Source organism: Carassius carassius, chromosome 36 (genome assembly GCF_963082965.1).
Source record: "Carassius carassius chromosome 36, fCarCar2.1, whole genome shotgun sequence".
NCBI lineage: Eukaryota > Metazoa > Chordata > Actinopteri > Cypriniformes > Cyprinidae > Carassius > Carassius carassius.
In genome coordinates this window covers 15,219,858-15,364,036 of record NC_081790.1, presented here as the reverse complement: position 1 = coordinate 15,364,036, position 144,179 = coordinate 15,219,858, and the positions used below count along the sequence as shown (strand labels likewise).

Here is a 144,179-nt window from a genome sequence, read left to right as displayed (position 1 = left end):
TGACATGCCCCCCAACTAGGAAAGTTGGGGCTTAAAAAAAAATTTCAAGTTTCCCCACTCGTAACAATGACTTTGTGGTGGCGTTCTTGTGCATTTAATTCGTAAATATGATCTATCCGTCATGACTTGAACGCACCACTAATCTATATAGGAACGTGGACTGGGCACCCCTGCTTTAAATAACTTTTATTATGGCTGATTGCTGCTTTGTTTTGTGATTGGGGTCAATCCTTTTTGTGTTTACTCTGTATCACAGGTATACACCCTATGGACAACTCTATGTCCTCGTCCACTGCACTCCCCAGCTTCACCACAAGCATATCTGCCAGCCCTGTGTTCCTACCAGGTCATGCTAATGTGGGCACACCCTCCTTCAGCCGCCAGCACTTCTCTCCTCATCCTTGGAGTGCCTCCACCTCTTGTAAGCCTTTGTGATGCAGATGCACCATGGAACACGTTACTTTTTATAAGACCATATTGCTTGTGATCTTTCTGAAGGTCTCTTCATTTCTCATTAATTTTAGGTGAGTCTCCAGTGCCCTCTGTGTCTTCTAGGGCATCCTCACCTCTTTGCACATCTACAGTGACAGTGATCCAGGCAAAACCTATTAGCTCCAACCAGCAGGATCGTAAAGTTCCCCCTCCAATTGGAACAGAGCGCCTGGCCCGTATCAGGCAAACTGGCACCATCAACCACACCATGCTGCCCACCAGCTATACCCCACCAGTTGGACAGGGTGGCATCTGGTCTTTTGGAGTGGGTAGTGCCTCCGGTGAGTCTGTGATGTAGTCAGCTTTTATGAATTGTTTTTTTTAAATAAATATATTTGCATATGCAGTGACAATTGTTTTTCATTGCATTTGGGTTTTGAAATGAATCAGGGGTGTGATTTTTCTGTATAAATACAATTTCCATATTTTCCGACCTCTTAGCCATACAATTCTTAAGCTATTACCTAAATAAACTGTGGAAAATGTTTAAAACATCATGGACGGATTGGTCCTGAGAGCGCTACACGAGCTCGCGATGCCATTTGCAGGACAGTTAAAAGCGTTCAAATTATTCAAAGCGCCAAATGAGAGTAGAATCAGTGCTGAAACTCGTTACTCGACCCGGTGACTTTTTATGAATGGCAGTGAGAATTTCAGATTGCTAGTGCTGTCATAAAATTTGCAACGGTTGTGATTTAATTATATAATAGGCTGTAGTCCGACGTGCTACAGTACTGTTTTTAGTTTCGATTCACTGTTAGTGCTAGCTGCGCTGCTCTTGGTTTGAGCCGCTTTAATTTGCATTTGGGAACGCAACATTTGTCATTAAACGTTTATAAATCTCTTACAAAGAGAAGTTTCAGTGTCACAAATCTTCAGAAAACATTCTGATATGCTGATTATGCTCCTCAAGAAAAAAATCGTATTATCAATGTTAAAAATAGTTTTGCTGCTTAATATTTTTATGGAAACGGTGATACCTCTTAAACATTTGTATAAGAAATTAATAATTGTATTCATCATGCATGAAAGTGATAAAGTGAGTGAAGACATTTGAAATAATTTCTATTTAATAAATGCATTAAGAAATTTAAATATACTTGATAAATGCAAATAAATGTTCATTAAACTTTATACAAAATGTACAAAAATGCTGAAGAATGTAGTGTATCACCGTTTCCATACAAAATATGAAGCATCAAATTTTCAACATTTGATAATCAGAAATGTTTCTTGAGTCAAATAAATTATGATTTTGAAACAATCATGTGACACTTAAAACTGGAGTAATGATGAACGGAATTCTGCTTCACATCAGAGGAATAACATTACTTTTTGTAATATTATTTGTTATTAAATTGAAAGCTTTTTATATTATATATTTTTAATAATAGGTGCTGGGGCGTGACTTGGGGTGTGGTCAGATTTTCCTTCTTTTTTGTTTCTAGCTGACCACATGTCTGATGAACAAATATCTGTCTCTGTTCTTCACAGAAACAATGTCAGGCTGGTCTCAGCCCCTGATGGGAGGGCCAGTGATGCACCAGCAGATGCAGGAGCCTTCAGCCTTCTCTCAGCACCAGGCAATGGAACGAGATGATACTGGGATTGTGGCTCCTTCTAACACTTTCCACCAACCTCTGCCCACCAACTTCATGGATTTTCCAAAGGTACATTGACTCTTCAAAAATAGAATTTTCTATCGTTATATATAGTTTATTATTTGCATACAATTTTGGTTGATTTATTAGTTAAATGGGGAATTTGAATTTGTAGATCTACTCACAAATCTTTGGTTTTCTGGACTGTGTAGGGGCTGCCAATGTCAATGTACGGTGGCACGATGATCCCTCCTCACCCGCAGATGGCGGAGGGTCCTGGAGGCCCTGTATACAATGGTCTTCACACTTCTGACCCTGCCTGGAATCCCATCCTAAAGGTTGTTCCCAACACTGCTGAGAATTCAGACCCACAGCAGGTGATTTCTCTTAGTCGACCCCAGTTCAAAGTGTTTGTACATTACAGCCCCTTTTGTTGTCTAACTCTTTGAATTCTTGTTGTTGCAGGTATGGCCTGGCACTTGGGCTCCACATGTGGGAAATGTGCATCTGAATCACGTCAACTAAACCGATGGAGAGGCCTAGGAGCAGTAACAAGAAACATGTTAAAAAGAACAAGATAATTACCTAATTACTGAGACGTGGTATTAACCTAGATGTGTCCCCCAAAAAAATGTTAAACAAGTTAAATTTGAGAGATGGACACCCTCGACGTGCCTAACAAAAAAAATCCAGTGTGGGATTTAACGTGTTTACCACTGTCTATGAACAAATCGATTGCCTGTTCAACAGGATACATTCTGAGTAGTATAGCCATTTTGACATTTAAGCCCCACGTAAAAGTGTTCTTGGTCGGCAGGGCTCAATAGGACAGTGCGCTATTTATACTTGGCCAAGACCTAGATAATTGCGTAAAGAATGAAATCAGACCTTTTAGAGTGGTAAATACCTGTATAATTGTTTACATACTGAAAAAGGGTTAAAAATGAGAGTAAATTTCATGTCGTATAGTGGCTCTACTTTATGTAGCCTGTATTAATGTGAAATATTTACCTTAATATTCAATAAAAAGTTGGAAATGTATCTGGTGTTGTTTTGATCCGTTTATTTTACATGAGCCACTGTTCACAATCCAAGTTGTCTATTCATGGACAACTGTATAAAATAAAGCACAACAAACTAGTGCTAAAGTAAGACAAATATTCTGTATTATGTAACTTTTCACTTTAAAAAAAAATGTCTATGTTCTGAAAATCTGGTGACCTGCACATCTTGTAGGAAAAAAGACTTGGGACATAGAACTGGTCCTGCATGAAATGCCAAGACACTGTAAATATGGAGAGGCATGTTTATACTGGATAAGTCATCCTGAACGTTAGATTGGGGTTCGTTTTAGATCTTATCGTAGAGTTCATATCATGTGCCCGACTGAATCACTCCGAAAATCTCGTGCTTTCCGGAGAGTTTACATTCAACGAAAATGGCTCAAAACACTTGCTCCCGTCGAGGGCCTCCGCGCTGCGCGTCAGTGGTGGAATCGTCTTTACGATTGGCCAGAGTTCAAGGTTTGCAGCACGTGACAAATCTCCACCCTCGAGCTTTCCAACATGTGGAGCGCAGAGACGCGCAGCGTTGCAATAGATCGACCAAAACCTTAGCGTGTGCTCATTCAAGTCCTGATCTTAGATTTCGGTTCATCATGTCAAGCAGCTGCGAAGCTTCGTCGACCTGCCCGATCCCAAGCCGCTCCAGCTGGCCTCCGCTCCCTGACAGCTACAGTCAAACTCCTGGAGGAACTCTGTTTTCAACAACTCCCGGGGGTGAGATGAGATGACCTAACCTAGTGTATTTATTTTTAAGCGCAGAAGGTATTTCATAACTAATGATTTTGTTTTGCATGCGAGTTTTTCCAGGTTACTCCAGCGCGCTTTGTTTTTATGTGAAGCGAGTTGATCGTTTGTACTGCGCAATCAGATAAAGCCAGAGGCTACAAGATGTTTACAAGCGGCCGGTTGCTTTTTAAACAATTCTGTGATTTATTCTTTCCATTGGCAGCTGGGTTTGTTTTAATCAAGCGCACATTTGGCCCAGTGGACTTGCACACAATTAATTTTAACACTTTAACTAGTTTAATTTGTCTGCTAACAAAGTCCAAAAGTGTACGCACGTGCATCACATGAGAGTGCTGATATTTTAAGTTTTTTTTTTTTTTTTTTTCTTTTCTCCGAAAAAGCTCATTTCCACCACATCCATGCAAATACACGCCTAATCTTTTCGCTTTCACCTTGTTCGCACTGTTAAATTAAAGTACATCCAGGTCTTTACCTATAAATACTGAAATTGTTTATATTAGATGGTCATATTATTCGATCAAATATAAAAACGTAATTCATGTTTTTGTTATGGATTAAAAAAAAAAACTTGATGCATTGGCTCTGGGACAAACCTAAAACAATAAAAATGTGTATTTAACAATTCATAAAGCTCTTTTAAAATAAACTAAACGAAGACTTGTTAAAACATTGAAAAAGAAAAAAAAATTCAATTTATACAAATATCTATTTACCAGCTCAACTGTCAATATTGATCACATGGTTATTAAAGCTCACATGTAGAAATATGACTTGCTTCAGTTTTTGAAACCAAGCCAGTGTTCTATCAGTCATTGCACATTTATCCATAAAAACTGGTTCTGCTTTGATCTCGCATGTACGTGTGTTTGAATGACCAGAGGACATGTAGAACAAATCATATTCAATTGAAAAGAAAGTCATATTGAAAAACGAATTGCTTATACTTATTTCAATTCACGTTTTAGATGTTCTTAATTAAGTCAGACCTCAGTCCAATCGCACTGGGTCCTTCTGCAATAATGGGTGATGTTGCTACATTTTTGGGTTACTACAGGACATCTAAACGGGGGCACCTTGAGTGATTTTGCCTGCATGCATTTAGAAAGCAACCCAGTCAGCCCTTCACCCTATTTCCATTACTCCAACATGAGCTAAATTACACTACAGGCTTTCACTTGGGTGACACGACATGTTTTTCTGAACTCTTACATGGAGCAGAACTCGGCAGGAAGAAAGCCTCCTGAAGCAAAAATGCTATGAACCTGTGCCAACTTTTGGTAAAGCTGAACCTCTTAAACTAATATTGATGTTTTCCCTGCAGGGACTCGGATCATCTATGATCGAAAGTTTCTCTTGGAATGTCGAAACTCGCCGATCGCACGCACCCCACCCTGCTGCCTCCCCCACATACCAGGGGTCACCAGGCCCTCGCTGCAGCCAGCAGAGCAGGAGGATGACAGCAAAGATCTCGGAGGTAAATGACTCCTCCTATCATTCTTTCCTACATTTACATGTCCCCTAATGTATACCGTTTTCTCTTTACAAACCAACATCCTCAAGCAAAACCTGAAGAACTGGTTTAAGCTGGTTCATAATTGATTTAGTCCTTTCTGTTTGCTGTAAAGTTGACAAATAGACTTGTGCGGCACGTTATGTTTGTCATCTGAAATACAGTATGTGACAGAAAAAGATATATTATATGTGAATTCATATAAAGTGCACGTGTGAATGACAAATAAAAGTGGCCATGATAAGAAAATCTAAAAAAAAAAAATCAGATTTTTAGAAATGTTCTCTTTGCATTCATGCTGCCTCCATTTGGTTTTGAAAAAAACAATATATACATTTTTTTAATGACTTTCAGAATGCATACATTGCACATTTTATTTTTTATTGTTATATTCAATAAATTATTAGGTTTATTCATTATCTTTCAATGCAAGTTTAAGATTTTATATTTTTGTATCTTATTATTTATATATATTTTTTTAATACAAATATCAAGTTAATAATTCACATGGTCCTCTCTATAACAGCACATAGATTTTTTTGTTGTTGTTATTGTTTTTTTTTCTCTGCATGATGGTTGCACCGCATTAATTAAAAAAACTTTATACCCCTGAAAACTATCTAAAATCATGTTAATTCAGAGGTTAAAAACCATCTTTTATTTAATAAATTAAAACATCCAGACACACACACACACACACACACACAGACAAAAAAACGGACCCAAATGCAAGCATTAAAATACAATTAAATTAAAAGTGGTTTAAAATGTCAAATAATTTATTCTGGTAGTTAACTGAAAACATATGCCCTCTCTATTATTATTATTCATTCTAAGCTCAAGGTCACATTCTGGTGTGACTGAAGTAACTTCATGAGAAAAGCAAACAAAAATGCATGTGACCTGCTCAAAGTTTGGCAGGTCTGATGTCCATTTCAGGGGAATATCGATAGGGAGTGATGCAGTTCAAAGGACTTTTTTAGAAAGAGATCACAAGTGATGCAACACTTTAAACCCTCTAACCCTTCTGTCTCTCGTTCCTCTTCTCCTCAGTTGATGACAGCCAGTTTGTGTTGGATATGTGATGGATGTCTCCAGCTCGTCTCAGCCTGTTCTACCAGTGCCCGCCATCTGAGGGATGATCACACAGCTGTGGATTCCTTCATTTATGCCTCCATGCATTATTTTTACTTTATCTAAATAATGAAATGCTCCGAGCAATTGTTTCTGTTGTGGGGTGGAGCGTTTTGAGTTTGCTGGGGTGTTATGGTGAAAATGCAGCTTCTGGTGCTGTTTATTTCAGTGCCTTCATTACTCTTTTTATTTACAACCATTCTGAAGGTGACCTCTATATAATCTACATTTTAACTGTCTGAGGATGGTTCAAATGCAGTTATTTCACTTTTTTAATGGAACTATGACCCTGTGAAGGGCATCTAAGTCATATATTCCAGAAATAAACAGTTGGGATGATGATTTTTGTACTGTTTACTGTTCGTATTCTCTGGATGTAATGTGACATTTTGGAATAAAACAAAAACAAAACGGTTTAAATCTTTGACTCGTCTCTTCTTTAAGTATTTATAATATTAGATTTCATGTACACTGTAGAAGTTTGTTGTTAAAAGGTTACTGGAGTATATTTTATAAGAATTTACAATTGTAAAATAGTTTAATTCAGGATTAAATGTGTTACCAATTTAGAATTTAACTAGAAATTTGACTTAAAAATGGGCTGATTTTTAGTGGATCTAAAAGCAGAAATGGCACACATTTAGTTCATGAGAAAAAAACTGCACATTACAGCTGTGTCTGGAAATTATACTTTATAGTTTTCCCTGTTAAGCATCACTGACATATGAGTTCATGACTAAATAAATATTTTACAATTATAGTTTTAAAATAAGCCAATTACACATGCAGTATTTTCAACAAATCTATAGATTTAATAATGTAATTAAAGTAATTTGTCATTTGTAAATTCTATCAGGTAAAAATGTAACATTTTCATTGCATTTTGAATGAATTTGACTGTACGAGTCTTATTATTATTATTAACTAACCAAACCCAAATAATCTGGTATTTTGAGAAACGTATTTACATTGACATAAAGTCATGAGGGTCTGCCCATTTTTTATTTTTTTTATTTTTTTTAAGTCTTACAAATATAAGTAAGCGTTGGAGCAGTTCTGTTAAAAAAATGTGTCTAGGAAAACTAAAAAAGAAATGCCATGATCTTACATTAATTCATATGTGTAATATATACTCCCTTGACATTTGTGAGTTAAGGATCAGATTATTGTCACTGATAATTTTTGATTTTGAAAGCAGTCACGGCTCAGTGCCAGTCTGACTGAAACAGTGATGTGAACTCACATGAAGGCAGTAATAGTGAAAGCTTGAGAGTTTTGTTTGGGACACAAAAGCACCTGTTGTTTTTTTTTTTTTTACAATCTCTTTATTACATTTCTCACGTCCTCAGCCTTGAGACTCAGTCCTGGAAGTTCATTATGACTTGGTCTAACCGGCATCATGTAATGTTGACACCAGCTGGAGCCAGCTTCATTTTCTCTCATTTCTCAAATTTGCCTCAGATTGAAACATACTTACACATCTGTTTGTCAATTCATGACTATTTAACTAGTTTTGAATTTTCATGTTCAGGTGTTTTTAGCTAGAATTGCAAGCATCTGTCTCCTAATGTGACTGTTTATAATGTAAAGCCTTGCCTATTGAAACAAACTGTAATTAGCTATACTCAAGTTTCGGTCATGTATGTTATACGTTAATGTGTGAAAAGTCACATTAAATTGAATCCCAATCACAATTCTACAGAGCATAAAGATCACATTTCATCCCCTCACCAATGAACAAACCCAGATGTTTATATTAAGATTATCTTGTTTATAATGTACAATATAGGCTACACGTTGTATAAACATAATGTAAGATATATCCAGCATTCCTCGACCCTATACAGGACAAGAGTTTGAAGAATGGATGGATTTATAATGTCAGGTTAAATGCTACACGTGCTACGGGAAACCAATATTCTCCATAAATAGAGATAACTTAGAACACAGCGAAAACTTAACAAATATTATTTCATCTTAATTACATATAGCCTCACAGGACTAAGTGTAATCAGTCTCTAAAAGTTTTATAGTCATAAATTAACAAGCTAAGTCACAGTTAGCATGTGTGGCAGCGAGTGTTATTCCTGTGCTATTGTGCCATCTAGAGGTAAAATGAGGCGTTGTTTCAGGACTTCTGAATCCTCTATTTTCTGATGAAATCTGATAAAACAATAATACATAGTTCTATATTGATTTGTTTTGTAGATGCGCGTTCTTACCAATAATTTATAGATGTGCTGATATGTCTTATGTAAAAATCAACTGCAACGCGATTCAAAGGAATCTAATGTTAGAAATAACAATTTATTTCCCTTTCGCGCATGTTATTTCTTCCCTCTATTCGTGTTTCAAATCCTTGTCGTCTAAATTATAACCATAATACTCGTTTTCGACGAGGATGGGATTCGAACCCACGCGAGCAGAGCACATTATACCGCTAATGCTTTTGAATGATCGTCTGGCCCCACTCGATGAAATACATCAGTACGTTTTTATTTAATTCTCGTACAAACAAACAAAACTATAAAACAAATGGCACATCAGTTATTGGTTCGAGTCTCTCTTCTGTTGATCTCAGCCATTCACTTCAGTCTCTGGTGTGTGACTGTAGTTAAAAGCAGCGATCAAGGCGTGGACTCTCCTTGCCTCTCCTGTTCAATAGCTGCAGACAGAATTTCACAAGAACAGTGTTTTAAGTAAATATTTTAAGTATTCTGCAGAGCAAGAAAAAATTACTTGTAATAAAAATAGCTTGAAATAACTTGAGTATCATTCAAAAAATGTATTACGTAAAATAGTATGCTATATTGTTTTTTTTTTTAACCATATAGTTTTATAGATTACATTTCAAATCAAATTATGGGGAACAATAGATAATCACACACCCTAAGTGACTCATTTACTTCATTTCACATGCAGTAGGTTTTCAGAACTTAATAACTGTCATTTACATATATAATTTAATTGAGAAATAACCAATACATTAAAAATAAAAACAAAATATTGATCATAATCATTAGCTATTGTTTTAGGATCAGATACTCACTTTCTTTGGTTGGCAAGGGATTCTTTTCTTGGGTCTCTGTCTTCCTGAGTTTAGTTTTATCAAAGGATGTGATTTCCGTCATGTTGGGTTTGTCAGCCATGTTTTGGCACTATGGACCAAACCAAATGCATATTTAATATATGTAATTTTACCTAGGCCTGCACAAATAAATTCATATTTTTTCCAGCTCAAACAGAACAAAAGTGAACCAATGGAGTTTAGTGAGGGCATCATGTGACCATCCCACACATTCCTTTTTTTGTTTAAATTGTGTATCACTAAAATAATTAAATTCTATCCATAAAAATTGCCAAGCTGCTGCTCATATTTAAGACATATTCCTTAAAATCATATCCAGTCTGCCAAGTCTGGTGACTGTTGGCCATCTTTTCTTTTCTGGGAATGTCTCGGCTCTGTCTTTGTTCTGCGCCCTGCTTCTCAGAGTCATTTCTCTGCTTTTCACTTCAAATCTCTAGACATTTTAGACTATATCTCTGAATATAAGTAGAACGAAAACAAAGCCACCTCTAAAAGCATCCCCAATATTGGATTGTAAAATCTTACCGTGAAGCAGTGTATGGACACGAGAGCTGAATGAGATAGTATCAGTCTGTGTGTGTGGGTGGATGAAGCAGCAGGTTCTGCCTTGTGTGCGTGTGTGTGTGTGTGCTGATGAGGAGGGGGCTACAACGCCTGTCCCCAGGGTTATTTGCTTGACCACACCCCCCATTGTCTTTCTTTTTTCCTCACGTTACATGAAATATTCATGATCTTTGAATTTAGGGAGGGGCAGGTCTGAGTGTACATCTGCTGACCTTGCATGGCAGAGGAGTGTACCAGATTTTATTCAGTTTGGGAAATGAGATCCAATTATGTAAAAGATTCAGGGAGCAGAACGAGATTCAAACGAAAAAAAATAAAAATTAATTTAATTTCTGTTTTAATATAATTAAAAATGTAAGTTTTTCCTGTGATCGCTAAGCTGTATAGCCATTACTCCAGTCTTCAGAAGTTCTTCGAAAATGCTGATTTGGTGCTCAAGAAACATTTCTAATCAATTATTATCAATATGGTAAACAGTTGTGCTCTTAATATTTTTCACATTTTTATATTTGTGGACATGAATTTATACACACACACACACACACACACACACACACACACACACACACACACACACAGACACACACACACACACACACACACACACACACACACACACACACACACACACACACACACACACACACACACACACACACACACGCACACACACACACACACACACACACACACACAGACACAGACACTTTTCAGACAAAAGATTTCTCAGCTTGCATGACTCTCTGTATGTGGGCAAACATAAGCTTTAGTATGTACATACATGAACCAACTGTTTGAGACCACAGAGTGGTGTGTGCCCCGGCTCAGCTGCTGCGTCCATACACACAGAGTCATCCAACACCAGACACATGGTGCTTCAGAGCAGCTGTGTCCGAGCTGATCCATACGGAGAGGAACTGACCAGAGATCTATAAGCACCATACAGCTGTCCATCTCTAAGCCAAGAGACAGACCTTTGACCTTCAGAAGGAACAGAGAAAACAAATCTTTCATCATCTGTTATTTCAAAATGATAATATTTCCAGCATTAGATATATTTATAATAAATTGATAAAAAGGAGAGTAAAACATGTATAAGGTTACAAAAGATTTCTATTTTAAATAAATGCTCTTCTTTTTAACTTTCTATTCATCAAAGCATCCTGAAAAAAAAGTTTCCACAAAATATTAAGCAGCAAAAACTGTTTTAACTGTGATAATAATAAGAACAATTATGAATAACTGAGCACCAATATTAATTTAGGATCAAATAAGCATGTTGGAATGATTTCTGAAGATCATGTGACCCTCAATACTGGAGTAATGATGCTGAAAATTCAGTTTTGCATCACAATAATAAATTAGGTTTTGATATAAATTCAAATAGATTTTTTTTATTCGCGATCGTATTACTATTTAACAGTATCACTGTTTTTACTTTATTTTTGATGAAAGAAATGGAGACGTGGTGAGAATAAGAGACTTTGTTCAGCAACATTACAAAAACATATATTTGTATTCTAACCGAAATAACTTTTAGATCTTTTGACTGGTAGAGTATATAATTGTAAATGATTTATACATGTATTTTATTATATAACTGTGCGATTTGTAGTTCTAGAATGGTTCTTGCTATATTCTAGATTGGTCTACAAAAAATGTCTTTTTCTATTCTCACCTCCAGATGGACCCAGAGAAACACAAATGGAAGGTTCTCTGTGCTTAACGATGCACGAGCGCCACAGCGCATTTTCCAGAAAGAGTGCATTAGAACATGTGGACGGGATTTACGCTAAAGTCTTTTTCATTGTAAGTTAAGTCATTGTCCTTAATGATTCAAAGCCCTTTCAGCTTCTGATATTAAAAGACTAAATCTGAGAAAACTGTCTAGTTGTCCCATTGTGTGTATTTGGGGGAGCATAATTAGTTTGTTGTTACTCAGCGCGTGCATCATATGTACTGAGATCATCTTCGCCATTCTCATATCAAGGGTATCATTTACTGTTTATGGAACAGAACCAATTAGCTCAACATGCCTTTGGTCTTCCAATGACAGGTGTGGGTGAAGCCCTTGGGAGCCGTCTATGTGAAAACAGCCAGCCAGCAGAGGGAGACGAGAGTGATTAAGGTGATGGACACTAATCTACTGAGCACTGAATATGATTGTTTAGCTTTATTCACTGAAAATCTTAAGCTTGCACATTCACATTGACACAAATCCCTCATCATTTATCATCCTGAACATGCTTCTCACGTACAAGCAAAAATCCCTGCAATATGATCTGCTTTGTGGACAGCTGGTCCAATGGCAAACTACTGAATAGGCTCTGACTTTTATTCACAATTAACAAGTTGAATGGAGAAGAGACTGTTTATTCATAACCTTTGAAAAACCCCACAAAGCCCTGGGGCTGTGTTAAGAGATTTGTCCTCACATTTGCAGAAAAATCACCCCTTTTCCTCTAGTCCTTCCTCTCACTCTCCTTCAAGCAGACTGCGCTCAACGTGCCACAGCTGTGCTCATCAGAGCAAAGCAATGTTCACCCTTTTAAAGTCCACTTCCCACATGAACCTGCCTCCACTCCTGCACCTCTTCTTCCTTTCATAATCAAACATCGTTGAGAGGGTTTTCTGCAGCACGTCTTAAAAGGTGATTTATACCCCTTAAACTCCAAGAGGAACAGCTTCATACACCGTAATTCTACAAATCACCTTTAATTGCCTGCGGGAGTCTATAAAAGAAGTGGCATGTGAAATAAGGCTTAATATAACTAACATAGAAACCACCTGTACCAGCTGCAGGAAATATGCTCCACACTATAATGTTATGAAGCTACGATAATACTTACTGTGCGCAAATAAATCGCATGTGTGTTTACAAGTAGAGGAATGCACACGCATGCATCGTAGTACTGTCGTGAATGGAAATCGTTGAGTAAAGTCATTCTTTTTGTTTTCTATGTGCACAAAAATTATTCTTGTAGCTCCATAACATTACAGTTGAACCACTGATGTCACATGGACTATTTTATGTCCTTACTCCCTTTCTGGGCCTTGAGCATGTCTGTTGCGTTGCTGTCTATGCAGGGTCAGAAAGCTCTCGGATTTCATCAAAAATATTTTTATTTGTGTTCCGAAGATGAACGAAGGTCTTATAGGTTTGGAACGACATGTGGGCGAGTAATTGATGACAAAATTTTCATATTTGGTTAAACTGTTTAAGTCACAAAATGTAAGTTCATAAGTACATTGTGGGAGCTTCAAGTGTTTGGCCATCATCAGAGAGTAATAAAAAAAACATAGGAATATAGGAGTCAGGATGAAAAAACCAACAACTTACATCAATGAAGAGTGTTAAATCGAAATAAACTTTCACAAACAAATCATTGAAGCTCCCATTAACCACCAACTCTCTGCTGCAAATATTTCAATTGCTAATTTCTGCTAAACCTATAAAAGAACAGAATAGGTTTTCATGCTTGAAGGATTGGGTTCTGGCACAATTACTCTGAAACTATTTTATCACAGTAAGTGTTTTAGAGACATCCCAATAACTTTATTTATTTGTGCAACTGTTGTCTTAAAGGAGTATTCCAAGTTCAATACAATAAGGTATTTTGGTAACCACTGTTTATTGATTTCCATTAAAAGGACAAAACTAAAACACACTATAAAAATATCTTCTTTTGCAAAGAAAGTCATACAGGTCTGGAACAACATGAGGGTTGGTAAATAATGACAGAATTTATATTTTCGGATGCACTATCCCTTTAAATCAACCAGCCTCACTTATGCATAATATTGATCACAACAAAATTTATTTCAGCTTGAATCTCAAAAAGCAAAAATCTGGGTTACTTAGTAACTGAGGAATTTAACAGATTGACAATGAAAGTTAATGGGACCAATCGTTGAACAGTAAAATACTCACTGTTTCAACAGTACAGCATGATGTAAACCATATGCACTCATTTTACATTTTCACTATGACAACATATTAAAACTTCAGTCATAAGCGCCCTAGATGTTTTTAAAAGAAAACAAGAGATGAAAGTATTCAAAAGAATTTTCTATGGTAATCACATTATGCCACAAATGTCTTAACTTACACTGAACCTGGAATATTCCGTTAAATCCTGTTCTAGACTATTTTGCACTTGTCACTCAGCATTAAAACTCTCCTGACCGTGTACTGCTGAAACAGACCATCAGAAACAGCCAACAGGTGTGAATCACAAAGCGTTTCGCTGCTTAAACTAATCTAGGGCAGCACTGACGTGCGAGTCAGTCTGCGCCAAAAAGCTTCGTTTAAATCTCAAAAGAGCTAATAGAACATCCATCCTTGGAAACCGTGGAGAGCTTTCATAAGAGCCAGTTGTCATGGCAACTGTGTACTAATGGAAGTCATGACAAAGGGATTGCACACGCCGCCCAGGTCTGACAGAGTCACAGGCAAACGGCTATGATTGCGCAAGGACAAAAGCTGAGCGGAGATGGTAAAGAGGCTAGTTTTTGCAAGTCTTGACTGTGTCAAAGTCTGGATGGGTTTGTAACAGTATTGAACACCCAGCAGTGTACAGAAGGGGTCTATAGTGACAGAAAGGAGACAAGCAGTCTGAGTGCATGAGAGACAGATCAGAGCTTCGGCATTACAGGGTGTATAAAGGTGCGTTCGGTTACGTAAATACAATGTGGATGTGAAGGAGTTTTACGTAAGTGCTATAGTGCAAAGCTCCATTACAATACTGCATTGTGCCTGATTTATCACACCATGTTCCCCCTGCTTATGAGACGCATCCTGTCTGTCTCCGTCTTCTGTCAGCTGGAGTAACGGCGGGGATTTGCCTGCAGTAACTCAGATGTCTCTTTCCCAACTGTGCCTGAAGAGTAAGGCTGAGGGGAAACGGTCTACATTTGTTGGGAAACGACTCGTGACTGGCTCAAAGGAGAAAAGAACTCACCAGCAAATCTCTCCAGGGGTTCAATATGGCACTCGGGTCATCGGATTTTCTTGCTCCCCACGGCAACGTTTTCATTTTGAACACGAGGTTATAGACACATACCTTGGTTAAATAAAGGTTAAAAAAATTTCCAGTGGTAAAATGCTACTCTCTAATCCGAAACGAGAAAGAGCTTTATAATCTGTATGCAGTGTTTTTCTTTGCAAGCAGGTTTTCTATGAATATACACCTTGGTGACCTGTTACTTATTAGTAGATTATCTTATTAGTAGATACTACATTTGAATTTGTACTTACTTTGCAACCGTTAAAAAGTACGTTCTACATAGTTTGAACATGGGTAGGGTGAATGAAATTGGGATGTATTACCAGAGGTGGTCTTATTATTGGGAGATAAGAGGATCTGTAGCGCTTATCATTGGAGAAAGTGTAATGGTCAACTTGGATCATTTGTGTCTTGATAGCTGATCTCATTACAGCCTTGAAGTCATTGAATTTGGTCAGAGTTGTGCGACAGTCAGTTGCCATTCAAGGATACTACAGAAATCAAAAAGTATCGTAAACTAAATCCTACCTGTCACAAAACATCTGACTTAAATACTATAAATTTCGGACATAATACTCTTTTGGCATACTGTTTTTCGCATATTTTATAGTAGGGAAGTATTCGATTTCGAATGCGACTACTACAAACGTCTAGGCAAGTGTGTTGGAGCTAAAATCTGCAGGACGTTGGCCCTTCAGGAACAGGTATAGACACCACTGCTATAGGAAAAGCAGTTTGGGAAAATGGATGAATGGGTGAATAATATACACAACTATTAACTAATTCAATTTTTTTAAAAACACAGGTAACTGTTTAGTATAGGGACCAGTTCTCACTATTAACTAGCTCTTTATTAGCATGCCTGTTATTAACATATTGGCTGATTATAATAGTTATAAAGTGCATATTCTGAATGACCATGACCTACCCAATTCCTAAACTTAAGAACTACCTTACTAACCATTAATAAGCAGCAAATTATGGGTTTATTAAGGCAAAAGTCTCAGTTAATGGTTTGTTAATAGTGAGAATTGGACCTTTAAATAGAGTAACCAAAACCTACTATTCAGCTGTATTTAATTTCACATGAAACCCTGTTATAGCACAATTTTTTTATATTATATAAACTTATATTGCATGCACAGTTTTGCTATTTCAAGAATTTCAACACAAATTTTAAATATTTAACCAGGAATCTTACATTTTAACCATTCAGACAATTGTATAACTGTATTATGTTTTTTTTTAAGTTAATCCAGTTTTTATTTTATTCAGCTGGGATGTTTATGTTTATTATTATTATTATTTATTCCTAGAAAACCACACAAATTAGAGGGTTAAACTGTACAAAACACCTTGTTTCATGTTGGTGTACTATTTGAAAATGCAGTCAGGATGTGATGGATATGGTGTTTGTTCTGACAGTGTATTTTGAGGTCAGCTATAAGGTCCTTTGGTTGTGTAAACTGCCTTTGGCTACTACACTTCCACACACATCTGTTCCAAGAAAATACCCATAGCGAATAGTGTGTGGCAACATCAGAATCACAAAGTCCCAAGAGTTTTACCTTTGTTTCCCCAAGAGAGCATTATGGTCTGTTGGCAAATATGTTCAGGGATTGAGAAAGACAGAGAGGCAGAGCCACCCTGATATCCAATACAAATCTCCCTGGAGTTCACATTATTTTTCATTTCCACAGAATAACAACACAAATATTGCCATTATATAAACCCTAGTCACTTTTGGTTTGCTTGAACTAGATAAATGTATATAATGAGGGGAATAAATTAGTGTTGTACAGGATGCTTCTGTTTCAGGAAGCTGTTTTCTGTGACTTTCAATCCCGTTCATTTATAAGCACGGATAACTTGAGTGGTGGCAGAAAAAGACCACACTTCTTTCTTAAAGAAAAATTAAACAAAAGCATTCAAAGGCACAAATGTGTGACTCACAATAAAGACGCCCACTTCGTAAAGAATGTATGGCTGTTATTGTCAAATCAAAATGACTCAGCGTCACAGCTTTCTGGTTGGCCCTATAGGGACAGTGATGAAGAAACATAACAGCCCATTGCTCAGTACCTTTCAGCTGCGTTTTTGTGCGATATGCATAATCACTGGTTATAGCATCAGGGTCCTTCGAGAGAAGACAAAGGGAAACTGTGACGGCTAAAACAGATCTTTAACCCCCTGCTCAAAAATCTATCATCCCAAAGTGTCAGTTGTGAATGTCTTGCCACCTATTGCTCTGTATTTTTCATTTGACTTCCACAATGGACTATAATCTTAGAAAGAAGGCAATTCTTTTGAAAAATGACAGGAAGAAGTGTGGGTGTGTGAAATATAGACCTCATATTTTATTGTGAAATATGTTGATAGGTGTATGATAAAGCAGCTGAACATCAGTCAACTCAAAAGATATGTGTGCTTGCAGGTGCTGTTCACCCAGAACGTGTCTTTGCATTTAAAAACGCAAGATGTGTTGCTAAGGAATGCAAAAGATTGCAGGGTCTTGACTTGAGGGTGTTTGTTTTTCTAATGAGTGTGGTGCTATAAAATGAGGGTGTGGTGTCATGATTGTGAGATTGCGATTGGTTCTGCTGGATTTTGGGCGGGACTTTGATACTGTGGCTCCACCTTGCAATCACTACTGCACTGACTTTGGCTCTAAATGACGTCATTGGTGCACAATGACACAGTGACACCAAACTGGGATGTTTAGCTTCCTTTTTCTACAGTGGAAGAAAGTGGAGACGTATCATAATTCTTTTATTTACAAAGAAAAACAATTCAGGCAGAGTGCAATTAAAAATGCACTGTGAGCTAAATACACATAAACAAACTATTTCAAACCAAGCTTTTTTTTGTGTGTGTGTGTGTGTGTGTGTAAATCCAGTTTTTTAACTTATGATGTTTAGCATTTAAAGTGAGGTGAGAAATGCACAAAATTTGTAATACATTTTCAAAATGTTTTTTTTTATTATTTTTTATCTTGCCTAATCTAATTTCAATCAGGCTACCTGGTGTTCAAGTGCTGTGGTTTTCTGGTACTGCCCTGTTGGACAGATATGAATGGAAGCAGATGATTTGGTGCTCTGAATTGCATAGCCTCCTTCTGCCCTGAATCGCATGTACCCAATTACCAGAGCCACCGGAGCTTGACCTCCAGATTACAAGCAATTGGAAGGACATTTTGTTGTAATTTGGAGAGGGAGGCCAATTTAGTGATATTTTTCAGAAACCCGTCACACCTAGAGGTGCCACAGTCTGTCTTCCCTTCGTTGCTCACCATATAAGGTTAGCTTTTCTTTAACACAGATGGAAGTGTTTGTGTTAGGTATGTTCATGACATGCTGTGGAGTCTGAGAGGTTGAGACCACTAGTCAAAATGGTTTATTCTGCTTCCATTTTCTCTGCCCCCCCCCTTTTTAATAAAAAGAAAATATTTTTATTTTTACATTGTATATTATCAGCATAAAAGTGAAAGAATTTCAGAATACCTGTTTGCTTTATGGACAAGTTGTGTAAAACCCAATAACCATGTTCTCCTGCATTATTTAAGAATGATCCAAAGAAACCTCTGACTGTCTGTACAACTAGAATAGTAGAAAACACAGCTGATGGAGAACCATTGACAAGTTGGTAACCTGCCAGGGGGAATTGCTTGGTAATCCTGTTGTGGTGAGTGACAGAGGAATTAACTTCATACCAGAGACTGGAACATGGTAATGTATGGATCTCACATAATCTAGTTATAGGAACTGAATCACAGGGGTTTATTAGATTTATGTTAAATACATTACTTTCTCTTCCATCTACCTTTCACTTTCTATCACTCTGTCTCATTATATATATAAATGACCTTATTTTGTGTTATATTCTGATGGAGCCAAAGCTTGCTGAGCATTTGTTGGGGTTCTGTTAGTAGCCAACCTCTTTCTTTCTGCTTTTTTTTTGCCCTGCAGCAATGGCTACAGACAGAGCACACATTGAATAAAGATGTTCCCGCATGCCTGCAGATGGGCTATGATGCACTTCTTAGAAGAGCATATGCTTTGCCTTTGCAGAAGTCTGTAGCTCCAGGACTGCAGCAACTCACAAGTAGCAATATATTCTTTAATAAGGTAATATATCAATAGAATTCATTAAATTACTTTTAGTTTTTGTCAAGCATTACCTTTTCATAACTTTTATCTTTCACATATGTTTTGTACAGTTCTTTAATTCCAACATGTTTAATATACAGAAACACTGTCACCCTAAGATAAATTGCACATATGTTCCATTATAATTTAAACCGAAGAACTATCACACTGAATTGCATCTATTAAAAAAAAAACAAATCCACCAATTATTGACTGTATTTACTCTCTTTTGTACTCCTTTTTACCGAAATCCAGTAAAGTACAATAAATCAATCAGTTGAAGTACTTTTAGAGCTGAAATAATATAAATAAAAAACTGAGGGTCCGCTAATAATTATATAAACAAATGTAAAGATTTGCATATAGAGTCTTTATGGCTTTCTTGTTATATGAAAAAAAGATTAGTCTTGTTATATATTTTAACCTCTTTTTAAGGATCAAAACAGAGTTTGGTTTACTTGTATTTATATGATATTTAGTGAAAAGTGCAATGAAAATATTCAAATATAAGATTATTTTGTTTTATTTCAGTATATCTCCATGCATGGCAGAAGGACATATGATGTAAACCTGAAATTTCCTGCCAAACTAAACCCGGCTGCTACAAAACACATCATTATTGTTAGCGTATTGAATCAGGATAAAGAAAGAACACAGTTTTATGTACTGGTTCAATAACAGAATTTAGTTAATTTTAACTGAAGTAACTTCCACTGTGCACCTTTAAAAGCAATTATCTTTACAGTTCTCATTTTATTTAGAACACCTTAATTCAGTTCATTGTCATCTGGAGATTATGCCTTATTTTCTCCGCTTAGTAATAGAATGTGCATGATTAATTTAATCTGCCTACCTCCTTTTTAAAAGCATATTATAACTGTTACAGTAAGGGTGTATGCTAACGTAGGAATAAAGCGCTCGAGGAGGGTCTTAATCAAAAAGAGGAGTTTACTGAACATCGAAGGAGATAACAGACAATATACAACACATTAACATCATTACATTACAATACCTTAACTTACAATAATCACGGACGTGGAAGAACTGAACAGACAGGGTATTTGAGCACACAGGAGGTAATGAGGGAACTGGAGACAGGTGGGGATCAATCAATTAACTAAACAAGAACAGGGAAAAGACCAAATAAGGAAACAGACAGTCCATGAACGTAACAGTTCGGCCCCTCCCAAGAGTGGGGCGGGTGTGGGGCAGGCAAGGGGCAGGCGAAGAGGGAGCAAGGAGGTGGGAACCAGGGTGGAGTGGATGGGAGGAGCCAGGGAGGAGCCCGGAGCAGGTGGAGCCAGATGGTCCATGGTGGAGAAGGAGCCGACGACACCAGGGGGCCAACAGACGGAGACTGCACCGGTGGGTGAGGAGCCCAAGATGGAGCAGCGCAGCTGCAGAGCCAGGGTGAAGCCGAGGATCCGGAGGGCCAAGGCAGAGCAGAAGGCTCAGGCGACCAAGGCGGAGGCGGGGCCCTGGAAGACCACTGCAGAGCCGGAGTGACTGAGGATGGAGGTGGAACCAGAGGGAAGGAGGAGCCTGACAGAGCCGGAGGGACGAGGGAGCCCGGTGGAGCAGGTGGGATGCCAGGCCACGGTGGAGACGAGGGAGCTAAGAGCCAAGTCGGAGCCGCTGGGTCGAAGGACCGAGGAGGAGTCTAGGGCTCAGAAGCTGGATACGGAGACAGGGAATTCACACGCCAAGGCGGAGCTGGAGACTGGCAGTCCAGCGGCGAACCATCACGCCCAGATGGCGCGGACTGAGGGTGAGCTGCGGGACAGACTGGCACCAGCAGAGATGAGGTCGAGGAACTGGCTGGTCTAGGAGGAGATGAGAGAGGAAGGATGGGAGGAAACACAGGTGGATCAGGGCTGGACAGAGCCAGCAGAGAGACAGGAGGTACGGAGCTGGATTGAACCAGCGGAAGTGGAGCAGGGGAACTGGCAGGTCTAGGAGGAGGTGGGAGAGAGAGGTTGGGAGGGAATACAGGAGATTCAGCGCTGGGCGGAACCAGCGGAGAAACAGAAAACTCAAGGCTGGGCGGAACCAGCGGAGAAACAGAAAACTCAAGGCTGGGCGGAACCAGCGGAAATGGAGCAGGGGAACTGACTGGAGGAGGTTGGAGTGGGAGACTGAGAGTGTATACAGGGGGATCAGGGCTGGACGGAACCAGCGGAGAAACAGGGGATTCAGGATTTACCTCCATAGACCAGTCCATAAGGTCCATAAATTGCTCCATATCATTTCCAGAAAGCGAAAACAGCACACCCTCAGTCGCAGAAGTGTGGGCAGGGCTTTCCTCCGTGCCCTCGATCTCCACTAAAACTCCCACGACGCACGGTGTTGCCGGCTCACACACCTGGTCAGTCGCGCTCTCGAGGTCCTGCTCCCTGTCGGTGGAAGGCTCGGGCTCTGCGACTGCGGTGGGCTCTGGCTCCGTGCAGCGTGATGGCAGCTGGCTGGTCTCTGGGTCGGGAGTGGGGCTGGAGATATCCTCTTCGGCGGTGCAGATGGTCCATGAAGATCCATTTTTCTCCAGCACCCACTCCACGAAAGCGGCGAAATCCTCTCGGGGACCGTTCGCTGGTAGGCGTGCCTTACACCGCTCGCTCAGGCCGGTGTAGTAGAAATTTGAGAGCGAACGGTCGGGGAAGTGGGTAAGGCACGCCAGATCGAGAAAGTCCCTGGTATGGTCCTCCAGCGAACGGTCCAGTTGCTCCAGGCATAGGAGTTGGACTGCTTGAATCGCCATTCCGGGAGAGGGAGGAAAATAAAAACCGAAAAAAGAAAGAAAAACGCCGCTAACTAAACGGTTTAGGTCCTTGATTCTGTTACAGTAAGGGTGTATGCTAACGTAGGAATAAAGCACTCGAGGAGGGTTTTAATCAAAAAGAGGAGTTTACTGAACATCGAAGGAGATAACAGACAATATACAACACATTAACATCATTACATCACAATACCTTAACTTACAATAATCACGGACGAGGAAGAACTGAACAGACAGGGTATTTGAGCACACAGGAGGTAATGAGGGAACTGGAGACAGGTGGGGATCAATCAATTAACTAAACAAGAACAGGGAAAAGACCAAATAAGGAAACAGAAAGTCCATGAACATAACAATAACTTAGTATGGTGATTAATATAAAAACAGCAAACACTTTGAAAAGAATGATGCCTCTCAACAACTGTCAACAAGAAATATTTATTTAGCCCTGTAGATCTATTTCAAAGAGTTTGCCACTATGTGCAGTTAATCTGGTTGTGCCTTTTGCGATGCTTTGTATTTGCATGTACCACCATATATTATTTTCAGCTGAGAAGAATGTGGGCCATTTGGCACCGTATTGATTTGGTGATTAAGGTAATGAAAATAAATGGCTCTGTTGATGCACAAAAGACTATTTCTCACAGATTTACTGAGAGTCTGCAAAGTAGAAGCCATTTTGTTTAGACAATATTTGGATGAGTCATTAAAGTTGTAGGCACCAATTTCAGCGCCGAGTACAAGCTGCCATTCTTCTTTTTTATTGCATCTTCATGGCTGGGTTAACTATAATAATCTTAAATCATAAGGTTTACAAAGGGGAGTCTAGACATTTTTCATTAACATTCCCACAGATCGATGACAGGGGGGTCAGCAGCAATTACATATTGTACTGCGAAAGGACAGACGTTGAATTTACCAATTACCCTGTGAGCATTTTCAGTGGAATGAAAACACTATGTTGCTTTTTTATTTAGCTTGGGAATGATCAACAACCAAAAGTGGTACAGAAAGTAATTTTTGGTGTTGATACTTATCTATACACACGTTTGCGTGCTCTCATGAGCACCTTACAGGCAGTATTCCTGCTACAAATCTGCACGCTGACTTTTCTTTCCAACCATGCTTTGAGAGGATCAATTTTGATGGTATAAATGGACTGCGGTGAAATAACTGAGTCATGCTGAAAAGCTGCGGAAAAGGCTTCTCGGAAATATTTTCAGAGGCATAGATTAAGTGGAACCATTTTGATCTCACTTCCCGAACAGTATGCTCCCAGTGAGATATGAATAAAAGGTAGAGGAACAATCAGAATGTTGAATCTGATTTGTCTTCTGCATGCTTGTGGGTGAGACTGAACTCTTAGTAAATGAAGCATAAGTATATCTGTGCTCACTAATTTATTTAAAAAATATTCAAGCTTCTGGTGTATACATTTGATTTGCATTAGATAAGGACAAAATATCTGTTTGATTGGAGATAAACAAAAAACTTTTGAATTGAATGAAATATCAGAAAACCATGAAAAAATGTTTAGATTGGACAGTAACTTAGAAATAAAATACAAATCATACTATATTGTGGGATATGAAGTATTGTAAGCAGTTGTGGTTCATTCACAATCACCACTATTGTGATTCGTGTTTTGGGTGAAGTCACAGTATACAGTTGTCCATTTTAATTTTAATGAATTATAGATCTACTATAAATATTACTTTGAAAGTAAGACAATTTACAGACAAGAATTTACTATAAATTTGCACTCACAGAGAACTTCTTGAGATGATATGTATATATAAAAACTATTCAGAATATTAAGAAGTATGAAAACAAGTGTCTTTAGCCTATGGCAACCATTGAGATATGCCATCTTATATTCATAAATGGAAGGAAGTATTGAGTCTGAAGGAAAAGGACTGACTCCAACAAAAACATCACTAAATATATACCAAAATTATATATATATGGTACATATATACAGTACAGACCAAAAGTTTGGACACACCTTCTCATTCAAAGAGTTTTCTTTATTTTCATGACTATGAAAATTGTAAAGTCACACTGAAGGCATCAAGGGCTATTTGACCAAGAAGGAGAGTGATGGGGTGCTGCGCCAGATGACCTGGCCTCCACAGTCACCGGACCTGAACCCAATCGAGATGGTTTAGGGGTGAGCTGGACCGCAGACAGAAGGCAAAAGGGCCAACAAGTGCTAAGCATCTCTCGGGGAACTCCTTCAAGACTGTTGGAAGACCATTTCAGGTGACTACCTCTTGAAGCTCATCAAGAGAATGCCAAGAGTGTGCAAAGCAGTAATCAAAGCAAAAGGTGGCTACTTTGAAGAACCTAGAATATGACATATTGTCAGTTGTTTCACACTTTTTTGTTATGTATATAATTCTATATATAATTCCACATGTGTTAATTCATAGTTTTGATGCCTTCAGGGTGAATCTACAATTTTCATAGTCACGAAAATAAAGAAAACTCTTTGAATGAGAAGGTGTGTCCAAACTTTTGGTCTGTACCTTATATTACATATATCTTGGTTCTCCTCATATCTCACAGATAGGCAATACTTCATCTCACTGCACAAGTCCAAATCTCCTAGTGCCTTGCTCAAACAAGGAGTTCCCCAGGGCTCAGTTCTCGGACCATTATTATTCATCCTCTATATTCAGCCTCTTGGCCAAATAATTTGTCGTCATGGTTTTAACTACCACTGTTATGCTGATGACATCCAGATATATACTGCTTGTCAACCAGATTCTACCCAGTCGATGACATCCTTATCTTCATGTGTCAGTGAGTTAAAGGATTGGCTACATTCTAATTTTCTCAGTCTGAACTTGAATAAAACAGAAATGTTAATAATTGGTCCCCCATCTCTAATAAGAAATAAAACTGATGTTTCTAGCTTTGACCTTGGCGCTATTTCTATTTTTCCATCAGCTACTGTTAGAAATGTAGGTGTCATTCTAGACCCATCGCTAACCTTGGATGACCAAACTCTCCAAAGCTGCTTTTTTTCAACTACGTCGAATTGCATAACTTCTTCCTTTTCTGAGTAGAAAAGATGCGGAATCATTAGTGCCTGCATTCATTACCACTCGCCTAGACTATTGTAATGCTCTTTTCTCTGGTTTACCAGCTCACTCCATTGTTCGTCTGCAGTACATTCAAAATTCTGCTGCCAGATTATTAACTTCAACAAAAAAATCTGCTCACATCATCTCTATTTTATTTAAACTTCACTGGTTGCCTGTATCTATTCGTGTGCAATACAAAATTCTTCTGCTCACCTTTAAGGCACTTAAAGGTCTTGCTCCTCTTGTTCTTTCCGATTTACTATCTTCTTATATACCTTCTCGCACACTCCGGTCTTCTAATTCTGAACTTCTTTCTGTACCTAGGTTCCACCTATCTTCAATGGGCGGCAGGTCCTTTTCCATTATTGCACCCAAACTTTGGAATTCACTTCCCCTGGCACTCAGAACAGTCACCTCTTGTAGTGAATTCAAGTCAAAACTTAAAACTTATTTGTTTAATCAATGCTATCACTAATTTACATGTGTATTTGTCCATTTTGTTTTCCATTTTTATGTCTTCACTACATAATCTGTATTATATGCAACTGCATTATTTGCAATATTTGCACTGGGCAAGTGTCCAATGAAATTGTTCATTGTTATAAATTTTTGTTGCTTTGGTGTACAATGTTCAGCATCCTTGAGCTCGGGAAAAGGCGCTATATAAATTAAACATATTATTATTATTATTATTATTATTATTATTAAATATGTTGCCAATATGATGAGATTTGATTTTGTTTGCATTCTTGAATGCCCTACTTCATCCAGGTAGCCACTTTCTGGCTATAATGATGTATAAATATGTCACTTAATGCAATTGCATCAGAATAGTTTTCCTAAAAACAGCTAAATGAAATTGTTTCTTAAAATGTTCATAGACTCTCAAGTTGCAAAATGCAACTCTCACTATCTCTCATTATACATTCAGTGTATTAAGCAGCTCTGAAGTTTTCATACTCTGTTCTCTTAACACCCAATGACAGCTGCAAAAGTGTGAAATGTCACACGGTCAGGTTTGTGTTGTGCCTAAGAGGCTGTTCATTTCACTTTCTGTTATCTCTCTCAAGGGAAAAATGCTTAAAACACTGCCATACTGCTTAAATCAGCAAAACATTTCCCACAGCTCACCGTCACCATTTCTGCTTTGGTTGCGTGGCGCTTGCAATCACAACAAAATAATGGTGAGTTCAGAATGTGGAATTTGACAACAGATACAAAACCTGAATAGTAATTGCAAATTCTTCCAAAATGTTTCTCTCTACCTGCCTTGTCATAAAAGTTGTCAGATAATCTGAAGGGTGAGGAGCAACCATTGGAGCTTCCAGAAGCCTCGTCTCTCCTGGTTTCAGAGATACTTTAACGTTTCAGGTCTCAACATTCTATTTAGTCATGATCTATGATATATAACAAATGTCTAACATTTGTATGGATTCACTATTAAAGGTGCTCTAAGTGATGCCGGGAGTCGTAACTTCTTGTTGACATTCAAATTGTTGTCAAACAAAACGGAGGCCAGCTAGACCCTCCCTCCTCCTCATCCGTACACTAACCCCCCAAACCCCACCCCCAAATCTTTCTTGTCGGTTATTGGCTGGAACAGTTTGTTATGTTTTGTGGTGCAGGTGAGCCCAGTTTGTTTTTCTTGTTGTTTGTGGAGCCTGTGGTGTCTAGAGAGACCCCGTTTTTTTACAGTGTGTTCAGGGGACAAGCAGCTAGCGGATAGTGAGGAGATGTTTGCTGGATGTGACAAAAAATGTTTTGGCCTAAAAAATGTGTGACATCACTTAGAGCACCTTTAAAGTTTATTGATTCTCATTCAGAAATTATCTCATATTTGATAAAAGATTGTGGGAAAGATTGCTGGAGTTCAGCATTCAAAAAGAGAAGCCTTATAAAACATAAAAACTGATCATTTCAAAATTGTTTGGGGTACTTTGCACAGGATCTGGTATTTGCGGGCTAAGCACATAAGGCTAAACAAACGGGAAAAAATATATAAAGTTTTTTTTTTTTTTTAAATGTACATTAAGCACAATTATAACACATATGACATGCTTGATGACAAGTATGACAAAAATAACTTCTCAGCAGGGTGTTTTGTGGCTGCATTTCTGATATAACAGCATAAATCTAACGTTTGTATTAAACCATTGCTGTCTTTTTGATTCCTCCATTGTTCTAAGGTCATGTGTAGGGCATCGGCCCCTGTAGAGTAGAAATAATCCATGACGGCAAATGTCCTTGTGCTTCCTCTTTGTTCAGTCATGCATGTCTTGCATGTGCATTAACTGCACATGGTCTTCATGAAGATGGTTCAAGACCAAGAAATAGATCCCAGTGGGACTTTCTGATCATAAATGAGGGCTGTGGTTCCATCATGCCTGTCTATTTTATGCTCTGTTATATGTGTATCAACTAGATATAATTTCTCCATGGTGTCATTGACTTTGTATAGTTTTTTTTTTGTTTTCAGTGTGGGCTCAAAAGCTAGTGATGGTATAGGAAGTATGATAAAGACTGGCAATTATGACTGTGTATTTCAGCAATGAGGGGTTGGTGTGTGTATCTTTTTTTCGCAATGTATTAATGCAATGCACATGGTTTGACAGATCAATCATATTAATACATGTTTAATATTATATTTAATATAAATAACATGTCAATTATTAATATGATTATATTATAATGTATTTAAAAATATTTTATTTTAATTAAATTATGTGAATATTAAAGTGAACATGGTTCCCTATCTGTCGGTCACTACTAGTTATATTACCTGGCTTCTACTGATGGCCACAATAGTTTTCTTCAGTGTCTGGACATCCAGCATGCTGAGGATGCGTTTGTGGTTAGTTAATGCGCTCACTGCAAGTGTCCATGACAGCGCTGCGATCGTGCCTCTCTCTCCTCATGGGGAGTGGAGGGGAACCTTCTGTCACCACCCATCCCGGTTTCTCTGCCATGAGCAGAGGACCTCTGGCTGGTGCTTTGGGTGATTTTAGGGTCACAGTAAGAGCCTCCCTCCCGGTCCATCCTCGCAGGCCTCTGACTTCTCCGCAGTGACTGTCCTGTCCGGTTTACTGGTGATTCATCTGAGCCGTCTCGCGGCGGTCTCAGCATTTCATTCGGCAGGCTGAGAGAAGATCAACTGTCAATCATAGCATCGCTGAGCCCGTCGCCGAGGGCTCGAGAGCTGCTCCATCCTATTCTCCAAGAAAACGATGAAGCAGCCCTGACATGGATGGCCCAGAGAGGTGAGGAACCGCTCTTCGACAGAAGGTGGTGAGAACAGCAATGCTCCTTCCCCTGGAGGAGGGCAATCGAGCTAGTCCCTCCAGCCAGGATGGAGTAAGGGTTTTACAGACCTTACTTCATCGGGCCCAAGAAAGGCGGTTGCCTTCGACCAATTCTGGATCTGCGAGTTTTGAATCAGGCCCTTCACAAGCTGCTGTTCAAGATGCTAATGCAGAAGCGCATCATCAGATGCATCCAGGCCCAGGATTGGCTTGCAGCAGTTGACCTGAAAGCCACTTGCTTTCATGTCTCTACCCTTCCTTGACACAGGTCATTCCATCGGTTTGCATTTGAGGGTCTGGCATGGCAGTACATGGTCTTTCCCTTCAGGTTGTCCCTGTCCCCCTGTGTCTTTACGAAGACGCCTTTGCCCTGTTATGGGATGTGGACATCTGGATCCTCAGCTATATCCATGAGTGGCTCATCATGGCCCAGTCGCTAGAACAGTTGTGTGATCACAGGGACCTGGTGCTCCGGTACCTCAGCCAGTTGGGGCTTCTGGTCAAGTAGGAAAAGAGCAAGCTCTCCCCCATGCAGATAATCTCTTTTTTCTCTGTGTGGAGTAAGACTTGGTAAATATGATGGCGTGTCTCACCAATGAGCGTTCACAGTCAGTGCTGAACTGCCTGAGATCCTTCAGAGGTAGGACGGTGGTGCCACTGAAACACTTTCAGAGGCTTCTGGGGCATATGACATCTGCAACTGCAGTCACACCACTCGGATTGCTACATATGAAGGGCGTGAGCCAGGCCCTGGGCTACGATGACTTCTCCTCCTCTGGTCTTCGAGATCTCGAAACTGCTTCGCTCCCCTCGTCAAGACGGAACGCAATGCTGTGACCATTGGAGACTCCATCGTCCGACACGTCCGTGCTACGCTAGCCAAACGTTTTCCTCTTAGACCTTTTGGTTACCATTGATAAAGCGCTAATCATCAGAGATTTTAATATTCACATTTTTAATACAAATGATGCATTAGGACTTGCGTTTACTGACTTTTGGATTCAAGCAAAATGTCACTAGGGCCGCTCATTGTTTTAATCATACACTGGATTTAATTATATCTGATATAGATATCGTACCTCAAAGTGATAATGTTACTGACCATTTTCTTATATCTTACATGCTGCGTATCACTGATATTGACTATAAGGCTCAGCGTTACCGTCTGGGCAGAACTATTGTTCCAGCCACCAAAGACAGATTCACAAATAACCTTCATGATTTATCTCAACCTAAAAATACACATGAACTAGATGAAATGAATGGCAACATGGGGCACTATTTCCTTTAATGGATTAGAAGCTGTTGACCCCATCAAATAAAAAGGTTAGAGAAAAACTAACTGTGCCATGGTATAACAGTAATATCCACTCTCTCAAGAAAGAAACTCGTAGTCTTGTGCCCAAATGGAGAAACAGGCACATGATCTACAACCCGAATTCCGGAAAAGTTGGGACGTTTTTTACATTTTAATAAAATGAAAACTAAAAGACTTTCAAATCACATGAGCCAATATTTTATTCACAATAGAACATAGATAACGTAGCAAATGTTTAAACTGAGAAAGTTTACAATTTTATGCACAAAATGAGCTCATTTCAATTTTGATTTCTGCTACAGGTCTCAAAATAGTTGGGACAGGGCATGTTTACCATGGTGTAGCATCTCCTTTTCTTTTCAAAACAGTTTGAAGACGTATGGGCATTGAGGCTATGAGTTGCTGGAGTTTTGCTGTTGGAATTTGGTCCCATTCTTGCCTTATATAGATTTCCAGCTGCTGAAGAGTTCGTGGTCGTCTTTGACGTATTTTTCGTTTAATGATGCGCCAAATGTTCTCTATAGGTGAAAGATCTGGACTGCAGGCAGGCCAGGTTAGCACCCGGACTCTTCTACGATGAAGCCATGCTGTTGTTATAGCTGCAGTATGTGGTTTTGCATTGTCCTGCTGAAATAAACAAGGCCTTCCCTGAAATAGACGTTGTTTGGAGGGAAGCATATGTTGCTCTAAAACCTTTATATACCTTTCAGGATTCACAGAGCCTTCCAAAACATGCAAGCTGCCCATACCGTATGCACTTATGCACCCCCATACCATCAGAGATGCTGGCTTTTGAACTGAACGCTGATAACATGCTGGAAGGTCTCCCTCCTCTTTAGCCCGGAGGACACGGCGTCCGTGATTTCCAACAAGAATGTCAAATTTGGACTCGTCTGACCATAAAACACTATTCCACTTTGAAATAGTCCATTTTAAATGAGCCTTGGCCCACAGGACACTACGGCACACTGGACCATGTTCACATATGGCTTCCTTTTTGCATGATAGAGCTTTAGTTGGCATCTTCTGATGGCACGGCGGATTGTGTTTACCGACAGTGGTTTCTGAAAGTATTCCTGGGCCCATTTAGTAATGTCATTGACACAATCATGCCGATGAGTGATGCAGTGTCGTCTGAGAGCCCGAAGACTACGGGCATCCAATAAAGGTCTCCGGCCTTGTCCCTTACGCACAGAGATTTCTCCAGTTTCTCTGAATCTTTTGATGATGTTATGCACTGTAGATGATGAGATTTGCAAAGCCTTTGCAATTTGACGTTGAGGAACATTGTTTTTAAAGTTTTTCACAGATTGGAGAGCCTCTGCCCATCTTTACTTCTGAGAGACTCTGCTTCTCTAAGACAAAGCTTTTATAGCTAATCATGTTACAGACCTGATATCAATTAACTTAATTAATCACTAGATGTTCTCCCAGCTGAATCTTTTCAAAACTGCTTGCTTTTTTAGCCATTTGTTGCCCCCCCGTGCCAACTTTTTTGAGACCTGTAGCAGGCATTAAATTTTAAATGAGCTAATTAAGTGGATAAAAGTGTAAAATTTCTCAGTTTAAACATTTGCTATGTTATCTATGTTCTATTGTGAATAAAATATTGGCTCATGTGATTTGAAAGTCTTTTAGTTTTCATTTTATTAAAATTTAAAAAACGTCCCAACTTTTCCGGAATTCGGGTTGTAAATGAGTTGTCCCTATTCTCTTAATGAGTAATGGGTGTTTTTTGGGCGTAACGTGCAATAAACCAATCAGAGTCTCATCTTCCATTCCCTTTAAGAGCCAGTTGCGCTCGTGCCATGGAGGATTTGCTATTTACACGGTGGAATTTGGCAAGCACAAAGACAGAACGCGTCTCCGAGATGAAACGGAGCTGCTCGTGTGTGAGCAAATAGATAGCCTAATTCTGATACATGCGATGACTATCCATTATGACATGTAAGAATTTTAATATTTAATTAGCCCACAAAAAATTCTTATGCATTGCAATCCTTTAATTTTTAATATTTGGCATGTTTGTATGCTGCTGTGCATCCCTGTGTTTGATAAGCAGCGTGTACATGCGTTGTGGACCCGTCTATATTAACACGCTCTTTAAATAACAAAGAAAAACATTGCGCCAGACTTTAGACCAGGTTTGAGTTGGTCTATGGCGCAGTCTGTTTTCAGCTCCTTAAAATAGCAATGCGCCAACAATGCGCCTGAACACACCTCTTTTTTAGACCAGCACGCCCATAGGTGCACAAATGGGTGCAAATGCATCGCTAATTAAACAACGTGGCGCTGGACGGGAAAATGCGAACAGCGCCGGACTAAAACTAGCAAACACACTTGCGCTGCGCCTTGCGACGCATTGCGGGAGGGAGATCACTTCTCTTTCATTGTGAAAACTTCTTTATCTCACTTTCACCAAATAAAATACTATAGTAGCTATTTAACTTTCCCCCTTCATCAGCGAATGATGATCCTGAAAGAAAATGCACCCATGTTTGTTTGCTAAAGCAACAAACGCTAATTTCATGTATCTGATTATCAGATAAACCTTGCACTCTTATATCGAGGTTGTTGTTAATGCTGTGGTTATTTTAACAGTTTCATTTGTACATTCGGTTCATCAGCATTGTTAAAAAACATTTATCATTCAGTGGAACTGTGCAAATTATTTAGACACTTACATCAGCTGTGTCAGAGACGAACGGAGCACGAGTGCAATGCTGTGACAGTCTCGGGCGGTAATAGTGGAGCGTGTGAAGGAGAGAAGCGAGGCATGATACACAAACACTGTTCAAGGTCTCCATTAATTCGTGCTTTTAGTGATTTAATGTGTATATATTTTGAAAGCAATGAATTGCTATAGAAATTGTGATTCATTCGATTCGTAATCGATTAGCATTTTAAATCGATTACTCTCCAAGATCGGCAATTCACGATTCAAAAATCATGTTTCAAGATTGATGCATATGCATCGTCAGGGTTTGTAATTGATGCATCAATAAAAACTAGTTAATCTTTACACCCCTAGCAGCTACTTATGTCTCTATTTGTTTATCTGTTTTGCCACAGGATTTACATTAGTTCCAGTCTGAATCCAGAACACCTGAGAAGAGATGATGCAAACCCCTCAGAGGACCTCAGATGATGCTAACCCTGAAACAACATACTGTACAGAACTAACAAATATTGCTACAAGTGTGATTGCATAATATAATAATTGCTGTTAATAGTGTTCATCATCTGGTTGACTACATCTTGTATACATTTTTCTGAAAATTCCTGTCATATGCACATAAACTGACAGTCACCACTGATAAGCTACTACTAAATATTGTAGAAACATAATTTTCTGTAAAGTTTCTTTGCAATGATTTGTATCGTAAAAAGCACTATACAAATTAACTTGAATTTAATTTAATATGAGACCATTTCAGCACTGGTTACATTCCAAGTCCCGAGATGGGCATGGTGCAGTGATACACTTTGCTGCACTTCCGGCCCTTGGACGGACCTTGCCTTTCATGGACTGGAGTGCCCTTAGAACAAGTCTCCAAGCACGTTGTTGTCATGAAGGAAGCCTCCACGATGGGCTGGGGCACCACATGCAATAGGCAGGCAGTCTCAGGGATGTGGACAGGGCCTCAAGTGCTTTGAAACATCAACTTCCTGGACTTACCTCACGTCAGTTTACGTTCCCTGGAAAATGGTGACTCCATCCCCAGACGCTCCAGCTGATATGGAGTTGATTCGTGAAAACCCATGTAGACCTGTTTGCTTCCCACAAGTCCTCCAACTGCCAGCTGTATTACTCCCAGGTCAGGGAGGACGTGGAACAGGTCCTGCTGGTTGGGCTGTACTGGCCCACCCGGACCTGGTTTCCTGAAATCATTCTCCTTGCGACAGCCCCTCCCTGGCACAACCCCCCTGAGGAAGGACCTACTTTCTCAGAGGCAAGGCACACTATGGCACCTGCACCCAGACCTTTGGAACCTCCACTTGTGGCTCCAGGATGGAACCTGGCAGACCTTAGTGGTCTGCCACTGGTGGTGGTAGACAACATCACTCAGGCAAAAGCTCCCTCTACGAGGCAAGCCTATGCACTGAAGTGGAGTCTGTTTGCAAACTGGTGCTCTTCTCACTGAGAAGACCCCTGAAGATGCACGATTGGAGTAGTGCTTTCTTTCCTGCAAGATAGGTTGGAACGTATGCTATCACCCTCCACCTTGAAAGTGTATGTGGCTGCTATCATAGCACATCACGATGCAGTGGACAACCAGTCAACGTCAGGTTCCTGAGGGGTGCCAGAAGGTTAAATCCTTCTAAGCCACCCCTGGTGCCCTCCTGTGTTCTCTCTACCATCCTGGATGGCCTTCAGAGGGATCCCTTTGAGCTGCTGGGAACAGTTGAGCATAAATTCCTTTCCACTATGACAGCGCTCCTGACTCCTGACATCCATTGAGAGGGTTAGGGACCTCCAAGTATTTTTGGTAAGCGAAGACATACTTGTGCTTGGGTTAGGCTACTTTCAAATTTTCCTGAGACCATGGCCTTGATAAATGCCCAAGGTTCCCACCACACCTTTACATGATCAGGTGGTGAACTTGCAAGCACTGCCCCCGGAGGAGCCAGACCCAGCCCTAGCATTGCTGTGTCCCTGTAAGAGTGCTTTGGATATACATGGACTGCACCCAGAGCTTTAAATGCTCTGAGCAGCTCTTTATCTGCTGCGGAGGTCAGCAGAAAGGGAAGGGTGCCAACTGGATAGTGGATCCCATCGCCTTGGCATACCAGTCCCAAGGCTACTCTCTGGCAGACATCTGTAGCGCTGTGGACTAGGCGACATGAACACCGTTGCAAGGTTCTACAGCCTTTGTGTCGAACCGGTTTCTTCCCATGTGTTGGGTAATAGGTAATTGGCGGGAAGGACAGGCTATTGTCACATTTGCTGCGCCAATCCCCCTCATACGGGGGCGGATGGCGAACCCTGGTCAAGAATCCTTCAGCACCCCCTGCAGTCGGCAGAGCAGTCTGATGCCAGGCCCAGTATTGTTATTAGCTTTCCCGGGTCTCTGGTCAGCCCATGTACTGGGCTAGGTGTCCATATGGCTTGATTCCATGCTGGCGATCCCATATGTGTATGCTTCCACTGTAAGGTTTCCCTCTTGGTGAACCTGTGTCTTCCCTTTGACCGAACATTCTGTCAGGCTCTGCTGGCAGTGGTTCCTCCCTACTCTCAGTTAGGACATGCCTCAGAATCCCAGGCCCCAGGCCTGGGTCAGTCCATATTAGTATCTCCACATGATACCGCCTTACAGGTAGGATGTGTGGCCCCGTAGCACCCTTCTCCGGAAGGCTCACTTCCCCATCATTATTGCCAAGCTGTAAACAACAAACTGGAAAGGTGTGAAGCACCTTTCACGATAGTCAAAATCCCTTCTCTTAAGAAAAACATTTTCTGTCGCAGGAACGGTGGCGGCTTGGCTATCTCCAGCAGCGATGTACTCACCTTTTGGTGCTTAGGTCAGCGAATTTGCTCTGGGGCTTTGGCAAGGTTACTACCTTTTGTTTAGTAGCTGTCTGATGCTGCAGCTTGTCAACACTTGCAATGCCATAGGTCAGGTTGTGGCGCTTTCCATATATCCCATATGTTGTCACGACGTAACTCGTAGTGACCGACAGATTGGGAATATTTTGGATACATACATAACCCTCATTCCCTGATGGAGAGAAAAGAGATGTTATGTCCCCATGCCACAACCTCGAACCATCGCTGGTTGCCAGGGATGAGTTCTCAGCTCCTCAGTGTAAAATCTGATGAGTGGATGTATCTGTTGCCTATTTATACCTGTATGCACGTGGAGTGGCTCAGGTATGAAAAATCCACTAACCAAATTTCATTGGCCTTTTCTCTTAATCTGTCACGACATAATGTCTCCAATCCCTCCATCAGGGAACGAGGGTTACGTACGTAACAGAAACGTTTGCCACAGTATGCATGGGGAGTGGCTCAGGTATGCAAAATCCACTAGCCAAATTTCATTGGAGTTTTCTATTAATCTGTCACTACATAATGTCTCCAATCCCTCCATCAGGGAACGAGGATTACGTATGTAACCGAGACGTTTGCTAGAGTATGCATGGGGAGTGACTCAGCTATGGAAAATCCACTAGCCAAATTTCATTGGCGTTTTCTCTTAATCTTTAACTACATAATGTTTCCAATCCTTCCATCAGGGAACGAGAGTTATTTACGTAACCGAGATGTTTGCTACAGTATGGATAGATAAAATCATTAATGCATATTTAAAATTGTGTTAAATATTAATAATGTAACAAGTACTTATATTATCATACCTTAATTTCAATTTAAAAATGTTTATTTGTTATATATCATTAAAGTGAACGTGTTTTGGAGTATGGATAGGCCACACAATTAATATGCATTTATTATATTTCAAATCAATGATTAAATAACAATTGTTAATATAACAATACATGTTAATATATTCTACATTTTTAATATTATTTTCTATTTTACGTTATCTTTTCGAAAGTTGTTAATAATGTTATATCTGTCACATTTATGAACTTTTGTCTCCTTATTTGGTCCTCTTCCTTTTCTTGTTTTAGTTAATTGATTGATCCTCACCTGTCTCCTGTTTCCTCATTACCTTCTGTGTGCTTAAATACCCGTTCTGTTAAGTTCCTCCTGGTCCGTGATTGTTGATGTCGATGTTTAGCGTTGTTAATGTGTCAAAGCTATATCTGTATGTTAATGCTAAATGTAATCTTGTGTATTGTCTGTATTCTCCGTCCTCATCAGTAAACTCCTTATTTTGTTCCAGATCCTCATCTCACACTTTATTTTACGTTTAGCACTACCTCAGTTTGTAACAATATCATTAAATATAGAATTGCTATGGTCTGATTTTGCTTTATGTAGCCTATAATGAAAGCTGTGATGATTTCAAGACCTTTGTCATCATTTGCTGGGGTAAATATGGGTATTAATTAATAAAATGCCAATTTATATTAATATGAATATATACATTTTAATAATAGTTATATATATATATATATTACATACATTTATAGTTTAATTATTACAAATATTTTATTTATATTGTTAAAATATTAAAACATCTGAGTATGTTTTAGAAATTATGGAATATTTATATTTTCAGTATTTTATAACATGCTATAACATGGTATAATATAACCTGAGATTCTGTTACAGGTAAATACATTGGAGTATTGTAATTATATCGCCTGCAATATGATCACCAGTCAAGATTAAATTACAGTTCTATACACTGTAAAAAAAAATCCCAGTAAATATATGAAAAATAAAAAAATAAAAATGGGGAAAGAGAAGATGTACTGATAGATTAGAAATTTCTTTATATTAGAACATTGTGCCCTATTTTTACAGATTTGTTTTACAGTGTAGATGAGTGAAGATTTAGCTCAGGCGAACAGTGTCCACCCTTTAGTTGCCTTCAGATTCTCTTGTAATTATCATACATACCTATTTCCTTTACCGAAGTGTGTGCTGAAACAAACCTAGAAGCTAAGATGATGACCTGGAAACGACTGTCAGTGATTTCATTTGGGACCGGAATATTTAGCTGCAGGTTTCACTGGAACTATTTTTCCTTATGCACCCCAGAGAAGTGGTTTTAAATGTTCTGACACACGAGTTCTCCAGCGTCGAAGCTGCTACAGATGTTGCAGGGCTCAGTTCCTCAGAGAAAGCAGCCTACTATCACATTCCAGGCAGGCGGCTGGTGAAAAGAAGCTCTGTGAGGGAGTGTGTGGCCCTGAGGTAGAGCAGAGGACCACAGAGCTATACGCTGTTCTTACTGCTCAGTAAATAGAGCATGACTGGCTTTCTGGACAGAAGTCAATGTATAAACACAATAAGTAGCTTATAAACATAACAAATTTAACTGTCTGCAGCTGGGAAAGTCAGAAAGGGATGTCATGAGATTAAGTGAGTCTTGTGTTTACTGCCTCACTCTAAACGGCCCATATCATCCTCATGACTGAGCAGAATGCGCTATTTGCTTTGTTGTGCTGATCAAAGAAGTGCCAACTTACCCATTCTATACATTGTTTCTGGTTTCCAGTGACTGTAATATCTTTGTGGAGCAGGACCTGGTGCAAATTGACACATTAGAATTGTAAATTCAACTCTTCCCTATGTATTAATGACAGCACATAGTGTGGATTAACTTTCACATTTCTCTTCTCCATGTGAAATGACAAGTGCTGCAAAATACAGGGAAAGAGACAGAAATAAACATAGACAGGCCTGGTGCAGCTACTCCTGAAATATATATGTGAGTCACATCCCTGTGCATAAATATTAAGCACTATGTATCATAACGTGTGTGTGCTACTTGCACACCACTGTTTTCAACATGTACTTGAGCAGAACTACACCTTTTATGTTACAGATTTTATGCTTAATATATTTAATACTTAATAAACAGTGCCTTGCGAATTTTTTCACATTTTATGTTGCAGCCTTATGTTAAACTACTTTAAAGTACTTTTTTAACATCATCACTCCATAATGACAAAACAAAAACAGAACTGTCACAACTTAAAAAACTGAAATAAGTACATTGCAACTCAGCACTTAGTTGAAACACCTTTATAGCCTCGTCTTTTTGGGTATGATGCGACAAGCTTTGCACATCTGTATTTGGCAATTATCTGCCATTCTTCTCATCACCTCTTCACCTCTCACCTCTTAAGTTCTTTCAGGTTAGAGAGGGGCAGACACACATTTTCAGGTTTCTTCAAAAATATTTGATCAGGTTCAAGCTCAGCCTGTGGCTGGGCCACTCAAGGACATTCACAGAGTTGTCTATAAGCCACTCTTGCTGTATGCTTAGGGTCCTTGTCCTGTTAGAAGGTGAACCTTCTGCCCAGTCTGAGGTTCTGAATGATCTAGACTAGGATTTCATTATACCAATATTTTGATACACAGCATGAGTCTGCTACCACCACACATTACTTTTGGGATGGTATTCCTTCCATCCTTCAAACATGAGGCAAGAAATTGCGGTTTCTTTAGGCCAGAGACTCTTGTTACTCACAGTCTGAGGGTCTTTAGGTGCTTTTTTCCAAATGCCAAGTGGGTTTTCATGTGTCTTAACTGAGGAGAGGATTGAGTCTTACCACACTGCCATAAAGCCCAGATCGGTAGAGTGTTGCAGTGATGTTTGTCCTTCTGTAGATTTCTCCACATATGATCATGGAGGTCAACTAGAGTGACCATCTGGTTATCCACCAAAGCCCTTCTCCATCAGTTTGGCCAGGAGGTCAGCTCTAGGAAGAGTCCTGGTTGTTTCAAACTTCTTCCATTAAGGGTAATTGAGACTACATTCTTCTATGAACCTTCAATACAGAAGATTTTTTTCGGAACTCTTCCACAGACGTGTAGCATGATGTAATCCTGTTTCTGAGTTCTACAGGCTGTTATTTGACCTCAGGGCTTTTTTTTGCTTTGATATGCATTTTTTATTAAGACTTGTGTGCCTTTCCAAATCAAACCATAAAATGTAATTTTTCCACAGGTTGACGTCACTCAAAGTGTGGGAACAATCTACAAGTGATGTGAATGCTCCAGAGATAAAGCAGATTAACATAAGGCAGTAACATAAAATGTGAAAAAATATATGAATACTTTTGCAAGGCACTGTATATAATAAACATATCTGTTATATTTGGTCCACTCCACATTATTGACACCAAAGTAGAATATTCTATGAAATTTTCAGTTGGGATATATTTTGTTTCTGTGAAAGGCTTTAATTTTCTTGAGAAGTATCTCAACAACCAGTGCCTATTTGTATTCATAGTCTCACAGCTTGACAAATATTTCATTTTTGGGAAGGAAATCAGCCATGTTCAAATCTGTAGGCCTCTGTTGTCTTTGATTGATCTTTCCAATCCCTGAATGAACCTGCTGTCTGTTTCCTCATTCCTTTCTTTCCTTCACAAACTATTTACTTAGCACCAGTTCTCAGACTCATCTGAAATCCCCCTCTGATAGCCTATTCCCATCCTAATGTAGTAATGTAGTAATGCAAATCACTCCATTCCCAGTATTGAAAGATAGTTATTCATGGGCTTTCAAAGTCAGGGTATATGAGTAATTTTTTTTTATTCACAATTTCTTTCTTTAGAACTACAATGTGAGACTATTTTATTTCTCACACTTTAGATTGCATTTCTGTTTGCTGCATTGATTTTAGTCAACCTGCCCTATACCGGACCTCTGTAATAGTGATAATGGTTGCTTATGACTGGTCTTTAGCTGAAATTCAGGAGCTTACGTTTAATGTAAATAAATGTTGTGTAAAAAGATAAACGCATTCACTGCGGAGGATCCTTTGGTGTGCAAGAGATATAATGTTGCGCTTGCGAGAGCCTAACTACTTCGAGTGAAAGAAAACGAGCCAATGCACATTGGTATGCAATAATTGCACCAGCTGCTGTGCATCGCAGTGCGAGTATAACAAGCAGCAGGTGCATTCACATACCTGTTTTTCCGCTGAGTAGCCAGACCTGTGACCCAGCCGTACAGCGGAAGCTCAGAACTGTGGCGAGGGGACTCACGTCTCCGTTCCCTGCACGGGGAACGAGGGTTACCATACGTAACCGAGATGTTCCCCTTCGTCAGATCACTACAACGTGGGTCAGAAGTGATTCTGATGAATGGGGATACCTACCAAAACGCCACGGCTGCTAGCCCTTCCAGCGCTCTGCTTGAGCCTCCTGGCCTGACCCAAGTGTGGGGCAGAAGTAGGGGCTCCAAGCAGAGAAGGTCAGTCACCGCTGTTCCACAAAACCCACTCAGTGGGACATCGGATAACGCTGGGAAAGGGAACGCTGCGGATGCCACATCCTACCCCGGAGAGAGGCACTGTGACAGTTACATATATGGACTAGCCAACAGGGTAGTACAACATAGTAGCTGTCTTGGGACACAGCTGTAGCGGCCCGGGAGAGCATAGCCGTGAGCTCTGGGTCTGACTCAGACAATGCTGGCACACCCGAGGGAGGCATTGCAGCCGAGTCCTCATTCCCACTATCAAAATATTAATATTTGTATATACATAGTTTAATTAGTGCTGGGCAATAATCATAAACCACATTATTAATCGCAATTAATCACATTGTTATGCATAAAACTAATATTTCAATTGTGCACTTTTTTCATTTAAAAGTAGGCCTACTGCTATCTAAACAAAAATGTGTAATAACCTTTGGTTACCAAACACTTTAAACAATTAAGGTGCTTTTTACAGCAGTAGAGACCTGCATGATCACAGGACCTATCGCAGCAGAGTGCGGTGCAGGACAACACTTGATGGGTGGGTAGAGACTCGTGTGTGGGGGATGCGGAAGAATAATTAGGGTGTGCTCACACTAGGCAATCTTAACCCTGCCGGAGTGCTTTTGACCGCCAAAGCCTGGTTTGTTTGACTAGTGTGACCGCTCCATTTAGCAGTCCCCGGCTCGGCTGGAAGAGGTGGCCAAGAGCGCAGTTCAGTTATATATAGATCAGTGAGTGTGAACACTAACCGTGGCAGAGTGCAGATCTTCTGATACGTGCTGCATGATTGCCTGAATATTTCTGAGCGGCAAAAGTGATAGATCTGTAAAGCAATATATTGTGAGAGGGACGTGTGTTACCACATCCCATATGACTCGAAACAATAAACCACAAAGTTAACAAAACGATTCACTCCACTGCGTTGAGCGAGATTGCTTCTCTGCTGTCTTCACATGCTATCAGAACTTAACTTCTTATTTCCAACTTATAAAGTCATGATTACGAACTCGTTGCAGTCTTTTCTGTTAAAAATAGCAGTGGACAGTGATTGTTGATGCTTAGCCTAAATAATTTGATTGAGAGCATCCCCTTCGGTGACCCATGATTTGTCTGTATGTGTATTCAGAGCATGGACTTTCATAATAATAAAAAAACTGCATTAACGCGTGATAAAATAATTGTCGGCATTAATTTATTAATGTATTAATGCGATAATAACGTGTTAACTTGCCCAGCCCTAGTTTTAATATATATTACATTTAAAAAATATTTATTTATATTTTTATCTTCAAAATTTTTAATAATGCATTCATTTTTAAGCAGGAGTTACCTACAAAGGAAATTTATGGAGACATTAAAGAATATTAATACATTATACTTACTTTTGTTTTTAATGGTAAAATATGAATTTATAGAGATATTTATATTCAAATATAGAGATTTATTATCAGTGGCTGTTTCATCAATTAATAAAAATATTTTCCATAAGTAATTAGTCAAAAAGGAATTATTATGTGCTTCATTGTTTTCATTTCAAATAAATTTGGACAACTTCCTATTGTGGGGTATTTCTTTTCCTAATTGTACTTTCTTTCATTCAAATTCAAGTTCCAATAATAACCTGTGGTATGCAGTCAGTGCAATTCAAATTTCAACACTTTATTAATATAAAGGGAGCTGCTGCTTCTTAAATTGTGAATTTTGCTCAGTGTACCGCTAAAATGATGGACAAGCTGGAAAAAATGATCAAATTAGGTGATGCAAACAACTTTGATTTAGAGACAATCCTCCCAAACTTTCTGAACTAAAACTGTCACAAAATACTGTAATCTCTGTTATATTGTAATGGATAATGTAATAAGGGGAAAAAATGTACCAACCAGGTCTGTTTAATGGAGTTCTTCTCATTGAAGGTCATGTTCTCTGAAGTAGGCGTAGAGAGCTGCACCAGTCACTGCACTTTCCATACAGACATGAGTGACAGATCTTTACATATGATTGCATACTGCACCTGGGAAAGAACGCTTCAAATTACATCCTGCACTTCTGTCACCTAGCGAAACAATTGAAAGCGAGAGCCCCGTCCACCCACTGTTTGGCTGTTTTAGCTGCATAACAAAAGCACAGACCATTGATTTGAGTTTTAATGCATGGTTTCATAGACAGTGAGTGAGTAAACTCAGTCACCTCTGCCCTGCCATGTCCCGAGACCACAGCTGGAATGCAATTTACATCTTTACTTACAGCCTGAAACCGAAAATCTACAAATGTGCCCCCCAGTTAAACTCATGTTGACCATAATTAGCCCCTCCGTGTGTTGTCATGGTGATGGTCAGCTGTGATTAGCAGGGACAGATTTAATTACAGGAAGGCTTGAAAAGACGACAGAGTCTGGGCTTGTCTCATCATCTTTCTCTGAGCCAGAGGGTAGGGGTTTTACCTAATGAGCCAAAGAGTTAAGGACACATGGAGCCTCTGGGCAGACAGCACTCGGACCGCTGTGACCTGTGACAAATGCCTCGGCTTGGAAATTGAGTTAAAAGTCACAGAAGAGATGAGAAAGTGGTAAAAAAGGCCAGTTCATTTGTATGTAAAGCCACCGTATATGCCACGGGTGTAAACAGCGCAGCAAAACCAACCACTGATACATTTCTTCTGTTTCATGGCAGTTAAAAAGTCCCGGGGAAATTGTAGATATACAAGCTACAAGCTATTCGTCATTTAAAGTAGTTGCTCTTTTTTGTAGTTAGCTACACTGCAGGCCACTGACAAAAGCCACTAAACACACTGAAGCTCTTTCAGGGAGAAATGTCTCTTTACATGATATTCTATATTATTTATTCACTTTTTTATTTTTCCATTTTGAATATTGTTTAATTAATTGTATTTTTATTTATTTTTAATTTAAGTTTTTTTGTAAAACGTAAAACTTAAAGCATTTATTATTTTATATTTCTAAATTTAAGTAATTTTATTTTAGTTTAATTTGGTTAATAACATTTATAATTTTCATTTAACTTTTTTAGGGTAAGTTCTTCATTGAATATGTATGTTCAATATGTTCAATAATTCAGCTTTATTTCAATTACTAAACACTAAAGACAATTTTTGATAGTTTTAGTTTTAGTTAACAATAAAACACACTGAAGCTTCTTCAGGGAGAAATATCTTTTTAAATGATATACTCTTTAGTAATCAGAACCGTGTTATTTTATTGATATACTATTATATTATTTATTAAGATTTAAATTCGTTTTTATTGTTAATTTTTTTTTATTTTGGGGTTTTAAATGTAATTAATTTTTTAATTAAGGTTTTAGTAAAAAATAAAATTTAAAGCATTAATATAATTTTTTATAGTTCTAAATTAATTAGATATTATTTTAGCTTAAGAAATATAATATCCAAGGACGATTTTTGGTAGATTTAGTTATAGTTATCAATAAAAATGACAAACACGATATTAAACTTAAACAACATTTTTTACACTAAATACAACTGTTAAAATATAAAAAACAATTTCAATATCTGACTTGAAACCATAAACAGCTGCTTTTATCTTCAAAGACAGGACTTCAAACTGATTTCAGTGCTGCGACATGCAATGAACCCATAAATCAATTTTTGTTTATTTTAACAAATGATTCACTTAAATTAGTAATGATAATAATAATAATGATGAACAATAAATATAAATATATGTAAATAATAAATATATATATATTAAAATTAATAATCTTGCCAAAAGTATCCTTTTACTTTTTAAAGCAGCTGAGATTGAAAAATAAGTTAGTAGTGTTGCACTGCTTCAGATACAACTTCTGTTTCAACCTTTATAGTGTTCCATTTAGAGAAAAGAAAATGCTGTTTGTAATTCTGATACATTATGAGAAATGATTTACAGTCCGAACGGAACCAGTCCCAAGTTTGGATCTGGACAGGTGACCTCTGATATAGTTCAGGTCCACAGGAATCTACAGTAGAGCAGAAAATACTGTGCAGGTGGATTCCCAATGGCTCACAGCTGTCATTCAGTTTAAATTGCCCTCATAGATTCTGCATAGTTTGTATAATAGTTAATGAATGTCAGCTAAAATATGAAGCTTTCACATTCCTCACCCTTCTAAGCACCGCCTTTATGGCTTGTCAGGCATGATTAATGGCTGCTACAGTCACACGACTGAAACGGCACAGATAAAGCTTCAGTCTTCCTCCTCGCCTGAGCTTCAAAAAGCGTCTCTGAATTAGAAGCATGCTTTGAATTTCAGCGAAGGGAAGAGGAAATGGTTTGTGCCCTCAATTAAGTCCTAAATGAGTTCTTAAGGAGCCATTTGCAAATTTCTATGAAGTTTTTAATAGATGCTTTAAAGGAACGGATGTGCCTTTGCTGCCCTCAATTATGAATAGGTGACAAACATGAAGCCCGAATGTGACTATGACTACATTAGCTTTGATGTCCTCTGTGAATGACCTATGATCTACTGTCACTGATCCTCACAAATGTCAGCTTACGTAAATGAATGCCAGAGAGGGTTTATTTATATCCAGATCAATAGTGTGTTATAGACGACCTTAAGTGGGAGTGGGACTTGTGAAGCAAATGTCTTTTAAATCTGTGTCTTGTTGTGTGTGACCGAAGCCAGGACTGCAAACTGAAATCCCATTTAGACTTTGCCGACAAACTTACCTTTTACAAATGGTATGGATGTGGTGTCGTGGTCAGACGTGGTGAATGAAAGGTTGCTGCTTTGATCTCCATAAAAAGCAGTTACAAGGCGGTTGCAGAGCGACTGTCCTATCGTGGCGATATTCTGTGGCGATCTTGTGAAATAGAGGCTCGCTGGTCATGTGGTGTTTAATAAAGATTCTATTCTATACCATTCTATTCTACAGGGGTGTGTGCCATTTAGAACTGAATTTGTTTATTGACCTTATAAATTCCAGTCCATGAATTTGAACTGATGTGGCAAACAAGTTGAAGAATTGCAGTTCAAATTAGTATGTTTCAAAGAATACGAAGAATGTGTAATATGTGTACATCCAAAAACATTAGGGAGGTGCTCGATCACATGAAACACTTCACAGTTGATAAACAGTTGAAAAAAAATCGGCACACTGCCACAACTGCTCTCAAAAACAAGTTTATTAAAAACACAATGTTTCGATCATAAAGTCTTCATCAGGCAAACAAGAAGTAATCAGAAGAGTGCAATTTTTATTAACGTACCTGATTCAATTTGTCAAACTAATTACCCCAACATCCAATGAACAAAAGCAAAGGGGAGAAAAGAGAAACACCACAGCTTTTAATACACTTTTAATAAGGTTTTTAAAAAACTTTTCATGTTTTTGTTTATTGACAGTGAAACCTAAGAAATTGAAATGCAAAGTCATTCAAATTGCTTTCATTTGAATTTTGAATATTGGCTTGACATTGAAATTTTTTTGGGGGGAAAGTAAGAAAAGGTTACAGGCATCACTAGATGGTGGACGGACAGAAAGAAAGAAAGAAAAATAGATAGATAGATAGATAGATAGATAGATAGATAGATAGATAGATAGATAGATAGATAGATAGATAGATAGATAGATAGATAGATAGATAGATAGATAGATAGATAGATAGATTAGTTTCATTTCATCAGGTTTGATTAATTGAGATTTGTGGACCAGGGTGTACAATTCAGTAAAATTTTCTTCCTGTCATTCAAATTCAAATTCCATTTCGGCGTCCTGTGAGGTGTGAATAATTCAAATAAATTTCACTCTATATGAATTATAAAGGACCTTAATCTTCATTTCTCAGTTCTATACAACCTTGCTTTTCTCTGCCTTGTATCAACTCCAGCTCCCAGAGGAGCAGTGTGGTGGTATCAGAAGTGTGTTATCGGCTTCCTGACACAAAGAGCCTTTTTTATGTGGGGAATAACTGCAGAGTGCAGCTCCACTACTCATGTTATGGACTGCTAAAGCTCCTCTGAACACACTATTACCACCTGCTGCCAAGTCTGTGTACTCGGCTCCACAGTCTGACCGCTGCATCTGCGTCTATCCATTCAAACATCTTCAAACAGGCCTGAATGTGAACATCTTCTTGACTCAATTATTGGGTTGCAGCTGGTGCTGTTGGTGACGGCTGTTTAAATCAATAAGCACTGAAGCGCTATCCACACTCTCCGCTCAGATGCTTATTATTCACTCGTTTAAATGCAGCAACGTTTTTTCTTGTTGGCACAATCCAGCAAGCTTTCTGGATATCTTCATTCCTATTTGTGTGACAGAACATCTTTGACAGTGATGTCTTATCTGGCTGAGGCAGAGCTGCTGCATTTCAAACCCTAAACGCTAACGTTTATTTCTACTCGGACTCGACAAAAATGCTCTTTTCTTGTATTTTCCTGCTTTTCTTCTCTTTATTATAGTAGCGTTCTGGATGGACACACTACAAAGGCTTATGGGAAGAGGCAAAGGGTAGCAAAAGACTAAAAAAAAATACAAGCAATAATAGAGAAAAGGAAAAGAGGGATTTTGGTATCAGCAGGACATTTCTGTAAGCATGTGTGGTAATGGAGTGAGTAGGCGGACAAATGAGTTTTCAGTCACTCTTTAAGTGGTAAGTTTGAAAGCATTATAACATTATACAAAGGAAGGTGGAGGAAGGCATTATTAAAATTGGATTCTTAATTTTTTATAATGATTGCATTGTATATTAAAGGGATAGTTCACCCAAAAATGAAAATTATGTCATTAATGACACGTTCCAAACCCGTGAGACCTCCGTTCATCTTCGGAACACAGTTTAAGATATTTTAGATTTAGTCCAAGAGCTCTCAGTCCCTCCATTGAAACAGTGTGTACGGTATACTGTCCATGTCCAGAAAGGTAAGAAAAACATCATCAAAGTAGTCCATGTGACATCAGAGGGTCAGAATTTGTTGAAGCATCGAAAATACATTTTGGTCCAAAAATAACAAAAACTACGACTTTATTCAGCATCGTCTTCTCTTCCGGGTCTGTTGTGAGTGCGTTCAAGTGTAGTGAAATCCGGTTCGTGAACGAATCATTCGATGTAACTGGATCTTTTTGAACCAGTTCACCAAATCGAACTGAATTGTTTGAAATGGTTTGCGTCTCCAATACGCATTAATCCACAAATGACTTAAGCGGTTAACTTTTTTAATGTGGCTGACACTCCCTCTGAGTTCAAACAAACCAATATCCCGGAGTAATTAATTTACTCAAACAGTACACTGACTTAACTGATGTGAAGAGAGAACTGAAGATGAACACCGAGCCGAGCCAGATAATGAACAAAAGATTGACTCTTGTACATACGTTTTCAATGGAGGGACAGAAAGCTCTCGGACTAAATCTAAAATATCTTAAACTCTGTTCCAAAGATGAACGGAGGTCTTACGGGTTTGGAACAACATGAGGGTGAGTCATTAATGACATAATTAAAATTATTGTTTGAACTATCCCTTTAAGGTGATAGTTCAAACTAAAATGAAAACTCTGTCATCATTTACTCTCCTGTCGTTCCAAACCTGAGTTTCTTCCTTGGAACACAAGGAACATTTGGACAATATAATACGGAGTCATTTTTTTATGTTTCTGTGTTCTACGGAAGATAAAAAGTAATATAGGTTTGAAATTAAAAGAGGTTGGGTAAATTATGAATTTATTTTATTTATTTTTTTTGGAGAACTATCATTTTAAATATGCTTACAAACAAATAATCTCATAAAAATCTGATAAAATGATTATGTATTGAGGCTAGCAACTCTTCACATGCAAAGTATTTTAGGCCTGGCAGTAGAAAAGATATTCAGAATATTTTAGGCTGAAGACCCATCATATTCTCAACAGCTGTTAACTTTTGGCTATATGAAAGTTCGCCATTTCAAGCTTCAGGCTTTTTGGGAAAACACATGATTCCTGTGAATTTTTAAGTAAAACTCACATCTACATGTAGCCAGTTAATTCCCAAGAGGCTTTTGTGATAAATCAGTGAGGCCAAAGGATAATCTCTTTAAACAGACCTGTTCTGCAAGTCTGTGATTGATCTGTTCTCGTGTTGTTGTTGCCTTTGATCTTTTCTAATATGGAACACAAATAAGTGGGATGTAATCAGTGTTGCTAAGTCTGTGGTTTTCCCGCAGAATTGGGCTACTTTAACACTGTTGCCACAGGTTGTTTTTCATGTCTGCGGGTTGAAATAACCCCAATAATTTGATGTTTATCTAATGGAATGAGAACTTTACCATTGGAACCACCCCAAAAATGAGCATTTACCCTCTGGAACGTGATTTTTACCGGGGACCCCCGTCTAGATGCGATAGGGAAGGTAACTGGAAATGTAATGGGTTACAGATTACAAGTTACCCTAAAATGTAATAAGTAGGGTTACTGCATTTACTTTATTAAAGTAATGTAACTGATTACATTTGATTACTTTATTTTTAATAAAATTCAGTTAAAGATCTTTCGTCATTTTTAACAGTTAATCATTTTCAAACATCATAACCTTATAGTAGTATTCAACATTGATAACTGTGAGACTTTCAAAATCCTCAATCACTTGAATTAAGATTATAAAAATAATTTTAAAGCACAGCCACCACGACATCAGACTTTAGAACCACTTTTTACTTTGAGATCATTCCGAGGTTAAATACAGATTTATAAGCATAATACGTGTCATAGTAGCTATGATACTGTTTTTGAAATAAACATTTTGCATAGCTATGACCGGAAACATGCCTTGTGGAAAAAAATTGTTAATTTAAAAACTAAAGCATATACACAAACCCAAATAGGAAATAAGCATGTGTCCCATTCTGTGTCCTAAACCTCTCATATATTAGAACAGTCAATGCAATTTATGAAAGAAATCAATCAAATCTGTATATGTGTGTGTGTGTGTGTGTGTATGTGAAAATATTCAGATGTAACCTCATTTGTAATCATTAACATTTTCACATGTTACTGTAATTTAACAGATTATGGTTACATTTAATTTGTAATTACATAAATTACGTTATATGTAACTAGTTATTCCCCAACACTGGGTTTGGGCTAGTTCTAAGTAGCAATTGGGCAGGATTTGTTGTGAAAACCTGGCAATCTTGGTTGTAATGGTTTGCCACGTGACAGTAATGGTACATACATTTTAAAATAGAAAGAATATGTGTGGCCCTTTCATCTGCACATGCTATATCAGCTCAATATCAAACCTAGATAAATTTGTGAGAATGACTAATACAATTTTTCCAGGCTGTGAAACAATAAATGTAATTTCTTAGCGTTAATCAAACATTTAAACTGCTGTACTATTTATTTGACTACTGACTTGTGGTCAGTTTTCTGTGAGATAGAGTGCTATTTTATGATGATAAATATTAACAGTACTTGGATTTTCAGCTCTGAGACTCATCTTTGGATGCTTGTTGCTATGGTTACCATTCTCCACAAGACGTGTCTTTTTGCTTCTCCATTGACCCACCAAATTTCCTAATTTTGCCAAGACTCACAGCTTAGCATTTTTTTGGCCCTTGTGACCTATGACAAGTAATTTTAGCAAGTCAATAAATTGACTTTTAAACCGTTTTCCAAACACATAAGCATTTTCTCCTATAAATGCTAGCCTACAATGTTTTTGAGATGCACAGATAAAAATGTAATATTCAACTGGGAAAAGAGTGAATTAGTTCCAGTAAGTCAAATATTTATGCGGTTTAACCTTAGAGAGGAGTGGTTGTTTGCAAAAATGGTGCAAGCTTTTCAGGGTAAAAAAGGGTTTAAGGATTAATCATATCTAATAAATCAGTGATATTTGTCCTGATTATTTGTATTATGTAATCCCATAAATATGTGTAACTAAGTGCATTTGTGTGACTTAGCCAAGAGGAGTTTTTGCATAATATGTCCTACTGGTCTTCATTTCCTGTCAGCTTACAGTCTGAACAGCCATGCCTGTCTTTGGAACGTTATATCGAATTCAAAGCGAAATTTCAACAGAAACCAATGAGCTTGAGTTGGAGAGGAGTCATAAAAAGGTTGCGGTTGGAGCTCCTTCATCCATCCCAGCACTTCAAGAACACAGTGAGGTTTTGCAAAGCCAAACAAACTAATTAATTAAATGAAATCACAGAAAACAACAATTTTAGTATGGGGGAAATGTCATCTAACTCTATGGGAGATAACATAACTTACTCGATTAAAAGAAAAAATTCAAATAAATAGAAATTATGCCTTCTAAGTCAAAAAAAAGGAGAAAATGCTAAACTGCTAAAAAAAAGAAAATTGCACCCAGCCTTCAAATTGCACTCCTATGGCCACCTTATACCTCTGTTTTCAACAAGCTCAATAAAGGTTTTAGAGAAAAACAAATGATAATTATAATGGAGTCTACCCAACTTATGGCGCCATGCCATTACAAACAAAAGTGTAAACATTTACAACAATAAGGGGTTTAATTGCAATGCAGGTTTAGTGTCAGATGGGTGTTTATCCAGGTACTCATTCTCCCATTGACCAATCACAACAGGGGTGTCGTCACTGATGTTCAACAGAGTTATTTAACAGAAACTGCCAGACAAAAGAGAAATAAGAACCTGAAAAGAGAAACATGTTGATGCCATGACAACTGCACACATTAAAGATATTTAAAGGTAGATGCACAATTATTTTGTGCAAACAAACAAATAAAAACACACATTTCACACCTCAACATTTTACTAACTTATATATGCACAACAGAATTAAAGAAATAGTTCATCCACAAATGAAAATTTGGTTAAAATGTACTCATACTGTACTTAGGCCAAGTCAATTCCAAGTATGGGACACCATATCTGGTCTCACATCACATCACGTCCTTCATTCCTTCCTTTAAATTAATGCATTGTGAAGTGAAAACCTGCTTGTTTGTAAATGCAAATCCATCTAGGCTTTTTAACTTTAAGCCGTAGCCAGAAAGTGAGTCAATAATCAATATTAATGTGTCCATCCCCTTCTATTTTCTCACATTGAAATCCACCAGCATATTTGTTTAGAACTGTTTTGGAAAGTCTTATTTTATTTTAGTTTTAGTTTTTTCAAAGAGTGCTCGATCTGTGCATATTTCTCTCACATTTTTTTTCACTGAAGAAAGCAATAGTATGGAAAGAACATATATATTTTAGATTTTACTTATATTTTAGTTGGAAGCAATGGTTTTAAATGTAAAAAATGTCTTGATTTATTATTTTTTTAAACACAAGCCCACACCTCTTTGCTTCACAAGACATTAAATGATGGACTAGATTACATGTCGATTATTGTGATGTTTTTATCAGCTGTTTGAATTCTCATTCTGACGGCACCCATTCACTGCTGAGGATCCATTTATGAGCAAGCAATGTAATGATGTACATTTCTCTAAATCTGTTGTGATGATGAAACACACTCATCTACATTTTGGATGGCATGATAGTGAGTACATTTTCATTTTTTATTCGTTATTATTGTCACATTTAGGACCTTATTTGAGTAAATATAAAAATGTAAGTCATATGAGTAACATCTCTCATGTCAACACAACACACACGTGTTGTGGTGCTCTCGTAGACCGGAGAAGAAGAAGCTCTTTTGAACGTGCATTGGAGATTGAAGAGGAAGTGAAGAAGATTTTGAATATAGTCATTATTTGTGTGTGTGCGTGTGTTTTGGTGCCAAAAAAAAAAAGTGGTAACACTTTAGAATAGGTAACACTTGTTAACTATCCACTACAACTACAACATTTTTCTCAATAAATTCTTAATTTGCTGCTTATTAATAGTTAGTAAGCTAGTTGTTAGGTTTAGGTTTTGGGTAAGATTAGGGATGTAGAATAAGGTCAAGTAGAATAAGGCATAAATATGTTTTTAATTAGCACTAATACATGGCTAATATTCTAGTAATATGCATGCTAATAAGCAACTATTAGGTGTTACCTATTCTAAAGTGTTAAAAGCATTCCTGTTGCTTCCGAAAATTTAATTTGAACCACTGGCTTAACTTTGGACCAACATGGACTACTTCTATGATGTTTTTACTACTTTTCTGGGCTTAGGTTTCAATTTCAATACCTGCAACTGTGTTCTGAGGATTAAAGAAAGGATTGGACCTGGTAGGTCTACACGGCTCCAAAAATTCCCGTATAACGGACCCGTATATTATTTTGAAAGTTTATTTTGGGCGCATGCAGAAACGAGGAATGTCAAAAATGTACTACAGGAACCGACGCGGACTGTCAATTTTTTGAAAGCTGGACCCGAACCTGGCCAGGAAGAGACAGACCCGACTAGACCCGATCGCCACATATTCCACAGCATTGTGCTATTAACAAGTCATTAAACAAGTTGCGAAAGTTAAACTTTTTGTCTTATCTAATGTAAGAAGCCCTCTCCCTTGTACCTGACTGTGATGCACACAATCTTGCATTTTTAGTATCTTGAGTCAACTTGCATAATAATTTAGATTTTTTGCTCATGGATTATAATAATGATTGCTCGTCCAATGCCATGACTGCTGATGTTAACTTATTTGTTATCATCTCTGTGCTCTCAGAGCCAAGTCAGAGCAAATTTTAGAGATAACAACAAGACGGTTCATTCATAATATTATTATAAAAATTGGATAAACTGCAAAGCGCGGTATGCCGGAATAAATCCCGCTCTTTAAATAATAAAAAAGCCAATTGACAAAGGTAAAGTCATTGCATCGTGTGTGTCCCCCCACCTTATTTCAATTTACCAACTCACACTTTTCTCATCCTAATTTTACAAGTTACAAAACAACACATGCACAGCGCTGACTGACTCTGATAATGGCCGGTGTTCTCCAAGTCCAGTTGAATCGGGTATTGCGTACAATGTTAAACAGACCCGGGACCCGAAGTAATTGATTGGGACCCGGGTCCTCGATGTCTAGGGTCTTCCGTGTAGACTTCTAATTAGACCAACTTGAGGGTGAGACTCTAAAAAAATGCTGGGTTAAATGCAACCTAGTCATATGGACAAACCCGTAGCTGTTGGGTTGTTTTGACTCAGCGGTTTGGTGAAATGCGTGACCCAACATTCTGGGGAGTAACCCAACCAATGGGTCATAACAACCCAATAGTATAGCAGCGCTGGGTTGTAGTTAATCCAGCATTTTTTAATGACAGAATTTTTATTTTTGAGTGAACATTCCCTTTAAATTCCCAAAGTGGGATAAGTGAGAGCATAAATTAAAAACAGGACACTGCTATTTTTTTTTTTTACTAAAATGAACTGCAGTGGTGCACAGAACAATAATGTGTTGTATATATAGTCCTATGAGAAGACTTCAGAGGAAGATTCAGAAATGAATCGCAGAGTCAGTGTCAAAAAGTGTGAGAGTGGTCAGAAAGTTTCCCCAACAACAACCGAGCTATCGATATTTCTAAGTCTCACAGTAGCATTCAGGAAGTCCCAAACAAACACAGGATAATGTGAGTGTGTCTGCAGACTCTACTGCTGAGTCATCACAAAAGACTTCAGCAGAACTGGTGTTCAAGGTAGGACGACTTGGAAGAGCTCAGTGCTTCCAGAGAGAGGCAGTGTGAGCTTCTGTCAAAGACTGGTCAGAACACACTGACAGAACTACTGTGTACCTACCTCCTGCGGGCCACAAAAGATGGGGAAAACCTAAAGGTTTTAAGATTTAACATTGTTGCTTTAGGGCTAACGTTTCTATTGCATATTAATAAGGTCAATAACACTGATAAAAAAAGACCATTCACGACTGGCACACGAGTTGTTCTAATAAATTCTTGTCTGTCAGAAACATGGTACATGGTACAAAACAATAGTTTTCATGGCTTCATGACCACAATTTATCGCGTTTACAGTCTATGTTTAAACGGATTCCCTCAGATGCTCAGGTCTAAATCCTGCAGTAGAGTTTCTGCACTCCCATACAAAGGTCCTGAATATTTAATGAGGTAAGTACTGGGGTAGCTTATGATTGGTTGTCTGTCTTTCCCGAGCTGTAAATACAAGCCAGATAAACAATATATCCTTGAAGAAAAGTGGCAACTTCTCCAATCACTACCACCGTTTATCAAATTCATCAATGCAATTTATCAATATAATAAATGCAAGCAATTAGGACAAACAGAATGATTTTTTACAAATATTTTTATGAGTTGAAAACAAGCAATGCATCTGTTTGTTCCTACACACGTTATAATATTAGATTTAGAATCACTGCATATTACACCATTATTATATCCCAAATGTCCCATTAACTGGATAACTAACCTTGAGCAATAGCCTAATTAAGTATGTCTGAAATGGCCTGCTCTCCATATTTCTCAGTTCTTGATTACAGTCATTAGAGAACAGGGATGAAATTGTGTTCCCTCTGTCAATAGTGGATAAATTTGCCCTCCCTTACATCGTCCTCCCACTCATGTGACTAAAGTTATATAATGAGTGGGATCCAACAAAGACCTGAGCATCAAATGAACCAAAGTAAAAAAGAGGATTACATTTAAAAGTCAAACAAGTTCTTAAAAGTGTCCAATGTCAAGATAACATCAGTTCCCTATCCCATATTTTTAAAAATGTATGCCCCCCAAAATACTTTGCACACCTTTCACAATCCCTTGGCTTTCATCCATCATGGGGTCTGTTGTTTTATCTTTCTTGTGAATTTAGGAATAAAAGAACAAACAGAAACAAAAATGCAGATTGTACAGATTTGACGGGTTTGATATAAGATTAATATGAGATTTAGATAGGAATGTTGGATATCTGTTTTTTAAGTGTGTTTGTGACTGTTGACTGATGCAAAACTAAAAAGGTAAATTTTTTGACTCTTTTGAGCATTTTGTTCTGATTTTTGAGTATGGCAGAATAATAAATTTAGAACACAGACCAAGTTATGCAATCCATTTGTGTCTGTGCATTTATCCTCTCTGTTTTTCTTGGAAAAGTAATGTAATATAATGTAATATAATAATGTCCATGTTACACTGCAATATTGCTTACCATTTGAACTGAACCTAAAGTTTATGACTTTACAGCATATGATAATTCAAGGTTCAAGGTAGGTTTTACTTCAAGGCTTCAGGATGTTTGTTATTTGGGTTATTTGGTAACCAGTTTCAGCTGCTAACTTCATCCACCTCTCTGTTTGACTCCTTGTGGCACATATATGGTGTTGGCTAAAATGTCAAATAATTCAGATGTCAATTTGCCACACTCCCTTTTTTCAGCTTTCTTTTAAGGTTAGAGATGATTTAATAGACCATGGAAAATATAGAGATGCACAATATTTTGACACTATAGAGAATACTGAACAATATTAGAGATTGTATTGGGTAATGAAGGAAAATTTGCTAAGACATTGACTTAATTATGTATATGTTTCTTGTATCGGTTAGAACATGCAGCATTTCATTTCACAAGATGTTAATTGATGGACTGGAGTCATGTGAATTATTGCGATGTTTCATCAGCTGTTTGATTTCTCATTCTGACGGCACCCATTCACTGCAGATAATGCGTTTGTGAGCAAATTATGTAATGCTAAATTTCTAAAGAAGAAATAAAATCATCTACATATTGGATGGACTGGGTGTGAGTACATTTTCATTCCTTTAATTGTCTGCTCATTTCCACTATTTGTACATTTAGATTACCTTTGTCATCATAAAATTCCTATTTTAAGCTATCTTTAAAATCAACACCGTTAAAGGTAATTTTTAATAAACAAAATATACATATACCGTTTCATTTTGTACATTATGATTTTGTGATGCCTAATTATGGCCTGAGCACCGAGGTGCGAGGACCCTCTTGTTTCACTTGTATCTTTCAAAATGATTTTCCTTTTTTATTTTTTAATTTGTACAAAACAGTATAGAATTTTAATATCTGTCATTAGGGCTGTGTGATATGGACAAAAAAGTAAAAGGATTCTCACACTTTTGACAATATTTCCTTACACTCTATAAATGCTACATTCATAAATGTGCTGTTCTGCTAGACTTTATCTGAAAGCTGAAAAAAAAACCCTTTTAAATAGCAGTGAAATTTCACAATTCATTTATCAGTTTTCATCCAAAATATGAAACTAAGTGTCGTAGATTTGATTTAATATCAATTACTCAAACTGAACATTATAATATTGTGATACCTGAAGTATATAAAAATGATTTATTTGATGTTTTAGTCTTTTCTTTTTTCTTAATTCATTTTGAGAAAATACTATATCAATTTTAATATTGACTAAATACTGTTATCCCCCATAACATGAAAACAAGTATCAGCTTGAATTTTAACATCAGTGCCTCTCTAAACATCTAGCTGGGACATAAAACGCCTCAATTCTTCAGTCACATGCATTTAGCAGCCTGTTTGCAGGTGGAGAAGTCCCAGTGGGCTTAAATGAGCATTAACTGTGAAAGTGAACAGCATCGTGGCATATAGTCTGCAAATGTAAGGCTAAATATAGATTAAAGCAATGGGCAGCACAGGAACCTATTACTCATTCCATCATGTCAGGAAATGTTGCTGAGCGACATCACGTCTCTTGACACAAAAAAACACAGGGAGCTCCTCTCCATCTGTGAGCAGTGCTGTAACACTTCTAAAATAAAATGTGGGAAAGCCATCAGAACGCCATCTCGGTGGCTATTTGCCTTTTTTTTTTCACCAACTATAGCGTTGGGATGGTTTTTGGCAGCCTTTGGACTTCATCTTTCCATCTCTTTTCTGTGATCTTTTTGGCTGTCGAGAGCATCGCTGTCCTCTTTTTAGTTTTCACTTCTCTATGGACAGATTTTCTGAGGGTTGGTGATGAAGATGTGTCATGCTGTCAGCAGATGTTCCATTTCCTGTTATGATTCTACGATTTCTGACTTCCTATCATTGGCTTGACGTGAGGGACAGAGAGCTGACTCGGCTCCAGGAACTTTCTGCCTGAGGACCCGCTGAACTTCTTAATCTGAAAATTCAGCCGGGTTTCAGGTGGCTTATGCTGTGAGAATGCTAATCGCATAAGATTAACATGTGCCAGAAGCCCAAACTGCGAAACCGTTTCATGTGTTTCTAATACTTAGCCCACTCCGGGAGCTAATGGACTTTTACTTTCTTGAAATAGTTTTTACATTTGTCAAATGGTTTGATCCAAAACAGCTTCCAGTGTAGTTGATGTGTGCTGAATTCAAAACCGTGTGCGTAATCTAGTCCACTTCTGCCTTGGAATGCTATGTTAAAAACAGTAAGAGTAAAGTATGCTATGGTTTCAAATTTAGTAATATACTTTATAGCAATCTTTTTGTTGTTTAGAACATGATATAATATCATCTACATGAATCTGTGGTAAAATACCGTGATGACAGTCAGAGATCATCTCAGTCAGTTCTACATTTACATTTACATTTACATTTAATCATTTAGCAAACGCTTTGGTAACACTTTAGTACAGGGTCCAACTCACACTGATAACTAGTTGCTTATTAGCATGTCTATTATTAACATATTGGCTGTTTATTAGTGCTTATAAAGTACATATAATGCATGACATCCATAATCCTACCCAATTCCCTAAACTTAACAGCTACCTTATAAACTATAAGTAAGCATCAAATAAGGAGTTAATTGAGGCAAGAGTTATAGTTAATGGTTAGTTAGTGTGAATTGGACCCTAAAATAAAGTGTGACCGACGCTTTTATCCAAAGCGACTTACAAATGAGAATAATAGAAGCAGTCAGGTCAACAAGAGAACAACAACAGTATACAAGTGCCATGACAAGTCTCAGTTAGTCTAGTATAGAACGTCTAGCCAGGTTTTTTTTTTTAATGAAAAGACAAGAAAAGGAAAAGTGCTAGTATTAGTTGGTTAAGTGCTGTCGAAAAAGATGAGTCTTTATGTTTCTTGAAAATGAGTAAAGACTCGCTGTACGAGCTGAGTTCTAGTCAGTTCTCTGTTTTTTTTTCTTTTACGAAATGAAATGTGTTTTTATATTTTGTAGCTGATATTGTGTTTCCAAAACATGGTTATTATAGTTAACTAAAACTAAAATTAAAACCATGAAGAAAAATAACTATTATCTTATTTTCTATTCTCATTTTCATTTAGATTACCTTAACTTGACATTACCCCCAGCCCCCCCCCCCCCCCCCCCCCCCAAAAAAAGTGAATAAAAATTATTATTATTTTTTTTTTGGGTTGTAAATATTAGTACAAACTATAGTATATTAATGATACTAAAATAATATTAGGGCTTTGTACACAAAGACTCATGCATGTGAAATGAGATGCAAGAAAGAAAATAAGAAGATGAATTTAAATTATAAAACTAAATTGAGAATTGAATTGCCCGAGGAAAAGCCCTTGTAAACAATTATTTATTCATTGTCAGGTGCATTTTGAAAAAAAATCTCCATTTTATGTAAGTAAGAGAAGTGTCTCTATTTTCTCAAAGAGTTGTTGTATGGCATCTTAGTGTTATACTGCTCTTACCTAAGGCTTTTTTTTAACTAGTCGAGACTGGTTGAAATACAATGCAAGGCTAGAAGGACGACTCATAGCTGTTTTTTCATGTTTGAGTGTTTAGAGCTCCATAAGGCTCCCAGTGGGTTTATGAGGTAGTGGGGTTCTGCATGTGAGGCACTTTCTTGCTGTGGAAATGCTTTCCCAGACAGTTTCTCGATTATGATTCCTTACATTTCACCTGAAGGAGAAATGCACACACATCAGCTTTGGACAGACTCTGAAATCCTGTTAGTCAACTGAGCATTGATGATCTGTGGAGAATATAGAGCACATAGTAGATGAAAGTGGAGGGGGCAATAGGTTAAAAATGGCTGGTGACTCCGAATGGGAAACTTAGTCCGTCCCTATATAGACTGAAAATAAACCTTTTTAGTATTGTCATCATGTCATGTGGCATTTAAATGTCGTTTGGTAAACTAACATGATTTATTTTATTTTATTGGATTTATCAGATTTGGACATTTTTATTCTAAAACACATTTTTACTATTTCTACATTTATCTTATATTTGCCATAATCTGACACTCATTTAAAATTAGTATTAAGTATTAGTATTATTATTTTAGTATTATTTATGTACAATTATAGTAATTATGAAGTATTTTTTATTATTATTATTATTATTTCTTTACATAGATTAGCACAAATTTGCTTTTATATTTACATTTTCAGCTTGGATTTATATTTTAGTGTATGTTTTTTTGTAAGTTTTGTTATGTGTACTGTATGTCATTTCTATTATTATTTTTTCAAATGATTAGTATTTAATATATGAATTCCATTATACTTATTTTATTTCTTATTTCTTTCAGTTACTTATTATTTCAGTATTAAATAAGGCAATATTTATATTTAAGTTTTATTTTTCTACATTTTATTATAATTTAGTTTTATTTTAGTTTTAGTTAACAAATATCATTTAATAACTTTTGAATGTTTTTTTTTTTTTCAAATCAAATCAAAATCAAATATTAAAATGAATATAAATTTTTGTGGGTCGCCATGATTTTGACAAGTATTAACAGGATTAACATCTTTTGTTGATCCTGGATCAACATTATTATTAAAAAATATAGATTTAACCCAATCCCTACCCCCTAAACGTAACCCTACCCATTATTTATTCCTAAAATCAGTGGGAAATAAAATCTGATTAACAAGAGTTTAGATTTTAAGCCTAAAACAGATATTTCCTGAAAGGTAATATCTGAATTCTGATTGGTTGATTGGAATGTTGTTCCAGGATCAACAAGGATGTTGATCCAGGAACATGTTGTACTTGGTGAAATCACGCTCACCGTATGTTGTTACACCTAAATTCAGACAAACTAGTAAGGTCTCATTTTAAAATACAATACTTGATGACTTCTGATGAAAGTTTGCCTGCTGTTTGGCACCGCACTAAAGGGATATATTAGTTGAAATAAAGCAGAACATGATAATGACCTTCACACTATTCTTGCTTCCTTTTACCTTTGAATATGTTGTAATGGGAGCTTCCTTTGTAGTTGTACTTGCTGTTTAAAGACGACTCTGATGTTGGTCACACTAGGGAATGTAAATGGCAGCATTTGCAAGTCAGATCTGTACATTTGAATTTTGCATGCTAATGAAGAGACAAGGTGTTTGAAAGTCCTCAATGGTCATTTTGGAGGAGAGATTTTTGTGGACACACAGCCGTCATAAACAAAAAGACGATGACAGAGAATAAGTTGGCTGGAGAATTATGCACCAAAAGTCCTTGACTGCGAATTGTTTTGCCAAAGAAGTGCATTAGTGTGCTTTAATTGATTACACTCCTCTGTTAGCCTTGATGATTGTAAGAGGTTATAATTTTACAAAAGAACAACTTGGTCTCAGCCAGGGTTTGAGGAACAAATACAGCATCAAGAGAAGACGGCAAGACTCATTCCTTCCATCTTGTATAGCATTAAGACCTATTTTTCATTATTTGACCTCCTCAATACAGGTTTGATGCACTATGTTCACATCAAAGGCACTGTTTTGCCATTCAATATGCTTGGCAATTAAAATCTTTTGTCCAGAAAGTTTGGAAGAGTCCTTTGTACTCTGCTGAACGTTTCCCCACTTAAAGTAAATAATACATTTGGTGAATAATGCATTTGCTTGTGATTGCACAAGAACACAGTGCCACAACAATTGTAGACATGACATTACATACTTATATCTGGAAAAATGTATTGATGTTATATGCATTAATGAGATGACCCATAAAATTAATCTAATCGTTATTAGATGTAAAAATCTGTTATTTTTTTCTGCTTCATGTTCTCTTTAAACATTTTTATTTTTCCTAAAAGTTCCGAACAATTATTTTTAATTACATGACTTGTTAAGATCAGAGATGCTCCTCATCTGTTCATCCTGTTTCCCCAAAAAAGGACTCCTGGCTCTCTCATGGGTCAACACTGATGAAGATGAAAAGACTCATGGTGGGAAATTCATAACGAAGGATGGTAAACAGCTCAGCTGGGTGATTATTTTTTATAGAAACACAAGAAAACATTTGCACTATATTAGTGACTGGAGAGCTATAAAAAAAACCAATAAAGATTTACTGGACAAAAGAGCTGATTCATCACGATGATGACTTCCATCTCAAAGTGTCTAAAGCCTGAAGTCTGTCCAAATAACTTTGTGTGCATGTTCACTCTTGGAAAAAAAGGTACAAAAGCTGTCACTGGGGTGGTACCTTTACAAAAGGTATACTTTTGTTCCTTTTAGGTACTATATGTACACTTTAGGTACTAATATGTACCTTTAAGATACCAATATGGACTCTTTAGGTACAAAGTTTGCCTTTTGAAAAGGTACCACCCCAGTGACAACTTTTGTACTTTTTTTTTTTCTGAGTGTTTGTATCCATGCATTATAATATATCTTTCCATGCATAAAAATTTGAAATTTGAATAATACTAAGACTCTTCCGGGAGTAATGCACAAACATGAAGGTTTTCCTATTTTGTGACAGGAACATGATCAGCTTTGAGCCAATGATGTGAACAGAAATACTCTGAGCATTCAGAACGTGGCACTTCCTTGTAGCTCTTCTACTTAGCTAACTTTAGAAATAGCTGTTTCATTGGCATGCTTCTTCCTGCAGATGGGAAAAGACAAGCAGAAACGAAACATGTCTGGGCCCAAATTGAAACCGCTATCCAAGTTCTGAATGGTGCTATTAGCGATAATGACATAATTATTGGCTCTAGTTGGTAAAACAGATACCTTTGTGAACACACACTGTGAACAAATTATCACCCTTCCTACACATCTTTAAAAATGTATAAGGATCTCAGGCTGCAGGGCCAACGACTTGATAAATTAAATTTCTTTTTAGAACATCTTAGAGTATGTGTTGAAAGAACTGATGTAGAAAGAAAATACTTGCATGACAGTGTCATATCTTGAATGCTTTTCATACATATGTCTATAAGCATTAAACATATTTAATAAACTTAAATATTTAAGTGCAGCAAGTGTTTGTGGATCACAACAAATAAGATGTCCTTTGATACACTGTAGCTGATTTTCTGTCTGACTCCTAATTTCATGTGTGATGAAGCCGAACTCATATGGCAATTAATCACACTGTTTAAAAAAAATAGGCTGACTGGCGTTTCTTGCATGCCAGAATGTTCTGTTTTTTTAATCTGCTCTGTTAGGTGTGTGCGTCGCTGCATATGGCCATCTGAGAGCATTTCTCAGCAGCCGTCTGTGTAGTTCTGGGAAGGCCCCCATAAGGAACTGATGGACCATTACATCACAACAGCCTCTGACTGTCAGCACTCACAATAAAACATATTTTGGTCCAACCGAGTTTCTAGACGTGATATTAGTCCCCTGCTATGTTTGTATCGTGACTGATTGGTGTCCAAAATTCTTCTGTTTTCTTTACTATCTTGCTCTCTTTCCCTTTTGTAGTTTTGCACACCTGCTTCATTTTATGTATATATATATATATATATACATACATATATACATACACACACACACACACACAAACACACACACACAAACACACAAATCAAGGTTAATATCACACGTGTGCAAAATATTTTACGGTAAACCTGTACATTCTAAAATTTGCAAAAACTGTTTAAATATTATTACTCAATTATATGTTAAGATATATACAATTAAATTAGCACTGAAATTAGTGCAAAAGTGTCATTCCAGTCACAGATTTTTGAGATGTGGTGTAAATGACAGTGGCAGAAATTTTCCTTCATAATCATAATTCTGTTTCACCTTTTTCTAGTTCAAAAAGAGGCATTGTTAAATATATTTATTTACTTTTTTGTATTATATATTACAGAAAATATTTATTTTCTATATTTTTATTCATATATATATATATATATATATTCACACATACATACATATATGTGTGTAGGCCTATATACAGGAGCATCTCAATAAATTAGAATGTTGTGGAAAAGTTAATTTATTTCAGTAATTCAACTCAAATTGTGAAACTCATGTATTAAATAAATTCAGTGCACACAGACTGAAGTAGTTTAAGTCTTTGGTTCTTTTAATTGTCATGATTTTGGCTCACATTTAACATAAACCCACCAATTCACTCTCAAAAAATTTGAATATGGTGACATGCCAATCAGTTAATCAACTCAAAACACCTGCAAAGGTTTCCTGAGCCTTCAAAATGGTCTCTCAGTTTGGTTCACTAGGCTACACAATCATGGGGAAGACTGCTGATCTGACAGTTGTCCAGAAGACAATCATTGACACCCTTCACAAAGAGCCACAAACATTCACAGAGTGCTGTATCCAAGCATGTTAACAGAAAGTTGAGTGGAAGGAAAAAGTGTGGAGAAAAAAAAGATGCACAACCAACCGAGAGAACCGCAGCCTTATGAGGATTGTCAAGCAAAATCGATTCAAGAATTTGAATGAACTTCACAAGGAATGGACTGAGACTGGGGTCAAGGCACGAAGAGCCACCACACACAGACATGTCAAGGAATTTGCCGAACCACACACAATGTCAGAGGCGTCTTACCTGGGCGAAGGAGAAGAAGAACTGGACTGTTGCCCAGTGGTCCAAAGTCCTCTTTTCAGATGATAGTAAGTTTTATGTTTCATTTGGAAACCAAGGTCCTAGAGTCTGGAAGAAAGGTGGAGAAGCTCATAGCCCAAGTTGCTTGAAGTTCAGTATTAAGTTTCCACAGTCTGTGATGATTTGGGATGCAATGTCATCTGCTGGTGTTGGTCTGTTGTGTTTTTTGAAAACCTAATTCACTTCACCCATTTAATAAAGAAATTATGGGGCTCTTCATGCTTCCTTCTGCTGACCAGCTTTTTGAAGACGCTGATTTCATTTTCCAGCAGGATTTGGCACCTGCCCACACTGCCAAAAGCACCAAAAGTTGGTTAAATGACCATGGTGTTGGTGTGCTTGACTGGCCAGCAAACTCACCAGACCTGAACCCCATAGAGAATCTATGGGCTATTGTCAAGAGGAAAATGAGAAACAAGTGACCAAAAAAATACAGATGAGCTGAAGGCCACTGTCAAAGAAACCTGGGCTTCCATACCACCTCAGCAGTGCCACAAACTGATCACCTCCATGCCACGCACAAAGCAAAAGGAGCCCCTACCATGTATTGAGTACATGTACAGTAAATGAACATGCTTTCCAGAAGGCCAACAATTCACTAAAAATGTTTTTTTATTTTGTTTAATGGTCTTATCAATAATTTTAATTGTAATTGTCTTATGAAGTATTCTAATTTGTTGAGATAGTGAATTGGTGGGTTTTTGTTAAATGTGATCCAAAATCAAGACAATTAAAAGAACCAAAGACTTAAACTACTTCAGTCTGTGTACATTGAATTTATTTTTAATACACGAGTTTCACAATTTGAGTTTAATTACTGAAATAAATAAACTTTTCCACGACATTCTAATTTATTGAGATGCAAGTGTGTATAATATATATATATATATATATATATATATATATATATATAAATGTCTATAGTCTATTTATAATAATATGTGTATAATATGCTCGTTTTTAAGAGAAAAAAAAATATTATAAGAAAGATTGTGCAAGTGCCCATTTATCAAGCCTATATTGCTTCAGGACAAAACCCAAAAGGGTTTATCCATCATAATAATACAAAATCATGACAAATCTGTTTCTTGCAGCATCTCATAATTTATCATTAGTTCCCAGCTTTTGCAAGCTTATGATCCAATCCATGAGCAGAAGTACTACTGTCTTGCTTTTGAATCCTAGTTCACCAGTTTAAGCTTGTGAAACCGAATATGAACCAAAGCTATCAGAAGCATCAACATTTGTTCTTTTCATGCATATAACGTATTTGTCAGTTTACTTGCGAACTCATGTGCATTGGAAGTCATTTGGAGAACATCCTCTTTGGAATTGTTTGGTCTGTAGACAATTTCACACAGGCTTGATTCTACTCCAGCAAAGCTATAATCTGGTTGCGATCATGCTATGCTGTCTGTTTCTCTGTGTGACTTGGCTGAGAGAGAGAAAGACAGAGATGGGGAGAATCTGCTGACAGAAGGAAATGGGGGATCAAAGTAGGATTCCGTCCTAAACAAAATCCAGCGGGAAATGCGCACACTTTTGATCTTAACAACAGACACGTAATGCTAACATGACTGAGTGTTTGAGTGTGAAATGAGAAATGTGTTCTAGTGAGAACAGAGTCGTGATACAGTTGACTTGATGTGAACAGACACTTAAATGGGTCCATGAGGAGCATATGCTTAACTTTCGAGGGGTTTGCACTTACTGTACATATGCCAAATCTTAATTCATAATGATATAATCCTAGTAATATTTTATTTATTTATTTATTTATATTCTATTATTCTTTTATTAGTATAAGTGGGTGTTTCTTCAAATAGGCAGTTTTGGCCTGTGGACATTTAGAAAATGAACTTTTAAAACAAAATTTTACCACAACATGCAACAATGAATATACTACTGTACATACAATCACATCATTTTTCCCTATTTATTCAGAATTTAATTAAAATTCCTACCATAGTCTCAAAATCTTTGATGGAAATTACATTTTTGGACTAATTTCATTGCTTACTTAACATATTACTGAATAACAATATATTTTTATACTTTTTGCATAACTTTGCATAACAAATTTACTGTAAAATATTCTCATTGCATGTGATTTTTACCTTGCTTTTTTTTTATTTATGTGTCTCATATTTTATCTCAGCCATTAAAATCGTTTGTTTTTTTTATGCCATCACAGGAATAAAAAACATTTTAAAACTTATTTTACTGTTATTTTATATCATAACAATATTTCTTATGTTAATTCTTTTAACAGGTTCCTCTAACCACATCTGACATATTATGCTTTAACAGTTTTATCCCAAGTAAATGTGCACATTTCATAATGTGATTCTTATCTAATACATTATATACACATTTTGCTGTTATTAATGGCCAGTTTGACCCATGCAAAATACACTGTAGAAAATAGACAATAAAATATATCTTAATAGAGTTTTGGCTAAACTGTTGAAGAATACTGCAATCAGGAAATCTTTGGAATGAGAAAGTCTTTAGCAGTTCTAGTGGTGCATAAATTACACGTTTCAGCTTTAAACAAGGACTTTATGAAAGTTTTCTCAGTCAAAATATTACCAAAGAGACATCTGTGCCCTTTTAAAACTATATAAGCCGATCTGCCACTGGAATATAAAAGCTCAAATTCTACATCTGTGTATCTGCCAACCCACAGACAGGACCAGCTGTTGTCACAAAGCTTGTTTTTTTATATATTTTTTATTTTTGCCGTGTTCCACAGCGGGTTGCTTGATGCTCCGTTTTGGAGTTTCTTTCACAAGAATGTCACACTTGCTCCTGATTTGGCAGCCCGTTGTAACGTCTTACTGTCTTCTTGTGTTTTACTGTGACTGTCCCTGTCCGTGGTCCTGAATACGGCACTGTGGAAAAGAGATAGCGCTGTGCTTGGCTGAGCTGCAAGGGTGAATCACTGTGACAATGCACCGTGACTGAAAGCCCACTCAGCCCCGTCCCACATGCCTGTGCAGACAAGACTCTCTCTCCCTGGGTCTCTGCCCAGAGAACTGACTCAAACTAGACAGAATCCAGGAAAGCTTTTCACAAGGCGGACAGCTGCTTGTTGCTTTTGTGCTAGATTCTCTGTCGTGGGGTATAAGAAGAGCGATGAGCGACGCTGATAGATGAGGTATAAATACACTAAGTCTCTTCTTTTCTGTACTATATTAAAATATGCGTAGAGAGCCCTTTTAATGCAAAAGCAATTGTTCTTGCATGTCCTTTTTAGCTCCCTTGAGGTTGACTTTAAACCTCATGTCTGATGTGCTGGTTATCATGAGAGGTAAGTACTGTGAATACTAAATTCAGATTCATGCTTTGCATGACAAGAAGCTCCTCTATTTAGCAAATCTGCCTTGTCAGAGGTAAAAATGATTAACTCATATGAATGAAGGTTCAAAAGAAAACCACATCTGACAGAAGTTGATGAGCCAAATAAAGTGTGCAAAGGATGTGTTCCTTAATTGGTATCATCTTCATATGTCACATGATTCACATGATTTTCCAGTCTTCTGCATTTTTTCATGGTCCTAAAAATGATCTATTCAATGTTTAAATTTTGTCTGTAATAATACTTTAATTCAACATAAACACACACACACACACACACGTACATCAAAAGTGTCACATTTAAAAAAGAAAAAAAGTTAAAAAGTGTATCAACATTGAAAAAAAAAACTTGAGCACCAAACCATCATATTAAAAGGATTTCTGAAGAATCACATGACACTGAAGAATGGATTTATGACTCTGAAAATTCTGCTATGCAACCACAGGAATAAATTACATTTGAAATATATAAAATTGGACTGGCCATCTGCAGACGTGTGAATGATATATATATTATAATATAATTTAAATTACACTGTTTTGTGATCACTTTACTGTATTCACATACAGTATTCTAACCTTTGATTAAATGGTAATTTGAAATAACAGTTTCAGACTTTCATGAGCAGACTTTAAGTGAAAATACACCCTTAACCCAATTAAACCAATCTGTTCCTGTACAGCTGGGTAGAGCAAATACAAAAACAGCGGAAGGCATTTCTCTCCTTAAATTCATTTTCATCATTTGGTCTGATAGACTTTCTCTGAAATCATCCATCTGTGTTCTGTGGAGTGAAAAATGATGAACAGCTCTGTACCTGTCTGGGATGCTCAGTTTGCCACTTTTTACAAAATCCGACAATGCTTAATATATTCCAAGGGTGCAGGACAGATGAAGGTGAGCTTACAAATCAAACCAATCAAATTAAGCACACCGAGACCTAGTTTATAAAGAATTACCCTAGCAGTGCATTAACAGGGAACATATTCATAGTATTACTAATATTATTGTATATATTAGCAAGTAACAGATATACAATAGGGTCCAAAAGTCTGAGTTCGTATCATATGAAGATAAAGAACAAGATGCTCTCTGAATCACAAATCATGCTGGAGAACATGATCATTAGGTTTTAAACTTGTGTTCATGTCAGATTAATTGCAGCTGCCATAAAACTAGACATTTTGAAATTGATGTTTAATTTTTAATTCAACTTGCACTTAAAGTTGTTATGCTGATAATACATTTTGTAATTTAAAAAAAGTTTTTTCTTTAAAATTAGAAAATGGCAAAATATTAGTCTTTTATCTAGTGGTTTCAAACTTTTGCTACCCACTGTAATATAGATTATAAAGACGGGAAAGTGAAGAAGAAAGAAGGTTACGAAGAGCTCAATGCTGCTTCTGCAGCCCAGCCTACAGGCTCACAGCTGGGAGGCACTTCTGCTCTGCCCTGGGCCTTTCTTGGAGGAGTCAGTGGTGCGTTCACATAGACACACACACACACACACACATTCCCTGCACTGAAAGCCAGGAAGAGTATAGAAGAAAAGTGGTTTGAGCTTTAATGCACAGTATGCTGATAGCTATATTCAGCAAGAGCTAATTTGGCCTCAAAGTAAAAAAAAAAAAAAAAAAAATAATAATAATAATAATAATAATTACAAAAGTCTCTAGTTAAAATCTTAGTTTGTAGCTGACCGGTCAAAAAAGGTTAATGAGTAGCTCCACTTTAAACCATGGGAAATATAATTCAGTTAAACAGTACTCAATATAGAGTGAAAAAAGTAAATGCTTTTGTCAGTTTGCACAATATTTTAAGCTACTATTGCTAAAGGAATATTCCAGTTAAACTCAATTGACATTGTTTTTAGCATAATGTTGATTACGACAAAAATAATTTCACTTTGTCCTCCTGTTCTTTAAAAAAGGTTAGAGTGAAACAATGGGAATGAATATGGCAAATTTATAAACATTAACATGCTCACTGTTTTAATGGTATAAATTGCTGAAGTGATGATGGTCACCCTGGTTTGATAATGTGTATCAATGAACACAACTTTTATGAAGCCTAAAAAAAGTGAACAGCTAAACATAGTCATTAAACAAACTACACCATGATCACATGACCTCAACCAGCTTTTTATACTGTGAAAAATGAGTGTAATTTGAACTGTAAAATATGGCAAAAATGCGGCAGAATTTTTTTAAAATTGGTAAATAATAATTTCATGTACTATAAAAACTAACCACACATTTCATGCAACTTTACAGTCAAAAACTGTAAACTGATATTCCCAGAATTCCCTGCGACACTACCTTTTTTTGAAAAAAATAAAAATAAAAAATCATATTAGTTTCTGTTATCATTTATCTACATTAGGGTTTTATGTTGCGTCTTCTGTTGTTTAATGAATGTTTGTTGCATTATTTAAGTGTCTTGTGTTACCATGATGATGTTTTGTGTTTGCACGAATGACACCTTCTGTTTATTAATATATGCTTCAGCTTGTGGAAAAGCTACTTTGATTCTTTGTGTGGCTTTCACTTTTACCACCTGAATTATTATGGTGGTTGTCAGTATATATTAAAGGTACAAAACAGATTTAGTTCCTGTACATGGCCACATGCATGACACTGTACTGGAGCTTGCGTCCAGTAATGGGTCTCTGGAAGTGTAATTAACTTCAAAGCATGCTTGCTAAAGCTGGTTAATTAGAAGCTTTCTGGAATGCAGAACTATCAGGAATAAAACTGCTGAGGATGAAGAGATTAGAAAGAAGATCACGATTGGAGAAGAGGAAGCATGACATATGATCTATAGATTTAATGACCTGATTATACAACACATGCTCCAATTAAACTGATTAGGCCACAGAAGGCTTGTTTAATCACTTAATTTTTCTACAGTTTTGAGGAATTTCCAAGATCAAAGTGTGTGGTCTTACTCTAACATGTAACAGGAGGTTATGGGGTAGATAACATAACCTGTGTGACTGTCATTTTACATGTCAACACTAAGCTATTCTGATGCATATGGCGCTACATTGTGCATCAGACATTTCTTCTTCAGTTTGTGACTGTCAATAATTATTTCCATCAGCTTTTAGAGCTAATTATAGGATTTATTTTGGCATTGTCATATTTTTTTTGTACTGTGTGTGTGCACTCTCTGACAGTAACTTTATCATTATTTTAGAATAAAGATGGGTTGGGATAGCAAATGAACTGTCAAAATTTAGAGCCCTCAACACAGCTTCTCTGTTTAAGACAGCAGAAGTGTCATGCCAACTCAAACATAGTCTCGCATAGTCAGACCTTCAAACTAATGGCAGAGGATTTGGACTCCATAGAAGCTTTAATTGACAATGACCAAGAACTGCCTAAGAGGTCATCTGATCCACATGTAAAGCAATTCATTTTGCCCTGTGTCATGGTTTTGGGGTTGTGAAAATGCAGTGAAAACTCCTGAAGTGTTTCTTCACCCTGAGTTTCTATATTTTACTTTTTACTTTTTTTTTAGCCAAATTGTAGAATTAGTATTCTTTAGGCTATATTGATTATTGTAGTTATAAAACTAGAAAACTGCTTATAAAAGTGTTTATTTAAAAAACCCTCAAAGGATGAAGCAAGCGCTGGCAGAGATGCCGGAAGTGTGGCACTGCAACACAGAGTCTTGTTCTCTCGAGGAACCATGGTTACATACGTAACCTGAGACATTCCTCTTCAGGAACACGAACTGCGTCGGAGAACGCTTTGGGGAACGAGAATGCCCACGCTGCCAGACTTACAAATCTCTGCCTAGTGTGGGAAACGGCACAGCTAGGGCAAGAGAACAGAGGAGCCTGGAGTGGCTTATAAATCTAGACCGTAAAATCTCACAAAGGTTAAGGGCATGGACTACCCCGCAGCATCGCTGATGTCCCGCATAGAGACACCTACTAGGAAGGCCTTAGGGGCCACCACACCTCTAGTGGAGTGATCCTTGACCCCCAGGCCTCAGCACACCGCGGATGAAACGTGTAACTAGAGGGTGTCTGCCCACTGACTGGTCACCAAGAGGGGCGTGGTAGGCCACAATGGCCGCCACATAGACCTTCAGGGTGGAGTGGGTCAACCCTGCGGAGAAGTGGGCCTGCAGGAACTCCAGCACTGTACCAATCGGGCAGTTAACTGGGTTGAGCTGGCGGTGTCCGCACCAAGAAGTGAAAAGCTTCCACTTCACTTCTTTCCCCGCTGAGAGAACTGAGGGACACGTCTGTCGCTAAAATTACACGGCAACAAGGAGCTCCTAGCACCGGGCCCTGAGACAAAAACCGAGGCTTCCTCCACAAGTTCTAAGGCACGTAGGCAGCACCGCACGACCTTGATCATGCGAAGTGGGTTTCCTCTAGGGAAGAACCCCTTGGTCTTGAGCAACCACTGTAGGGGTCTCATGTACAGCAGGCCAATAGCTATCACGTTGGACGCAGCTGCCATCAGACCCAGCAGTTTTTGAAACTGCTTGACAGTGAGTGACTGGCCTTCTCTCACTCTCACGACTGCGGCGAGGATTGACTTGATCCGAGCAGGTGACATACGTGCCTGCATTGTGGTTGAATCCAACACCATGCCTAGATAAGTGGTCCTCTGTAATGGAGAAAGAACACTTTTCTTGGTGTTTAGTCTTAACCCCAGCTCTTTCATATGGGTGAGAATGACATTTCGATGCCGAACCGCCATCTGCTCTGATTGAGCTAAAATCAACCAATCGTCAATATAGTTCAGTATGCAGATGCCCTGGAGTCGTAGAGGAGCCAGGGCTGGATCCACACACTTTGTGAAAGTGCGGGGTGAGAGTGCAAGTCCAAAGGGAGGTACTCGATATTGGCATGCTTTGCCCACAAAAGCAAACCTCAGAAACTTCCTGTGTTGGGGAAGGATGGAGACATGGAAGTATGCGTCTTTGAGAGCTATCGTGACAAACCAGTCCTCGGACCTGATCTGAGACATGACCTGTTTGAGAGTGAGCATCAGCCGCTTGACTGAGCAGTTCAATAGATGCAGATCTAAAATGGTACGCAACCCTCCATCCTTCTTTGGAACAATGAAGTACCGGCTGTAAAACACAGACTCTCTGATGTGAGGAGGGACCACCTCGATGGCCTCTTATCTCAGGAGAGTGTGCACTTCCTGTTCCATAACCAGATCCTTCTCAGGACCCACCACCGTGGGAGTAACCCCGCTGAGCTGAGGTGGAGGAGAACCAAAATGGATTCATTGAATAATATATTGATGATAGATATATTATATAATTTATTGCAAAATATACAAATGATTGCCACTTTCAATATATTGCAATATATTGGAAAAAATAAATATTAAATCCCATATATAAGAATATATGCCTAATATATTACATGCTATTTTCCAATATACAACAATACATTTTTGTTTCATAAGGGCTCTTTCTACAGTGTGCTGGACTCAATGAGACACATTTGGCAGTAGTTTCCACGCTGCTAAATTGTCTACTAAGGGAGCCCTGTAATGGAAGAACAGTACACACACACACAGAGCGCTTGCTGAAGACAGAAGGCTAAATTCCGGCTTCAGCTTCCTGGTCTCTGACGTCACCCGCCTATAATGTCTCGCCCATCCATTGGACTGATTACACACGATTCAGAGCCTTCATGCTGGATGTGTTCCCCAAAGCGTACTCTGATGCAGCTCGAGTTCCTGAAGAGGAACTGTCATCATCATCTCAGGTAAATGTTGTTGTATCACTTTTTCTTGGCAACAAAATATCATGCAATTTTGCATACAATGAAAATGCATGGTAATAAATATACATTTATTTATGTGAGGGTGATTTTTTTTCCTTCAAACATAAATACATAAAAAAAATTCCTGAATAGGGGCTGGAATTGTGAGAGATGTCTAAACAGTGTTTCTGTCAATAGCTGATCAAGACAACGCATGGCCTAAATAAGTGAAGGAGCAGAGCTTATGCTGTGTTGATCTTGTTTCTACTCTGTTTGCATTCTGCACTGTTGAGCATGCAAACTGAATTAGATTAAACACAAACCATAAGGACACACAGATACTCCTTGTTGTCCTAAAAGTTCTAAAACAGCACTCAAATGCATAATATTTTCACTTTTATGCTTGGTATATACAAATGTGGATACCAAAACCATATTTCTCTCTTTTTTCTATTAATAACCTAATATAAAAGAAGTTCTATGCAGTAGCTAAAATGTGGTCTGTATCTGAACCTGTTGTGCAGCTTCTATTCATTGTATGTGAACTCTAATGCATAATGCATTCACATACTTGCATTATCTGTTTTGTAAGCACCAGCATTGAAGGTTTTGTGGCACCGACGATGCATGAAGAAAGCTCTTCAAGACACACTTCACCTATAATGTGTACTACCTCCCCAACAGACTGGATAGCAATGTTGCTCTGCATTTTTTATTGTTATGAAAATGTTTTGTTGTTCTCTCTCCTTTTTGGTTGCGCAACTCTGCATTTTGTTGCTTCGTGAATAAAATAACATTAAAAAAACATCACCTCAACATGGCCTTCATCCTCTGGTTTTAGCCGAGAAACACATTACTAATTGTCAGATTACAAATTATTAATCACATTTATTAATGCATTATGCATTAGAAATGCAAGCCAAGCCTATGTTGCAGAGAGGAACCGAGGGAGGGATATGGAGCTTTGACTGTAGGTGTACCCGAGCCCATCTTTCGCGTGGACAGGGCTGACAGCTTCGCTGGAGGAGGCTGGAGAACTAAGCATAAAAACACTCTCAGTAGTGCCATTGCTTGGCTTTCTAATTGGCCTTACTGACGGATCCTGATAGTTGTAGCTGTCTCATGAGCAAAGCCGCCTGCTTGTCAATGCCCTCCAATCAACTAATAAAGCTAGAAATAGCCAAGCCCTTTCACCTTTATAAATGTCCTTCTGTCTAAGCTGCAACACGTCTTTAATTGAATCTGAAATATACATGACTCTCCGCATAAAACTCTCCAATTACATGTCGTGAAAGATGTGTTGCAGAATGTCTTTAAAAATGGTCGTTGTGAACTTTTGATCCCCTGATTGGTGAAGCTAGTAAAGCCTGTTACACTACCTGTTTTGCAACATCCTCTTTAAATGCCATACTTTAATCCATCCACCTCACAGGTGTGGAATATCAAAATGCTGATTAGACAGCATGATTATCAGACAAGTGTGCCTTAAGCTGGACACTCTAAAATGTGCAGTTTTACTGCATTGGGGGGTCTGTGGGGGTCAAAAAACAGTCAGTATCTGGTGTGACCACCATTTGCCTCACACAGTGCAACACATCTCTTTCACAGAAAGTTGATCAGGTTGGTGATTGTGGCCTGTGGAATATTGGTCCACTCCTCTTCAATGGCTGTGTGAAGTTGCTGGATATTGGCAGGAACTGGAACACGCTGTCATATACAGGTCCAGAGCATCCCAAACATGCTCAATGGGTGACATGTCTGGTGAGTATGCTGGCCATGCAAGAACTGGGATGTTTTCAGCTTCCAGCAATTGTGTACAGATCCTTGCAACATGGGGGCATGCATTATCATGCTGCAACATGGGCCTCAGTATCTCGGCACGGTATCCCTGTGCCATCAATAAAATGCATATGTGTTCATTGTCCATAACATATGCCTGCCCATATCATAACCCCACCATGGGCCACTCGATCCACAACGTTGACATCAGCAAACCGCTCACCCACACAACGCCATACATGCTGTCTGCCATCTGGCCTGTATAGTGAAAACCGGGATTCATCCGTGAAGAGAAAACCTCTCCAAAGTGCCAGACGCCATCGAATGTGAGCATTCGCCCACTCAAGTCGGATACGACGCCGAACTGCACTCAGGTCCAGACCCCGATGAGGATGACGAGCATGCAGTTTCTGACAGTTTGTGCAGAAATTCTTTGGCTATGCAAACTGATTGTTGCAGCAGCTGTCTGGGTGGCTGGTATCAGACGATCTTGGAGGTGAAGATACATGAATGTGGAGGTCCTCGACTGGTGTGGTTACACGTGGTCTGCAGTTGTGAGGCCAGTTGGATATACTGGCAAATTCTCTGTAATGCCTTTGGAGATGGCTTATGGTAGATAAATTGACATTCAATTCACTGACAACTGCTCTGGTGGACATTCCTGCAGTCAGAATGCTAATTGCACCCGTTTTTAAAACTTGCGGCATCTTTGGCATTGTGCTGTGTGATAAAACTGCACATTTTAGAGTGACCTTTTATTGTGGCCAGCCTAAGGCACACCTGTGCAATAATCATGCTGTCTAATCAGCATCTTGATATGCCACACCTGGTGGATGGATTAACTCAGTAAAGGAGAATTGCTCAGAAACACAGATTTAGACAGATTTGTGAACAATATTTGAGAGAAATAGGCCTTTTATGTACATATAAAAATCTTAGATCTTTGAGTTCAGCTCATGAAAAATGGGGGCAAAAACTAAAGTGTTGAATTTATAATTTTGTTCAGTATACTAATATGATGATTAATAAAGCTTTTTCCCCTCTCTTTTCATTGCTTCTTTATTTTTAGGGAGTGTTTTTTTTTTTTTTTTTTGACGGGTGTTGTGAAATTCACCCTAATGTTGTCTGCTCAGCTCTTGTTCCTGCCAGCAAACCACACCTGGTCATGTCATGCCAATATGTTCTTCATTTAAACTTGCATTAATAAGCAGTGGGTGAGTTAGTGAAAACACATAGCAATTAGTGAAAGTCCAAAGCAGAAGCAGTTTTGGCTAATCATTTTTTAATATGATCCATCATTCATTGAATTAACCGAGCTGCTATTTTAACGCTGAGGAAAACGCTGACTCTCCCAATGCAGTATTAATTGGGCTCCAGTGAAATGGGATGAGCATTTGGGCTTTTCAGCTCCAACCGGCAGTTTTGTAGCATTGCTTTGTAATATTTGTTTCAGGCTGCCGTGTTTTTCAGGGACACAGTGGGGGTGAAAGTCATCACAGCTTTGCTTTTTTCTTCCGTTGCTGATATGTTTCTATCCCTACCAAGCTAACAAATGTTGATCCAACCTTCAAATTAAACAAAATAACGCAGGTTCGAGGATGGCGCCTCTCAAAACCAAGTCAAACTGCTTCTGTCCTCACATTCCTCCACATGCAGTTGTGCTTGTGTTCCTGCACTTCACAATATGTTTGTGGAACCATAAAGCTGAGAGTCATTACAACCCCCCACCCCAACAAACCCACAAAAGAGCTGCTCAGTTGCTATGACAACTGAAATAAAAGCAATTAAGGATGATTTAAGTAGGAAAGGCAGATCCAAGTTTGCACATAGCCCTCTCAGTTCTGCTAGGCATTCATGCGATCCTTTATCCACGCTTATCTCTTTGTGTGTTATCCCGTTTAACAAGACTAAAGTGCTGACAAATGAACAAGCCTAGTGCTTTGAGGTGCCTTGAGCAGTGATAAAAGCAGAGCATGATGACTTAATGAAGAATTAAATGATACATGTGAAAATAATGCTGACTGATGCATTTTCTTTCTTTCTTTCTTCACCTCATGTGCTGACCCTGATTTCAGCATCACTGTTGTTATTTGAAGGAATGAAATATCTGCTGAAAGGTTCTCTTAATTTAATTGATTAGCCAATCAGAAACCTTTCTGTACTTCTCTGCTTTTTATATATTCAGGTTTTCTGTTATCGGATTGGTTGACGACTTTAGAGAGCAGGGCTTAGATGTCATATAATTGAAAGGATATAAGATGGTCTAAGATGGTCTAACATATTTTGAAAGTTAGCAAAATGACAGAAATGGCTTACGGTACCTTTAAACCTGTGCAGTCAGCCCAGATTTATTCCTCGTGTTACATATAATGACACCTGCTACAATAATGCTGACAAAGCTGCATCTGTCTCATTCCATCAGTCACATAATTTGATGTTCTTACTCCCCTGTTAAGTACACTGTCATCTCTGCTCGCATGTAAAGATTAACAAAATATTTCCAAGGATGTGCAGTATTCCAATGGGAAACCAGAGCATTTAACTTAGGATAATGCTGAGTTTACTGACAAACATGACCTATTTTAGTTACTGCACTTAAGCTCAAATGCTAACATGGCCTGTTCATTATGATGTTCTGTTCTCCTATAGTAAGCAAAATCTGTGTAGGATTTACTTACCAATAAATAATTACAAAGAAATGCCAAGTACATGGAATTAAATGTAAGATTTTGAAGTAGAAAAAGACAAAAGTAAGAAAGTGGAAGGTTTTTTTTTTTTTTTTTTTGACAGTACAGTTTTTTTTGGTGTAACACATAAACACATTAATTGTAATGAAAATAATATATTTATATAAATAATCTTTAATAGTCCTAAAAATAAGCATGATTTTATACTAGGTTAATTTGAATAATGAATATAATATAATTCATCAAATATATAATATCATGTGATTTAATATAAAATGAATCTTTCATAAATATTTTCATTATACATTTAATTATTTAATATACTGTAATATATTGGTATTATACATAATATTATATTATTTATTGACATACAGTGTTACATAGTCACCAAAAAAAATATTTTTTGTTTTTTATGGTAAAGTTGTGACAACCACTGCTATCCAGGAATTAATTATTTTTTATATTCTATAAAATGTATTTATTTTATTTTATTTTATTTTTTGGTGGAACACATGCTTAATTGTCATGAAAATAATTAATATATTAATACAAATAATCTTAAGTAGTCCTAAAAGTAAGCTTTATTTTCCCTATCCATCCATCCATTATAGGTCTGTCTTTATGCAATAATTAAAAACCTTCCTAAAAATAATTCCTAATTCCTAAAAATAATACATCAATACAAAGAAGCTTAATGGTCCTAAAAATAAGAAAATCCATCCATCATATGAAAATGAATTCTAATTAGCCCAGTTTTCTTTGATTAGACTGAAATTTTGAAGTTTTGTTATTAATTTGACATCCCAGTAACTTAACCAGATTAAGTCATGTTTTTGTATTATTACACATCAGGGTCATAAATTATATTTTCCATTAAGGGACAATTTTTGCCCTCTGGAATTCATTTCCAGGGAAATTTTTTTGTACATTTGTGTGTGCAATTTTTTTCACCACCTTAATAACTTGTCTTTAATATCAAATACTTTATTTTTTATCAAAATACTTAAAAACTGATGCCAATTACAACTGATTTTTAAAAATGTATCTAAATGAGCTAATCAACAAAGAAACTACAATGGACTACATGACTAGAACAGGAAAAATGCAAATACCAGAGCTTTAAAATATAGGTCTAACATGAAACACAAAATGTGGAACATGTGACATTAGTACTGTGTGGAGTAAAGCATTAGCTAACCTTGAGAATGGAAAAAAGTTAGCTTGTTGTTGTTTTACTCGAACAACACTACAGGTATCTGAGTGTGACCAGTCTTGCATGTGCTTCTTTCAATGATCATATACTGTATTTATGGTAACTTATGTATTTTATTTCACTTGTGCCAAATTAAAGGAACCTTTAGTGTGTGCTAATTAACAGCTAAATGCGAGAAATACAGTTGGGTTGCTTTGACTTTTAACTTTAAAAGTTTAACTTTAATTGTTTTAATGAATTAAGTTTCTGCTACACCAGGTGTCTGAAATTTAATGTTAAGAAAACCCATTTCCAGTGCTCAGCCAACTGAATTAATTTCAGCCAAATAATTATTTTTGAGTACAGAGAATAAAACACAAAATCAAAATCTGTTTCTCATAGTCCTAATTAAATTAAAAAGAACTCGCTCTGATCTTTTTGGGTCAAACACTTGGCTTTTCCCTTGACTTTTATGAAAACAGGGCATGACAGTTAAGCCACTGGCCAAATTAATTTGAAAGGATAATGTCTTTTTTCCCCTTGTCTATCCACAGAGCTTTTTTTGATGGTAATGTCTTCAGTGCTTCCTGTTGCTTCCCTGTCTGACTTTTAAAAGTGAAAAGCTTTTAAGGTATAATTTAGACACAACTGTAACTTCCAGTGCTGCTGAATTAGCTATACCTCATCACCTTTAACTAATGGGGGGAAAACGGCCAGGACTGAGGGCTTTGACTGGCCTCAAATAGGTCTTTCTTTGAGAACACTCCCCTTTAAGAACACAAATGCACAATCAAGGCTTCTGTAAAAGTAACTGTCAACTAACCTGAGGTTGTGCTGCATTATTCACTCACTTAATATTTAATTCACTTGTACCTTTATGTCAAAGTATTCTTGTGAACTTTTGGATAAATTGCTATACAAAGCACTGTGAATTTGGCATACCTCTGGCTGTTTATTCACACGTAAATCCAATATCGCTCTGGCACTGTTTTATTCATTAGCATTACTTTCCTTAGAATCAATTAATTTGATTACTTTGTCAGGTCAATTTGATTCGGATGACTTTTCAGAAGACGTTTGACTGCCTAAGATGGATAAACCAAATAAAGCTCTTTTCTAGACAGCCAGGAGATTGGGATGCTGTCAGGAAAAAGCTGATTGTGCATTTCTCTCTTCTAACTCTGGTTCACAGGTATTTGAATGAAGATTAGCAGAATCACAAAGTGGGGTGGATTTAAGCTCTCTGACTGTGCATATTCTTAGCTGATTTTCTAAGATCTGAAGTATCCTCAGATTTTCTCTGAGGGGAAAATCAAAGAGCAGCAGTAAAACTGGTGCCGGCGCTTACAAGAATAACCAGAGGACGGATCCTCTTGTAACCAGGATGTATGTGTTTTGATTCCATGACATGTAGATCCTCCAGGACCAGATTTATGTGGCCTTGTAGTGTTGCCTGGTTTTGTCTAATACATGTTGAAGCAGACTTACAGCACCTGAGACAACTAAAAAATCATGTTCATGCCAGCTCTCATATTCACAACCTCCAGCAGTATTCATACTTCCTCATACATACATATAGCATAAGACCTATATTTCTGTGGCTGTATAACAGAAACATCCTAACTCAGAATCTCATGCTGTATGCTTAGAAAAAGACACTCTGTAAAAATATGTAGAGAAAAAATACGTAAAACGCTACAGTAAAACTTGTTAATTGATAATAAATATGTGTAATATGCACATAAATATGAAAAATGTTTTTAAGTAAAAAGTTTTTTACTTAATTTAAATTTTAACAAACAAATATATAATTTTTTTATGTGTGTGTGTGTAACTGTATGGCCTTCCAACATATCACTCGTGCCATTATATGTTTACATTTACATTTAGTCATTTAAATTAGCAGATGCTTTTATCCAAAGCGAATTACAAATGATGACAATAGAAGCAATCAAAACCAACAAATAGCAGCAATATGTACGTGGAAATGACACAAATAACGCAGTACACATAGCAATTTTTTTTATATAGAAATTATGTATATATATATATATATATATATATATATATATATATATACACACACACACACACAAAAAGTAGATAGAATAGAAAAATAGAAAGCTTAGATTAGAGTTAGAGGGACACATAAAGATGGAATTGATGTGTTTCAAGTCATTTCTTGAAGATGGCTAAGGACTCAGTTGCTCTTTTTACAGTTCTAAAAATATTTTACTAGGTTAAACATGTTGGAATATTGAATATTATATAATTGATCAAATATATAATATCATGTGATTTAATATAAAATTAATGTTTAAAAAATATTTTCATCATACATTTAATGATTTAATATACTGTAACATTTTATTATATATAATATAATATTATATTATTTAGTGACAGAGTGTTACATACAGTCACCATAATTTGTAATTTTATTATATATTATTTTATGGTAAGGTTGTGACAACCACTGCTATCCAGTAATAAATACATTTTATAGAATATAAAAAATATTAATTTTTTTTTTTTTTTTTTTTTTGGTGGAACACATGCTTAATTGTCATGAAAATAATATATTAATACAAATAATCTTAAATAGTCCTAAAAATAAGCTTTATTTTCCCTATCCATCCATCCATTATAGGTCTGTCTTTATGCAATGAATAAATTAATAAACTAACCAAAATTTGTATTTTTTTATATTCTACAAATTTAACAAAAGATAGAATAATATAAAATTAAAATAAATAAATAATAACGCAATGTGTGTATACATTCCTAATGCCAACTCTAAAATCCTAAAGAAGACATAAGGCGATTATCCCTTTTTTGTTGAAGTGGACACTTTCCTCAAACAAAGCTAATTAAATTCTGAAGCCAGCCAGTTTAGAAATTGCATAACATGCACTCAAGCAAACCTCACTTATTTTATTTACAATATTAATGTTTTATTTATGGATGCTCAATAATTCATTCATGTTTTTTTGTTTTTTTCAGTTAACTTGCAGTTACTCATGTTCCTGATTTCCATAAGGCAATTTCTTGGCACTTGCCAGTGCAACACAATAAACCATGGGAATATTAGTGGAGTTCCTCCTTCTGCTGGAATGCCAAGAGGGACTGGAGCTCCACCACACTGTAATTGGTCCGTGTCATGGATGTTAATGTCATTACATACTGAAGTTGATGAAGCCATTTGTGCCATCTTAATTATAAAGGGCTATGTCACTGTTAATGTAATCTAATCTCAGTGGAGACCACTTATCTTCAGCCCAATGTTATGATTATATTGAACCGCTGTAGTTTTAAAAGCATACTTGGATAACTGAATAAGAATAGAAGGTGTAGTAACTAGTCAGAGGTGCACAATCATTGATCATCACAACCAGATAAAACTTTTTTCACTAATGCATTTCACTACACAGCGTGCCTTAATTCAGAAAGTGCTGACAGTTTCAGTTTGCCATACATTACAGTACATGTAATATAGATGTGAATACAATGTGCATTTATCATTTATTAATTCATGGAATAGTTTAGGTGCAATCTGTGCAAAGCTCTGCTATATCGTGTGCAATACAATTATTGATACAAACCTTAGATTTGTAGGTTTCATATCATCTTTTCATTTCACAAGTGTTTTATGGACTCCGGTATGTGATTTTATTCTAAAATAAAGTAAGTTTCATGAAAATACATTTTGGGTCAGGGTTATTAATCAAGGCTCAGAGTGAGTATGAACCTTAAAATAATTGTGTTCTGTTACATAGTTATAGAGGGTAGAATTTTGGATTTAACTTAAGTTGAGATTGTTAAGATTTATCAGGCATTGGGACTGTTTGACATCATTCTGGTAAACCGTGACCTAACTGATGATGTGTGTGTATTAAACTTAGTTAAAAGAGCAAATTTCATGTTTGTATACTCTAAAATGCACATCAATTAGTTAAACTTTTTTTCTTTTCTTTTTTTTTAATTATCATCATTTGACCATATGATGCAAAATATTATACTAATTCCATTTTAGTTTAATTAATTTCTCTATCAACGAATTACAGAAATATGTTGAAATACAAAAAAAATATGTCGACAAAAACTGATTATGTTGTGTGAAATCATGTGTAATTAAAATATTTTTGTACGCTTTATTTTGATGGCTACTACTTGACATTGACATGATAGTCGAATCAACATATTTTGTAATGAAAATATTATAAACTTTTTCTTTTTTTTACTGTATGAGACCAGCATGAAATATTTTTCTAAGAACTTGTACATGTTTTTAAACCGTTTGTCTCAGATATTTATATTTGTCATTGACCCATATACAGAAAAAGATGCGGTGTTTAAATCACTGCGTTTATTTTCTTGTTGGATAACATCGTTTGCACCAATTGTCCCACTTCATTTTCTGTTGCTCATAAGCTTTTAACTGTTTATCACACTTAAGGCTTCCATTTAATGTTCCTAATATAGATATTTTACGTCGGTACATTTTATATAGCGAGAAACCGAGCTGCTATAAAATGGTACAGTCTGCGCACGGCTTCAAGTTTACCAATCATTTGCTCTTTCTACTCTAGTAGAGTAACGATCTACCGGGAGCGCGCGGTGATGGTGTTAAGAAAGCGATCAAGATCCGCGTTTTCTTTCTTCTGCTGACACTACTGAGAGTGTGTTCATTGTAAGTAGGGCTATCAGAGAAACGCTTATTCAGTCACCCATCGGTATTACCAACAGGACTGACTGGGGATTCACTGCGCTCTGCTGAAGAGACAAATACTTTGGGATATATATGTTTGGCATTTGGCTTTTTGTCAGTTTCTCAAATGTAAACGGAAATATGTGGCAACGCTTCGTCTTACTCTTAACCGGTTTGCTTGGGTTGTGTTCATGTTCAAGTTTCCCAAGTAACATCAACATAGGTGAGTACTCAACGGCTATTGTTTATAACCGCGTCCTGACAGCGATTTAAAGTTTCCGTCGCACAGGATGAGGTACAGTTAGCCATTTGGGTTTAAATATTCCATGTGCGTGTTATTGTCCCTGAATGACTTTATTGTAATCTCGACAGGAGGTTTGTTTCCAACCGACTCCCACGAATACGACGTGTTCCGTTTCGCGCTCTCTCAACACAATGATGTTCCTAAACTGGTACCACAAGTGGACATGGTGGACACGGGGAGCAGCTTTGCCATGACATACGCCTGTAAGTTCTGTATTAATGTATCTCTCAAGAGGTCTGGTACTCTTCCCAAAACCAAACCTCTGCAGTGCGCACGACCTGTTTCCATCACGCTTGTTGCTTTGCTGAATTTCTGTACGATCTGATTCTGCACATGCTGACATGTGCCAGTGAAACAGTCTAGGCTTAGCGAAGTAGGAGAACCTCAGACATTTTGTTGCTGTAAACGTGCCTTCACTTGTACAGTCTTAAACCCAGCTGGATTACTGTCAAGAATAACGTCAAGATGTCAGGTGGAACTGCAAAGCTGGCAAAATGTCTTAGAATAACGGAGGTTGAATTTGACACAAGCCAGTGCTGTGTTTTCACATTTACAAATGCTTCTTTTGCCACAGTGTTTTTTTTTATTTCACTCCTTTCATAACCATGTGCCCATATACAAAATAGATTGTGTCCTTCTTAAATTATAACGAAAAAAGTAAATTTGCATAATAATAATAAAAAAAAATGCAAGTTACCTTACCATATACAGTTCAAATATATTCGATGTAGCAGGATAGTGCATGTAATTTTGCTGTATTTTTATTTTTATTTTTTGCATGAAGTATCATTATTTATGGTGCAATACAATATTTTGCAGGTCAAAACATTTACCTTTAAAATGAAATATATTAGTCTTTAGAAGTCACTAGAAGTGTAGTGCATTACATTTGATTATTTTATTCAAATAGTTATGCTTCCTTGTTATCAGTTATGTAAGGATATGCATTTTGTGTTGTTTACTGACACCTTATTATTTTAGTCTGTTTCTGTTTCTGTTGAAACGTTGCCTGAAGCACCATCACAACCTTTTTCTGCAAATTTATGGCACCACAGTTGTTACATTTAACATGTTTTTTTTTCACAGTGTATTTACAGATTTGACAGCATATTTTCTATCATGAGATAGAATATGAAATGCATCCTTTACATTGCTAATATGAACATTTTTAGAGGAGCCGAACAGAGAATACATCCTCTTCCCTAGCTCAGCTGGCTGTCAGTCACAAATGTTACCCTTTGATGTCTGAGATTGACACAGACAACCTTTCCATGTTTGTGTTCAACCCTGCCAACGACGAACAACTCTGTATACTGCTTAGCATGCAAACAGCTTTTGATGAAGAGAAAAGATTACAGATGTTTGTTATATTTCGACACAAGCACAGTAGACTGATCATCCTGAAAAGTTCATATGTGCTAAAGTCTTTCCCAGATGAGTGCGTGTGACAAACCTCTCTCATGTGCCCTTTTAAGTGAGTCTCAGAGCTTCAAAGCAGAGTAGGCTGTTTACTGGAGGCTGAGCAGAAACTGGCGCTGGAGCGATGTTTTCCATTTTAGGGGACTCCTTAGGGCATTTTTATAGGTTGACACCAGAGAGGGTCTTATTAGATGGAGGTTATCAAAGGAAAGTTTAAAACACAAAGTAAGGGCTGAGTCTGTATGTTCTTGTCACAGGGAAGTGTGAAAGTAATTATGTGGAGCTAATTACATCTGCAGAGAGTTCGCTCATCAGGGTGATTGTGCATGGCTGCTGTCTTATCCTCTAATCGCTACATACACCTTCCCAGAACAAAACCTGAGATCACTAGAGCGGTTTGTGTGCCAGGAGGTGTAACAAAATTCAGTTTGATTATAATTTGATCATTTTTCTCTTTTGCTGCAAGAACAAACCGGGACTAGAGAACAATGAATGTGACTTTAAGAAACATGACAAAAGAAAATCAGTGTTTTTGTTACTTGATTGATATGTTCAGGAGAACTGTGAGAATTGAAAGATGTGCTTTTGTATGTCACGAATGAAAATGACCAACCCGCTATGATAACAATACAGTAGTACAGAGTGAATTTTTAATTTAAAGCCCATTTGAGCCAGTTTTTTTAAAAGGAATAATGAAGCAAACAGAATAATTTTTAAGTCTGTTTTACATTTAGATGCGCACACTTAGATTAAATATGACACTCTCAATAATAAAGTTAAGCACTGAAATTTTCATCCAGAAATTACAACATTTTTCTATGTTTTTAAACAGAAATATTTGCAGTGGATGTGCTGCTTTTGAACTATTTTCTTGTGGTATGCGATTACATTTTTTAATAACAGCGAGGATTGCTTGGCGCATGACAGTTCTGCTTTAAATTGTTTTCTAAATAGCAAAACTCATGGTCTGAGAAAATACTTTTGTGTGAATAATGATCACTGATGTGAACTTGATTCGTCTAATGGCTTTGTAACATAGACAGTAGTGTTGTCACGGTACCAAAATTTCAGTATTTGGTACCGAAACCAGTGAAAATCCACGGTTCTCGCTACCAATTTCGGTACCAAAGCAAAACACAAAAATATGGTAATAAAAAAAAATATAAAACACTTTTTATCACAAAAAAAACCAAAAAAACAATGCCATTCGTTATACTTATTTACAATTGTGTTTAAAGTTTTTCTACAAGTAATATAATTATGAAAAACAGTAAACAAGTTACACCCAAATTTTATTTGTCTTTTAATTAATGAAATTTAAACAAATTTTATTTTTTTGGTAAATAAAGGGTATTTGCTATTAAAATTAAAACATGGAAGAAATATTGTGTGATTTATTTCTTTAAAAAGTTGTATTAAGTTTTTCAACAGTAGTAGCAGTATCACATACATTCTACTAAATAATAGTAATATTTCTAGCACAATGCCTTTATGTAAAAATGAACTTTTATTTTGACGGGTTACCGTGAATACCTTTAAATTGACACTGGTTTTACTCAAATGAAATGGTAAAATGCTTGTGAAGTGACTCAGAACAGTTCTTGTGATGTTGTTTATGTCCTCATTGAGACGGCAGATGCTGAAATTACTGCATGCGTCACGTGCTTCAGTCTATGTAGTAAACGAACCCGCATGTCTCTGCCATTCGTTCATTCACACAGAGACGCGCAGAACATGCAGGATTCATATTTCATTCAACTTTTGCAATTTAACATTTACAGATAATGGTCCATATGGAGATTTGATTTGATTAATTTATGCTAACTTTGTCAAATTCTGTGACTGTCCATATTAAAATGTAAGTTTCATTTTCATGACTGGATTTTGAGATTCCGTCCGTGTTTTCTGCTTCGCGGAAATCATAGCGCTGTATGCGTCAAGAACCGGGTTGACCGGGTACTTGGTACCACCGGTACTTAAAGAAACCTGGTACCGTGACATTTTCATTTTTTTAGTACAGAGTTGGTACCGAAGTACCGGGTCTTTTGACCACACTAATAGACAGTAATGACAGACATAAGAATGGACTCGTTGATCAAACAGTCCATTGGCTGGTTTGAACAGGTTTGATGACAGTACTCTAGAACCTCTGTTCACAGGTGTGTCACACACAGACAGTAACCTAATGATAACCCCTTTCATGCTCTTCACAATATTGTGACAAACACCATATTTAAAAGATATACACATTTTATTTTCAAAATGTTTTGTTACTGACATGGTGAGTCAGGCAGCTATTTACACTGCAAAAAAATAACGCCCATCTCCATTCAAATAAAGGCTATAAACATTCTAAAATATATGTTTACTTTATAAACAAAATTGCACAAATGTGAATAGCAATGTGATGTCTCAAAAAGCATTTATAGTACGTATCTCATATTTTCTGCATTTAACATGGTGTCACATGGATGGAATATGCATGAAAATTATATGCAGATTACGTTATGCATATTAAAACTAGGCATTGTAAGCTCCATATATGGCTATTTCAGGGTGGAGACGGGGTTGAGATGTACACTCAATCTTCTGCTGACTGGGTACTACAAGGGAATTTTTTGCAGGTTTCTGGTGTTCACATGGATTTATAAATGTAAAAACTTGTGATTGGATTTTGATGGAGCTCAGATGGTCACTTTTCTTTAAAGAGCCTCTAACCAACTCTTATTTTAAAGCAGTGGCTCTCAACCCTGTTCTTGTAGCCCCCTCCATTTCACACCCAGAACCATTTCCAGGAACAGGGCTGGGAACCTCTGTTTTAGTGCAGATGCTGATTGACAGAAATAGGTGGTCCTTGTTGTCTGGGATTACATCAGGACAGAGTAATGTCTATACTACAAATACAATGTGGTCTCATGCATTTCTGAACATATGTTCCTGCATTTAATGCTGCAAACCAGATCAGATGTTTGGATGTTCACTTCATATGTTATTATAGCCTTTTACTTCTTCTTTTACTTCTGAAATGTACTTCTTTGTATAGCACATGTAAAGGTTTTATGTTTTTGGAATAAGACATTCAGACGTGTTCCTATTACTGTGAATCATTATCTATTATCATATTTATAATACTTTGTAAAATAGATGACATATATGGCAGAAATGGCACACGCAGCAGTACAGACTCTTTATTTTCTTAGATATGTGCCTGAACTGGTTACTGAAGTTGCCTTGACTCTGAAGAGCTACAGTAACCGTTTAGCTCGACTCAAACAGATTCATTTAATCTATTATTCATTGCATCATAGCCAAAGTGATTATTTTCAGGGGTTTTGATGTATGCTGTGGGAGCAGAGCCACAAAGTTAGTTATAGTGAAAAATCCACTTACGTAGGAGGGAACTGACAATATTTAGTTGGTAAAGGACAGGTGTTCCTTCTGAGAAAGAAAATTATTCCCCAAATTACCACACGAAGGAGAGCTTAACCTTCTCTGATAATTGTGGGCTTTAACCGACATGGCAAGACACTGTACACCGTTATATTGAGAGGAAGGAATTGTTAAGATTAGACTGCAGTGGACATGTCTTAGAATATGGTTGCCTGTAGTTACTTCAGGAACGGCAAGTTGAATAGTGGAAGTGCTTATGGGATTATACGCCTACAGAAATTAATGCTCACTTATAGGGGTCCCATGATGTTGAGTGTTTATGAAGGGGAATGTGAGCTCATCATTTACTCACTCTCATATCGTTTCAGATACATTTTTGAAAAATGTCATACAGTGCAAGTCAGTGGGTCGCAGTGTAGAGAAGATCACACTGACTTTTACTGAAAGGATATAAACAGTTGAAACATTCCCCAAATATCTTGTTTGTTTTCAGCAGAAGAAATCCACATGGGTTTGTGGATGAGGGTGAGTAAATGATGAACAAAAAAAAATAACATTTTAAAACTATAACTCTTCAAGCAGTGAATTTCAGCCTTCATTTGAAATGCACCACAGTATTTCACAATAAACAGTTTATCAGAATTGCCCCTTAGATGTTTTCAAATGCAACATCAGCCCACATGAAAATGGCTATACAATATTAATGCTGAAGAATTGCATGCACCTTTGATGTAATTTCGAAGTTGAAGTTTAGTGTAGTGAGCTACATGCAGTACGTCGACCTCCCAGTTGAAATAACCAGTCAGTGTCACATCATGATGGAGATGAATGTTTCTCCTCATGCCTTTCTAGTGGAATAAAACCCCATCATCACATCATTTTAAACCTGGCAGACAGGCTTTTGTCTATTGTGAATAGGACAGATTCATTTTCTCCCATATATGAATTATTTTAAGAATCCGTTTCTGCTTTTGCCATATCACAAGCCTTTATGACAGTCTGTTCTTGGCATTAGTCCCATGGTCCTCCTTTCAGCACGTATCAGTCCTTTCATCACGTTGACATGCAGTCGGGCCAAATGTCCACAGCATGTCAATCAGCCGGCTCCAAAGAGACCCATTGAAGCTCTTGTCACAGTGAGTTCAGGAACAAACACTGTTTGTGTGTCTTCCCTGTGAAACTCACATAGACCACTGAAGAGCTTTTACCTGTGTGGTTGCCTTAATTCAAAGCTTTCTATACAAGTGATGGAAGACTTTAAAGACAGCGAATGCCTTGATGTGATAGCTAGCCTGAATATACAAAGAAGATTGCCAAGGATAGCTCACGCAGCTGTGTAAGCTTCATCTGCAAAGCCATTTGCAAGAACTTCCAGCAATTAGATGCATTTAAAGTGAAGCATTTTGAAATATGGATGCTTTTTTGATATCAGTAAACTTCATTGTTGATTGTAGATGACGGTTATGCATTAGCATCATTGGACGCAGTTCAGAGGGAATGGCACAAGCGGCTGAGGTTAGCTGTGGTGATTTCAGGATATGTGCCTGTGGGGCTACATGCTCCCCGACCTTCACTGTGCTGGAATGATACAGTGATAAAAATGTACCTCATCAGATATATCATCTTGCAAAGACTGAGGCTACAAGCCGCTTAGAGGACACCAGGGACAAAATCTGATTCTGTTAGGTGACAAAAAGAGCCCGCTTGGCTGTAATCTCTGAAATGATCTAGATATTTTCTCGCAGAGTAAAATGCTGGGCCCTAATGCTACAGGATTCGGCAATGAGCTGCCACCTTTTCATTATTTTGTAAGGACAAATTCACCCAAAAAATTACAATTTTGACATTAGCTCATTCCCATGTCATTTCAACACTGTTATAATATTATTTTCTTTGTGAAGCATGCAAGGAAATCTTATGCAGAATCAACAAGCTTCTGTTTTCCATACAATAAAAGTGGGCTCAAAATATGTTTTTTAGATTAATATTACGATTTAGCTGAATTTAGATTTTAAAACAGTATTTCAAGACTTCCTGAGCTGGTTGAAAATCAATTAAAATATAAGCCTAATCAAGTTGGTTGAGATGTTAAAGGAACCGTGATGCACTTGGAAGTAGGGGTTATGTGAATGTATTGCTTCGTGAATCGTATCACATCGTGAGTTGAGTGAATTATTACATCCTTATTCCTTACACATTTAAATAAATGTGAAATACAACAGACCATACAATATGAACATGGCTAAATACAAGTAAGTTTATGTGCTTTTTACAGCTCACGGGTAATATGATGACTATGGCAATTGAGTTGGAAAGATGCAAACTTTGTTCCTGAATGCCCAAAGTAAAGATACAGTGTCATTTTATTTAAATAAAAATGCTTTATTACAGTGTTTACTTCCTTTTTAATTGTTTTTATAAAAAATTTTTTTTTTTATAAAAAATGCTTTGTCATCTAAAATATGTTTATTTAACACATTTATTTTTTAATCCATCATCAAATGATTTACATTTCTTAAATATTAACTTAAAAAATGAAAAATTCTATCAGCTTTATATTGGCTATTGGTCCCCTGCTTTCCAAGATATTGGCGATGGCATCGGCTGTCAAAACAAACAATATCGGTCGACCACTAGTTTTGTTGTTGGATGTACGGTAATAATGAACATAGCAGTCGTCATTTACTACTGACATCTGAGCCGCTGAAGATGCAGTGGATTAATTTTGTTTTTAAAGTGAAGGTGTCCTCCAATCTACCTAAATTTGTTTATGTTTGCGTATATAATATGTGATCCAGCCTCACCTACAGAAGAAGTGAGTATAATTTCTTTCTTTAAAGGACCCGTTTTTCGCACTTTTTTGAAGCTTTGATTGTGTTTACAGTGTGCAATATAACGTGCTCATTTTTCGCGTGTAAAAAAACACAGTATTTTTCACACAATTCACCTGTATACCGCTGTTTTCACTGTCATAAAAACGGGCTGATGACTTCCTTGTTCTATAAAGTCCCTCCTTTAGAAATACGTAACGAGTTGTGATTGTGCCAGCGGTTCCTGTGTTGTGATTCGACACCAGCTTAGAGCACGTTACCCTCCTGGAAACGCAATTGGGCTAATTTTGAGAAGCAAGTGTGCAGGAGCATGTGCTGGAGATGTACTTATAATCACAGGAGCGATTTTACTGACGAGATGCACATGAAAATCGCATTCGTTTTTTTGCACAGCCCTAACATCTAGTTAACAAAGCTAAACAGCGTTGCCCTTTGTGTAATAAGTTACAGAAACTGTTAAACGCACCTGTTAAACTGTTAAAACTTATATACAAATAATAAAATACACTTACCGGTTGTGGTCCATAAACAACACCTTCTCCAGACAAAGAGGGAAGTGCTCCATCTTTCAAGAATAATCTTTGTGCGAATCCGGCATTAAAATGATTGAGATTGAGGAAGTTGTCCTCAGCAAAATGTGCTGCACATAGTTGTACATGTGGATTATAATTTTTGGGAACCGAGTTAAACATAAATTGTAACCATTAATCTCCAAGTACAGCGTCCCTGGGAAGACCACACAAAGGTGATTGGACTCAGAGATTAAAATAACAGCGTTTCGATGACATGGCGACAAACACAAACGCAGCTCTTCCTCTTCTCCATCTGAGTGCAACAAGACCACGCCCCCGTTTGTGTATTCATGTGGGCGGAGGTTAGTCACAAAAAAGGTTTTAGTGACGTCATTACTTCAGGAAGTAGAGGGATATAGTCCAAACGGGTCGTTTTTTGTAGGCGAATTCTGTTAAATAAAATATCTCGCTTGGTATTGAACCTTGAGCTTTAGAATTTTACAGATATTATTTATACTCTAACAACAACATTACACACTAACTAAAGTTTAAAACATGGGATCACGTAGAATGGAACCTTTAATAACATGCTAGTTAGCAAGTTCTGTGGCTAAAGTAAATAGTCTCTTGTGGAAAATGGTCATTTGATGACCCCTTAAACATTTAAACATTTCAAGGCTTGTCAATGAAATACATTTCCAAACAACTTTAATACATTCAATGTGTAAAACAATATGATTTCAACACTTAATCCAGCAGAAATGCAAGCACAATCAGCATATTTCTAAAACTTGTGACAGATGTCATACCTGCTTCTCACAGAGACTGGCTGCCACCTGGCATTTTTCACTTAAAGTTTCACATAAAGAACATCTCTGAACTTTTGGCTGTTATCAACGCTTTTTCCACACAGGCATGAATCTCAACTCCCATAGGAATGAAATGCAAATGCTCACTTGCTCTGCGCCAGCTGACATGCACCGTAAGGGGGGGGGGGGGGGGGGGGGGGTGGAGAAATCGTGCTTTCTGTGGCTTAGAAATCGCTCGTATCACGATTTTATTAAATTAATTTATTTTCAGTGAAGCTGCTTGTCAATGATGTGTAATGAGAAAAGTTCTATACAAATAAACATGAATGAAACTGATTTAAGAACAGCACCATCAATTTGATCCACTACTTTCCATACCAGTGTTGAAAAGTTTGGGGTCAGTAATTTTACTTAAGAAACTTTATACTCTTATTCAGCAAAGATGCATTAAATTGATCAAAAGTGACAGTAAAGACATTTATATTTTTACAAGAAGATTTCTATTTTTTTTTCAACGTCCTATTTATTAAAAGGATTCAGAAAAAAAGATCAAATATTAGTTACCACAAAAACCTTAGCAGCACAACTGTTTTCAGCATTGATAATAAGAAATATTTCTTGAGCATCAAATCAGCATATTAACAATGATTTCTGAAGGATCATGTGACACACTGAAGACATAAGTAATGGAAATTCAGCTTTGCCTTCACAGAAAGAAATAGCATATATATATTTATAAAAAAAAGTAAAAAAATAATAATGTAATAATATTTCACAATATAACTATTTTATTTACAATTTTGCATAGGATACCTTTTTTTTCAAAACTATTAAAACAATCTTACCATCCCAAGACTTTTAATTAAGTTTTAATATTCTTCAGAATACATACAATAGACTTGTGTAAGAAACCGACCAAAGTTTTTATGTTGCTGGCTGCAGAAAATCACCTTTGTTGAAGCTCTCAAATTTGATGTGTGTCCCAGTATTAGGACACATCACATCCAATGAAATCAATTACATATTTAAAATAACGGTCAATTCTGGTGTTGCTCACACAAACCTACTGTAAAAAAAAAAGATTTGTCTGGTAAAATGATGATCCTGGTAAAAAAATGTGGAAACAACTAAACTGGTTTTATTTATAAATGTGATTATATTATCACTGATTTTTTTTTAAAGAATCAGATCAGGTAGAAATAATAACAGTTGCCAGTTATGTATATAGTATCCCTTTAACAGACATGGAATATAGTGCATGAGTCATATGGACTACTTATATGGTGCTTTGTTTTTGTCCTTTTGGGAGCTTGTCAGTAAAAATAACCATCCACTTGTTTTCTAATGAAAACACAAGGTGAAAGTTGGGAGTTCTGCCTGAAAGGTCTCTATTGGGTTTTATACAAAAAAAGGGGGATCAGAATGGCATGATGTTGAGTAACTGATGACAAAATATTAATTTCTGGGAAAACAATCCTTTCATACAGCTACAGAATAATGTATCACAGACAAAACATCCCCTAGTACAAATCCGCGTCTCTGATTGACTATGGCTGGCATAAATGCCTCCTGTCACCATTTTGGTTTCTCAGCCATGTCACAGGACTGCACATCAGTTCAAACACGCTTTTTACCTCAGTTGCTCAATAACCAAAGGCAAGGAGAACAGAGGCTGCTGGAACAGATTGATGCAGTGGAGCTCCTCTCATCTTCACTGCAGTGACTGAAGATCAGACGAGATCAGTCACACTGGACCCACCTGTCACAAAAATCTTTCAGCATCATGGAGATCACCACAGGCAGGAAACTTGTTTTCTCCTCCCCCCTCTCCCAAATATACATTCATAAACACGCTCTCTATACCCCAAGACAGAGATTCAAACCCTGATACTCCTTCCAGCCAGCACCGCATAAAAATTATTTGCCGTTTCCCTCCTCCTTTTATCTGCGGTAGGCATGAAGAACGCTGATAAAAAAGATGTGCACGCAGAAATCTTCCGTTATCTTTCCAAATGATTGAGATAAATGCATTGTGTAGCCTTGCATCGACTCTTTATCGCCTGTTTTAAAAGATAAACATCTACGAGCGACAGTACATTTGTCAATCCTCACTATCAGTGCTGTGGAGGGGACAATGAGGGTGATTATTAAGACTTAAATAGTGCCGACTGTGGTAGATGAGAAGCGGAGAAAGCTATCTGCTATCGGAGTTGTTTTCTGGGGCTGGTTTGAAAGTTTCCTCGCCTGAAGGGAAGATTTGGAGCTGAAGTATGTCACAACTGTGGCACATCCCTCATTCACATGCTCAAAGCCCCAGGGAACCAACATGTCTGAATGCAAATGGTACAAATCTCCCCTGGAATTATACATTAGGTGGAACGAATGGGAAGTCTTGGCTTGAAAACACTTTTTGCACCGAGATTGAAATTTATGGTAAATGAGGCTCTCGTATGTTGTTTTATTACAAATGCGCTATAATTATATATAAAAACGCCTGCATTATTATTAATGTATGCAATGTGGAAGGGTTTAAAACAGACAGTGGAGCAGTGAAACGTCCAAGAGGGACATTTTTATAATTACAGAATAAAAGTGAAGGGAATGAGGTAGGATACAGTCTGGAGTTCAGGTAAAAATGTAGGAAACTCATTACCTCAGTGTTTTTAGGGTGTTTTGGAGCTTTTCTGCTTGAGGAGACCCAGATTTGACACTGTCTGCAACAGAGGAATTACAAATACATGAAACAGGCCCCCTTCTGGAGTACTGCAATAAAAATCAATTGCCATGTGCTTTTTAAACACATGGGGTTTAGCCGGCTGTGAGGGGGCTGGAGCAGAGATGATTGGTGGGTGGAGGTTTTACTGTCACTGTAATTACAAAGAAGAATGCAGGGCAAGACATATTGAGGTCTTGTTTTTCAGGAGGAAGTGCTTTGGGGTTATCAAGGCAGAATTTTAGATAACATATTGACTACCCAGCACTTGCTTTCTTCTGTCATCCCTGGGTATTGATTGAAAATTTGTGCTAATGAGTGTTTCACAAGTTTTATATTTTTAATGAGCTGATGTTTTATTCTGGATGTTGTAGTTGCATCGCATAATTTTTTAAGAACTTATTATTTTTACAACTTACTATGAAGATACAAGTATACATATTTCTATGAAAAGTGTGTAAGAAAAATATTATGCATTTTTTAAAGTAAAAAAGTATGTTGTCACTGTAAAGCCAGAGTTTTTACTTTACTTTTTAGAACATGATCTGGAAAATATTTCCATTTGTGTTTAGTATCTTTTTCCTTTGTATTTTATTTACCCAGGAGATATACACCTACACATCCTGCATATCACAACAAATACTGTTTAATTTTTTTTTAATGTTAAATAAATATCTTAAATGACCACATTAACTTTGACAAGCTTAAATAGGCCTACTATTTAGAAAAGGACCAGTTCTCACTCTTAATTAGCTTATTAGCATATTGGCTGTTTATTAGTACTTTTTAGGGCCATATTAATGTTTAACTCTCCATGATCATATTCTTAACCCTGCTCAATACCTAAACTTAACAGCCTCCTTACTGACTATTAATAGCAAATAGCAATTTAATCGTTTGTGGGGATTATGTGTTCTTAAATCTTTTGTAAAATCAAATTGTCCATGAACCGTAGTTTGAAAACCTCTGCCATAAGATTTAAGAAAACTATATATTTTTTATTTATTTATTGTGCATTTATTGTGCTTTATCAGCACATTGTATTTAATAATGCAAATCTTATGTCCATTACATTAATCTTACATTTGTTCTCCTGTACTCTTCTCAGTTTGTTCCCAGTTCTCCAAGGGAGTGTATGCCATCATCGGCCTGTATGACAGGAAGACCATGAACATGCTGATGTCGTTCTGTGGCGCTCTGCACGTGTGCTTCATCACGCCCAGCTTCCCCATCGATACCAACAACCAGTTTGTGATCCAGCTGAGACCTGAACTCCAGGACGCTCTGATCGCCCTTGTCGAGCACTTGAAGTGGACCAAATTCGTCTACATGTACAGCTCGGACTCAGGTTGGCTTTTTATCCTGCCGTTTCAAAAGCACAATAACGGAAACTAAATTTATGAGTAGTGCTACCACAGCCTTTTCCGGGTGAGGTAAATATTTCCTTATTAGTTTTTTCCCCTTTATCTGCATTGCCACTGCAGTTGCAGTCTGATAAAATTTTGTAATATGTGCTCAAGAAGTTACGAAGATGAACCGCGGATAATTTAGGGATTTGTGATGTAGGATCTTTAGAAGATATTGCTGTAATCCTGTTGAGGTGCTCTGTTTGGCCTGTAATAGGGTTATACTTTGACATTTCCAGTGCCTCGGGTGTAGTAATTTTACTTATGGCTCCCTGATTCCAGCAGGATTGTTCTGATAATCCGTTTGAAGTTCACTGAAAGATCATCATTTTTGATTTGAGTATGGATGAGCACTGGCTGCACCATATTTCTTCTGTGAGTGTAGACACATGTGTGACGCTCCATCATATTTGCCATATGTGCCAATGTTGTGCAAAGTGTTTTCTGCACAAAAACTAGTCTTATTTGTTAATCACCCACAATCTAGTTTAACCAGGTGCTAAATGCATTAGAGTTGTGACATTTTATTTTTAAAAAGTCATTGTCATTATTTTCAGCACAAATGTGTTTCATTTCTATGTAAATTAGGCTCATTATTGTTTGCACTCTATTCACAAAACTCTGCTATAGAACTGTTCAGTCATGAAATCAATTTGTAGACCAACCCGGAAGACTAATTCACCATGGCTTCCCTTGGGAATTTCCTAAAGGGGTTTTAGAATAGCAGTCTTCGATTTGTGAGTAAAATAAGGTCTGTGGTTCAGGTTACTTGAAGAGACTTTAATGTTTTGTTCTACAACATGAATTATACATGGTCGGACCACAAAAAAAGCCTCTGTATTAGGACTACAACAATTCTTCAAGCATGTAAGTAACGCTCATCTTTGTGGTAGTTGTAGTGGTTTGTGACCATTGTTTTTGGTAAAAAAAATTGTCTTTTGATGAAAATATCCTGTGAATATGGTCAGTATTTATTAATTATAGTCAGTTTTACTCATAATACAATAGCATCTAATTTTATTAATAACGACCCAAAAAAGCCAAAAAGAATGTAGAAATTGAAACCAAACATTCCATGTAGGGCTGTAATGGTATCAGATTTTAACTGCACGATTTTCCTTGCCAGAATAATTCATGATAATTATATTTTGGAAATGTAATAAAAAAGTCTTGCCATAAAGTCTTGAGACATGTTTTTTTAAAAGCTGAACTTGCATTAGCTTTACATGGCTTTATAAACATGCAGCTCTCTTGTACGAGACTCAAGTGCAGCGGTGATAGAAGTCCCTATAGAAAATGTGCAAAATATATATTCTGTTCAAATGGCTTGGTTTAAGTTTTGATGTAAACAAGATCTTCTCTGCATTGATGTTATCTTTTTCCACAATATTTTGAATGAACAATTCATCAGCAACTGGATATGCTAACAAAAACATTAAAATGTAATGACACATTGTCATCGCATCTTGTGCATCACCCCTGATAAGGCTTCCTTAACACACACCTAAAATTTGAATATAAAGATTTTGCATTTAAATGTGTATTTTTATGTTACATTTAACGAATATTCAAATTGTTTTTGATAGCCCTACTGTAGCATACAAAGGCATACAAAAAGACCATGCTGTTGATAGGCACTTCTTTTAGACGGAATCCCCCCAAAATTCCAAAATGGCAAGCAAACTTTTTTGGGTCCAGATTGAGTGTCCCGTTTCATCTGTCATCTCTGACTACAAGATTTTGTGTGGCAATATTAGCTACATCTCACTGCATTGTGGCTGTTTTTCTTGTTTTATGACAGATAGTAACCACGTTTCCGCCACCTACTGTGCTGGAGTATCAAGATAGTACTCCAGATAGTTACTGGCACTGGATTATTTACAACATTATAATATGTGTAGTATTAACATGATATCAATACAATATCTGTAGAATTAATATGATATCAAAGTATTTAAGTTTTTAAATAATGACATTGTTATTGTCAGTGACGATATTTTGTGGCAACCCTAATTCCAGCATTCTATGGATCCATTTAAACATATATTAAATATAACAAAACATCTGAAAGCCCAATCTACTGAAGCGGTCTTGTCAAATGATGTAAAGCACAGACTTTACTTTACTCTTAAAGTAAAACCACTAATCTAAAAACCCATGTGAAGTTACCAAGGTAAATTACGGCAGGAAAATGCTAATTCTTATCTCCGTATTAGACTACAAGCTGAACAGCTCTGTTTGTCTGGTGAAATGAACTAAACATCATTACCACTCACAGAAAGCAGTTGGTAAACAGAACTTGATTTATAAGAGGTATCGGTGTACATTGTCTATTGATTATAGCAGGATTTACTCATCACGTACTGTAATGGAAAAGATCATCATAAGAAGCCATATATCCAGATGCGTGTTTTTGAAGAGCCATTTTAAAGAGCTGATCCGGGCGTCTGGATTGCAGTGGTAGAGAGATGCTGCACAGTGATTTTCTGCTGTTACCTGATTTGCATAATTCCTTTGGTGAATCGCCGCTAAAACAACACAGAGAACATGTGCAAATAACAAATAACAGCACTGTCAACAGGCACAGTTTATTCTTTGTGAACCCCCCCCACACCATGTTACAAGATTACATTTGTCTAAACCCCCCCCCCCCACTCTTGATTATACAAAATTAAGGGAAATTAAAACACACATTATTGATTCACATATCAGGCAGATGTATGCCAGTGCTGAACTAGGAACACAAGGTCACTGAGTGTTTCCTCCACACACAAATATAACAACTACCTCTAGAAGCCCCCACTTCTCTCCTGTTGCCTGGATACAAGAGTACTTAGTCTCTAGGTTATTTTAAACCTTTTAAGTAACTCCTGTGTGTGTATACACGTGTGTGTGTGTGAGAGAGAGATAGATACAGAGAGAAATGTGTATGTCATGTCATGTAGCACAATGAACAAAGCAAGATGTTATCATAACTTTGTCTATGCTGACACAAAATCTGTCAGAATGTTTGTTTGTTTCCTTGTGTTAATCAGATTGTATACAGTATGCTGATTAATTATATGCACAGTGTATCGTAACATATCAGTTTTTCAGTATTTAATGGTGCATGCTTATTTCTCTATTTTCACATTTAGGTTATGTTTGTATGTGTTCCTGTAGCTCAAGTGGTAACGCATTCGAATCCCAGGGAACACATGTTAGGAGAAAACTGTTAGCTTGAATGCAATGTAAGTTGCTTTTTTCATTTTTCATACTGTATATTATATTAAAGTGATGCCTAAATTTACTTCAGACTGATTTTAGTTTTTAGTGATTTATTTATATTTTATTTAGGCAAAATAGTATAGAATTTGAATAGCATCCATTTATTGGATATTCGCCATAACATAAATAATTATTGGCTTATCATTATTGATTGAAATTTTTATGTTGAGGATTCCTATTTCTTTCTTATTTTTAATATCCATATCCATCAGTCTTTGTCCAATGCTCATACATCACTGTTTCTTACATCATGAGTGATTCTTTTATATTTATATTAAGGCAAAATGTCTTGCTAAAAATAGCCCAACTTTTAGAAATGCTTCAAAACCTGTTGCAGATGGGACTACCCTCAACTGTAAATATGCATACTGTACATTATTATGTTGTGATGCCTCAACATTTTAGTCTTTTGTGATTTATTTCTAATTCATTTAAAAGAAATAGTATCAAATTTTAATACGGCCATTTATTGTTTATTATTAAAGAGATAGTTCACCCAAAAATGAAAATTCATTAAATCAAATTTCTTTATTTACTCTTCCTAATGTTCTTCCAAACCCATAAAACCTTAGTTCATCTTCAGAATGCAAATTAAGATTTTTTTGATGAAATCGGAGAGCTTTCTAACCCTGCATAAACTGCAAGGCAACTGACACATTTAAGGCCCAGAAAGGTAGTAAGGACACTGAATACTTTTTGTGCACAAATTTTTTTTTTTTTTTATTACAGTTTCATAATATTGCGGTTGAACCACTGATGACACATGGACTATTTTAATGATGTCCTTAATCATTAATGTGACCGTGTCAGTTCCATTGCTGTCTATGCAGTGCCAGAAAGCTCTCGGATTTCATCAAAAATGTCTTAATTTGTAAATCCCCAGTACTGTCATATTTTAGAATCTCCATATACATCAAATGCATATCTTTGTCTAACTGCATGTGCATCAATGTTTTTCAGCATCTTACACCACAAGTTTTTTTCCGCTCTATTATTTAGGTTGACATTTTCAACTAGATTTTATTTGATTAAATTTTTTTACAGTGTTGTAAGGGCCATGCAGCATTTTATATTAAGCAGGACTTAATTTGTGCCGGAACAAGCCGGATCCGGATCCGGCACCTCCGTAATCTGATCCGGCACCTCATTTTGGCGGATCCCCCTCCTCCAGGGGTGCCGTTTCCATATGGCAGACAGAGAATAGCCAGATATGTGCCGTGAAAAATTATCCAAAATTAATATCTCTATTATAATTGTTTTAAATCACAGGGTTTTAGAAATATTTAACCAATGATAAGTATTTAAAGGAGCTTGTAAAACTTCGTAATGCGATTGGATCAAGTTCTTGCGAAACCTCGTCACTTCACCCGGCCTCCACTCAGATTGATGCGCACACAGCCTGGGGGAGACAGATCTAAGCTTATTCGCAAAGCAAGGTTAAACAAATAACTGTTTGAATAGTACAGCATTTTCTTTACTCAAACATTGTCTGTTAAGGCTATTGTTTGTGTGTACTTGAAGACTGGAGAAGTAGTTTTTTTTGCCATCCAGCCAAAATACTTTTGTACGTTTTAAATATCCTGCTGTGCATAAGTGCTTAATCGTTTATATCATGAAATTTATAAGTGTATTAAACAACAAGAAAAAACTAAGCGCCCATTTAGCAACAATAAACGTTATATCCTAACCTGTAAAAGGTGATGATCGCATAATGCGCTGCCTCAAATGTGGACAAAACACAGATCTCCTCATTCGCCGGCCAAAAACCTTTTTAACTCCATTTGAGCTTGTTTTTCATATAGCCTAATGTTAATTGCACGTGTCTGATACAACACCAACACTGACGACGCAGTAATCAATTAATTTAATTATTGATTTTTCCGCCTTTTCTTTCTTTTCCCCCCTGTATTTTTGTAGAGTGTGCCATGAAACGGTTTTATTTGTCAAAACCCATCAGACATCATATTGTTTGTATTTGGATGCTTAAACAAAAAAGAAAAAAAAAGAAAAATAACTTGTATATTATTCTGGCAAGGCAGCTTTATACGCACAAGCTTTGGATGTGACTGAGGGCACATACTGTAATACAGCCTGTGGAGCGCGCGAGTACCAAATGGCTTAAAATACTTAAAAGGTGTTCAAATGATAAATTTTTGTGAGAATACAACAATTACCTGATTAGACAAGTGAAAGTTCTGTCAGCTGTCTCGAAATGCGAGTGAGTCTTATTTCAGCGTGCAGCAGATCGCTGTAGTGCAGACGAGATGCGCTGATGAGATGCGTGCTCCGAGAGAGTTCATGGATTCGAATGCTGGTTTCGAATGACTGATTTAATCTAATAGTTTGTGTTGATTTATTTTATTATTCAAACCTATGTTGAATAAATGCAGGAATTTCCCTCATTATAAACTTGAAAGCTGCGAGAATTATTAAAACCATGCAATATAGCTATACACCCACAGAAATTTAGGACCTGATTAAATATAACTCTATTACACAGATATTTGAAAAATAAAATTCCACAACTTTTTCAAAATATTTTTAGTCCTGGAAATTGTTGTTTTAAAATCGCATGGCATTTCCATGTTATTCATGTCCTTACAGACTAAATGCAACTGGTGCACGCTCTTAAAATCACTTAAACTGGTCCAGCAATGTGATTGCGCGAATGTTCCGTTACCTCTCCCTCCTGTAATCACATGCCGGATCCGTAACCCCGCTTTGTTCTGGGACCTCGCAATTTAGAAATTAAGCACTGATATTAAGGCAACGTGTCATGTTAAAAATTGTCCAACTTTTAGAATGCTACAAATCCCTAATTGATATTTTCATCATGCGCAAAAAGGTTTCAGGCAAGGTGTCATGGTTTCCTCTACAACTATGCGAAACCACTGCCACAATAACCTGGTTTCACACTAAAATGTTTACTGCATCATTTGTCAGGTGTTCAGAGATGACATCTCAGAGCCATTGCAGATGGGACGAGCATCATCTGTGGAGCTTGCAGCAGTTTAGTGATCACAACCCCCCAAATCTGTCCTTGCCAACTCACACAGATGTTTACCGAGCTGAAGCATGATGAGCCGGGCGCATGTGCGCTATCTCCTCAAAGACCCAGATAATAGAGTTAGGGCTTTGTTGAAGAAGGGGAGGAAAACCCACTGTGTTGGACTCTAAAGGAGACGGATGAAAATTCAATTTGTTCCTGTACGTGAGATATTTGGACAAGCACAGCAAGAGCAGGTGATAGCAAGCCAATTCTGCTCTTCCAAGACAATCCCTCACTCATCTGCTTCCCTTTTCCTGCCTTATCACTAACGGCGCAGTCGCGCAAGACAACACTAACGGTAGACGGACAGAACGCACCGTCCATCTCTCCCTCCTTCTTATCTGTGTTTTAGTGCTGCTCGGTGGGAGATAAAGCTGGTTCGCTCTGTGGCACGAGACAATTTCACAGCTGCCGAGACGCAGGCGTCAGGAGAGGGTAGAGCGTTGGTGTAGCCAAGACTGTAGAGGTGTTTCGAAAGGCAATCTGACACAGTCTTTTAATGAATGCCAGTGAATGCTCTGGCTGCCTCACCGTTCTTTCAATGACAAACCTAATTCTGGCTTCTGTTGCATAATAATCCAACTACTCATTCTATAATTAGCAAATCTCCTTTTAATCTGTTATTTTACAGAGAGATGTGAAATGAAAGCCTTAAATGATGTGCAGGTAGCATGTAAATTATCCAGAATTATACAAAATTTCATCCTAGTGACAAAAGTTTCAATGAATATCCCGCAGAAAGCAGTATTTATGTGGACAACCGAACCCAAGAGTCTCTTTGTACACTATGTAGTCATTGTAGTCATGATTTTAGTCAATGATATGCACTGTTAACGTATTATGCTAATAGTATGCAGTGGGTCAAGATCAGTGTCTATATTTTTTATATTTCTCCCTGCTCATCACTAGATATTGTTGAATCTCTGCCAAAAGCAAAGGCATTTTTTTGTCTCATTTGGGAAGAAAATCATGTAAGAGCTTCTCAAAAGACATGGCGTTAACAAAAATGGACAAATTTTGATACATATTTTTACAGTGTAGCAAAACAAATCATGTTTTTGGTTTTTTTTTTTAAGACCAAGCATCCTACTAGGAGAATGTACGAGCAATTGTGATGACAGCACCAATTATGAGCCAAATTTCCTCAGGAGACTGAAAGTGCAACTGAGCATTCACCACAAATGCAAATTCATTTAAATACATAAATTGGCTTATTAATGTTGTCTCTGATTAATTTCTTTGAGTTTATATCACTTTCCTGACCCATTTAAATGTGCCAGCTACTTTGCGCTGATACATCTCACTTGCTGAACTTTGCTTGGCCTAATTTTCCACCGAATCTGTAGTCAGACTTTTTTGGAGGTTGGTGGTTTGTGTTTCTGTACATTTGGGTTGATCTCAAACACTGATATGTGTGTGATTTATAGGTGTCAGTATTGATCAAGCTTTTGCTTTGAAGGCACTTGCCTCTGGTTGAATTGGAGATTTGATGTCTTTGAAGTGAACATTCTGCCGCCTGCAGAATCCATCCTTCATACTGACCAGTAAGCTTATCATAACCGACCACAAGCCAATGCTGATCGCTGTAGTAAGGCATCATAATTTGTTTTTTAAAAATGCACAGGCATCGATATTGTTCCTCTAGGTGAAGGCTGACAGGGAATTTACCTAATTCAGACAGCATGACTGAATAAGATTGTCTTTTGAAGTTGGTAAGTGCTGCATGAGCACCCAAATCTCTTTTTTAAACACAACATAGCACTTTTGATCAGAATTTGTATAACTGATGACTCTTTTAAATGCTGTAATATTTCAGATTGAACACTGCAGTGGAATGTAGAGACATTTTGCTTTCTGCTTGATGTTATTAAAGAGGTACATTTAAAGACATTAGACAATAAAATGTATACAAATATTCTTTCTGAAGGAGCATTTTTGATGCATTTTGAATATAGCCATTAGCCATTTAAAAACATTTAAAATTTCTTTTTATGCTCTATTTATTTATTTCACCATTTTTCATTTCTGAATTAATTTCGAAATTTATAATATGTGTTTATAAGTGAAGAAAATTCTCAGTAAATGGATGAAATTCCTTTAAACACTGTTTCTTAAGAAAAAAAAGAGTAAGCATTTGCAGCAATTTAAATATTGTAAATATTAGAAAAACCTATGTCTGCCTCTGCCAAAACAAGTTATGTAGTGACATTTCTCTTGAAAATAGGTATTAAACTTTTACTTGAACAATTTATTATAACCTTGTTTTTCTAAGTAATCATTTAGCAAAGTATTATTGATTTTTTGTTTGATGCTTTTGCCATAAATGTTCACAAAAATTTTAACTTTCTTAAAAATGGTATAAATGTTTAACAAAACGATATAAAACCGACATGAATGCAAAAGCTTGTGTGAAAGCTTGACACATACAATGATTTTTTTTTCCTTTTCTCTATTTGAAATTTTCTTTTATTTGTCATTAACGGTATAATAAATGGAGGAATTTGCTTAATTCCGTTCAATTCATAGTCAATAAATCTTAGGAGGCTAAGAAAAACCCTCACCTTAAAATACAGATGCTACTGACGAGCGAATCATCTTTTATTAAACTAATTATATCAGTGCGTCTGCTACACAGGAAACAAGCTGTCAGTGTCGGCAGATAGTTCCTGTCTGAAGAACAATCAGCCGTTCTTTCTTTTATTAGTTCCTCTCCATAGCAGAAGCCACCACATGATCAAACCGCATGCAGGTAACCAGAAAAAGTCAAATGATCTGAAACGATGCGTGCTTAGTCATACATCGCATCTCTGCATGGCGAGAGGCGCCCAATAAAATATGTTGTTCAGTTCTAATGAAATTCACAGCAAGCCACCCAAATGCTGGCTCTCAGCAGAGCAATGTCCATTAATATCACATTATTAAATTTCCTCTTAGAACAGCATAGCTATACAGTTCATTCAATGCTGGTAGTTGCTTTTGGTCTACTGGATTACAAAAGGCAGTTCCTCAACATGAAGTCCTGTTTTCTTTGAAAAGATAATAAGCACTGGAGGACAAAAAAAAAAGAGAATGTATAAAAGGATGTGATGCCGAAAATCACACGTAAGCAAGCTAGAAGTAATGAAAGAGAACTGTTTAGTGAAGAAATAAATGTTGCATATCCAAAGTTTTAATTAAACCATGATTGCCCAAGGTTTTTCTAAAATGTGTCCAGACTAAACAACTTCAAACATGTCTCAACTTGTCCTCCTTACAAAAACACCCAGAATTTTCCCTCAGTTGAAGAAAAGGGTTTTTAGCGGTCCATAATTCTAAGCAGGAGATTCTAAGTGATATGAAAGCAGATGTTGATCAGAGCTGGAGCAGAACAGTGGAGACCCCCTGCTGAATGTGGAAACAGAGCTTCTCCTCAGGAGTACGTGACTCAACAGAGCATGTGGGTTTTTTCCAAATCAAGACTTTACTTCCCAGCATGTTACAGTACATCACTATTGTGAGCTGCATCACGGTCTTAAAATACTGATGTTTTTTAGGAGGTACAGATGCTTCAACATATTGTGCCGAAACAAATGTGTATCCATGCAAGCAGCTGCCTATTATGAATATTCAATTATAGCCGTATAAGTCTTCTTACTTTTTTTTTTGTAGGTCTGACAGTGCTGCAAAAGATCTTGGACACTGCTGCTGAGAAGACCTGGCAGGTGACATCCATAAACTTTGACACCCTGACCGAAGCAGCGTTCTTGAAAACCATCCAAGATCTGGATAATAAGAAGGAGTACAGGATCATTCTGGACTGTGAGCTAGTGAGACTCAACTCCATCTTAAACTTGGTGAATGCTTTATACATTACTATGATAAAGAACATGCTTTATTGTTTATATTGTGCGTATAGTGCATGTATTTTACTGTGTGTTCCCATAACCAGGTGGTTGGCCCAGACAAAATGTTAGCATTTTCTGCATGGATTTTGAGGGAAAATATGTGGAATTAAGTGGAATGTATTGGAAAATGTGTAAGACTGTGCTAAAAGTGTCAGGAAGGTGCGGGGATGAACTCAGACGCAGACAGAATGCACTACACACAAGGTTTATTAATGGAAAAAAAGGGGAAAACAAAACTCACGAGGGGGGAAAACAACTAGGGAATAGACAAATAACTTAACAAGAGCTAGACTAGAAATAAACAATAAAACAAAAGACTATTCACTCTGGTACTCACACGACAGAAATACAATCCACAGGTCTCACACCGTTTTGACCAAGTGTAACAATGAACCGCACTAGACAGTGAACACAAGGGGATTGAAATAGGGAGACTAATGATAACATAACTGGTGACACAGGTTAAGCAATAATGACAAAACGAGGATAACAAGGGGGCGGGGCGGGGCGGGGCGGGGCGAGGAAACGAGACAACACAAGCACATGACCCAAAGACAAGGCCATGTGCTTGCACACAAAACATGGGCCTTTTATGATCCTGCCTCAAGACTAGAGAAAAATCAAGGACACAAGGGCAGAATCATGACAGAAAGATTTAACTTTGTAATAAGTATATTTAACTTTGGTTGCAAAAATGATATAATGCATTATCATTATCATTATTAAATAACATGATCAATACCTTTATAATGCATAATATATAAAGGCTTTACCAAGTTACCAATATGTCTTCTTAGTACAACACAGATTTATACCTTTGTTAATCTTTTTTTTATCTACAGTTTCTCCAGTCCATTTCTTAGTTTCTAAAGGTATTACAAATATATATATAAAAAAACTCAGTATTTATGTTTCGTAATTCACCGTGTATTCTCTTAACTTAATAGCCTATAGACACTAAATAAGTTGATCTGGGACATCTGCCTTCGTTTGTAGACATTTTACATTTTAATGTTGACTTTATTACGTAACATTACATGTCTTCTTGGATAACAGATAATGTCTACGTACACTTTAAAGTTATGCCATGTCTTTCGCTGAATGATTTGAGAGACAATGAATTCCTCCTTCAGGCACACCGAGGCAATTACTTTTCTTACCGTTCACCATCCAGACAAGATCTCAAAGAAACCACTGCCAAACCCAATGATCAGAAATCAGCATCTGATACAATTAACCCTGACAGGGTGCTTCCGGAGGCTTGCTGCTGTCCACAGGTGTTCCTGTGGTCTTCATGCACATGTAGTCATTAAGTCCTATAATTGGACTTCCTATGGTGACAGATGCCAAATCCTTCTTTCCTCCTTTCCATCTCGTGTAGTTCTGACTGCCCCTTCTGATCACAGATATTCCACACCCAGTGAACTTTGGAGGGTGTGCAGTTAAGTCCTGAATGATGGGACCTATTCATTGCTATTTAGAGAGCCAGGCTAAAAATTATACTTTAACTGGCGTTGAATGAAAGAGGCCTGCCATTAGCTGTGGTGAAAAAGAGAGGGTTCTGCTTTTTTGCTCTCATCATGTGCGTTGCATTTGTCTTTCAGATTGCGGCACAAAAAAAGAACTTGAAGAACTACCATTACATACTAGCAAACCTGGTAAGTGAAGCATCCTGTATCCTTCAGCCCTCTTTGGTCTGCATGAATGAACTATGAGCCTTGAGGCTACTAAGATGTATTGTCGGTTAACTTCTTGCAAATAGACTAAAATCGCAAGGGAACGTTCAGACAAATTGATGGTGGTGTTTTACATTGCATGGCTACTTTCACCCTCTTTTTTTCTGTGTGACTGGGGAGTGTGCATGCTTTTAAATGTGAGACACAATGCAGACAGATTGCAGATTACCCTGTGACAGAATTAGCATTTGTACCCTTTCTGGAAGAGATTAGCTGCCCTTTTTTTGTATCCTTGTGAGTGGTGTTACAGTCAGCTCGTTTCGAACCACGTCATAAAATATGGGTCAAACATGGGTTGTTCAATAAAAAAAAAACATTTTAATGTTGATTCACCAAATATAAGTTACCACAAATAACAGACATAAGTCTAGGGAAAAATAATAAGAACAAAAATAAAAAAAATTAAAAAGGAAAAATTAATTATAACAAAAACAAAACAAAAAGAGATCAGTAAGGTGTCACATTATGATCAAAAGCTAAATTTATTTAATTTAATTTTATTTTCATTGGCTTCCTATGCTCAGAAAACATACTAATTAGACTGAGACACAAGAAGCATTGTAAATTTAACTTTAGATATTATTTTGAATAATTTTTATAGTATTTTTACTATAAAAAATATAGAAATATAAAAAATATAGTAATTTTTATTTTATAATAATATTTTTGAATTGATTTATGATTATTTTGTTTCAGTCTTTGACCATACGTTTCACATCTTCCCTTATGGAACTTATGTACATTAGAATGTTTTATTAATATTTTAGTTTCTAATTTTCAGTTTTCTAGTTTCAATTTTTTCAGGATGGGTTCATTACTTTCATATTACATATTACTAAAGAAACTGTAAAACAGCACTGAACTGTGACTTCAAAGGAAGCATTGTAAATGTATAATTGGGTTCTGTGATGGGTAGAAAAGAAAATCCTCTAAACAAGGCTCCAAGTACATAATCCAATTCAGCGGTGATGAAAAAAGATGTCATCCCATAACCAATTATGATGAAAGCAGCAAGGATGCAACACTTTGCGTTATAGAGTGTCCTGGGGTTCATCGCCACATGGGTCGGTCACCCAGATAAGCAAACATACAATTACAAGTTATCATCACACAGATCCTGCGATATTCACCCAACATGCACTGTATCATTAGCTCTAACACGGACATTATGTCATTATAATTATACAACACATTATATTGTCAACTCTAACCATAACTGTGCCATAAAGTGATGATTTCTAATAGGTAGTTTTCTAAGATCTAGTCAAAGTGTTCTAACTTTGAGTATGGGTTTATATTGTGTTCTATTTGACTGAATACTATTTTCCTTTAAATTTAACTTATTACTGCCATAGAAACTGTAATAGATTTTTAACTCATTTTATTACCCTGAAAGCATTTCCTAACATAATTATGCTATTAAAATTGATTGCAATTGTGTTTTCTTTTTGATTTAGAGTACACTAAGTCCTGTAATTTTTTGGGTTAAACACTGGTCTGTGTATCAATGCAGGATTGAAAGATAATATAATAAATAAATAATGTAAATATATAAATAATGGAGATTTTGATGTGTTTGTCTTCAGGGATTTCTGGATCTTAATCTCACAGAATTCAGGAAAGTAGGTGCCAATGTGACAGGCTTCCAGCTCATGAACTACACAAAGCCTACTGTCAGCAGGACGATACAAGACTGGCTGGAGTTTGACAGTAAAGACTTGAAAAGTCCCAAAAGGAGGCTCAAGGTAAAGCAAGGTCTTAGTCATAAAAACATGATTTAAATGCTCTCATGATGGACTTAAAAAGGTGTTTGCACTGCTGAAAGGACCTTGAATTTCCATATTGATCCTGCCTGGTTAATTCATTTAAAAGGTTATTTAAATCTTGCTACTTAAACTAGCTACGAAACTCATCCATGCATGCTGGTGATCCTCTTTTCAGAAGGGCAAATGAAAGCCAAAGGTTGTGAATAACTTCTTTTGTCCTTTTCCCCTTTTCATTTGGGACGTGTCTGTGGAACATCTCAGTACACTGGAGCACTCACATATGACGGGGTGACTGTCATGGCCACTGGCTTCCAGAACCTGAGGAAGCAGCGCATTGATATCTCTCGCAGGGGGAATGCAGGAGAGTGTCTGGCTAACCCTCCCGCACCCTGGGGTCAGGGCATCGACATTCAGAGAGCCCTACAGCAGGTAACCAGACACTTTTTTACACCAAAAGAGTGCTGGTTCTCACGGCAGAGCTGTTACTTTGTTAGAAGAACTGCAGGCCTCAGAACTGGCTTGTAATTTTTTACTGACTTAAGTCGGGCGATGAAATAAAGCGCTGTTACTATATAACCTGCCCACAAACAAACATAGCACATCAGGGTCATCTTAACGTCCAAAGGAATTTGATTCCACCTATTAATGCAATCACAAACTGCTTTTGTTTTATCCATTATCTGATGAAATTCTTAGCAATCATATAGATGTTGATTGTAGATACATTCAGACAAACCAAAAACAGCTTCTGTTCACCACAGCATACCTATTAAGAGGATGCTGATTAGCTGATTGGGCTTCGTAACTTCTTTTTAGGCATTTATTTTTTTTTAATCAAGTTTCTGTTTTTCTGGATTTAGGGGCTGGTGCAGAGCCAATTTTACCACCCAGAACTGGCATTTCAGCTTTTAAAAATGCCATTTATTTTTCTCCAAGCTAAGGTAGGGCTGCACTAGTTAGGGAAAAGGCTGATTGCAATTTATTTTTTTGAAGCTCCAGGTTTGCTTATACTCCAGCTTCCAAGCTTCTCCTGAGTTGACAACAGCTAGTTTCTAAGCACTTTTCATTACAAGTTGGGGAACAACATTTTTGACACACAATGAAAATGCAGGATCATGAGCAGCTTGCGTGTAAAGTGCTGCGCTTAAGATATAGTACATATATTTATTCAAATAAATAGCAGCCGTTGTGATAATCACACTAAGCCATAATGATTTTAGTTTTATCTTAATTCATCATGTAGCCCCAGCATGAGTATCATTTGGCTTCCCGTGCAAAAAATGTAAATCAGTGTGAAGTTCTTCATGATTGATGAAGATGAAATGATGAACAATCAAATTATGTGTGATTCTCTCTGTAGGTGCAGTTTGAAGGGCTTACAGGACATGTTCAGTTTAATGAAAAAGGACATCGGACCAACTTCACTGTCAGCGTGATGGAATTTGGCCCAAACGGACCCAAGAAAGTAAATCGAATAATTTTTTCCCTGCTTGCACACATATGATGTCTATGCTTACCAGCGCATCCCAATAATCGTACATTCTGACTTCTCACTTGAAATTTTAGAAAACAGATCATGCTTGACATTTTCATAAATATTGAAATGAATATGACATAAATTTGATTCGGAATGTTTAACCTGAGGTTGTACCTGGAACTTCAGCACTGGCTGTGATGAAAGCGAATGAAGTGTTAGTCACAGGCAGGCTTAAAGAGCTGCGTATGCATTTCAAGTGATTACAGCTCCTCTTAAGCCGTCAATATGAATATTTAACATTCTAAAAATAGTGGCTCTGAAATTCCTGTGCACTGCTGTGATATTCCACTCTTCTGCCTGCAGGTGGGCTACTGGAACCAACATGAGAAATACGTGAACACAGCTACTTACAGCAACATGCTCAATGAGACGTATGGACTGCAAAACAGGACCTATGTAGTCACCACCATCTTGGTAAGTTTTTCAATACAACTCGAGTTGTAATGGAAAGATAGTAGATTAGTTGTTGATTGCTTTTTAATCGTTATTTTTTAAAGCTATTTCTGTTCATCTGTTCGCAATGTGTCACATACAGTGTGAATTACAAATCATCAGTGTCATCAAGATGAAATGGTGTGCATGTTTTCTGTTCACGTGTGTTTAGAGATAATGATACTGAGGTGTGTGTCGTTAAGCTAAAGTGTGGTATTCTCACTAAACAGGATTTTAAAAAGTATGGTTCTGGTCAACCAAATGAATAGTTCCACTCTTAATTCATGCCATTGTTTGAGCCTATATTACTGTGTCAAGCTATGAATGGTTACCAGTAAAAATATAAAAGGTTATTGTAAGTTTAAAATAAAAATAAATCACATTATAAGATATATAGTCAAAGATGTGAAATATGAAGTCTTATTACAATAGCTCAGTGACCATTTTAAGTAAGAAACAGGCTTCAGTAATATTGAGAATGGACAGGCTTTACCAGCTTTATATACAGTAGGTTGATCTACTAAACACTTAAGGTTGTGACACACCAAGCTGCCGGCCCTTGACCATTGTTGGGCTATAGTTGAATTTATCTTAGCTAAGTTCACTCTGATTTTCTGTTCAGCTTAGCCAACCAGTGCACGAGAAGAAAAGCAAAAGTAATGAACGACAAAGCCAAGAATGAACACAGAGGCTGTTTTCATTTTACATCTGAGCATTCCAAATTTATAATGACATGGCTAACTGGAATGTATAAAGTTAAAGTGGAAGTGAAGCAGTCAGTTAAGTTAACATTATTTAGTAAAGTAATTTCCACTTTGATTAAATATATATTACAAATGTGATTAATGTTACCATTTTAAAGAAAAAGTATGTTTTGTTATAGCTTTTGGAGCAAGGACACCACCATCTTCCAGTACCACCGTGTGTGACATCACAGGGTTGGTTCGCTCCAATGGCCAGTAAAGTACATGCTAGTTGGCCATTGCCTGCAGTGTATGCGGTGTTTTCAAGCACATTTTTTGGCGACAACACAGTGTGCTAGTTCTGTTGGTTTGGTGTATCATAGCCTGTACTTCACTTTGCCTTCAGATTCAGTCACTCCCATTTTACTTAGTTGCCACAAACTTGTTAGAGCATACAATAAAGACATAAAAAAGAATGAGCATTATTACTGTTATCACATAGTGATATTTTGGTGTTCCTGGCAGGCTATTTCACTTGTTTCATGTAATAAAAAAAGCAAATTCTAAAAAATTGTCACTACATGATCCCTCACTCAGAAGATTTTTGTTCCGTGCCTCTGGGGTGAATCACCATCCTCTCAGGAAGGTGAGAGGTAGTGTGAATCTTTTGAACCCTGCTGGGTTTACTGTTCTGCTCATTACGGGCACAGTTTGTGGGTTGACTCAGAGTTTTGAGTGTCTATTAATCTTATTTCAGTGGAACTCCAAAAAGAAATACCCTCATTCCATTTAGGATTCTTCTTTGACTATGGTTAGAGAGCTGTACTATTGATTTGTCTTTTATAATAAGACTACAGGACTGTAATATTATACCCATGTAAGAGGAAACACAGATTTCACACACATTTCAATGTATTTCTCTTGTTTTTGTTGAGTGTTTTCTTCTCTCTTGATGTTGTTCTGTGTAGATGCACAGAACTGAGCTGAAATGCAACTCTTCAATAATATATAAGCTGAGAAATATGCTGGAAATGCAGAAAACATTTGATGTAGCTGATGCAAGATTTTCTTTCAAGCCACTTCAGCTACTCCGAATCCTGTAGTAGCCAAACAACTAGACTGATCTGGCTACAACACGAAATATGAAATGCTAAATTAATATGTTTTTTATCCTTAGGAGTCTCCATATGTGATGCTGAAGAAGAACCATGAGCAGCTCGTGGGTAATGACAAGTATGAAGGTTATTGTGTGGAGCTGGCTGCAGAGATCGCCAAGCACGTGGGGTATTCCTACAGACTAGAAATAGTGGGGGACAGAAAGTATGGAGCCAGAGACTCAGAGACAATGATGTGGAATGGGATGGTTGGAGAACTGGTGTATGGCGTAAGTAGCTATTATCTGCAAATGTTATCAAGTTTTATTTACTGTAGTCTTTCCACTTTTCCATTTTTATTTTATTTTGTTTAAATGGACATATTAACTTCTTATATCTCTAGTGTACATTAACAGTCACTTTAGCTTTAAGCTGCATTTCCTTCATTCCTTGGAAGTCCTTGGAATAAGTTGTGAAAAGTGCTGGCAAAGTTTGCCACAGAACAGAGAACAGGACACAGTGTGTCCAAACCTCAGCATCTCTGGTTGAACAAATGTTTTCATTTATGAAGTAGATTTTCCCTTCTGTCAGAGCATGTTAGTGCAATGCCTGACTTTCTGACAATTTTGCAACATAACAAAGAGTCCTAACGAAGGCCAATTAGCAAGATATAATTCATAATAGCCAAACTGAGGTGCATGTGAGGTTGGCTTTTGCACACACTCAGTTTCTTATTCTGAGCATTTTTACCCTGAGGCTGCAGCAATAGTGGCTTTGGAATGCTAAGCAGTGTCAGATGTAGTCTGTCTTCATTGGGCTAAACATGAACACCACAGCTCAGTGTTGTCAACCGGGATTCGTTAGATTTCTCTTCTGCTTGAAAAAAAATGAGGCATTATTATGATGCATAGAGAGCAATAGCGTATGAGGGATTCTCTTGAGGATGCAGCATTGAGTAGAACTGACTCTGTAGTGATTCGTAATACTTGAAGATATTTATATGTTCAACTACTTCTAAAATGGTGGATAAAGCTTTTTTGTTGGTTTGCACTTGATTTGTAATTCCAGTGTGTTCTGAAAACCTACAGAGGATCTGCCTTGTTGTATGCAAACTGGATCTCAAAGCTTTGTAAAACATATTCTGAATGTTTGATTGCGTCACTCTGGGAAGCTGTGGAAAACATGATTGTCACTCTGACTCTGCTTAATGATGTAATCATATTGTCTTGTAGAAAGCAGACGTAGCTGTCGCCCCCCTCACCATCACTCTGGTCAGAGAAGAGGTCATCGATTTCTCCAAGCCCTTTATGAGCTTAGGTATATCCATCATGATCAAGAAGCCCACAAAGTCCAAACCAGGTGTCTTCTCCTTCTTGGACCCACTGGCGTATGAGATCTGGATGTGCATTGTGTTTGCCTACATTGGCGTTAGTGTGGTGCTGTTTCTGGTGAGTCGCTTCAGTCCGTATGAGTGGCACGCGGATGATGAAGAGGATGGAATGGAGCAGCAAAACCAGAACCAGAACCAACCACCATCACCAGAGCCCAACCAGTCACCAAACCAGCATGGTCAGAGTCAGAATCAGCGAGAGGAGAAGCAGGAGAAGCAACCTGAGCACAGCAATGAGTTTGGGATCTTCAATAGCCTGTGGTTTTCCCTGGGAGCCTTTATGCAGCAAGGATGTGATATCTCACCAAGGTAGGTGGAAATGAAAAAAAGCCATTTACATAATCATTATCATATTTGTTTCATCTTCCACTGCTGCTTTCTTGCTTGGCTGACTCATATTCCACAAACAACATCTGTGACAGAGAAAATGGGTTGTAAAATAAAGATGATCTTCTTAATCGTCTGCTGCATTACACCATCCCTGAACTACATCTGAAATGCAGATCATGTTGAAATAAGATGATACAGAATATATTAAGAAAGGCACAGAGAGATTTATTTTAAAGTGAAGGTAAAGTTTAGATCAATAATTGATTTTTATGACCAAAACAGTTTTAGTGTGATAACTTACATACAGTATATATTTATTTTGTCATTTCAGCTTTTTGACACAATACCTGCTTGATCATTGGATTGCAACAATAATATATAACTTTATATTTAAAATGTTAAAATAGAACATTTATTTTAAATTGTAATAATATTTTACAATATTACTGTTTTTACTGTATTGTTGATAAAAAAAAATGTAGCCTTGGTAGGCAGAAAAGAGTTCTTTTAGAAATTTGGTGGTGTAATATAATTAGGGCTGTCAGTTTAAAACAGTAACTTAATTAATTAGTTCTGAAAAAATTATACGATTAAAATATTATAACTTGTACGTTATCTCACATTTCAGACTGTTGACAAATATGCTGTAGGGTAACAACTACATAGAAGCAGTTATGCCCTAAAGTACAAGATATTGGGGAAAAAATGTCCCTTTATGATTTGTTGTCTCATATTTATATCACATGATAAGCGATATCACCCAAGCAGTGAGAACAATATCACACGAGTGGTCTTTTTGTCCGGAACACCTGAGTTTAAATGTGATTTTATACAACAGTTCAGTAAATAAGAATTTAATATTGTGTTTGTCAGTAAAAATATTACCTATAAAGCCACCGTAATATAATATAATATAATATAATATAATATAATATAATATAATATAATATAATATAATATAATATAATATAATATAATATAATATAATATAATATAATATAATATAATATAATATAATAATTTATAACATGTTTTATATTTGTTTTAGGCTGTATAATTATTAAGCTACATGTGCATACCTTATTTGATTCCATCTCTTTGACTGCACTGACTGACGCTTGTTCACACTATTTTTTTGTCGCCAGCATTAGTCATGAGGGGAGTTTAACTATAGGTTAGGCTAGTGTTGACACCCCTGATAGGGTCTTCTAGCCTCGTTATGTGCAGATTGGCCTTGAGCCTCTGGGTGTGCTGGCTCCTCTGCTAGTGTTTGACATTTTGGTTGGACATGTATATCCTTGCCTAGAGGGAGTAAAGCAACACACTCAAATTAGATTACACTGCCAGAGAGCGTTCCATGACAGATGTGATTGTCTGCGCCAGAGCACTCAGCCTGACAGTGTTTCTCCATGCTAGCTGAGGACTTCCGTGGAAAACTCTATCAACTCTCCCCTTTGAGCTAAAGGAGGAATGCTGAAGTTCTGGGCAGACATGAGGCTGTTACGAAATCATTAGAAAGTCCTTGATAGCCCTCAGTGTGTGAGGGAGGTCAGTTGGCTTTCATGGTTGTGAAGTCCTAGATTGAACTGACATGGGGCTGAATCATCATGTTCTTTTTACCTAAGGCCCTCAGACAGTGATAGGGAATCACGTCTTGTCTTTCATGGCCTCCAAGAGAGTATTTTGCAGAGTTCTTCGCATTTTTTGTTTTTAAATTGTAAGGATTAAAGATTATTAATCCTTAAAGAAAAAAAAACATAATTTAAAACATAATATTTATATGTTTAGATTTCCATGTGTTTCTTTCTGTACTTCCTGCCGGTGACCTAGTTTTCCTGTGTTCCCTGATTAGTTCATTAGTTTCCACCTGTGTTGATTAATCATCTCATTAGTTCCCTTTGTCTGGTTCTTGCTTATAAACCCTCAGTTCTCCCTTAGTTTTGTTTCATTCTCCGTCATGTTTAGTTGAGTTGTCATCGTCATCATCTCCTGAGTTCTTTATTAAAGTATTCTGTGTTTGAATCGCACTCTGATTCTTCAGTCCTATTCCTGGTACACACTGTATGCTGATATATACATACATATATATATATATATATATATATATATTATATTATATTATATTATATTATATTATATTATATTATATTATATTATATTATAGCCTATCTGTTAAGTATAAAATTCTGGCCCATTGCTTATCTGAGAACATATGGCTGTAAAAAGGGATATGCAAACGATGCATTAAATCACTAATAAAGTTACTTTAATTGTGAACAGGCAGATAAGGATGTTTTTTTTCTGTAAAACAAGGCAAATATAGTGATTAAGAAAATTAATTTACACAGCTTTGAGCATGCTTTTTTGTGTTGGTGGGCAGTTGTATCTTTGATACTTTGAACTACTTCATATTCCCTCGAGAGGTTACAAAAAGGTCCTTTTTGGATTGTGAGCCATTTGTCAGCCATTTCACAAACCACTCTTTAAAAAAAGTGTTTTGTTAATGAGGATTGTGTGGGCCAGACAGAAGACACCAGGCTGCTTACAGTATTTATCTCTGACAGGAAACTTGTTTGTCCTCGACAAATGTCAGAGCTGCCACTCAGAGCTCTGACTGTTCACATTGTTATTCATTCCAGCTCATGCCATTGCTACATAAAACTCAGTTACCTCATCTAGCCTCTCTGATTAGTTTCTGATGAGGTGCTTATGAAGGGATTTCATTAATTCATTATTTCTTACAAAGGTGCCAAAAACAAAGTCTCTTTGACGTCTCTCGAGACAGATAGCAAATAGAGAAGCTACTGTAAGCACGCGGGCAATCAAAGCAATTAACTCGGTTCGAGCAATGCCGTAATCTGAAATCATGAGGAGATGGCACAGATGATTAGCAAGCTGCAAAATGTGAGCAGAGAATTACTGAAGCACAGCAGCCTGACATGACTCTGATGCTATATAAATTAATAACTCCATGATTGCTGCTCTTCTTTTAGAGGATCACCCAGAAGTGGGAATTGCAGACTGTTTACTATGCATGTAATTCACTATCACTGTCACGTCCACTAGCATCAACACTGTAGCATTTCATAGCACATTTGAGTGTTGCAGAAGCTAGGCTATGCAAACAGTGTGCTTATGTGACCTGTCTTTTTAGATTGTGACTGCTAAAAGCCACATGTTAGTAGAAACCCATCTGCATAAATTCTTTATTTGAGACACATCTTGATCACTGTAGCGTTAATTGGGTTATTCATTCATTAATATTATTTATTTCTCTGTTCTGCATCATTAAATCTTACATTATTTTAATTAAAGATAAAGGAACACCTGTTGAAGTACAAACAGGAAGTACTAGTTTTATATATGCGCTGTAAACTTTTGCAGTGTAAGTAAGGGGTTATCCAAGCATTAATGGCAAGGAAAGCCCCTTGTACTTGTGAACGGCCATGTATGTGGCTATAGTACATTAAACAATGATCATGTGACTTTTCCGTATGCCATGTGACCTGTAAATGTGCAAAAAAACTTTCCATTGCAGTTTTTTTAAATATTCCTTTTTTGAATTGCCTAAAAAATGACCTTACGTGAGCGTAAAACTTTTCATCGGGCATATTTTCAATTTGCAATTTCAATTTGCGCAATTTGAAGGGCAATGCAAACTCAGTTATAGTTCTGTCTATTGTTGTGTCTGTCTGTCATCCTCTCTGTCTGTGGTCCTGTCTGTTTATCACTTGTTCTCTAGATCATTCTCCCTGTCTGTCTCCTGTACTTTCTGTGTAACATTCTGTCATTCTTTTGTTTTGTCTGTGTATCATGCTGTCTGTCTATCATTCTGCCTGTAGTTATGTCTGTCTGTTGTTCAGTCTGTCGTTCTCTCTATCATTCTGTTTGTCTGTCTGTCGTTCTGTCTATCTTTCTGTCTGTTGTTTGGTCTGTCTATCATTATGTATGTCATCCTGTCCATCTTTCTGTCTGTTGTTTGGTCTGTCTATCATTCTGTCTGTCATCCTGTCCATCTTTCTGTCTGTTGTTTTGTCTGTCTGTTTTTCTGTCTGTTGTTTGGTTTGGCTATCATTCTGTATATTGTTCTGTCTGCCTATGTTTCTGTCTATCTGTCATTCTATTGTCATGTCTGTCTATCGTTTTATTTGCCTTTCTGTTTGTCATTCTGTCTGTCTATCATTCTGTCAATAATTTTTAAATATGTATATATTTATATATGTTAATATATTATTTAATTCATAGCAAAGAGTAAAAACTTGATGCATTTTAGTATAGATGTAGTTACAAGATCTACCAGCAGGAGCCAACTTGGCTACACTAACAGCCAAATATTGATACCTTAGAAAATAAAGTGAAAATGTAAGTTATATTAGCCACAGGTGTTTTCGGCAGTAAAACACAATTACAGTAGACAGAATTACCTCCACTGAACTATTACTATGAAGATTGCTCAGACGAGGAACAGGGTAGATGTGACTCCTAGGAAAGTTGTTCCATAAAGGCCAGATGAATTTTCCAATTATTTAAATCAGCCCTAAGGCCAATGATCTGTCTGTTCACACCTGCTGAAGAATAATCCAAGTGCGCTCCAGGATATGAGTGTGTAGAAATGTGTGTATGACAAGCAATACATGTTGTGCAACTTGGGATCATTATTTGAAATGTGGAGTGTGTTTATTTGTGTCTCTGTGTGTGTTTGTGTGGGGTCAGACCATCAGGCTCTGCAGCGAGCATGACAGTTCAACCCAGGTGCCGTGGTGCCCCCTTCCTCCCGCAGGCCTCCGACTGTCACTTCTACTTTGTCCAGATACCCTTTCCACCATACAAAAATACTCTCCCATTTACAAACACTTCTATACGCAATGACACCAGGAGGTCACGTACACATTACAATAGGTCACACATTTAGGTCACAAGCACATTAATGTAATTTCACAATACAAACACGCATACATAGAACCCCGGAGGGAAGTGTTGCTCTGGCCTTTCCCACTGTCGAGGTGACCTTGCCATCCCGAGAATTTGGAAATGTTCTCCAGTGTTAAACAGAACTGTGACACCAGAGACGTTCAGCATGTCACAACGTTCCCAACAGCAGCCGTCCGAGTTTCTGTAATGGAACAGACATTTTGCATCATTACAAAGTGGAACGACAAGGAGACTTTTATTTTTAGTTTGTTGCAGCTCTATTGTGAGTCGTCGTGTCGTGTCTCCATGGAGACGTTATTGAGGGAGTTTAAAAAGAATGTTTGTCCATGAGAACCTTTTACTTTGCCTTATGTGTAGGAGCGACCCATATTCTACAGATTGGTATTGGGATTTGCACTGCCGGTATTCCACTGTGCAAGTTGCGTGTGTTCAAATACTTGTGAACCTGTAATGATGTAATGAGTCAAATGAGGAGGCAAAGTCCTCAAAGTTTTTTTATTTTTTTTTATCAAATGTAAATTCATTAAAGGGTTACTCCACCCCAAAATAACATTTTTGTAGTTAATCACTTACCCCCGTGTCGTTCCAAACCTGTAAAAGCTTTGTTCGTCTTCGGAACACAATATTTTGGATGAAAACCGTGAAAACTTGTGACTGTCCCATTGACTGCCAAGTAAATTGCACTGTCAGGGTCCAGAAAAGTATGAAAGACATTGTCACTAAATTCCATCTGTCATCAATGGTTCAACCGTAACGTTATGAAGTGACGAGAATACTTTTTGTAAGCGAAGAAAACAAAAATAACGACTTTATTCAACAATTTGTCCCCTATGTGTCTCTCTGCATCACTGTAGTGGCATTTTGGAGAACATCTGCTGAACGCAAACTACGTACACTATTCTGTGTCAGCTGCGACACAAGAATAAATTTTCTATGTGTATTTATGCTTTGATTTTATCGAAAACAGTGCATCCATGCAGCGCGGCAGACACAGAAGAGCGCATGCTGGTGCATTTAACGGATGTTCTCCGCTGAATATATATATTTGTGTGTGTGTGCATTTTACTTAAATCCACAAAGAACACAGAGACGAGAATCTATTGTGATAATTTTTTTTTTTGCAAACATGCTACTGACTGATGATTATAAAGGTAGACGTGCCTCACAAAACAGCTGCATTCATCTGTTTGACAGATTGAATGGAAGTCAACTTCATATCACACTTCTTAAAGCTGAGTGGACATGTGACAATAGGGAGACAGAGTAGGTGAGAGAGACAAGGAAGATGAGCAGTGTACAACAGAACTGTCGTTTTCCTCTTTTTCATTTATTTGCATTATTTCTCTTGAGCTATTTCTCTTGTAACAGATGTAAGACACTTACATTTTTTTGTCCTAAAGGCAGAACACTACAGGTCACGATTGAACCAGATTGCAATTCTCACAAAAAAAAAAATATAATAATGTAGCATTTAAAAAATAAATAAATAAATGAATTATTTGATACAGCAAAGATACAATTAATTTATCAAAAGTTACAGTTAAATGTACAACCTGTAGTGGACCTGCCACTAGACGGCGCACTATCAAAACAATAACAATCGCGTGGTTTGATGACGCTAAGAAGGAGCGTGGAATGATGGGATTTGTTGTCTTCTACCCAACCTCTGACAGCCATCAATCAGACGGAAAGATAAATCACGGATTTAACGCGAGTTCAACGATTTGCGCGAGTAGATTACATACAATGTCAATGCAAAGACTTGGCGTGTATGCCCCATAATACTAATCTTGTTGATCGTTATAATAGCTTACGTTTTCTGTAAATATAAGAATCAAAACAACTCACCTGTCGAGTAAAACACAAGCGAGATCGGCATCTCTTTCTAGTTGAAGTTTGTCGTGAAGCTACTTCTGCATTTGTCCACGACACTGTTGTCATGTGGTTTCTACGTCAGTAGAGGCGGTAACAAAGGGGAACTAACGTCATTGACAGGTCACTGCACTGCCCCGTGTCACTGTTTAGAATGGGAATTTTCTCATGATTTACAAGTAGTTGAAAACATTAGAGATATTGTTAGTAATCAGCTGGACAAAAATATAACACTAGCCTACCTTTAAGGGATTTATACAAAATATAAATATATACAAATAAAAATATATACCTTTTTTGTTAACTGATTTTGTTTGGGTCATCGGATGCCTGTTTTCCACAAGTTAATATTATTCTTTAGGGTCTTAATTAAAAGTCTATAACATACTTTTGTTAAAATTTCTCATTGGTAATGTAAAACAACACAATTTTTACCTTGCCAAAAACAGCTCTTTTCACTGCAAGCCGCTTTCTTGCATGCCAGTTTAAATGCAAATGAGCTCTGCTGACTCCGCCCCACTCTTCCGAACCGCTCTCTTTGAGATTTGCAAAGATTCATAAAAAAAAAACGTATACTCGCTTTTTTTTTAACGTTAGGTGAAGCTGGTCCACGAATGATTTTTGCGAACATAAACACATTTATGTAGATCGGGGGCGCATTCCCTTCAAAAACAAATGTAATCAACTGTGTCTTCAGCGGCGCGGATGTCGGGAGTAATTGACGACTGCTATGTTCATTATTACATCCAACAACAAAACACCTCAATTGCTTAGTAGTCATTCTTGTCTACATCTGGTCTGGCGTCGAAAAAATGGTGGACTGATGTCAGCTCATTCAGGGCGGGTTTAAGGTAAGACACCAATTCAGTCTGTGCTGAAACACTACTGTCAATCAAACTATCGTAGGAGGGGCCTGTCTGTGTGACGTCACACAGGAGAAAGGCTTGTTTTGAGAAAGGGGTAATGATTTTAGTAGATAAAATAAAAAAAAACACTGGGTGGATTTTTATTATTATAGGGTACATTATTACGGAGCCCCGCACATGACATGCCGGAAAAAAATAGTAGGCTAAATTGTGTGCACGATTTACTAATTCATTCCCTCAATGTACTAAAACGTGCACACAATTACTATTGCATTCCCTCGATTTACTATTTTGTTCACTCGATTTATAAATAGTGCGCATGATTTACTAACTCGTTCCCTCGATACGCAATAGTAAATCGAGGGAACGTAATATTAATTGTGTGCATGTTTTAATACATTGAGGGAACGAATTAGTAAATCATGCGCACAATTTATTTATTTATTTTTTCTTGCATGTCATGCGCGGGCTCCGTACATTGTAGTGTGTACACACACTACCCAAACACATTTCAGTACAAACTACTTGTAAAAGGGCCTGTCGCATGTGATGACCCCTTTCAAAAAGTATCACAGTTCCTACAAAAATATTAAGCAGCTGTTTTCAACATTGATAATAATAATAACTGTTTATTGAGCACCAAACCAGCATATTAGAATGATTTCTGAAGGATCATGTGACACTGAAGAATGGAGTAATGATGCTGAAATTAATTGCAATTACAGGTATAAATTAGATTTTATAAATGTATCAGAATAAAAACAGTTATCTTACATTCTAGTCATATTTTACAGTATTTCTGTTTAATACTGATTTTTTAAAATCAAATATATTAGTGAGTATAAATTTATTTTTTTCCCCCCACTAAGTAACTTTTTTTTTTTTTTTACTAACTAACATTCAATATCTAACATGTATTAACATTCCAACAATGTTCCAACAAGTTCCCCTTTATAATGCAGGGCATTTTGCTTCCCTATAAAAATTCAAAGTGGTTTATTGGACCCTTTAATATAACTGATAATATCATTGGAAGCTGTGAAGAGAATATATTTCCCTTGAAAGTAAAAAAGGGTGGAATTGCATGTATTGGAAAGTAGAACTTTAATGCAAGCTTGGCAGAACAGGATCTTTGATTAAATTTAAACCTTTTTTCTCTAAAGGTTTTCAATGTTTGAGGCACTGAGATCAATAGACATTTATTGAGAAGTCACAAATCAAACCAGGCCATGTCTTCTGGACAAAAACATGCAGGGTTATGCCTTAATTTGTTATTATTATTATTATTATTTACACAAGCAAGTTCATTATGTCTTACAACAGGGAGGCGTTTCATTTACTCAGCTTACAAATGCTGACTTGTGCATTACTTGAATCCATGAGAACAAGCTGTTTTCTCAATTTAAATCACTTATGATGTGGATATTATTGCACCATTGAATATATTCAAAAATAAATATAACAATCTTAATTTCTTTGGTGTGTTTTTAAAATACTGGGAATCATTCTCGCAAACTGGCAGCTCTCATAAACTGCATGTAATTTCTGAAATGTGGCTTTAAAAAAAATCTATATTTTCTCAGTATGTATGTGTATAACAGCAGCGTATTCAATTGTAATGCATCCAGCAGCTCTTTGAGGAAAGCAACACAATTTTACATTACATTTTTAAGATTTTTAAGTTTATTCTAACTGTAGCCGTCCTCCAGTCTTTCATTAAGCTCATAATAAGCTCATGATAAGTTTTAGACATTTTGATGATGATACAGTTCTGATGATAATTAAATTCTGCAATACAGAGGCTGAAAATGACTTTGCTTTTGTTTAAATCCTGATCAGGATCTGATTTATAACTAGATCAGCCATTAAGAAGCCCTTTCTTCATCATATATGCCTGCTGATAAAGTAATTAATTAATTCATTAATTGTTATCTTTCCACTTTGTGCACAGCTAGAAATAAAAATCATATTAAAATGAGTCTAATTCGATAGAGATCACTAAATTATTATAAGCTGTTAACCACCTGTGTACTTTTTCCCACAGATCTCTCTCTGGTCGTATAGTTGGAGGTGTGTGGTGGTTCTTCACTCTGATTATCATCTCCTCCTACACAGCCAACCTGGCTGCCTTCCTCACTGTGGAAAGGATGGTGTCACCCATCGAGAGTGCCGAGGATCTGGCTAAGCAAACAGAGATTGCTTATGGGACTCTGGATGGAGGATCTACTAAAGAGTTTTTCAGGGTAAGTGGGAAGTACTTCACTATACTCTTGGAAAAGAGATGCTAAAATTATATTTTCGTTAGTACCCTCAAATATTGTGCCTTAGGTTTATTTATTTCGGGATTCTATTGTTTAAATAGAACACTGTAAATGTCTTTACTGACACTTTTGATCAATCTAACCTTATTATATCCATCCTCAGAGATCGAAGATTGCAGTATTTGAGAAGATGTGGTCCTACATGAAGTCTGCAGAGCCTTCTGTATTTGTCAAGACGACAGATGAAGGTGTCGTGCGGGTGAGGAAGTCCAAAGGGAAGTATGCTTATCTGCTGGAGTCCACAATGAACGAATACATTGAGCAGCGCAAACCATGTGACACCATGAAGGTGGGAGGAAACCTGGACTCAAAGGGCTATGGAGTAGCCACACCCAAAGGATCTGCCCTGAGGTACACCTGAGCCTCCTAATAGTTCAGAAATGTTTTCTTTTTTGACAATGATTATGATTCATGTAAAGTCTGAGGGCTTACACTGGAGAGATGAGAGCATTAGATATACTTGTAGCTGAAGTTTTTAGGGTTTCCCCTGCATGATAACTGGGTTAGGAGATTTTAACTATCCATTTAATGTAAAAAAAAGTACACTTCAGCTTTAAAAGTAATATATATATATATACAGGTGCATCTCAACAAATTAGAATATGGTATATGGTCACATGCCAATCAACTAATCAATTCAAAACACCTGCAAAGTTTTCCTGAGCCTTCAAAATGGTCTCTCAGTTTGGTTCACTAGGCTACACAATCATGGGGAAGACTGCTGATCTGACAGTTGTCCAGAAGACAATTATTGACACCCTTCACAAAGAGCCACAAACATTCACAGAGTGCTGTATCCAAGCATGTTAACAGAAAGTCGAGTGGAAGGAAAAAGTGTGGAGAAAAAAAAGATGCACAACCAACCGAGAGAACTGCAGCCTTATGAGGATTGTCAAGCAAAATCTATTCAAGAATTCAAGTGAACTTCACAAGGAATGGACTGAGACTGGGGTCAAGGCATCAGGAGCCACCACACACAGACGTGTCAAGGAATTTGGACACAGTTGTCATATTCCTCTTGTTAAGCCACTCCTGAGGCGTCTTACCTGGGTCTGTTGTGGTCTGTTGTGTTTTTTTGAAAACCAAAGTCACTTCACCCATTTAGCAAAGAAATTTTGGAGCACTTCATGCTTCCTTCTGCTGACCAGCTTTTTGAAGACGCTGATTTCATTTTCCAGCAGGATTTGGCACCTGCCCACACTGCCAAAAGCACCAAAAGTTGGTTAAATGACCATGGTGTTGGTGTGCTTGACTGGCCAGCAAACTCACCAGACCTGAACCCCAAAGAGAATCTATGGGCTATTGTCAAGAGGAAAATTAGAAACAAGAGACCAAACAATGCAGATGAGCTCAAGGCCACTGTCAAAGAAACCTGGGCTTCCATACCACCTCAGCAGTGCCACAAACTGATCACCTCCATGTCATGCCAAATTGAGGCAGTAATTAAAGCAAAAGGATTCCCTACCAAGGATTGAGGACATGTACAGTAAATGAACATACTTTCCAGAAGGCCAACAATTCACTAAAAATGTTTTTTCATTTTTTTTATTGGTCTTATGAAGTATTCTAATTTGTTGAGATAGTGAATTGTTAATTGGTGGGTTTTTGTTAAACGTGAGCCTAAATCATCACAATGAAAAGAACCAAAGACTTAAACTACTTCAGTCTGTGTGCACTGAATTTATTTATAAAACGAGTTTCACAATTTGACTTTTTATATTGTTTATTATTAAAATATTTTTAAATTGATGCATTATTAATGTTAAATTAACTAAAGTGAAATTAGACTTTGTCTTTGCTAGAAAGTTCAAGTTTATAATTTTTCAAAGAAACATCTCCTCTGTAACCTCTTATTTTGTGTTGACTGGAATTAGTTATGATTGTCTGTATTTATGTTCTGTACCATCAGCCAAATTTGTACTCTTGCGTCTTATAATTCCATCATCAAGTTGAATATTTTTCAAGTTTATGTGTAAATGCTATGTCTCATTGTGCTTGTGCATCTCACTACAATGACTAAATGCATTCCAGTACTTCTTTTCTTTATAACCTTTATACATGAATCAAAGAACACATACTTGCAAATCATTCTGACCACAATGGCCCACAAACCCCATTCTCTTTAAATGATAAATCTGAATTAAATAAGAGAATGTGTGCCTGTTCACAGTAGAATATGATTATAGGAAACTATAGGAGACTCAATAAATACGCTATCGTTGCTCACCACGGCTGCAACTATTTGATCAAAAATACAAAAAATAACAGTAATATTTTGAAATATCAAAATATTGTTTTAAAATGTAATTTGTTCTTGTGATGTCAAAACCTATTTTCAGCAGTCTTCAGTGTCACATGATCTTTCATAAATGATCTAATATGCTGTTTTGATGCGCAAGAAACATTTCTTATTATTATCAATGCTGAAAATAGTTGCGCCGCTTAATCTTTTTGTGGGTTACTGTGAAACCTTTTTGTTTATTAATGCATCCTGTACACAGAAAATATTGATTATACAAAAATGAGGCACACACAGATACTTAAAAGGAAATTCTTAGAGTACGCAGTTTTTCACTCCTAGAAAACAGAGCAGTTCCAGTCCAGAGCTAATAAACGTACTGACCATCGACTTTTTCACCATCTTTCTCTCAAAGTCTCCTCTCATGTGCTCCATTTGACCATGTTGAGATGGTCTTCCCCCTCATTATCCTTCCTGACATCCTTGTTGTCTTGTGTACCCTGCAGATTTCAGATTAATGTTCATGGATGAAGTCTGGCTTTGTTTTAGTCATCCATAAGCACACCGGCCTCTTTCTCCCCCAGTCTCAAGGGGTGCAGAAAGAAGTCAGGGATTTTACAGAGACAGACGCCGTCACAAGTGAGAATGGGACGCATTAAGAACACTCTGGGTTTGATTGCAGCGCTGGGATTCCCAAAGTCCAGAACGTGCAGTGTGCTTCAACGGTATCCACGGCGTAATAGATTATCCAGAGCTAATCTACAGAAATATTGACTGGGAATACTGGGAATCCTCTTACCGGACCACACTGTGTCAAAAGGCTTATTTCCAGAGCATTGCTAATTCGTCCCGTTTACTCACTCACAATCTGGGTCTTGCTTGGTAAAATCTCTCATAATTTAGTCACAGTACTTTTGTTTTTTTTACACTTTAGCACAACATAAGACAACTAATATTACATCAACAAGCCCAGCAGAGCTAGGCACACAGTCAGATCAGTTTTATGTTCTGTTCACTTCCTCTACAACTTAATAGACTCACTTTTATTTGACACAACCTCTGCCTCGCCGTATCATATCACCAATGCTGACCCAGCTTATTTTATTATCATTTCAAGAAACCCAGTAAACCTGGCAGTGTTAAAACTGAACGAGCAGGGCCTGTTGGACAAATTGAAAAACAAATGGTGGTACGACAAGGGAGAGTGTGGCAGCGGAGGAGGTGATTCCAAGGTCAGCCCCAATATGAGCTATCCGGCGGGTAACCAGCACCTTGGATGGGGTAACCGGCAACTTCAATTAACAAACACCTCGGCTGCCATTGTATGCTAACTGAAAATATTCCCTCCTGAAGTGGGTTATTTTAATGCGATTGGAACGTTTCAATGATTGGCGGTCGTTTGAGCATCAAACTCAAAACTGTGCAAATCCGAGTGTTTCCGATCTCTTGCCGGTTACCCAAAGTGATATAGTAATACACATCTTGCCGTAGGTAGAAAGGTCACAAAGCTAGATGGAGTATTAATGCATATCACTTTGGCAGTGACAGTTTTCCAACTCTGTGACTGTGCTGTTCTTTTTTTTTTTCCTGTTTTTGTTTTCTTTTCTATTTACCTGTAGACATTTAGAACACATCAAAACGTAATTATGGGTGTATGTTTGCTTAAATGCTGAATAACATAAGATAACATGGGTAATGTTATTTATGTTATTTTCCTGGTTGAAGAATTCCTGTAAACCTAGCGGTGTTGAAACTCAATGAGCAAGCCGTCTTAGACAAACTGAAAAACAAATGGTGGTACGATAAGGGGGAGTGTGGAAGCAAGGACTCCGCCAGAAAGGTCAGTTCACTCATTGGTCCTTTCCCTCACTTAGAAATCCTTTACTAGAGCTTTACTAAAGGCCCTGTCCTCTTCTCTCTCAGACACGCGCCACAGCCAACGCTCTGTCTCCAGTCTGCCATTTACCCACAGACTTGTGCGCTCTGTCATCATGTTGCTGTCTGGCCCTTATTACTTCCCACATTACAAAATAGATGTGATGCTAGTGGTGTATTTATAGAAATGGGCAACGTGTTTTATTTTTTTCTTCACTCACTTCAGTGCTTATGCATGGGCACTTGGTTCTTCACTTGCGCTTTTCCAAATTATTGAGCTTTTCTGGCTCATTAGTTCTCATTCACTGCGTTCATACGTATTTGTGCCTAAAACTTGAGTGCAAACCACTTCACTCGTACATCATGCATTCGTCAATAAGTTCACACGCTTGCATGCATTACCAAATGCATTATAAGGTTTGTTTGTCATGGTTTAATGCAGTATACTTTCTAAATGTGTAACAATGAATAGATAAGTACAACCCGAATTCCGGAAAAGTTGGGACGTTTTTTAAATTTTAATAAAATGAAAACTAAAAGACTTTCAAATCACATGAGCCAATATTTTATTCACAATAGAACATAGATAACATAGCAAATGTTTAAACTGAGAATGTTTACAATTTTATGCACAAAATGAGCTCATTTCAATTTTGATTTCTGCTACAGGTCTCAAAATAGTTGGGACGGGGCATGTTTACCATGGTGTAGCATCTCCTTTTCTTTTCAAAACAGTTTGAAGACGTCTGGGCATTGAGGCTATGAGTTGCTGGAGTTTAGCTGTTGGAATTTGGTCCCATTCTTGCCTTATAAAGATTTCCAGCTGCTGAAGAGTTCGTGGTCGTCTTTGACGTATTTTTCGTTTAATGATGCGCCAAATGTTCTCTATAGGTGAAAGATCTGGACTGCAGGCAGGCCAGGTTAGCACCCGGACTCTTCTACGACGAAGCCATGCTGTTGTTATAGCTGCAGTATGTGGTTTTGCATTGTCCTGCTGAAATAAACAAGGCCTTCCCTGAAATAGACGTTGTTTGGAGGGAAGCATATGTTGCTCTAAAACCTTTATATACCTTTCAGCATTCACAGAGCCTTCCAAAACATGCAAGCTGCCCATACCGTATGCACTTATGCACCCCCATACCATCAGAGATGCTGGCTTTTGAACTGAACGCTTATAACATGCTGGAAGGTCTCCCTCCTCTTTAGCCCGCAGGACACAGCGTCCGTGATTTCCAACAAGAATGTCAAATTTGGACTCGTCTGACCATAAAACACTATTCCACTTTGAAATAGTCCATTTTAAATGAGCCTTGGCCCAAAGGACACGACGGCGCTTCTGGACCATGTTCACATATGGCTTCCTTTTTGCATGATAGAGCTTTAGTTGGCATCTGCTGATGGCACGGCGGATTGTGTTTACCGACAGTGGTTTCTGAAAGTATTCCTGGGCCCATTTAGTAATGTCATTGACACAATCATGCCGATGAGTGATGCAGTGTCGTCTGAGAGCCCGAAGACCACGGGCATCCAATAAAGGTCTCCGGCCTTGTCCCTTACGAACAGAGAGTTCTCCAGTTTCTCTGAATCTTTTGATGATGTTATGCACTGTAGATGATGAGATTTGCAAAGCCTTTGCAATTTGACGTTGAGGAACATTGTTTTTAAAGTTTTCCACAATTTTTTTTACGCAGTCTTTCACAGATTGGAGAGCCTCTGCCCATCTTTACTTCTGAGAGACTCTGCTTCTCTAAGACAAAGCTTTTATAGCTAATCATGTTACAGACCTGATATCAATTAACTTAATTAATCACTAGATGTTCTCCCAGCTGAATCTTTTCAAAACTGCTTGCTTTTTTAGCCATTTGTTGCCCCCGTGCCAACTTTTTTGAGACCTGTAGCAGGCATTAAATTTTAAATGAGCTAATTAATAACATGGATAAAAGTGTAAAATTTCTCAGTTTAAACATTTGCTATGTTATCTATGTTCTATTGTGAATAAAATATTGGCTCATGTGATTTGAAATTCCTTTAGTTTTCATTTTATTAAAATTTAAAAAACGTCCCAACTTTTCCGGAATTCGGGTTGTATTATAACTTATTATAACTGTGATTACATTTATTCGTGAGATCCTGAAATGCATTATCAGGTGCATTATAAGGTATGATTAATGCATCAAAAAAACTTTTTAAAGTGTAAAGAGTAAAGTGTAAACTACTTTTTATATATAAACAAAAAATGTTTTAGAAATGTGTGCATTCAGAAAGTATATAAAGGTCTATTAAAATTCAGCGTGTTTTGAGGTTATTCTTTTAAATCATCACCACAGTTGGATTTAATCATTATATTTTCATTATATTTTTCTGGTAGTTACCCAAAAAGAACATCAAGAATATATATATATAATTACTTACATATTATATTATTATAATTACTTTTAGATACATCTTAGCAGTTACATCTGTCTTAAACTATAAATAAGTAAATATAAATATAATATTAATACAAAAAGAGGAGGATAATGAGTATTAACCTATACTAAAAAAAAAACTAAAAAAAACTTTAATGTTAAATAGCAGTTAAATTATCTTTCATTACACCAGAATACTACAATTATATTTTTGAATTATGCTAATATCAGATGCATGTTAACTACATTCTGTTATTCCGGATATTATTATTGAATTTATACATGAATTTATAGAAGTAAGAAGGAAAGAGAGATTCTAGATGCTTGCATTCAAGGTGATTTTGTTAACACGTTTTATGGACAATGCATTTGTATACATATAAAATCAATATAATTTATGAAAATAAACCGGTATGAAAATATGATTAGTGGTTGTTTGGTGTTATTTTCTCTTCATGGTATCAGCTATCTCCGAAACTCCTTCTCATAACAACAGCAACATATAAAACCTTAAGCCATCCATCTATCTCAGCATGAGTAAATGGCAGTCTGGAGAGAAAAGTGTTGCCATGAAATGCCCTCTAACTGGATTGCTCTTCCCCTTAAGAGTCCTTCAATGCTGTCTCTGTCCAAAGACAATGTGCATGCCAATGGATGAGACCTCAATACGGTTGCCAAACAGATGCATGTCATTGACTCCCACCACCCCTGACATGACGTCTCTGCCACTAGAGACAGAAAGAGATGCCAAAGGCTCTCAGTTATGACCTTTGGATGAGAAACCTTAAAACACAGACATTTTTTTTAGTATTTTCACCAATCAGTTGTTTCTATGTTTTGCTGTAGCGTGTCAGTAGATTATTACAATTAATGGCAAATTGAATGTTTGGAAATGTAAACTGATATTTTCTACTGACACACTACAGCAAAAGATAGAAATAACTGGCTTAAAACCATTTTTTTAGCTGGTGAAAATACTAGTGTTTTAATCATTTTGGCCACCACTATACCTATATGATTTAAATAAAGCACTATATATTTTATATAGAGGTATAAAGTAGATATAGTTAAAATGTAAAAAGGGAGTTATATTGATTTGATATTTTATTATTAAATATAATTACAAAATATATATTTGTAATGCTTTGTTAAACATTAAACCACTATACAGAGACAGCCAGAATTTACTGAAAAATTAATGTTTGTTCCAAGCTTGCAACTGACGCATGCATTTGCATGATTTAGGCAGTTATTTTTTATTGCCGAGTCATTTTATATACTGCAACAGAATGAACGCTATGAGTTATCAACTTAAATATGTAGTGAATGAATAAGTATCTAGATTTGATGTGTACATTATATCTTAGATCTGTAAATATCAATTTGTGTGTTTATTGAGTAGCTGTGCTAGAAAGAGATAATGTATGTTTGTTGCTCTCCTGTAGATGTGTGTGTTTATGTGTTTGTGTGACAGATCTCACTGCGAGTGTTTGATTGTCGTCTCTGATCTGCAGGATAAGACCAGCGCTCTGAGCCTCAGTAATGTGGCTGGAGTTTTCTACATTCTGATTGGTGGGCTTGGGCTGGCCATGCTGGTGGCCCTAGTTGAGTTCTGTTACAAATCCAGAATCGAGTCTCGAAGGATGAAGGTGTGTAAAAACTATGATAATCCACCCCATTTGCCATCTACAGCCAGTATAGTGTAATATTTAGATCTCTCCACATTTAATTATGGGCTTTGTGTTTGGCACTTATAATGTTTTATAACTGCTATTGTATACTGACCTCACTTTCTCCGGGGGATCTGGCAGAGGAACGTGTTGGCATTTAAGAGGTAATTGTGGGTGGGTGAACATCATACCACCCACTGCGCCTCTTACTAATCCTGGAGCGCATTGCTCTTGACGCTTACAAAATTAAGAAGAATACAGTGACTTATATAGATTTAATTTCTCACCAGCCCATGTGGTGACTCATAATTTTCCTTTAGGGTCCTTCAAAGGGGAAATCTAAGCAGTTATTTTTAAGACATGGTTTATGAAACAAATGGAGTTGCCTAAATATATATTTCAGAGAGCATCCAGGAACAGCAATTTTTAAATGTAATTGATTATCATGATTACTTTCCACATGAAATGGCTTAGGTAGAGTTTCCTTTCATGTTGATATTCTTTATTAAAATAGGATGTTTGGGAGTGGGACGTATGAAAATAGAACTTTTATGTTCTGTGGAAAATAAAAAATTATTGCCAGTGTGATATAGTGTTGTTTCAAGTTCATTATCATTGTACGGACAAAAACATACATGTTTTGCAATTAATTAAAGGGTTAATAACAAAATTTAAAGTTTCAGTAATAGTTCAGCCAAATTTTAATTTGCTGAACATTTACTTACCTTAAGGCCATCCAATATTGAGCTTGTTTATTTATCAGAAATTAAGCATTACAACACTTGCTCACCTGTGGATCCTCTGGAGTGAATGGGTGCCGTCAGAATGAGAGTATAAACATCTGATAAAAACATCTAAATAAAGTCTTATAAAATCAATCTCCTGTTGTCCTCTCACATCAAAATCCACTGACATTTTTGTTTAGAACTATTTTGGACTGTTTTCACTTGTAAACAGTGCTTGATCTTTACATATTTCTCTCCTGATTCAGAAAAGATTACTTTTCACATGAGAAAGCAATAATATTGATAGAGGACTCATCTGAAGTTAAAAATGTCATCATGGATTTTTTTTATTATTATTAACACACAGCTTTTTGCTTCACAAGACATTAACTGATGGACTGGAGTTGTGCTGATTACTTGTGGATTATTTATGTTTTTATCAGCTGTTTGAACTCTCATTCTGACGGCACCCATTCACTCCATAGCATCCACTGGTGAGCAAGTGTTGTAATGCAAAATTTTTCAGATTTACAGATTTTCTCATTTACATATTGGATAACCTGAGGGTGAGTAAATATTTAGCAGATGTTCATTTTTATGTAAACTATTCCTTTAAGTGTAACACTGCTAAATATTTTTACCATGCATTTTGTGTCACACCATCTTCTTCAGTGACATGCCACTCTTCTCTCTTCATTCTTCAGGTGTTAAGACATTACAATCACAGAATAGCCACATTTAGAATATCACAGCAACAAATCGTTGTTGCTTGCAGGCCAATTAGTCTGCATCAGCCCGAGCAACATAATCCCAAGCAATCCACTGAAGTGTGCTGGATTTAAATCATTTATTCGTCAAGGATGTACAAGCCAACATCCACATCATTAGCTCCAGTTTCAAGCCTACAGGATTTAATTATGTAAAATTGCTACATAAGAGAATGGCTCCGAGTTAGTGTGTCACTGGTCTCATCATTGCGTCACTTGATGGCTGTTATTTTTCACCATTTTTTATCATGAATCATTGCCTGCACTGGCTGGAGCAAATCCTCAGATCAAATGAAATGAGTTTTTACCTAATTGGGGTCAGAGCTGGCGTAAACAGTTAGCTGGCTTTAAAACTGCACCGTATGTGCACTCTTTTGCTGTTTGTGCTGCAATGCCTGTGCAGTGTGCACAGCTGTCTGAGCAGATTCTTTGTGTTTCTTTTCTCCTAGCAAATCATTGATGCGGCCATGCTCAGCTCCACACTGACTAGGATGGGCAGCGGAGGTGAGAACGGACGTGTGATGGCCCATGATTTCCCCAAATCGGCACAAACTCTGCCGTGTATGGGCCAGGCAGCCGCCATGGGCCTCAGCACCACTGGGATGTAAACAGCCATCAGCCTCTCAGAGATCAGGGGACATCAGGAGACCGATGGAAAGAGTGGGAGAGGACATGAAAGACACAGCAGCGTACCACTCACCTGCCACTGAAGTACTGCCAAATGGATTCATGGAAACACTCTGGGCTCCAAATCAAATTAGATAAGGAGGGAGGAAAATCACTTTTCTAATATTAAAATGTGTCCAGCAGAATGTGTTTTCTTCTTTTTTTTGGAACTTCTCCGGTGCAATAAGGAGATCATGCGTGAGGTGTTTTTGTATGAAGCATCATTTTTGACAAAACTGAGAAATTTCCCTCTATCTCATAAATGACTGACAATTGAACTGCTGTTTCCCCCCAAATCACAATTTCCAGTTGTGCTCATTTTTTTCTTTTCATCTGCCTTATGATATATCTTTGAAACAAATCTCTGTTTGATGAACATTTTTGCCCAAAGTATTCTTCAACCATAGTTACATCAGTATTTATCAAATGGGAATAGTTCACCCAAAAATAAATATTTGCTTTCTAATAATAATTTTCTTCATGGAAACAAATTCTGAGAAATCTTTCCATTGCATCACTCGTTTGCCATTGAATCCTCTGCAGTGGATGGGTGCCGTCAGAATTAGAGTTCAGAAGTAATCCACATGACTCCAGTCCATCATTTAATGTCTTGTGAAGCAACACGCTGTGTTTGTAATAAACAAGTTCTCATTCTGATGGCACCAATTCACTCCATTATTGGGCAAGTGATATAATGCTACATTTCTTCAATTCTGTTCCTTTGAAGAAACAAACACATCTACATGTTGAATAACCTGAGGGTGAGTATATATTTTTAAGCAAATTTTCCTTTTTGGGTAAACTGTTCCTTTGAAGGGAAGTGTGAAATTTCTGAGTCATATTGGCAAAAATAATGACTTCTGTCTGACACTGGTTGGACAAACAAATAGTCCTGTACTAAAATCAAAGTTTTAGGATGTGCACTGTAAAGTGCTTACTATACAGACGTTGAGTATTAATCTGGGAAAAGATAAAGCATTTTAAAGGGATAGTTCACCCAAAATGTAAAATTCTGTTTTATTTTCTCACTCACATGTTGTTCCAAATCTGACTTTTTTTGTGGAATGTATTCTAGAACCCCCCAATGTTTTAATTTCCCTTGACTGTCATTTTAAGGACAAAACTATTAAAACATTCTACAAAATGTCTTCTTTGTTCCACAAAAGAGAGAAAAAAATTAAGGTTTGGAACGACATGAGGGTGTGGAAAATAATGACAGAATTGACATTTTTGGATCAACTATCCTTTTACCATTGCAAAAGTTATACACTTCACCTTTAAGAAACAGTTATGAAAGAAATTAAATGTTTGTTTGTTGTCGTCCAATGAAAGCTAGTGAGTGTGCTACATCAGTGTGTCCGCTTCATTGCACAGTCTACAAATGTCTTCCTTTCCAACCAGTTTGATTGGCAAGCCTCTCCAGGGAAGGCGAGTTCTTCCATAGGTTCGGAGAGGCTGATTACCAGTCCTGTCATTGTTACTGCTGTAGCTTATAGTCTCACCCTTCACTTACGAACACTTCAGATCGATCACTGCTTTCCCGTCCATGCTGCTCGATATAGTCTGAGAGTTAAATGGGGGAATAGGCTATGCAGCTCCACGGTTTGTGTTACTGTTTTGCCACTTCCGTTCTGTCTTCCTTTCTTGGTTTACGACATTTTTCTGTTGAAGTAGCTGATGATATGTATAGTACATCATTCCCAAACTCAGCCGTTAATGAGTCCCGTGTACACAGATGCGACAGTATCAACAAATTTAAGGGCAGCATGAGCACGCAGGAGACCGTCGACTTAGAAGCCCTAAAACTTATGTTTGTAATATTGTCATTGTAATAACAGTTGAAATATTGTCATGTAAACATCAATTCCATGAAAAGTATTTTATGGAAATCTGCCTAATAGCTGACACATGGACAACAACATAAATTGTTCATGCTGTGAGATTAATAGGGTGATTTAATAGCCTGACTCTAACAGTCCATTTGAGAGGAACAAAGCTTGGTGGAGATGGCTTGTTTGCTTCAGTCGTTGTTTTATGCTGTAATAAAATGAACCCGCTTCTGGATACATAGACAGGCAACAAATGATGTCAGTAACAAATGATGATATTCAAGCCTATTGAATCTCGAATCCTGAGTTTCGAGGTGCCATATCTGGCCTTGTGCTTCTCTACCAGACTGGACGCACTGATTCAAGCAAGGTGGTAGATCGCAATGGAAGAGATGAACTGTAATAGACTGATCATCATAAACTATAAATGAGTAGAGAGGTGAAACTGAATGTCAATACTCTAAGCACAAGATCTTCATTCAGCCATTCAGGAGAACTTTCTCTCAACGGTGAGGCTCTGCCGGGAGCTTTTCTCTCTTTGTATCCTTCCTCAATACTTTGCCATTGGACCTTCAGTGGTTATACACTGTCTGTCCTTTTTATTGCCAATTCCATTTGTACAAAATAGAGAGAATCGACCATAACATGACATGGAACATTTGTGCTGGCAAAACAGTGCTTTGTGGCCTTTGTTTTCCATTCGATGGGTTATTCGTTTCGTTTATTATATTTTGAATGACTTCTGGTCTTGTATTTAAAGTGAAAATCTGTATTTGGGTGTTTCTTTGGTTGGTTTTGCACTACTGGTCTCAAATAGGGCTGTTTATCGATTAAAACATTTTAATCGAATGAATCACGATATTCTGATTAATTAGCCTAATTAATCACATACTGTATATCCATGTTTCCTGAGAAAGAAAGAAAGAAAATATATTTAAAATGAATTTATTAATTAATCATTTAAAAATAACATTATTGTGGCATGATAGCTTTAAATAGACTTTACACAATGTGATTTATATATTGTCATTAAGTCAGTATATGTCTTTTTTTTATTATTATTCATATGATCGAACATGAGCACTCGTCAATCTGTCTGAGGAAGTTTTCTGTTACTGTTTTTCAGCATTGTGTTCATTTTATTATTGCTTATTTGATTTAATCAGTAAAACATCTTATTACCTTGACAGCCCTATACTTCAGCCCTCCTCTTTTTCACAGTCACTTCACAAAATACCTTTTTAAAACAGCAGCAAGATGTAACAGCAAAGAAATAAGCGTGTTGACAAGGAAATTCAGAAATAAACTTTTTCTTACTGAACGCTTTTTGTTTCCTATCAAAATTTCTGCTTTTTGACGTATGTCTCTATTCTCTTTGTTGCTCTCTGTTCTTAACTAGTTAACATTTGCATTTGTTTTAAGAATGAATGATGCCAGATCTAGAGTCACGTCATCTACCTCTTCTGTTTCTTCTCATCAGATGAATTCATGTTGTACAACTGAGCTGCACTGATACAGAACATCTTGTTTGAGCACTGTTGGCTTTCAGAGTGCTGTATTGATCTCGATAAATGCTACATTTGTTCTCTTCCTTCTGTTTCCCCATAGGCCTGGCCTTTCACTCACTCACTTCCAGCAGAATAGCTCATACTTAAGACATAGAAAGTGCCAGAGACTTTCGTGCATTTGCAAAGTGTTCAGAAATTCAGCACTATCTGAACTCCGCTAATTGTGTGCCTACAGGCATACGTTCATCTTTGAGAGCTGAAGCTGAGAAGTTTTGTATTTAGGGTTATATTGAGGTGCCTAAATTTAAGAGCCAGCTTTAATTGCAGTACTGTTTGATGTCGTTAAAGGGGTAGTTCATCCAAAAATTAAAATTCTGTTATCACTTACTCACCCTTTACAAGATGTATGAATTTCTCTCTTCTGATAAACACAAAAGAAGATATTTTGAATTTGAAGAATACTGGTAACCAAACAGTTGCTGGTAGCCATTGACTCCCATAATACGGAAAAAATACAATGGCTACCAGCAATTGTTACCAATATTCTTACGTTTGTCAAAAGATGAGATGGGATCTGGAAAGGTCCTAGAGCCGGGATTCGAACTTGGGACACTCAGTGGTTCACTCAGCAATGGTCCATGAGGCTATTGGTGCCGACGAAAATTTAGTTATTATTAATAATAATTTTATCTGAAATGCATGTAACCTAATGAGTGTAAAAGCTATAGCAACATTTCATGTTATAAAAGCCATTTTAAATGTCTGTATCAAAGGACACAACACCAAAGTCAGATCTGACTGAAACCTCCCTCAGACCTTAAAAAAAAAAAAACTCTTACCAATTTTTTTTTCAGTTATCCTAAAACAGTTGCTATGCCAACCCTAGCACTTCCATGCCTTAACTTGGGAAAGAGCCTCAGTGTTACCAACTTCTGTCCGTAAGCTGTTTTTCACATCATCTACTTCTCCTGCTTTCATATTCAAACAAGCAGATTGCCTCCGAAATGCTTTATTGGGAGCTAAGTGGAAATAAAAACATGAATACTAATATCAAAGTGTCCAGTATGTTTACTAAAAATCACTCTGGACGCATTGAATTGCAAGAGAAAAGACTTTAATTATAACATCGAACACAAAAGCTGCATGCTATTCACAAGCCCAAAGGCAAGAGGGGGTTTATACATAAATAATAAAGTCACCTGCAGACATCCATAGACAGTAAAAGAAATGGACACAGCGACCCCATTGGAACTCAATTGAGACAAGTGAAGCCCATTTTTAGCGATTTTTAGAACTTCCGTTTCTGACGCGCAGACTCAAACTAAGCTTGATGACGTCAGCAACCTGTCTGACAGATGTAAATCTTCTAGTAGCTGTGCGTGCAAACTGCCATCGTTAATCTTGCAGAGACGGCGAGCTTGAGCGGGGAGTTCTTTGGCGTGAGTGAGCAGGAGTAAGTATTCTGATTTATTATTTTGTATAGTATTTTAAAATGTAACGCCAGGGCTTGTATCTATGGGCTTCTCTCTCGACGTCTCCCCGATTGCCTGCGAGCTTCTCCTCCTGTCTGTACGGTAATTTCTCTACTGTGCGACAGAGAGTCGAGTGGTTATGACGCAATCGTTAGCCTATTTTTACAAAAACTGTTTCTACGGGGCCATAATGTAACATAGAAGGTAATGGAGCCCTTTATACATTGTCGTGTATCTTTAGAAATAAATAATGGACAAATGGAGTCTTTAAATGCCTCAGATGTAAAGTTATTCGCTGTCAAAGTGACGCAAAAATGAATGGGAGTCAATGGGATGCTAATGCAAGTCAAGTTCTGCTACAAGATGGCGGCACGCGGCCGACTTCAACTTCCGGTCGACTTCCTTCCCGCCTGCAGACATCAGACTTTCAATGGATGACATGCACGCTGAAGTCTGATATCTATGAAAATTTTAATGACCATAATCTGGCTAGTGCCCTTGTCATTATTGATGTTAATTCGTGCTGATTGACATGGCCATCTGACCTACTAATAATAACCTCATCCAGTCCTGTTCTGTTATTGAAATTATGTTTACTACCTATCTCTTCTATAAAAGAGGAGCTGTGCTGGGGAACAACATCAGCTCTCTGTGTGGCTGTATGAATTGTTTTTCACAGCTTGTGTGGGAGGCAGCAACCAAGAGTAGTGCTCCGTTTTGAATGATCACGGTAATTAGTGCAAGGCACACACTGAACAAAAAGCCATCTTGAAAATGGAACATGCACAGACAAATTAAAGAAGTGTATTGCGATGATTGAAATGTTTTCCATTCTCATCTCTTTCAGTTGGCTAATCTGACATTTGCATGAGCACGAGCATGGGCAGGATGGGAAAGGTATGTTGAGACAACACTGATAACTTTATATCACGGTTTTGTTGTTTGTTGAAGAAAAGGAGAAGTGAAATGACAGATTTATAAGCTCAAGCATCCATAATTTGGAGTATGCCTATTAATTTGATAGAATCTACAAGAGATGAATGAAACTGAATTGACCTGTTAACTCTAAAAACATTGTTTATTTAACCCTCTATTCCCCATCTGGATTCTGATGAATTTATAATGTCTTCCAGCTTCTTGTCTTATCCATACAATCACATTGGAGATTTTGTTTAGATGGACTGGCAGAGCAAAACAAAAGTCCTATTCCACCTTGTGTGATCTTTAAAATGGATAGTAAATCGACAAGAAGCCAACTTTATCACCACTTCAGATGTTTTTCTCTTCGACTGCAATTGAATAGCAGGGTTGAAGCTGTGTTTTGTGTTTATTAGCCTGCAGCGACATCAGCTGGCCATTTATACAATTGTCCTGTAATATTGAGTCCGCTTTTTGGCGTATGTGTTGCATTTTGCTAGTGGATATTTCATTTTATTTGATGTCTGCCAGATTTATATAATTTAATATTTGAAATATTTTTCACAAAGAGAGAGAGAGAGAGAGAGAGAGAGATCCTGTGAAATCAGACCAATATATATTTATAAAAAATCTGTTTTATATATACAGTAGAGATCAACGTTAGAAAACAACCTATAATTTCCTACATTTCAAGGTCACTGCTTAATCCTATTAAAGTCCTTTTAAGGATATTTCATAAATTCATTGTATTCAGAAGCACAGTATAAAAACGTAAATGTGATATTTGAAAAAGAACAAATCAAAATTAGATAAGACTTATAGATACCTCCCAGTTATTGGTGTTAATCAGGCACTTGGTGTCAATTTCCTTAATTATAGGGCAAACCCTATTAAGCTGGCAGCCTTCCTCCTAATTTACATAGATCCTAAAGAGACTGTAAGATGGTGGGCTACTCTAAGGCGACTAAAACCCTGCGAAAGAAGGTTGTCAAGTCAAGTCAAATCTGCTTTATTGTCAATTCTTCCACATGTACAGTACATACATACAGAGAATCGAAATTGCGTTACTCTCAGACCCTTGGTGCATACAGATAACACTAACAGTAGAGCCTAAAAATCTAGATCAAATATAAAATATAAGATACAACTATACAGTAAAAAAGACATATAATAAAAATAAAAATAATGTTAAATAAAGCAGCGCAAGGCATATGGCAGATAGAGTGCAAGCCAGTGAAGTGAACAAACAGTGCAGATAAAAAGATTTAAAAAATATTTTTTGTGGAAAGAAGGCCAAAGGGATGACTCTTTCAGCCACTGCAAGAGAAGCAAGTCATTCTAAATCGAAGATTTCTCAAATATTGCAGGTATCGGTTTACAATGTCACTTATTCATTCAAATCCCCCCAAAAAGACTGGCCGTCCACATAAGACAAATGCATGAGAGGACAGCACAATGTGGAGACTCTCAATGAAGAATCGGTTCAACACTGCAGCTGGAATTGCTCGCCAGGTGAACGCTGAACAGGGTAATGATGAAAGTACACTCTGCAGTGAGCAGGCCTCTTATCAGCAGGAAGACTCAAAATGCTACGCTCACTGAAAAATTATGTTTGGTGTCAAACTGAGGAAAAACTGAAGCCCAAGTGCATGAAAAAGTCAGTGAAATATGGAGGAAGTGTCAAGGTTTGAGGGATGTTTTCTGCAGCAAGAGTTGGGATTCTTATAGCAAAATGGCAGGGTGAAAACAAATG

The 144,179-nt window shown here is 37.2% G+C and overlaps 4 protein-coding genes and 1 long non-coding RNA gene across 10 annotated transcripts in view; 4 read left to right on the top strand and 1 right to left on the bottom strand.

The window, feature by feature from the left end:
• LOC132117284 (ankyrin repeat and KH domain-containing protein 1-like) overlaps positions 1-3,134 on the top strand; it is a 62,058-nt gene extending 58,924 nt beyond the window's left edge. For all 4 annotated transcript variants that reach the window (XM_059526461.1, XM_059526460.1, XM_059526458.1 and 1 more), the window contains exons 30-34: positions 257-421; positions 525-773; positions 1,987-2,162; positions 2,306-2,470; positions 2,559-3,134. In XM_059526461.1, coding sequence (XP_059382444.1) covers positions 257-421; positions 525-773; positions 1,987-2,162; positions 2,306-2,470; positions 2,559-2,618 — 815 coding nt within the window. In that variant the 3' untranslated portion in view covers positions 2,619-3,134. The remainder of the gene's footprint in view (positions 1-256; positions 422-524; positions 774-1,986; positions 2,163-2,305; positions 2,471-2,558) is intronic.
• Positions 3,135-3,617: 483 nt separating this feature from the next.
• On the top strand, positions 3,618-6,972 carry eif4ebp3 (eukaryotic translation initiation factor 4E binding protein 3). The gene is made up of 3 exons (XM_059526440.1): positions 3,618-3,871; positions 5,226-5,378; positions 6,468-6,972. The coding sequence occupies exons 1-3, from the start codon at positions 3,751-3,753 to the stop codon at positions 6,497-6,499; spliced, it is 306 nt and encodes a 101-aa protein (XP_059382423.1). The 5' UTR covers positions 3,618-3,750; the 3' UTR covers positions 6,500-6,972.
• A 2,051-nt stretch (positions 6,973-9,023) lies between these two features.
• On the bottom strand, positions 9,024-10,293 carry tmsb (thymosin, beta). The gene is made up of 3 exons (XM_059525609.1): positions 10,162-10,293; positions 9,598-9,706; positions 9,024-9,213 (listed from the first exon to the last, which is right to left on the bottom strand). Exons 2-3 carry the CDS (start codon positions 9,695-9,697, stop codon positions 9,176-9,178), a joined length of 138 nt encoding a protein of 45 aa, XP_059381592.1. The 5' UTR covers positions 9,698-9,706; positions 10,162-10,293; the 3' UTR covers positions 9,024-9,175.
• Positions 10,294-67,425: 57,132 nt separating this feature from the next.
• On the top strand, positions 67,426-69,171 carry LOC132116735 (uncharacterized). The gene is made up of 4 exons (XR_009425680.1): positions 67,426-67,496; positions 67,596-67,649; positions 68,454-68,594; positions 69,044-69,171. It is a non-coding gene; the product is annotated as an uncharacterized LOC132116735 (long non-coding RNA).
• A 14,472-nt stretch (positions 69,172-83,643) lies between these two features.
• LOC132117270 (glutamate receptor 1-like) lies at positions 83,644-139,386 on the top strand. 3 transcript variants are annotated; one of them, XR_009425739.1, is made up of 16 exons: positions 83,644-84,029; positions 84,179-84,313; positions 96,893-97,132; positions 107,155-107,339; positions 108,995-109,048; positions 110,713-110,871; positions 111,154-111,321; positions 112,253-112,357; positions 112,733-112,843; positions 114,722-114,928; positions 115,871-116,337; positions 126,073-126,271; positions 126,453-126,700; positions 129,706-129,820; positions 130,314-130,428; positions 134,386-134,520. XR_009425739.1 is itself a non-coding variant. In XM_059526439.1 (16 exons), exons 1-16 carry the CDS (start codon positions 83,900-83,902, stop codon positions 136,639-136,641), a joined length of 2,817 nt encoding a protein of 938 aa, XP_059382422.1. In that variant the 5' UTR covers positions 83,653-83,899; the 3' UTR covers positions 136,642-139,386. The 3 variants fall into 3 exon arrangements, 2 of the variants coding, with proteins under 2 accessions (XP_059382422.1, XP_059382421.1); XM_059526439.1 differs by lacking the exon at positions 129,706-129,820 and adding an exon at positions 136,483-139,386 and having other exon boundaries at positions 83,653-84,029; XM_059526438.1 differs by lacking the exon at positions 130,314-130,428 and adding an exon at positions 136,483-139,386 and having other exon boundaries at positions 83,653-84,029.
• Positions 139,387-144,179: the final 4,793 nt, after the last annotated feature.

Excerpts from the sequence above, each read along its gene's own strand:
- LOC132117270 (XM_059526439.1), top strand. The coding sequence starts at position 83,900 with ATGTTTGGCATTTGGCTTTTTGTCAGTTTCTCAAATGTAAACGGAAAT. Across the intron at positions 110,872-111,153 it reads GTCCCAAAAGGAGGCTCAAG|TACACTGGAGCACTCACATA; the intron begins GTAAAGCAAGGT and ends GGAACATCTCAG. Across the intron at positions 114,929-115,870 it reads TTGGAGAACTGGTGTATGGC|AAAGCAGACGTAGCTGTCGC; the intron begins GTAAGTAGCTAT and ends ATTGTCTTGTAG.
- tmsb (XM_059525609.1), bottom strand. The coding sequence starts at position 9,697 with ATGGCTGACAAACCCAACATGACGGAAATCACATCCTTTGATAAAACT. Across the intron at positions 9,214-9,597 it reads TCCCTTGCCAACCAAAGAAA|CTATTGAACAGGAGAGGCAA; the intron begins GTGAGTATCTGA and ends TTCTGTCTGCAG.
- eif4ebp3 (XM_059526440.1), top strand. The coding sequence starts at position 3,751 with ATGTCAAGCAGCTGCGAAGCTTCGTCGACCTGCCCGATCCCAAGCCGC. Across the intron at positions 3,872-5,225 it reads GTTTTCAACAACTCCCGGGG|GGACTCGGATCATCTATGAT; the intron begins GTGAGATGAGAT and ends TTTTCCCTGCAG. Across the intron at positions 5,379-6,467 it reads TGACAGCAAAGATCTCGGAG|TTGATGACAGCCAGTTTGTG; the intron begins GTAAATGACTCC and ends TCTTCTCCTCAG.